The following is a 144,179-nucleotide window of genomic DNA, read 5'->3' on the forward strand; positions in this document are numbered from 1 at the left end:
ATATAACAACAACAACATTAGCCGAGTTCCCTTTGGATCATTTCACAAAAGTTATGCACAGTTACAGAAGTTATCAGTATTAAAAGAGATTAACTCACTTGTATTAAGCCATACTGCCAGACATGACAATCACTACACTACTGCAAGATATAGTGTAAAATAGTTAGAATACAGTAGTTAGGAAATGTGTGGTATGCGTGTCACTACATTTTATTAACATTATGTAACAAGAAATATGAATGAAATTAGTGAATAGTACATTGCATTCCCAGATTCTATGAAGGCGCTCATAGCTTTAAACAATAATTGTAAAATGTAAAATGTATTTTTTATGCACTTTTTAATTTTGCATACGATTAGTGAGTGGAAAACTTTCAGTTAAAAGAAAAGGATGCCGTTACAAGACCCCGTCTATTGCTTCCTATTCACTATTCACAACGGAAGAGCAGTAATCAGAATGGGGGGGAAATGTAGTTAAGTTTAATGTAGTTAAACCAATTTTTGGTTGTTTTATGTCTTAATGCCAGGGTTTGTTTGGTCATGAAAAACCTGGAAAAGTCATGGAATAAAAAAATAGCAATTTCCAGGCCTGGATAAGTTTTTTAAAAACTAAAAAATACCCATGCAGTTTTGGAAAAGTTATTTAAATTTGCAATTCACAAATGTGTGTTTTCATTTATCGACTGAGAAAAGCTATTTTGAGCTAACAAATGCATCAGCTCAGAGATAGTTCAGTAATATAGCCCTACACAATGAAGCTCTCAGGATCTGACACACATTTTATTATTTTTGAATATGTCAGCATTGCTTAAAGATTTTTTTTTATCATTTATTGTTTTTTTATTCATGTCTGCACTGATGTTTTAAAGATCCTTTGGTCATGAAAATTTGCCTTTAAAAAATGAAAAAGTTGTGGAAATTTATTGGTTAAAAAGTTTATAAACCTGTAATGCTAAATATTGGATTCATATTTAAAAAATGTAGATACTGTTTTGCTAAACCTAAACACTTTTACATGTTCTTGAATGAATTTTTATTATTTTAACAAGATTTATATCAAGTTAAAGAATACCGGCCATAAAGACATTCTGGACTCAAAGCCCCAGCCTACTGAACTTCAACCCTTATTCTTTCCACAGGAAAATGCTCTTTGACACGCCAGAGGAGGATCCGAACTACAACCCTCTCCCTGAGGAGCGTCCTGGTGGATTTGCCTGGGGCGAGGGCCAGCGGCTCGGGGGCTAAACTAAAGCTTCTCCTCTATGGACACACACTCTTGAGAACAAAAGCTGGGGGAAGAGGAAATTTTTCAACTAATTTCTCTTGTGCTGTGAGAAAAGACTGGCACACCATGGCAGTCCGTTGTTCCCCTTCCGGCTGCTTGCAACCCCCTGGACTGATGCTCGGACTGCGGATATAGGATTGGTACAGAACTGAACTTTCAGCGCTGTTGCTCTTGCCCTTTTTTGTCATGTTGTGCAACAGTGATCACTAATGTGGAGCTCTTGCAAAAAGAGATGGATTGATAGAAGCCTGGGCGAGTGTACTTTTACTTTTTTTAAGAAATATATAATAAATGTATATAAAACATGCAAGCATTTCAGACTACTGGTTTGGGGTCTTTTAGTTTTTTTGTTGTTGTTTCTGGCTGCGTGTCCACACTATTTATAAAATCGATTTTTTCTTCTTCTTTTTTTTTTTTACCAAAATGCCCAAAAGTTATCTGATTTTGCATTACAGCACATTTTTCTGACATCTTTTTCTGACATTTCTCTTGCTGTGCATTATACTTTTCAAGTATTAAGATGTTTAATAATTACATGTATCTTTATAATGAACATATCACAGACCTTGTTACTAAAAAAAAAAAACCCTTCCTAGGTTTATCCACCTGTGTGTTTTTTTAATGTAAACATCCACAGTCAAGATACAGACCCATGATGTAGTAACACCTCGCCACCATAGAGGGAGCTGTCCGACCAGTTAATCACTTGTGCTCAACACAGGTTGCACTGAAGGGTAAACTGTGCCGAAATGATGCTGATGAACACTAACTTAAGTCTAAAAGGACATTTTGGTAACATAAAGAACATTTTAAGGCTTACATGCCCGTAATTAATTTGAAAGAATGTGCTTAGATGTAGCTAAGGCACTGAGAAGTAGATGCATGTTTCCAGCACAGTGCACATGAAGGAAAACCAGATTAATACTGCCTGCTTCTCACATTTATGGATTTAATAAAAAGATATAGATCTCATTTCAATCACATATGTGCTCAGTACATCCACTTTTAGACACTTTTGAGCTACAGGGTTCCCTTAAAATTACTGAATCAGTAGCTGTAGGCAAGGTGGGCAGATCCTCTGTAGCACTGTCCAAATAAAACTCATTCTTTGTAGCCTATTAGTCACATATATAACAGACTAAGGCCCAAAACATACTTACATACATACATACAAACATGCTAAAACAAATGCAGATGTTCAAACTATGTACTCTGGGTTTGTGCATAGTCGAATTCAGCATGTTTTGATTCATTTCATAAAGTAATGCAAGTGCAAGTTGCACATTAAGCGTTGCCACAGTGGCTGGTACAGCATTAGCCAAACATTCACATTTGCTTTTACTTTCTTTTGTGAAGTATATTTCTCCATAATATTGAAATCTAACATTTTAAATCAACTGCTGGTTTGGTTAAAAAAAAAAAAGAAAAACAGTCTTTTACAGTCTTCATATATCTTTTTCATGTTATGTTATACTAACATTTTGTAAAACTAATAATTTGTTGTTCAACTGCTTCCCTACAAAAATGTCCCATAACTGAGAAACAATGCCTTCTTATCGGCAATACAAAGTATCCAGATGACTTCCAACGGTTTCATGACGTTTCCTCCTGCCCATCATTCTGTTCTTCTTTTAGTTATGTATATTTCATATATAACTGCTTTTAATTGGTGCATTTCATTCAGTGAGCAACACAGTCAAAGACTCAAAACACTAAATATCACAGAAACAAAGCTGAATCCATAAATGTATTCATATGATTCATATAAATAGGTGCAAAAATGAAAGAAAAAGGTTCTTCTGTGCAGGACCTTAAAAGTTTATAATTGTGCAGATATATCATGCCTCGTCTCTCATCCCACATCATCATAGTCCTCGCTGACGTTGTCAAGCTCTCCAACATCATCATAGCTGGCCATACTTTCACGACTGCAGTTTTCGGTACTAATGAATTGCTCCTGATGCTGAAAGGCAGGCAGATTGTCATCAAGCTCCAGGTAATCAGGCAGAGATGCCACATCCTCATAACTCTGGCTCGCTGTAAAAAATATTTAAAAAATCAATAAAATGAAATGACTAGGACGAACAGTGGTGATTAGTGCATGGGCGTGGTAGTGAGGGGAAAAGTGGACCTGACTACCAAGGGCCAGAGTAGGGAGAGGGGCCCATGAAAATCCATATATATATTTTTTTGGCTCAGGTTCTTTGTGGCACACTGCCATTGAGCGTGTACAGGGCTTAGAATTTGCTGCTAAGCCCCAGGATGGGTGTCAAGATTATATTGGGAAAAAAAACATTATATTGAGTCTAAACTTTAGTTTGGGGCCCAAATCTGACCTTTTTGTCAAATGTGATTCACATGCTATTTGTGTGGCAATGTAGACGTCATTATGATATTTTCAGTTCTGAATATAGGCCAATTCGATATGTGGTATTTAAATTCGATCTGTATTCAATTCACAGCAATGTGACCAGCAGCAAGATTAGAATTTATGCAACTTCTTTATCATGGAGAAGGAAAAATGGATAATAGCAGTAAAAAAGGGTTCTATTTCATGCCTCCTGACCGCCAGAGGGCGGCTTAGCCTAGTGGATATTCCCTTGGGCACAGCAATGGACCGAGCAATTATACCAAAAAAAACATGTGACCCACCCTTAAGGTTCTTACACACTGAACGCGGTACACCGCGCTGTATTCCGCTGTGCCGCCGCTCAGCTGGACGCTGGCCAGTTTTTGTTGCGTTGGGCTGCTGCTGACGCCAAGCGTCTCCTGCTGATAATAGGCGGAGTTTTCTAAAACCCATCACCTCTGCGAGCGGTCTTTTGTAGTTTTGAGTCTCTACAGCCTCTGTGGATCTGTATCTGTTTCTCAGCCTCAGAACAAAGCTCTGATTCTTCTCTTCCTCCTGTTATCTCTATATGAGTGTAGGGAAGTGATGTACAGCTGAGGGGATTCACTAATCGCTATTATTAGTCTCTCGCGCACGTTTGTTTGGACTACAGTTTCTCTCTAGTCCCGTGAGTTCACGTCATGCGTTTTCTGCCGAGGTACCGCTTGCCGCGAGGTCAAAGTTGAACCATGTTGAACTTTGCCCGCGGTAAGCGGTAGCGCGGTGGAGGCGTGGTTATGGGCGGCGAAACGCGCCGCTTTCCGCTCTGCTCCGCGGCAGCGACGCACCGCTCTACCGCTCTAGACACTATTGAATCCTATGGGGGTCAGCGTACCGCGCCGCACCTACCGCGTGCAGTGTGTAAGCACCTTTACAAGGGGCCGTCACACCCACCTATCTTCCTCTTTTTCCTCTCGCGCTTGGACCGTTCACAGCTCACGGAGCTGCAGAATTTCTGCCCTCACGAGCTGTTTCGTTATTGGATTTACTGGATTCTACTGGATTTCGGATTACTCGTTTTCACTCCTGAGAACTAGCGTGGCCCGGGCGGTGAGTATTGCGGTGACCCCGCTTGCCCGGGTTCGCTGAGTGTTACGGTACGCGTCCACTGGCACTTAAGCACCGACGCACCCTATTCATTTCAATGGAGAGAGCCGCCGCATGCCGCGATGCATGCTGGGTTGCGTTGCGTTGAGAGCAGCCCCGCCCTCCGGCAGGAAAGTTGATCAGATCTCAACTTTATTCAAATGAATCCGGCCGCCGCGCTGCGTCCGGCCAATCAGAGCAGAGTAGGCTACGTCACGTAGAGCGTCACACACAGCACATAGGATCGGGTGGACCCAGAAAGCCCCGTGGAATCGGCGCTTTCTCCGAAGATGAAGAAGAGCGAGGATGGCAGCGTTTTTCTTTCTCGAATCCATTGTGATATGGATATTATTAACAGGTCTTATATAAAACTGTGAAGATTTGGAGGGAAAATATACTATTGGACAATATTTACATGGCTTGAGCGGGAAGGATTTTAATTTGATTATCATTATCATTACTAGGTGAAGGTTTTATCAAATGTGACCCAGTTAACTATGTGAATAATTTCATAAATCTTTTATTTTAAATCTATAATTATTATTAATCGCCATCATATTAATGATAGTAGTTATAGTAATAATAATAATAATTATTATTATTAGTAGTAGTATTATACTAATAATAATAATAATAATAATAATAATAATAATAATAATAATAATAATAATGTGCTTCCGTTGTGTACGTTCACGTCACAGACACGCCCACACGCGGCGAGCCGAGACATCCGGCACGGCGACCTGCGTTGAAGAAAAGTGCCAGTGGACGCGTACCGTGAGTGCACCTTACCTGCACTCGCTCGCCACGGCCTACTGCATCGCTGGTCCAATAACCGCGTGCGTATTACTCCCGTCCGCCGTGGATCCTCTGTGTGCACCGCCTGCTATGGAGCCTTTTGCCTGTCGAGCGTGCTTCGCGCCGCTGCAGCCCGACGACCCGCACACCCTGTGCCCCTCCTGCCTCGGGGTCTCTCACCTCCGTGAAGCTCTGTCTGACCCTTGCGTGCATTGTGCGACAATTCCCTTCGCCTCACGCCAACACCGGCTTGCGTCCGTCCTTATTAACGACGACGCCATGCTCTCCTCCTCGGGTTCCTCGATGGTGAAAACAGGAACTAAGCGCTCTTCTTCGCGACCTGCGAACGAGCCAGCACCGAAAAGGAAGGCAGGTGCTCTACGTTCACGCCTGGACCGCTTGGAAGCTCTTGTTACTCAGCTTCAGAGTCACCAGCTGCCCGCTGCCTTCCAGCTCGGCGCTGAGACCGCCGACTCCGAGCCCGTGGAGGATGATGATGATTTACTCTCAACTGCAGCCACGGATAGCCTCATTACTTGAGGCAATGCTGCTGACTACACTGGATGGGCTGTTTCCCTCCCACGATCGCCCCTCTCTGCAGCGGGCTCTCCTCTCGGCTCCGGCTCGGTTGTGGATGATGGAAGTGCGTTGGAGGACACTTCTCCCCTCCCAACTATGGTTCGCGCTACTCTGGCTCGGCTTGGCTCCGCTCCAGCACAGCCTAATCCCAGCTCCAGTGCTTACTTTAAGCTAACCGCGGCGGATAGCCCCGCTCTCATTCCTCCTTGCAGCTAACGCATACAATCACGCAGCGCGCATTGGCCGGCTGGATAATACTATTTCTCATCTCCTTTTGGAAATGTCTTCACCTCAGCTGGTAGATATGCCTTCTGCCTTTAGAGGTACTCTGCAGACTGTTCTACATGGAATGGGATTCCTGACACAGGAGTTAGGCAGTCTTATGGCTAGCCTTGTGAGATTACGCCGTCATTTGTGGCTTTCTCAAGCGCCGTTCTCTGATGCGTGCAGAACCAGGCTCCGGGATCTCCCGTTAATGCCCGGCCAGTTATTCGGACCGGCGGCCACAGAGGCTTTGGAGCGCCGAGCTCGTATGACCGAGACGCGACAGCAGCAGCCAAAATCACACCGCTCTGAGCGTGTGTTTACACGCCCGCGTTCAGTTCTTCCACAGGCTCGCTCTGATCAGATCAGGCGTATGCCAACTCAGGCGAATAGGCGATCTCCCCCTCGGATCTCGGGACACTTTTGCCGCCCTCCAGCTCCCCCTCGGCGCCCCCCCGCTGGAACGAAAGGACGGCGCTTCGCGCTGACAAGCAGGGGCAGCCAGTGGGTGTTTTCACGGACTCTCAGCTGGCTGCGTGGTCCGTAGCTTCCACGGATCGCTGGGTTCTTTCGACCCTGAGCTACGGGTATCGGCTCCAGTTCAGGAGTCGACCCCCGCGAGTCGCACGTTTGATTCAGACACGTGTAAAAAGTTCAGTTCATGTAAACACTCTTCAGGAGGAAATATGTGCTCTTATTGCAAAACGTGCCATAGAGGAGGTGACATGTCCCGTGTTTTTTCAGGGACACTGCTCCAAATATTTTCTAGTGCCGAAAAAAGACGGCGGCTTCCGCCCGATTCTGGATTTGAGGGGGCTGAACCGACACCTCAAACGATTCACTTTCATAATGATTCGTCCCGTGGATGTGCTCCAGGTGATTCAGCCAAACGAGTGGTTCACCACTCTGGATTTAAAGGACGCATATTTCCACATTCCCATAGCAGCTGAACACAGGCGTTTTCTCCGCTTTGCCTTTCAGAACCGAACTTATCAGTACCGGGTTCTTCCGTTCGGGCTTTCGCTAGCTCCGAGGGTCTTTACCAGATGCAAGGCGGCGGCGTTATCTCTGCTGACTCGCACTGGAATGAAGATCTTGCCGTACCTGGACGACTGGCTGATCTGTTCACTCTCGCGGGAGCGAGCGATGGCAGATCTCAAAGTGTTGCGATCTCACGTAGCAGGGCTGGGGCTACCTGGAGAAAAGCTCCCTCTGTCCGAGTCAGTCTGTTCAGTTCATAGGCATGAACTTAGACTCGCGAGCCATGAAAGCATCTCTGACGACACAGCGTGTGGTGAGTATTCTGGGATTACTCTCCAGAGTTCACGTGGGCCGCTGCGTCCGCTACAGTCACATGTTACGTCTGCTGGGAATGTTCACAGCGGCTATGTGCATTTTGCCGCTTGGTTTGCTGGAACTGCGACCGTTTCAGATCTGGATGAATCATTTGGGGCTCGATCCGATCCGTCACAAACACAGGCTGGTGCTGATCGATCAGGGGTGCGAGGAGGCTCTTGCCCCGTGGAGGCGCCGCTCTTTTCTCATGGCGGGGGTACCGCTGGGGGTCGTGGCATCACGTCGGGAGATAATCACCACCGACGCATCTCTCACGGGTTGGGGTGCTGTATGGCAACGCAGCGCTGTGCAGGGTTCTTGGAGTTTTCACCGAGCCCAGGACCACATAAACCTCCTCGAGCTGAGAGCGGTTTATATGGCACTCCAGCATTTTCTGCCACAACTCCAGGGTCGTCATTTTCTTGTTCGTTCAGACAATATGACAGTTGTTTACAACATAAACCACCAAGGTTGTACTCGTTCCCTGGCTGCTCTGCGTCTGGCACGCAGCATCCTCACCTGGGCAAATCACAGGCTGGCATCGCTGCGGGCGATTCATCTTGCTGGGACTCTCAATCTGACTGCGGATTTTCTCTCAAGGCAGAGGTTGGACCCGGGCGAGTGGTGCTTACACCTGGATGTGGTGCGTCAAATATGGGATCGTTATGCCGTGGCTGCGGTCGATCTTTTTGCGAGTGCGACCACCACACACTGCCAGCGATGGTTCTCTCGCATGGACGAACAGAGAGCGATGGGGACAGACGCGTTGGCACACGAATGGCCACGCTGCCTTTTATATGCCTTTCCCCCAATTCCGCTTCTTTTGAGCGTCCTGCTCCGAATTCAACAGTGCAGACACAGTGTCCTGCTGGTAGCTCCACAGTGGCCTGCCAGACCCTGGTTTCCTCTGCTTCACTCCCTACTCAGCAGCGAGCCCTGGCCACTTCCTGTGAGGAGGGACCTTCTCTCACAGATGGGGGGGCGACTGTGGCACCCGTGTCCGGAACGCCTCCAGCTCTGGGTGTGGCCTCTGGGCCCCCTGATGTTTTAATGGCTTGTTCTGCCTCTGTGAAATACACTGTGGAGAATGCCAGAGCTCAGTCTACCCGTCTCTTATATGATAACCGTTGGAAGCTGTTTTCTGATTGGTGCACTAAGTTCAGGGTTTCTCCTGTGCACTGTGATATTCCTGTAGTGCTGGATTTCCTCCAGCATCTGTTTGATGCGGGTAGGGCACCTTCCACATTGAAAGTTTATGTCGCTGCCATATCGGCCCGTCATGTGGACATTAGTGGATCATCCTTAGGTTCTCACAAGCTGATCTGTGGCTTTCTTAAGGGTGCTAGGCACCTCAGGCCTGTCAGGACCCCGCGCTGCCCTCAGTGGGATTTACTTTGTGTTTTAAGCCTCTTAAAGTGTGCTCCCTTTGAACCTCTATCACAAGCGGGTGTTAAATGGGTTTCACTCAAAACTGCCTTTCTCTTAGCTGTTGCCTCAGCAAGACGTGAGTCAGTGAGCTGCATGCACTTTCAGTTAGTGCTGCTTGTTTACGTTGGTGGCCTGATTGTTCCGGTGTCACATTGTGGCCTAATCCTGTGTTTCTGCCAAAGGTTCTGGAATCATCTTTTGTTAACCAGTCTATTGCTCTGTCTGCGTTTCAGGACGAGCTTGTGGATCAGCCTTCAGTTCTGTGCCCTGTTCGTGCACTCAGGCAATATGTTTCAGCTACGGAACCTCTTCGTTCCACTGTTCAACTTTTTGTGTGTTTTGGTGGCCGCACAGTGGGTGGGCCGCTCTCTAAACAGGGTCTCTCACACTGGGTGGTAAGAGTCATCAGGATGGCGTATGATGCAGCTGGTATCACATTACCTGCATCTGTGACATGCCACTCCACTCGTGCAGTTTCCACATCCTGGGCGGTACTTCGGGGTGTTCCCCTGTCAGAGGTGTGCTCAGCCGCGACCTGGTCGTCTCCTTGCACTTTTTCGAGGTTCTACCGGCTGAATGTGGCTGCGCAAATAGATCTGGCCTCATCCGTGCTCTCAGCCAAGAATCTGCCATTGGATGTGCTGCCCTCGTGACAAAGTTGGTATGCGTCATCCACTAGGCTAAGCCGCCCTCTGGCGGTCAGGAGGCATGAAATAGAACGCTAGTTACGAATGTAACTGTGGTTCTATGAATGCTGGATGACGGCCAGAGTCTGTCGTCACTCGGTCAGTCCGCGGGTTGCGCGAGAAGTTGTTCCGAGGAAGACAGGTGGGTGTGATGGCCCCTTGTAAGGGTGGGTCACATGCTTTTTTTGGTATAATTGCTCGGTCCATTGCTGTGCCCAAGGGAATATCCACTAGGCTAAGCCGCCCTCTGGCGGTCATCCAGCATTTATAGAACCACAGTTACATTCGTAACTAGCGATTTATACTGTAGGTGGTATAATGAGGCAACAGAGCTTATAGATATTTGGGCTGCTGATTCTGTTTTTGAGCAGTAAGCTTGAATAGAACCTCAGTGGTAAGCATAGCTTTTAGCCTGATTCTTAGCCCCTGTAATTCTTGCAAAGATGAAACTGAAACTTAATGTAAATTGTTGCTCTTTTGCGCATGCTTGTGCGTTATACGTAAGATATGGGTCCTATTAAAAAATAGTGTGAACAATTAATCATTGGAAATAGGCCACTTTCACCTGCTGTATGAATGGTGCCTTTGAGAATTTTTTTTTTTTTTACATACACTATTGATCTGTTTTCGATACAGGGATTAAGCCATGTACCATATTTTTCCTCACTTTAAGGTGCACTATTAATAAACGTCTATTTTCTGGTCAGTTTTCATACAAGGCGCACTGGATTATAAGGTCTATTATGCAACACTAGTAAGTCAAACTAGGGATGGATGTTAATCAACACAGATTTATCTCCTGAAAACTGTTTTTTTGGGTGAGTGAAGTGCTTCTGTTTATTTCCAGAAAGCTTAGATTTTCAGATTTTTTCTACTAAGGCTGAATGCAGCAGCATTAGAATTAGCGGCTAACTGCTACTGCTAGCCACCCAACTGCACTACGCTGAGGAACCCTGAGTTTTCCGGTGACCCAGGGCAATAATAGCTAGCAGTTTGTACCACATAGCTTGTTTTAACACAGTAAACACGCAGGCTACAGTCCGATATGCTCGCCTCTGTCCAGTGAAAGAGCTAGCACTTAACGCGGTTACCAGGTAATGTTAATGCTGCTCTAGCAGTGCGAGCCAGGGTTAGCAGCAGGCTACAGGCCGATAATACTCACCTCTGAACGACGAAAGAGCTAGCGCTTAGCTCAGTTAGCGGCTAATGCTAATGCTGCTCCAGTCTTGGTGCTGGAGAACTAAACTGAAACTCCTGTATTATGCTGCACTTCAGCAGAGTGGCTTTACTGCTGCTTACAACCTGACTTGTAAAATTTATACATAAGGCGGACTGGTTTAAAAGGCGAATTGGCAATTTTTGGGAAAGTTAAAGAATTTAAGGTGTGCCTTATAGTAAAAAAACACAGTAATACGTTTTTTTGTCAGTGCTGTGTTGTCCAGTACTAGGATTTATCCCAGTTTAGAAAAACAGTCCTACATGAGCCAATGCCAAGTTTCAGCAGGTATACAAGTCCCTCCCACAGTTTTGGACTGTTAAGCAAGTTCTACAGAGTGATGAAACAGCTCCCAATACAACCCTTATTATTTTTTAGCTTCACTGAGCATTTTTGGGTGGTGTATTATTCCCAGCACTGCAGTGACGCACTGGTGGTGCATTAGTGTGTGTTGTGCTGCTACGAGTAAATTATCTGCTATTGCTTAGTTTGTATTGATCATCTTTTAGTCCTTAATCAGTGGTCACAGGATGCTGCCCACAAGTCACTGTCTGTGGACTATTCTGAATCCAGCAGAGATACTTAAGTGTTTAAAAACACCAGCAGCACTGCTGTGTGTGTGATCCTTATAACACACTAACACACCACCACCAAGTCACTGCAATGCAGAGCTGAGAAGGATCCACCTGCCAAATAATAGCTGCTCTGTAGGGTCCTGAAAGGTAGTGAAAATAGGATTATAGTTTATGTAGAGAAACTGAAGGACTAGTATAAAACTGTAGAATACAGAAAAGTGTTCTATATGATCAGTGGAGCTGTTCCTAAATGGGTGATGGGTAAAGAAACAAAGAAGGTGGTCACAGTGAAGTGAATGTAACGTCTAAGCTATTCTTTTATTTTCCATTATAAATAGCATAGTTCATTCTGTTTTATCTCTTTAACTAAATGAGTGACATTTCTAAATGCTGTATTCAATCAGAATGCAGAGCTTAGTTTGTTTCTGTCTGATTCAGATTCAAGGGTTCTTAACAATGGCGCGTCTAGCTGGGCCCTTTTCTTTATCAGCCGAGAATAAAGAGCATTCTGTACATATCGTTTTGTCCTCACCATTGTTAAGTTGTTCAACATCATCATAGCTTTCACCCACACTCTTGTTGTCCTCCTCTTCAAACTGGATCTTACAGTCCTGGATGAAAGTCGGTTGTGGTGGAGATGGACTTTGAATTTCTACTTTCATTGGACTTATTAAAGTGTCCACCTCCTCATAACTGTTGGACCCTGTACAAAATCAGACAAGATAACATTATTATTATTAATAACAAAATTACAAGAACTGATTACACAGAACAAAAGTGTTTCTCCTTTCAGAATAACTGACTTCTGCTTTGTGAACACATTTCACACTTTTGATTTCCCAGAACAAGCTCATGCATGTCTGCAAAGTCCAGCTGTTAGCATGCAAACTTCATGTGTTCTGTATAACACTATATATTTTTAATTGAGATAAACAACATAATCATCATTTTAAGACAATTTTAACCACAGTACAATAGCATAATAATGCATTAACACATTACTTTTAAAGAACAATTTTAAAAATATATGATTAAACTTAAATTAAGACTACTACTAATCGCCCACCTAATCCACTCCACTAATAAATAATCTACACAGCTACAGCAAATTATGTCCTTCTACACACACACACACACACACACACACAGCTCTAGAAAACAATAGGAGACCACTTAATGGTGATGTTTTTCCTTGATTTTATTAAATTGAAAACCTCTGAAATATAATCAAGAGGAAGATGGACTCCACCAAAAATGTACTTCTGAACTCTAAAAAATAAAAATATGAAATTGTTTTCTTTGCACTATTTGAGGTCTGAAAGCTCTGCTTCTTTTTTGTTATCTCAGCCATTTCTCATTTTCTGCAAATAAATGCTCAAAATGACTATATAATTTATAATTAATTGGAATTAGGGAGAAATGTTGTCTGTAGTTAGAATAAAACAACAATGTTTATTTTACTCAAACAAATACCTGTAAATATCAAAATCAGAGAAACTGATTCAGAAAATAAAATGGTCTCTTATTTTTTTCCAGAGCTGTACATACCACACCAGTTTCTACAATAGTAATATATAACATGTCAAAGCAACAGTTGGTGCCTTTTTTAATCTTCTTTTTTACTCCCGATTACTACTATAATATTATCTTTATCTACATCTAATTAGTGTTTGTTTATTTGTTTGTTTATCAATAGTAATACATTGTTAATGAAAATGAAGTCTTAACAGTCATCCAAGTGGCGGGTTTCTACCTTGGATTCGGAATATAAAATATGTTTAAATATCTTAGATGAATAAAAAACATATATAATTAAACCACTGTTTTTAAACAAATCTAAAATATCATCTCACTCTTTATAATTGCCTCTCCCCACTAATTAAACACAGTGGGCAATACTGAGGTCAGCAAAAATGACTGAGGTTTTGTCAATATATTGTATTTTGATCATTTGATAATTATTGTGTATTAATAATTATGTAATTATTGTGTCAGGCCAAGATATGTTACCCATAACAAACATGCAGCACTTGTATATGTATTTACAGTATATGCAGTACAGAAGGGTAACAATACAACATCAGTGTAAAACTACAGAAGCACTTCGGACAACAAACATGTTTTGGTCAGCTGAGTAAGTTCCAGAAAAGTGGGAACTGTTTAAAGTTTAAGTTTTGCTGCCTTAACCTTAAGTAAACTTGCACAGCTAGTTAATAGAGGTTTCACCTTAAATCCAGAAGTGAAATGCAAGGTTAATCCAAGTCTAATGACAGTTTTTAAAACCACACAGCGAAAGTGAATGTGAAGCCTTACTTGACTCTGAGAGGAACTGGTCCCTAGAAGGCAGTGGAGGTGGTTTCTCCTCCACGTCTGCATGGGCTGGAAACAGGCTGTGACAAAAAGACAGAAAATTGGGTGGCTTTTTCAAGGCTGCATATCCAAGTAAAATTATTTTCAATTTTTATTACCTTCTTAAAATTTCAAGCTCCTTAAGCACATGGCTCTGTTTTGTTTTTGGTCTTGCCTCTGCCTTAGCCCTGCTCTGCCATCTGTAATCCCCCTGTCTTATTTGTAACCCTGCCCCCTCATTACCTCCCCAGGTGACCCTTGTCTGTGCCTGTGCATAAATACCCCATGTGCTCCTTTGTTCTCTGTCTGCTTTTTGTTTGACCCTGTCCTGTTAGACCCTCTCTGGATGGATTTTTTTTTTATTGCTGCTTGTTGAGCCACTGACCTGCCGTGTTTTGTCTACAAAGTTCTGGTTTGTTTTCTTTAGATTGTTTGATTCTTTGTTTGTTTATTTTACTTCTTTGTTTGTTAAAACCTGGTTAGTCATTTGTTTTTTAGTCTCAGTGTTTATTTTTTTCTCAGTTTTTGTTTATTGTTTTTGTAAAAAATAAAACCAACTTGCATTTGCATTCTGCCTCCTGGATCTGATACACAGTTCAGAAGATAGTACCTTCTATCTAAAACCACACATTTTTCTTCTGAGCAAAAGTTGGAACAGATAAATCTAAAATAAATTAATAGGACTTAATCTTTAGTTGCAAGAATGCATGAATGAGCCCGTGAATAAGCCATTCAAGTCCAAATCATGACACTACCTCCACTGCGTTTCACAGATGAGCTGGTATGTTTGAAATCTTGAGCAGATCCTTTTTATCCACATTGTGATTAATTCAATCCTGCCCTCTGGAGATTTTTACAGCAATATTTCTGTCATCAACTGCAGTGGATTTCCTTGGTCTACTTGTTTGCCATCTGTTAATTAGTACACCAGTGATGACTTTCTTCTTCAGGACATTCCATACAGTTGTTCTGGCTATGGCTAATATTTCTGCAATGGTTTATGAGCTGCTTGTTTTACCAATATAGAGGTTTTCTTTGTTAATCCTATAAATTGCTGAAAACTATAAATGCACAGTCTGCACAGATAAAACCCAAATCTAAAACTGAGCGATATTTATTGTTTAAATAATCAATGTATCAGGGCACACTTAGCAAATAAAACACATCTGAGAGTCACATGTTCCAATACTTTTGCTCACAAGTAAAATGTGTGGGTTCAGACAGAAGGTGCTTTCTTCTGAACTGTGTATCAGATCTATATGGAAATAAAAGCTGAAATGTTGATTTTTTGTTTCATAGATTTTTTTTCAAATTCAAATGTTTTCAGTCTACAGCAGAAATAAAGGGACATCACTGTTCCAATAATTTTGGACGGCACTGTATACAATCTACTTAAAAAACAAAAAAGAACACAGCTGCTATCTCATGCTTGTAATTAGTTTCAAGAACTGAAACTGCCTCAGACTTTTCTATGTATTTCCTTTTTTATTTTGAAAACACTTTTAAAATACATTTTACCAGTAGTTTGGCTGCATTTTTACTTTCAGACTCAAGGTTTAAGCAATGTAATGTGCAAAATTTGCAATAGTCAAAACAAAAATACAATCAAACTGTTCTTCCAATTACTTATATGTGATTCCCATCAACCCTATTTCCAGCAGTTTATTTAGATTATTTTGTTATGTAGAACATACCCAGTTAACAGAGAACATTATAAAAACGTTTAGCAACATTTTGAAATGGTTTCAGAAAGGACGACCTGTAACATTATACAAATAATGTTCCTGGAACTTTCTGAAAACATGTGAAAATTTTTTTGAATCACAATGTTATTAGAACATTTCCCAGCTAGATTACACTTACATTATATAAAGGTTAAAAGTAACATTTTAAAAACTAAACATTAAAACACTGACACAACTCATGTTGCAGTGTCACAAAAACGTTCTAAAAACATCAGGAAAACTTGACAGATTGAACGGTCTAAGAAAATTAACTGTAACATTTAGAAAATACTCTACTAAATAAAATTGTCAGCTGGATTGCTACTTAAAGAATTATGAAAGAATTGGTATTTTTTGCTTCTGGACTTTCCCTACAGTCAGGAAATTTAAGACACACATTACAAAATACAAAAATATGTCACTGAGAGTGAAAGAAGCATGCTGACTGATGCAGTAGAGTAATATCACAGGATTTTACACCTATATGACAGCATTTCACACTTATCAAGAGAGTTGTTCTGCCCACTTTACCAAAAGTACCCTGGTGCAGTTAAGCAGCATGCCAAACCTAAATTATGCTTCCCATTACAGCTCAGTGGAGCTTCACAATGATGCTGAAGCTGTTGTGTTTCAGATAATAATTCTACTTAATGTGACTTTAACAGTTACTATCTCTAACCACTACTTAACTAGTTACATCTCTTCTACAGAAAAAAACACTTTATGGAACTAAAAATGATTCCTCCAACGCATCAGCAACTTTTTACAATAAACTGTAATCAGATGTAAGAGAACACTAATAAGTTAGTGGCCAAAAACTACATAAAAAATAAAAAATGATTTAAATTGAAGTATTACATTAGCTCAAGAACACAAGCAAAAGATATTGCAGACTTACTGATTGTGACTTAAATTAGTGTGATTTTGTATTGACTCTTGCTTCTTTCGCCTGGCAGCTGAAAGGGGAAGAAAAAAAAAGACAAAACTGAGCCAAACTTCTGATACATCATGCAGTCTTGAATAAACACACATCACAAGACCCACAAATTCCCCTTAAATACTTACTGTCCCAAGAGGAATTAGCGTTTATCTAATAAGTCGGCTGTGTGGACAAATGTCAATAAGCGATGTTCTGAACAGAACCTATTGTTCCCATTAATAAGCGTTCATCTGTCCCAGTCACATTACAGTCACTGTCCTATTATAGATCCTTTATTGACGGTGTATGATTACAGATTACAGTCTTTCTAATTTTGACTTAAAAGAGTTTCCCCTCGGGGATCAATAAAGTATCTATCTATCTATCTATCTATCTATCTATCTATCTATCTATCTATCTATCTATCTATCTATCTATCTATCTATCTATCTATCTATCTATCTATCTATCTATCTATCTAAATAGGAAAAAATAAGTAAAAACTGAACTGGCTGACCCTGTGCAGCTTTATTTTTGCTTGTCAGCTTTCTTTAGTTCTACTTCTACATACTTCTGCATTTTTCCAGTTTACCAATAAGTGAAATAGCAGACGAAAACTGATTTTGCCACTCTGATATCTCCATGTTTGCAGTAGTTTTTGTATCCGCACAATTATCAGCACCTCGGTTGCTCAGAGCTAACCAGTAAAAGCTGACATTGACAGACATACTTTTGCTTATAGAGTGAACAATATTTAGCTTTGCAGGGATGGTAGCAGAAACACATTTATGCCATTTATTTGAATATTTTGTCCCCACTCCAACCTTTACAACTGTATATGTGTGCATATAAAAACATCTTTATATCATTATTATAATATAATATTTATACAATAAATAAGGAAACTAAGAAAATGTTGGATGTGCCCAGAACGAGAACTAGAAATGAGTAGTTGTGACAACAGCGCCGAAGCCACAAAGCACACAATTGGCTATGCTCTTTCTGTTGCAGGTAAAATAGCAGTTTCTCAACTTCAATTATGACAGCTGTTAGTCCATATTTTAAAACTAGCACTTTCCTCTGAACGCATGTGGTGCCTGGTGATACTGCATCAGCGGCAGTTCAAAAACAGGCAGGGTTTTACTTCACACTAATCAAAGCAACGGTCAAAAAATGTTTAAAAAATGGGTACTTTGAGATGCTAATGTTATATAACCCTCTTCTTGTTCTTGTTCTACAGCTTCCTTTGGCATTTCTTATCATCTGTGGCTCTGTTCATTCTAATCACATTTTCAATGTACCAAATTATTTTTACACAATAATCTGAAATCAGATAATCAATTAGACACCACTTACCTTGCTTGCTAATACACACATTGATGATGATGAATACGAGGATTATTGTCAAGGTTGATACAATTATCCCGACTATTACCAGCAAAAAGAAACCTGGCATTTGTGCCATGCTGCTGACAAACCAAATAAAAAAAATGAATAATACAAATAATACATTTTTATAAAACATTATCCTCCTTTTACTAAACAATACTGAGTTTCACTTACCTTTATGTTTTTAATGGGCTGCAATAATCTCCATTGATTCTAAGTAAGACCATTTACTGTCAAGTGTCTCAAGCTCTTCTTCTGTTACTTCTCTTTTCAGAGGTTGGCCAGTCAGCGCATGCTTCTCTGTGGGTTTTTTTGTCCGATGAGCTGTATTTCCTGGGAGGAGAGAGCATCATGAACATTGCCTCAAAATAGTTCTCTTTCTACATTACAAGTGGCAGAAAGAGCTCCATGTTTTCTTTTTTTTTCAGCCTAATCTGTTCTTGAGGTTTGAAAACCTTATTCCAACTCCTAATCTAGTGACAACATAGTGTCCTGTGTATCCTGTTCTGTTGTCTTTTAACACACACACAAATACACATACACAAATATATATATATATAAAAAAATAATAAATATGTTAAGATATTATTCAAATATAAATTACTGATTAAATAGTTATACAGAGGTGTCAAATAATGAACTGCAAACACTGTGTTATGTTACCTGTTGGTTATGTTACTTGTTGGCTATGTTGGTTATCTATACTTTACTGGAGTAATTATTTTTCAGAAAACTTATTACTTCTACTTTTAACATTTTAACAAAATTATCGGACCTTTCTACTCCTTACATTAAAAAAAATAGCCTCATTACTCCAATTTCATTTCAGATTGTTTTCATTCCGGCTCCTTATCGTTAAAAAAAATAAATTTCCAGATAAACTGTTGCGGTTAGATGAGAAGTATAAATATATTTCATTTTGACACACTATTGGTTTATACATGACCAATCACACTTGCACTCGTCACGTCACACTCCAGCAAGAACATAGCAGACGTATGTAGTCTAGTATGAAGATGATCCGTGCAAAGACTTAAGAGAACTCAAGCAAAATGTCCCCAATAAGCTTCTTAAATATATTTACATTGTACTTAAATAAATTTATTTTCAGAGAGCATATATGCAGCTGAAACAGAAATCCTAGTGTATCCCAAATTTATCAACATTAACATTTTAACATAACATTAAAGCCATTATGGCTTTTAGAGAAATGTGTTTTGACACGGCCTAAGCTTTTATCCTTAGGGGCATTTTTTCTTTTTACATTACTTTTACTTTTACATAACCTAAAACATATAGATTAATGCCTTGGACTACCCTTTTTATGTGGATTTTCCAATAAAAGGAAAACTAAATTTAGTCTAGACTAGGCTTAATCCCTGTCCAGGAAACCTATCCTTAGAGATAAACTCATCTGATTTTTTGATACAAAGCTTTTAATTTAGCTGTTTTAATGTATTCAATCGCGGAAGGTAAACTCAGATTGGATGTATCAATTTTTCCCTAACCATTATCTGATCCAGGACTTTCTAGTTGAAATCAGCATGATACTGCTACCAGCTATATCACACTTCTTTGCCATGAACATTCTCAATAAAATGATCAATAACATCAGTTTGGTTAAAATTAGCTACAGCTGAAATGTTTTTTTTAACTCTGTTGAAAAGGATTTCATTATACAAAACATACAGCTGGATTGCACTTTATTTTTATCGCGTTATTTTTAAAAGCTGGTTTACAGTGTGGATTACAGCAATTGTAACATAATCACCGAAATGGCAAACTACAATATGATGATGATATCAGAAAAGTATAACCATTTTACTTCTTTGTAGGATTCTGTAAACACCGACAGCAGACAGACAGATAAAAATAAAAGATTTGTTATTACCTCCAGCTTCTGATAACAAATGTCCACAAATCATATATACCAATGAGACATTTGATCTGAGCGAGTAATCCAAGAGAACAGCAAATGAACTTCTCTAGAAATCTTCCTGTCAGTTTTTTTCTTCTTCAACACCCACCGGCCCTCCCACGGCCTTACTCACTGCGGGTTATTACACAGCAGACTGACCCCTGCGGAGTCTGTGATTGTGAAATAGAGAATTGAAAATGACTGAGAGAATGGAAGAGAAAGAAAGAGAGACAGAGAGATAGAAAAAGAGAGAAGTTCTGTATATTAGCCATTGATCAGTAAAGTAAAAATGTTTGCTTCATACCTCATTTTTGCACTTTTGCGAAAGAAAAACTTGGGAAACACAACCTTAAAAGCACAAAAAGTACACATTATATATATATACGTATATATATACGTATATATATATATACGTATATATATACGTATATATATATATACATATATATATATATATATACGTATATATACGTATATATATATATATATATATATATATATATATATATATATATATATATCCGTGTAATAATTAGTAGACAATTTAAAATGATCAGAAAAGTAAAAGAGTTTCCTCTTCAAATGAAGACAACATCAGTATTGGAAGTATGCATGTATACTGTAAACCCACGTGTTGTTTGAACTCAAATAATTTAAGTTTGTTTTACATAAAACTGGATAATTCTAAACAATACTCAACTATTTTGAGTTAGTTGAAACTTTGTGGAAATTTTATACCAACTTATAATAACTGAGTTTAGTCTGTTGTCATTTGCAGCTTCTTTTCCATTGGCTTCTGTCACGATCTATTTGCATACTGGGTGTGTCCAACAGTTTCTGACACTCACCATCAGTGTGCAGTGATTCCCCCTGGGCTACCTTAGAACTTAATCAAGTTACCCTTTAGTTGTAACTTGAACAAACTGACTGCCTTAAAAGACTTAAGTAAACTCAACTTATCCGGTTTTACAGTATAACAAAAATAAAAAAGTTAAATCTACTTCCAATTTAGTTGTAATAACTTGATGTTCTAAGTTATACTAACTGAAATTTTTATTACCCATTACTTAACTTTTTTAAGGCAACCGTTTCCCTCACATTTTAAAAATAAATTCAACTTATCCTTACAGTGCAGAATTAAGGACTAATTCTGAAGTCCACGGAATCTGTGTGTTATTCTGTAGTTGTTGTTATTCTTGTATACATGAACTATAGAATTTCTGCATTTCTGAATTTCTCTAGAAACTGAATGAGTTTGCAATACATTGAGAGAATTTATTCAATAGTAGCAATCTTTCGAGCAATCCAGCCTTAGACTTTAATTTCCTGACATAACAATGAACACAGAATGAAAGAAGTCAGTGTTCTGTTTTCATGTACATATATTCTCTCAATGTCTACATATACACATTTTAAAAAAAGGTTCAAAATATTTCTGGATTAGCAATAAAAACACATTTAATTGTAATGTTTAAATCTTGATTCTCTGTTTTTCCTGTTTTAAACTTTGTGCCATACTGTAAATCTCAGTTATTCTTTACATTGTGTCAAAATTACATGATAATTAAAAATGATAGAATACGATTATATTAATAAGATTATTTGGTAAATAAGGCAATTAATTACTGAGTTTAATTTGTAAATATTAAAGATATTTATATTCCTTGAATACTCTACAATGAATTGCAGCTGTTCTGTTACCCTGCTGAAATTCACACTTGTCACTTCAATCGCACCTTCACACTCACTGCAGTCACTGCACTGTACTGTATTACAATATTTTCCTAGTATTAATGCATTAGTCATATTTGCATTGCCACGACACACTTTTTATCCACAAAGATACGGTACATACAGTTAATAAACAGTGTAGGTTATTTTACATATTCTGCTCTCAAAGTTCATACAACCTACATATACATCAACTTTCTATTAAAATAATGGCTTACTATCTTAGAATAATGAGATAGTATCTCAGAATAATTACTTAATAATAATTAATTACTATCTCAAAATAATTACTTTATTACTATCTCAAAATAATGAGATAACATTATAAAGTAATGAGATAGTACCTCAAAATAATGACTTACTATTTTAAAATAATGACTTACTATCTCAAAATAATGACTTTCTATCTCAAAATAAAGACTTAATACCTCAGAATAGTATACTATCTCAAAATAATGAGTTTTAAGCTGTTTACTTAATAATAAGAAATAAATGTGTACTAACGTTATCTCTAAACACTCGGTAAAGTCCTAGCTAAATGCGTTATACGCTCTGCGCATGCGCGCTCTACGCTGTCTCCACCATGACGTCGCGCAGTCGGCCGTAGCCCTGTTTTGTTTGGACCCTCCTCACAGCTTTTCTGCCACACAGCCGGCGAATTAAACCTCTGCCCCCGGGGAAACCATGGCCGAAGAGGCCTCGGAATCCGCCCGGCCGCCTCAGCACGATGGTAAGCGACTCTATTAGTCCGAAGTCGTTTAATTTTTGAGTTTCTTGCCTGCTGTTTGTCACGGTTTGAGGCCCGTGGGGCCTGCGCATCCTCGGGCTCGGCGGCAACCTGCAGCCGGCAGGAGTGAAGGTCCACCCGGTTCCCTAACGACACTTTTTTAGCTGTCACTGTTGTGCCAATTTGAAGCAGGTAGCTTGCACATAGAGATTGTGTGCGGTGTGCAGTGGGGAAAGGTTAGTCTGCAGGGAGCGACGTGGCTTTGACATGCTGTATCTTCACATATTAGCTGCAAGTTAGCATCAGTTAGTACTGGAGTGAGCAGCTGCAACATTACTGTAAGTTAATAGCTAGACAACCGACTTTACAGAAATAGCTGGAATAATAGTCAGTCAGTAAGAGAGTGGTGGTGGTGAACTTTTACACTATTGATTTTACTGAGATATAGGGGTCGTACTGACGGGTTGTGTGTGTTGGTGGTTGTGAAGAGACTTTAGCTTGATGGAGACTGACAGGTCGAGTCACCCATGCATCACTTACACACACGCATAGATAGCAATATAAACTGGCTAGTTAGCTAGCTTTAGCTACCTATGTAAAGAATGTCGCTGCAAGTTATTTTGTAGTGGTTGCGTTTTCTTCAGTTAAAAAAAATCCTGTTTATGCATAATGTTCGTATATGTCAGATATAGATTACAGAGCAAATGGACATTTAACCAATCACACTGGTGTTTAAATATGCCTACTTTTTCCTCATTTCCAGAATAGTAATTTTTATTCATGCATATTAAATTTTAAGGGGGGTAGTGTTGTTTTGTTTTGTTGGCACCAGCATCTGTATTTCTTCACTGTTGTTCACATATCTCACTTTCTAACATTAACATTTTAGTGTTAAACAGTGTTAAATCAGCATTTTATAAATAGTCTTCAGTTCTAGTGTTTTTATTACATGAATTACACACATTTTTACTCCACAGCCTCTAAATTAGCTCACTGTAGTAAGAATGAAGGCCTATTAAGGAGCAAATGGACATTAAACCCATCATACTGGAGTGTAAATATCCCTTCTTTTCCCTTAGTTCCAGAATAGTAATGTTTATTCATGCATATAATTGTCAAGGTGGTTCGTGTTGTTCTGTTTTGTTTGCAGCAGCACCTGGATTGTACTGTTGTTTAAATATCCCACTTTCTAGCTTTAAATGACCATTTAGGATTATATTTTCAGTAGTAAAAGATAAAATTACCAGGATATGTCACCAGACATTAGGGAGCATGCAAAGTTCTTGCATCGTCATCTCTTGTCAGAAGAGCTAAAGCCTGTATTTTCTTACTGGAACTGTGCAGTACTGACGGATATCTGTGGTGTGGTCTCTGACTCCACCTGCTGCTCTTTTCCCAACAGACATTCCCCACTCCTGATGTTGTCAGGAATAAATAACACAACAATTGAAGCCGTTATTGAAGCTAGCAAGCAGATTTTAGCTGCTACACAGCCTAAAAAGCCTCGGCATTCATCGAAAAAGCTCAGTTACTCAGAAAAACTGCAAAATCCCGAGCTGGCTACTTTACTAATAAACTGGTTAGCTGCATTAGCCAGGTAATTTATCACAACCACTAGGTTAGCTTAATATGGACTTGCATTTTAATTAGTTTAAAATGTGTCATGTTTACATACGCATATCAATGGTCTGTGTGCTGCTGGGATAGCAAGAGGGTAATTGAGATAGCTAGCTAGGTTAGCCAGGTTAGCTAAAGTGATCTGGACTATGGTTTAGGCTAAGCCAGCTAGCGGTGCTAAAAAGCTAGCTTATTAACTGTAGACAAAGTTATATAAAATCCACATGAGCTGCTTTATAACATTGCTTGTCATGATAGAAATTATTGAATATGTCTTGTGCTCGGTTTTAAAGGTTCAGCTTGGCAACCCGAGTGAGCCTCACATCTGTGGAGGTGTGGGAGGGCGAGACAACTCTCTCTTACGGCCTCTTTAACTAATGTTCAGATCATTAACTCGCTGTAGTAAGAATGAAGGCCTATTAAGGTGCAGTTGGACATTTAACTCATCCTGTTGGTCTGTAAATAACCCTACTTTTTCTCCAGTTCCAGTATAGTCATTTATATTTGTGCATAGTAATTTTTTAAGGGGGTTTGTGTTGCTCTGTTTTGTAGGCACCATCACCTGGACTTCTGTACTGTTGCTCAAATACCACACTATCTTTCTTTAATATTTGTTTGCCTAATCAAAGTTCTTCAGTTCCAGTGCATACCCCATACCGCCTCTTTAACTTATGTTCAGATCACTAGCTCCCTGTAGTAAAAATAAAGGTCCTTTAAGGAGCAGATGAAAAGATCTAACTTCTCAATACAAAGCAAATTAAATCTTAGTTTGCTGTAGTTGGCTCCTGGATCTGGACTGCTGTGCGGTTGCTCTCACACACCTTCCCCTTTTAGCTTTAGTATTTTATGCATAAATGTGAACTTGTGTTCCAGAAAAATTAAGTTCTTGTTGTGAATTTGTTCATATCATACACTCACTAAAACTAATGTTCAAATAATTATTTCTCAGTTTTCTCAGTATGAAGGCCTTTTTTTAAGAGCAGGTTAAGTTACATAAATTCTCAATTAAAGGAAAACAAATGGCTTGATAGCAAGAAGGGAAATTAACTTTACCATTGATGGTGAGGATGTTAGAAATGGTGCTCAGCCTTTCACTGCTTAGTATCAATTATTAATAGCAAAGGATCCAGCACTCCAGAAACATGACACAGATTGACAATTGGTAGAGCAAGGATAGAGCTTGAAAAGGTTCAAAAATTGTCTAGACAAATCGTATAGTCTTTTTTTCCCCTTTGGATCTGTATGGATGTGAGAACTAGACAAAAAGCAGGAATGTTTGGTACAGTAAACATATTAACATTAATAATAAAAAAACTAACCAAGCCTTAATCAGTCAACTGTATGACTACAAAGAACAAATGCACCAAGTAAAAAGAATGACTTATTAACAGTAGTTTTAAAAACAACAATGTATAGCATAAAAGAATGTATGCGAGGGGTCATGTGGACACAGAAGAAGATTATATTATGCATAATCACAGACATAGAAAAAATAATGTGGGGAGGGTAACATTAGATAAGTGTGGCTGACTGAATGTTTCGGAAAGTTTTGACCTGGACATTCAATACTGAAACATCTACTCCCAAAACTGGACAGTTCAAATAAAGGGAGCCGTGCCAGACGACCACAGTGAGTGGGCAGAAGGAGGTCAACTATGCAGGTGGGTGTTAGACCATTTAAACATAAAAGAGAAGGAGGGCATCAGAATGAAATAATGAAATAAAAAAAAAACATTACTCATCAGAGGTCACAACTAGCTTGATGTCACTCTATAATAATGGTAAGCATTGTGGTTTTAAGCTACTTGAACATCTCTGATATTCTTACAGCCCAGATGCCAGGGATTTGTATTGTGCATCATGTAATAAATGCCTGCAGAGAAGTCAGGGCCTTGTACATTGCACTCTGTTATGAAGCTCATAAAATATGGTGCTTATTGCAGTGTTTTGGTCTTGATAAGAATGACATGCACGTGTTCAGGTTGCCTCTGTGCTTATGTGGTTCGCTGTCTTGACTTGTCTTCAACTTGCTGTCATGTGGTTACTAGCGTGATGCTAAATTTTACGAGTTAAACCTATTGGCTTATACAGGCTCTGAAACCCCTGTGTTTAATGAGCTATCCCTATGCAGCCAACAAACAAGCAACATTAGTAGTACTCTGCTTGAGTTTGGATTTGGGGATCTTGTTGTCAGTTTGTTGGTGATTGGAACACTTTCATAAGGTAATATACACACATACATAGAACAATAGAAATTAAAGTATTTTTTGTAAAACAAAAATAAGGTATAATAAAAGACCTTATGAAAAATCTTATTTTAGGATTGATGCAAGTCTTGATACATCAAAAGGTGTATGCCGTGCCTAAATTTTTTGATTGATACCATTCTGCATTTTAAACATAAATAGAATTGTTAAAGCGCTAAATGTTTGAATAAACGTAAAGTTAGTAGACATTTACAATCAAGAACATAAACATAATAGATTAAACAGAATGTATTGGGAGAGAAGTATGTTTTAAACTGGAAAAGGATCATTTCTTTTAAAGTCCAGTTTGAAAAAAAATTGGAAGAAGAAATGTTGCATACCTTGGACAATTTAAAAGCGGGGACCGGACAGGAGTGTATTAGAGAAGGTAAACATATATATATATATATATTTTTTTTTACTATATAAACAGCACAACGGACTTTTCCTGGCCCTTTCAGACTGATATTTTTTCAGCATTTAATCACTGTACTAATCTTGTGGTTTATAGTGCACTGGTATAACACACTAGCAACAAATTAATAAAAGCAAAGAGGTAACATATAAGCCATGAAATCATAAGGATAATACAATATGATATAATAAGAGCTTGTATTTTTTTGTCTTCTCTATAGATTATTACATCACTTTAACATTACTTTTTTACCTTAAAATATTAAGTTAGTGTAGTAATAATTTGGGTTTATTCAACTCAATTAAACTTTGTTCACAATTTAATGTTCTAATGGCATTTTGAAAACATTTAGATAAATAGAAATGTTGTTTTGACGTTGTTAAATAGACTAATAAGCCTAGAGTTGGAAAGTGGAAGGCATGTGACACATGACTGGCTGATGTGGGTTATTGGAAGTGCTGGTTGTCGGTGTTGAACACCCATAGTATCAATATTTGATCAATTTTATATCATGAGAAAGGAAGATATCCAGCAGTTGTCCAACAAGTTTGTCTTTGTACAAACGGTTGTATAACTATCGCTCATTCTGAAATGTGCTTTTGAAAAAAGATATATATACTTTTTTCATGTTTCCTTGGCAGATATTTCTGCAATGTAAATAAGGATGGGTTGTCGCTGTTACAGTAATGCAGTGCCTAAAATGCTTCACTATCCTTGTTTACATGTTTATTTGCTGTAAAAGCTAAACTAGCACTATATATTTTTTTCTTTTTCTCTTTATACTTTTATCGCTTTCCCATCTGCAGTATGCTGCCCACTTTTTGCAAGTTAAACTTGATAAGAGCACCTGCCAAATTAAAAAATGTAAATGTATCCTAGGATAAATGCAAATACTACTGTGAAGGCGTGTATGAATGTTCTTTCCCTTTAGTTTAAGCCACGTCTTAACATACACCCAACATAGCTAATAGTGGTTAGTGCTCATGCTTTTCTACTGCATGCACTGTGGGCCCTGTTCTGCTGCATTGTTACAAAGAGAAACATGGCGAGTATGTTTGGGTGTATCCATCTCCTGCATTAGTACTGCATTTTAGATTGTCAGTGTTGTTGTGTTGCATTGTCAGAGGGTACAGTATGACCGTGAACCAGTTTTAGTAGTTAACAGCAAAATGTTTTTATTCATTTGTTTTTCCAAGGTACAAAAATACAAATATCAGAGTACTGTATGACTGCAAATTTTGACACTTTTTTTTCAACATTGCATTTGTTACATTACTTTTTAACAAAAATCAAAATGTTATTTAACACCAAACGTTCTTCACATCCCAGCAGACAAATCAACAAAACACATTTATCTTTATATATATATATATATATATATATATATATATATATATATATATATATATATATATATATATATATATATATTTTTTTTTTTTTTTTTTTTTTTTTTTTTTTTTTTTTTGTATTTGTATTTGGTCGAATTTTGCCCTTTGCAGATACAATTATCGACCACTGCTTTAAAATATCCCCTTTTTAGATCATATTTTGGTCAGATCCATTCTTCTCTTCCCCTACTTTGTTTGCCATTGCTGACAACACAGCTTGGGCTGTGATTGTTACCACATGAATGCTGTACTACGGTCATGTTGTTCTTATAGTTTTCAGTGCCTGACTGTCATTGTCAGTTATTTTTTATTTATTTATTAAGTCACTATTTATACATTTATTAATAGAGCGATGCTTCATTATTGTGATAAGATCACAAACAAAGAGCAGATTTACTTCCGTTTCACATCTTATGGAATAGTTCACCACTCTTGTCTCAGCCAAGCTTTCATGCATCATCTTCTTAGGAGTTGTATGAGGTATTAATTTGCCTGTTTGACCAGCAAAACTTCCACAGGTCCCCTGAACCTCTTGTTCTTAATAACAGTCTGCACTTTGGAAACATAGATTACTTTTGTTTTCAGATATTTATACAGTTGGTTATAGGAGTCTGTCAGTGATCAGCTTTAGCACAAGGTTTGAGTAGTTGGAGCATTTATACAGTTTGGAAATTTAGTTTAGCTAACAGTTCGTAATTACAGTTGGTGAAATGCCTCAATCCTGTTTTACAGCTCAAGTTCCAGGGCCTAAAACATCTGAGCCTTAGAGCCCAGTTTTTTTATCTTGTGAAAGATCAACTATGCACTAGAATTTGCTAAAATTCTGTGCTTTATCATTTTAATTAACAGAGACTGTGTTAACTACATTTTAATAAAAATAGCCATTTGGCCAAATGTTTACATAATGCTTTATCTTATTGTTTCAAATTCTCTCTTTGTGACCTGGCTTAACCATTGTGCGAATTGCTGATATAGGATCTTTAACTGCCATCAGATGAAGCTTATTTTCCACCACACTGTGGTTTATATTCTGGTGCTTTTAGCAACAGGTGAAAGGTTTTAAAAATGATATCATGTGATTGGAAAAACAAAACACTTCTCTTTTTTTTGGTGTTGGGCCACCTTTGTTTTTTTTTTCCTCTTCAATGTGGGTGCCGAGTAGCTGTCAACTGTGGTCACGGGTCAGTCTTGATCACGAACAAAACTGTAAAAGGCCTTTGCAAGTGAAGACATTTTCGAAATTTCAGCACACTTGAAAAAAAGAAGAAGAATTTTAATGTGCTGTATGCATATTTTAGTCACTGTATATTTTGACCCTGGGATAATTCCAGAACATTTAGCCCCAGAATAAGAACAGTTAAATAAAAGCTAAAAACAGTTACTTGCACTACATTGTCTGTGATGAGGGTTTTTTTTTCCCCAACTGCAACTTGTACCAACTGTAAATAGGAAACATTTTGGGTAAACAACTGTATTCCCAGTACTGTATATTTATAGTACTGTATTTCTTGATATTCCCCACTCCTAGTTTGCTATAACTTATTTGAGTGTGTGTGTGTGTTGTGTGAGAAAGAGAGAAAGGGTTCCTTTTTAATATTGTTATTGGTTCTCTGGTAGGGCTGCTCCAGCAGCGTGTGGAGGCTTTGGAGCAGGAGCGGGCCGAGTTCCTGAAGCTGAAACAGCAGTTGGAGATGGAGTTCAATCAGAAACGGGCCAAGTTTAAGGAGCTGTACTTGTCTAAAGAAGGTGACTGTGTATGTCTGAATGTCTGCCAAATTCCTTGTTTATACTGCTTCTAAATGTACTTAATACATTTAGCTGCCAAATGTATTAGCAGCTAAATGTGTTATATGTATACTAATGGTCCTGTTACTAAGCTGAACAGTCTGTATTGTTCAAGAGATAAACATGATCAGTTTGAAAGCCCTGAGCTCTAGTAATCTAAGTAAATGACTTTAACACTGCACCTCCTTAATGCCTGTCTTTGGATCTCTTTCCCTCTCAGAGGAGCTGAAGCGACAGGCTGCATCTCTGGAGAGCGCCCAGGCAGAGCTGAGCCACATGCAGGCCCAGTTGGCTGAGTCCAAAGCCGAGATGGAGAACATCAAAGCTGTTGCCACTGTCTCTGAGAGCACCAAGCAGGAAGCCATCGACCAGGTCAAGCAACAGTGTCAGGAGGAGGTGGTTTCATTACAGGCCATCATGAAAGGTAGATTTTTTGTGTAAATTTACATAAACGCAGCAGGTGAATTTGGCCCAAATCTGAACTTTCTCATTATGTGTACTGAACACAGCTACAGGCGGACACATTAAAAGTTAATGTGGATGACCTAAAATAAAAAGTCAGATTTGGGTCACTGTACCAGCTATGTAAATGTTTCCTAAGGGTTTTTGTCATGTTCTGCTTTAAGTGTGCTTTCTACACAGAGACTAAACAAAAACCTTTAATCATGTATTGATGAAATCCCACCATAGTTTCTCCAGAGCTGCTAATGAAAATCGAACTGACACTTACAGCCGTTTCAAATTTCAGCTTTTAGCTTTGAATAGAACTCGCAAGGTCAGGGGACACTGGTTATTAGTTTAGACTTGGGTTTCATAACCTATTTTCTCGTACTGTGTGAGTATCTTAGTGATTTGCTTGTGTTCATGTATATTCAGAAACAGTGCAGGAATACGAGGTGCAGTTCCACCAGCGGCTAGAGCAGGAGCGGGTCCAGTGGGCACAGTACCGCGAGGGAGCAGAGAGAGAGATCGCTGAACTCCGCCGCCGCCTGTCTGAGGGTCAGGTGGAGGAGAACCTGGAGAATGAAATGAAAAAGGTTGGTCTTGTCTTTCATCACTTTCAAGGCCACAGCTCCACTCAGTTATGGTATTAAATGCTACCTGATTTAATATACCTGTTTCAAGTCTTCTCACCCTCAGGAAATGTCATCATTGAGGTTGTTTATAAAGAGCCAAATATCAGCCATATTTTAGAGTAGATATTTAAATGACCTTCCAAAGCACTTTTGAGGCCATGAAATAAATATTAAGTTGAAATTATTAGGCTGCACTAACAGCTGGTTCTTTCATCCAAACCTAATATGTCTCTAAATATTTTCAGAAACTAAATACTAAAGAGATTGTTGCAGAAAACTGACATGCTTTTACAGCCATTTTAACTACTTGCTTTTCTCTAAGCTTGGTAATAAGTGTGGTTGTCTAGCCTTGAAATGCTGATTGCACATAGCAGCTGGTTTCTAGTTGCATCTTCATGGTTTACACCAAGTGTTATCCATCATACCAACAACACCAAGTGTTGGCTAGACCAACTGTAGAGTCATCGGTTTAAAAAAAAAAAAAGTATATGTGAGCACACACGTTGTACCCACCATCCTATCATTAAAACTAAAAGAGGAATAAAATAAAGGAATGAGTCACGAGTTGCGTCATGCTTTTATAAGTAGAAGAGGTGGTTCCTATCCGATTTTATGTCATTCTTTGGCTTGGGTGAGCAAAGACACAGACAACCCTCAGAAAACCCCGAATCTACATAAATAACAAAGATGTTTCACAACTTCATTCTACTCGCATGATCAACTAACTTTATTGGTTTCCCGCAACAAAAACCTGTTTATTCACACTTATGAAGTTCTAAGATGTGAGTCGCAACAGTTGACCGATGTGCGTAGTTTCCGTGCTGGACGTCTCTGTTGTTGGCGTAGTTTTAGCTATGTAGAAGGCTGCGGCGCTTGGGCACGGGTACAGAATATGAACTCTAATAAGAACTGCTGTATGGTTTATTTCTGCCTGCATGATGTAACCACATGTAACCACAATACCACCCTTAATAATAATGAGGATGTGAACAAAGCTCTTGTATTGGAGCCGGTGTCTAAATCAGAATCTGTGCTTTAATCATTCAGAGCATTCATTCATAAACTGACTCAGATTTCTTTGCAGTGGTAATGAAAGAAACCACAATTTGCAGTCTTAAATATAAACATTTTTGACTGCCATAATAACCTGTAAGTTTTTATGTAGTGTTGAATTGCATGATTTTACATATTGATGTTTGAAATTAAATTAAGAGATTTTTATTTACAGTGGCCTTCATCCATTTGTAAGTGCTGTATGCTTTCCATGAGCACATTTGTCAGTGTTCAGCCACTCACAAGATAACACCTTACTATTTATATAGGTGTGGATGTTCCCAAGCTGCTTCCTAAGGGATCACTTTGTGATCAGTTTTTATACTGCCATCCAGTGACGTTTGGCATGTCAGTGTATTTAAACATTACTTTAGAATATTTTCTTGGCCGGTGGTGACTAATGTTCTTAATTAATATTAAAGTGACACATCTCCTCTGATAGAAAATATTAAACCTGGGGTATTTAATTTAAATCTTTTTTTTTTTTTCAGAGCTAACTGTTATAATTTTTCCTAAAGATTTAGGTTAATTCTGTGGGAATTTCATTCCATGCCTCAAAGAGTGAATTAGTTTATCCAGATTAAAAGTGCATTTTAATCTATGGCTAGGTTATAAGACTATTCATGGTACAACCATAAACCCTCTTAAAAAATATCCTATATTGCTGGTCATGTTTTCTGTGACCTTTTGAAAATCTCATTCATGAACATGAAAAATATTTATTTCTGTTGTTTTATCCAACTTGTATAATAGCCTTAATTTGACCAATGTAAAGTATTTCAAATGGAATCTCTTTATGAAATCAGTTTAACTTTAGCCAGATTTTCTCAGAATAGCAGCGACTGCAGGCAGTGTAGAGTGATTTATTGGAAACCTTTTTTTTTTTATGTGTTTCCCCTTAGGCTCAGGAAGATGCAGAGAAGCTTCGTTCTGTGGTAATGCCAATGGAGCATGAAATTGCAGCTCTAAAGGCCAAGCTGACGAGCTCAGAAGACCGGGTGAAGGAACTGGAGGCTGCTAAGGTTGGCATGGTTGACCATATAGAGGAACTGAAAGTCAGACTGCCTTTTTTCACAGTTTTATTATTAGATTTGTTTGGCAGCTCATTTGTTTTCGAAACGCTGTTCTGTTTTGTGTTTGGTTGTACGGGTGATCTCACTTGGTTTTCTGAGAAACCTTTTGTAAATATGTTCGTTTGAAACAGAATAATTGGCAAAGTGGCCATTTGTTATTTTCTATGAAATGATATACATGAGTAAAGTTGTGTGAATGAATTTGTGTGAGTCAGTTAAAGCTGAGTAAGGCATTAGTTAGAAATGTGTTAACAGTATTTCTCACTGTTAAGGGGTGGTGTGTGTGTGTGTGTGTGCTGTATGTGGCAAAGCACAGTAAAATCCTCTGAATCGCTGCGTTTGAGTGTTATGATTATAATGACTAAACATGTAGTTGAGAGAAGTAACAATTAAAACAGATAGTTTACAACATAAGAATCAATGATTAATGAATGTTACTTTAATTTTAGGTTAATGTGTTTTTCGTTACATTTATTTTACCAGTAACCTTGTGTTGGAATTTGGTGATTTTATAACTGTAAAATAAAACGATTTTAATATACATATATTTTCATATCACAGGTTAAGGAACTCAACCATGTTCTGGAAGCAGAAAAGTCTTGCCGGACTGATTTGGAGATGTACGTGGCTGTCCTCAATACCCAGAAATCTGTCCTCCAAGAGGACGCAGAGAAGCTACGAAAAGAGCTCCATGAAGGTGCACAATTGGTGTAGTCAAAATGACTTTCCATTTGAAACTGATTAAGTTGTTTGGTTGCGTATTAAAATATTATGTATGTATGTATGTGTTTCTGATGTCAAGAAATTATTGTTGTTCTTTTTTCTTTTTATTAGATAATTCATAAATTACTATTAGTTCTTAAAAGTAGTTTTATTTTGCATGCTTGACTTTATTGAGGATACTAAAATGCAGAATGTGTGCACGTACACACTACAGCATCCTAATCTAGGTCCACAAGTTCCCAAAATACAGGCTCAAAAGACCTAGCCTATATAAATTCTGCACGTCTGTAATCAATTTAAAATAAGCCACTGAATGCTAAATGCCAGGCAGCCGCAGCGCATCTTAATCATCAACAGATCAAATGTAGCAAAATGTAGCTCTTCCCTTGGTCTCCAGTCTGACCCAGATGATGTGTCTTTGTACAGTGTGTCACATGCTGGAGCTGGAGCGGCAGCAGCACAACCAGCTGAAGCATACCTGGCAGCGTGCCAACGACCAGTTCCTGGAGTCACAGCGTCTGCTCATGCAGGACATGCAGCGCATTGAGAGTGTGCTGTCTTCCGAACAGCTGCGGCAGGTCGAGGAGATGAAGAAGAGGGACCAGGTACTGATGTCAGATGAGCTCATATAGAGTGCATTATGAAAGGAAGCTGGAGGTATAAATAAACTAGCTTAAGACTATGACGCCTTCATATGAGGGGGAGAATGACCACAATGGTCAAACAAATGCATTTTATACTCTGTGCTAAGCAATATTGAACATACTCTGTACTAAATAATATTGTATCTCCAGTATGAAAAAAGGAAAAGAAATCTTGCAAACTTTCTGTGGATGTTATGACATTTTATTTATTAGTTTTGGGAATAATTTTTATTTGTTCAATCAAACTGAATGTAATTGGTTCAGGGTTTTTTTTTTTTTCTCCTTTAATGTAGTCTGACTCGGTTGTATAGAAAGGTGGCAGCACAACCTTGTAACCTTGTTAAACTTCCAAAAGACATCATTCACACCCCAGCGTATAAAATGGAAACTATTTAATATGCTTAAAATAGTTATTATGAAAATGTTATTATTTTCTATTTTGAGGTCACAGGAAACCAGCATATTTGCATCTCATTTCAACTGTTCATCTCACAATAGTTTAGTCCCACCCTTTCACAATGGAAAAAAAAAAAGAGTGCTTTAGCCTGAACTGTTCTTTCAGTGAACCAGCCAGCCAATCAGAATGGAGGTTGTTTATATGAATCAGTTTTAAAAACATCCTGTATGATTCTAAAAGGTTAGTAACATGGTCAAGGAGATTTTACACTGACTACAGGCTATTCAAAGCTAGTCAACATTGCTGGCATCAGTGAGTGATTAGTCCAGGCTGGCAGCTTAAGTGGGGTGGGTAATTCTGAATGAAAGTCTACTTATTGACGAACATATACAAAAATTGCCGAAGTTTAGCTGTATTACTCTCTGTGTTTGAAATATAAGAATACTGTATTTTTGAACAGTTGGAAAACGGTTAGATTGGCAGGCCATCTTAAAGGATGGCTAATGACAGTTTTTAAATACATAATCAGATTTGAGTGTATTAAACTCTATTTTTACCTTCCCATGCCATGTTAGTCATGAATAATATGCACTTCACCAGGAGGAAGATGAGCAGCAGCGAATCAGTCAGGCTAAAGACGTGGGTGAGGATGATGGACCAGATCACGCAGAGGCAGCAGAAGACTCTCTTCTTGGTCTTTCTATAGAGGAGGTACCAATACTGTGCTATTCAAATATTGAAAAGGACAGTTTATATTAAGTGTTCAAAATTCTTTAGTTTGGAAAAATTGTGACCCAGCTAAAAACTAAAAAAAGCAGGAAGTCTAAAATATTACTGTACATTTTGTCTTTTTTAAAACAAATTATTACAGTGTCAGAAACCACAGAATACATTAAAAATTATTACTGACTGAATACACAATTTTGAATATATTACATTATACATTTAATGTATTTATATATATATATATATATATATATATATATAAAGTTTGTTTCTTTGGTTGTGTTTAAAATACCTGTTTTTTTATGTGACCCGCCATTCCTTGTTAGTTAGCTTACATTAGCGTTGTTACTCTAGTGCAGAACTACAGAAGAAAACTTTAAACCCCAACAGACCTCATTGGGGTAAAGGGTAAAACTTGAGTTAGATTATATAAGTGATTATTCTTCAGGCTTGTTTTATGCATAATGTTTTTTCTGTGTCTTAATCTCATTGACAGTCCCACCTGAACCATAGCATCCACAGCTCTTTACACTCGCTGGACGAGGACACTCCGGGCCGTCCGGACTCATCCGACCCCTACAAAGATGGCTTACGGCGGGTCCAGTCCACAGACAGCCTGGGTTCATCCGGGAGTACCTTGCAAACCCAGGGCCTGGGCGGCCACAATCACAAAGCCAAGTCAGCCAGCAACCTGGATGAGTCTGACTTTGGGCCGCTGGTCGGGGCGGACTGTGGTGGATTTGAGAGCCCTGATGTGTCCTCCATCGCCTCACTGCCCACACCCGGCCACTTCCTCCTCACAAAGGACCAGGAGAAAGCCATCAAAGCTATGACTCCAGAGCAGGAGGAGACAGCCTCACTGCTCTCCAGCATTTCACAATGTCCAGACTCAACGTATCTGCCTCCATCTGGCTACCGCCTAGTCAGTGAGACAGAGTGGAACCTGCTCCAGCAAGAGGTAGGGGCTCTGATCTTAAGGCTGTAAAAATGCATAAATCAGCTGTACTTTAAAAATGTGTTCTGGGTTATATTAGTATCCAATAAAGTATGTCGAATAATCAGGCTGTCTTCAGGTTTAAATAATTCAAATAAAAAAAAATGTTGATAATTATTTGTATTAAATCACACAGTTACCCTTAAAAGCCTCTGTTAGTTTATTTTGAAGTATCATTTGTAGTTTCAGTTTGTCCAATTGTCTGTAATATAAAATCTAAAATATTTATGTATTGTTTCTATAGTCCTACTGACACACTTAAGTCTGGTGTTTAAACTGTAATGGTAACCTGCTGGTTGGTTAAGAAGGGGGTCTGACCTGTACTTGGCCTCTATAGATAAGACCCCTAAAGTGAAAGTTTAGCTTAATTAAACAGATCTAAGTGTTTTTTACCTGTCAGCTGTTTGGCTTCTCTAACATGTATGTGTCGTGGTTTTGGCGAGCAGCTGAAGAATGCAGGGAGGAAGTTGGGCAGACGGTGTGATATGTGTTCCAACTATGAGAAACAGCTTCAAGTCATCCAGGGACAGGAGGCAGAGACGAGAGATCAGGTCAGCCTCCTGCTCTTGTTTTCCTGGAGAGGCATATGCCTTTATCCCTCCATTTTTTGTTTTGGACAGCTTGAAGATGCTGAGAAATTCTGGGGAGTGTAGCATCTGCTGCTCCTGTTTCCCCCTATTTTTCTGTTTTACAGTCAGCTATTAACTTTAAAATTTAGCATGACATTTATGACTTTCATCGTCAACAGTTTGTCAAAAAATTTGCGAGCTATTTTTTTTCTTTCTGTAAAGCAAAACTGCACATGCATAAAATGTATATATGTATGTATGTTGTATAAAATTGCACTTATATCTGGGAGTTACATGCACGAGTAGTGGCAGTGTATTCAGTAATTCTGTGATTTTGTCCGCTTTAGGTGAAGAAGTTGCAGGCAATGATTCGACAGGTCAATGAACAGTTGGAGAGAACAATGAAGGAGAAACAGGAGTTGGAAGACTCTGTAAAGCAGGGCAATGAGGAAACCAGTACTAAGGTAGGACATTTTGTAGCAGCCTCTGTGTAGCATCTTAAGCTGTAAAAATTTCTCTTGATGGAAATTATTAATAACTATTAATATTAATTCATGAAATAATTAATTATTAACTCTCTTCTTAGGTAAAACCAATCCAGCTCTTATATTCCTTGAGTCGCTTTAATGATCTGTATCTTGTGTCATGCAGGTCACAGCACTAATGCTGAAAGTCCAGGAGTCAGAGACTACACTGGGTGCACTCCAGCAAGCCTTTAGCCAGGCCAAGAGGAACACACAAGAACAGATGGTATACAAATAACACACACACACACACACATAATTTAAACACTGAAGCATAGTCGTGCCATGATGCCTCACGGTGAAATAATTGAGGTCTATATGCCAATTGTCTCCAGTTCTGTCATGTTTTCAGAACAAGCATGGTATAATAAAAATCATCTGACCAGCAGTTAGTCAGCACAATGGACGAATGTTGGATTTTAGTTTGGTAGACAGCAGTTTTCTTCTCGTGGTCTCTTGTGTTGTATTCGGTTGTAATCTTGGAACCATGAAAGTGATTTATTGATGCTGGGGTGTAAAGAATCCAGTGCATGCACAGCTAACTACAGACCTCCTTTTGTGGCTCATTGATTTGTGAGTGCCACCACTGTCAGCACATGTTCCAGAAACACACTTGTGTCTGCAGAGTGCTTTTACAAAAAGCAGATGATTAACAAGCTTTGTGATGATTAATGAAGCTTTTACTATGTTTTTCTGTGTTTGACAGATGTCTAGTATAGTCAGTGTGAACTGTATATTTTAGCCTTGTCAGGAACAAACAGTAATGTACAAGGTAGCGGAAAAAGAGGATTAAACTAAACCATTCTAAATGATTATTAGAAATGGGTAGACTGATTGGCTATATATTATTGGCCTTTTTTCAGCCAAAATATGCAATAGGTGATCAACCGATTTTCTCAAATTTCCCTAATCACTTGAGCTGATCAGATCATATTTGTTGTGCTAGGCTCATTGTAGAGGCTCCTTGGTTATTGGGTTAAATGAGCTGCTGATTGTTTAACCCCTAGATCAGGGGTCACTAATAGGCAGACCACGATCCGGGTCCAGACCCAGACGTTGTCCAACGCGGACCCAAACTGATAAACTACAGAGAAGTATTTAATTTTGACTGTGTTTATTTAAAGCGATGCTTTCTCTGCCGTTCTCTCGCCGCTTTGGAGCGTGTCTCCAGAAAGAGCAAGCAGTTTATCTGCCAACAAGAATGTGTAGAGTTGTAGTTCAGTGCTGTGTATGAACGAGACGCTGTTCTTTTTTTTTTAATCGCCTGGTGAACCCTGCTAAAACCCTGCTCAGTACCAGCTGCTCCTACGTCTCTGTTATCTTACAAAGGGGTTTCTTAAAGCACAAAAAACCTGAAAAAGCTGTACTCAGCCTGTTCAGCCTGTGGTGTGTGGTGCTGAAGCCCTGTCCGCGTGGCGCTGATTGGCTACTGCCCAGCGAAACTCGCTTCTCATTTGCATAAAGTTGAAAATAAACGTTTCATTCACTGCGGCGAGGCGTAGCGAAAAACGCATCGCGTCGCTGCAGTGTATATATATTGCAGTGCAGTGCCCCCCCTGAAAATCTTACAGCACATCATGCTTCTCTCTGCTGACAACCTTTTTATGGAGATGCAGATTTCATTTTTAAGCAGGACAAATTGGTCTTATGTAATATTCACATTTTCTGAGATACTGATTTTTGTGTTTTCATTGGCTGTAAGCCATAATCATCAACAATAAAATAAATAAACGCTTAAAATAAATCACTTTGTTTGTAATGCATCTATATAATCGTTTCACATTTTGAACTGAATTACTGAAATAAAGTAACTTTTCAGTGATATTCAAAATTCATGGAGATGCACATGTAAAGCCCAAAAAACATTGCTCTGTCTATTACTGTCTATTAATAATTAACAAACTTCACTTGTGTCTAGTAGCTTGCAGTGTTTTTACTGCAACCCATCTAAAACATCAACACTTGTAATGAAGGACCTTTCTGATGGTTTGATTTGTTTTCTTTTGTGTTTTGTTTTGATACCGACCTTCTTTAAATCTGGACTTAGCAAGAGCAAACCATCTACTTCCCAAATAGGCCTGAATAGACCATAGAAGAGCCACAAATAATATAATGCTTGTCCAAGTAATGCCTTAGCATAAAATGAAGTATTAATGGCATGATGGGCTTTTCTACTGGGAGAGGCACTAAAGCAATTAGGCCAGCAGAGCAGCTTTAAGTGGAGCAAAATTTAATTTAATCTCTTTGTCCTGTGGTTGTGTGATAGCAGAAGCTTAACTCAGCTAACATCAGTAGAATTACAGCGTAATGTAACTGTGGAGACAGTAAATGCAGTAGTATCTTATCCATTCTACGGCTTGTCCTCGTAATGATAGTTTCATGCTTAGAATTTCTATATTAAGAAAATGTGACTCCTTTATAGAAATGTTTTAAAAAGCATAATGGGGACTGATTTTGCTTGATTGTTTGTTTGTAGGCTGTGCTGCTGCAGTCCCGGGAACAGGTAGCGGAGGAATTGAGCAGGTTGCAGAGGGACAATGAGAGTCTACAGGGCAAACACAGGCTTCACCTCGCTTTGCAGCAACAAGAGGATTTTAACATGCCCACTACCATTCAGGTACTGCAGAACACCACAGAGATAATACTGTTACTTCTGCTTTAATTTTAATGAATACTGGAAAGATTATGGAGGGCTGGAAATATATAAATTTTAGTTTGATTTAGACAAATTTATACTTGTCGATTTATGTTGTTTTTATTCCTTATGAAAATTTCAACACATTGTCCAAATAAATATAACAGATCCTCCATATCAATACTTAATTGGTAGTAAAGGGAATCATGACCAATCAAGCACCTTTTTGGATCATTAGGAACTACAGTCATTGGTACTGCAATTCCGGGAGGACATAGTATCAGTGCGCACAGCAGCAGACCACCTGGAGGAGAAGTTAAAGGCGGAGATCTTATTCCTAAAGGAGCAGATCCAGGCGGAGCAGTGTCTGAAAGAGAACATGGAGGACACACTACAGCTAGAGATTGAAGGATGCAAAGAGGAAATAGGTGAGCCTTTACTTCCTTTATGTTTCTTAGCCAGGTTATCAGGGTCAGGGTTCTCCAGACCTGGGAATGTGTCAAAGTGCAGTATTACCTACACAGTTATAAGGGTGGAGACCTCAAAAAAAGAGGTTGTTCAGTCCTCTGTTTATGTAACGTGAGGATGTGGAAATGGTGATGTAATTAGGGGTGTTTTTAACACATTATAAAACGCACAAAGGAGCTCATGAAAATGTATGAAATGTAACATTTGAAATATAGCATTTGGGTCAATTTTGCAAGTTAACTGACACATAAGAAACAGATACAGTTGTTCTGTGAAAAAAAGAGTAAAAGAACAACATGGACAGCTAGGGATCTTCAAGAACCGTTCTGAAACTTTGGAGTTAGACATACTAGCCAAAGAAAACTCTTATCTAGCTGAAGAGGAATGTAAGAAGCTTTAAAATCCATCCAGCTGTCAAAGTAAAATGAAGTGTTTGCATTGGCAAAGCCAGCGAATTCCGTATACTTGCAAAGAAAAACAGTGTCTTCTGTTGAGGTTGCGGTCAGGGTGGAGTTCGTTAAAAAACTAAATGTTTTGTTTGTGTGTTTGAAGCAAAACCCAAAGGGAAGGATAACTTCCCTTCTTCCCTTCTGATTCAAATCATTTTTCCTCCTTTTCTCCCTCTATCTCCTTTGGTTCCACTTGTGTTCAGACATCCTGGAAGGTATGATTCACTGGCTGACTGTAGTACGTGTGTCTAGACTGTCTGTCCGACTGGTAGTACTAATGCCATTTTAACACCCACTGTAAACACATTCATGCCATGTGAGCACAATGCATTTGGCAGCAAGAGCACCGTTTGCAACTCACTGTAACCATTTGCAGCCATGTCAGAAGAGATGTAGATGTGTGTGTAGACCATGCCTTAATGTTTTGGTAGAACCTTTGCATAGCATGTTCTGTGTTTGTGTTTGTAGTCTGTCTGTCTGTTTGTATGAATCATCATGAAACATCACTGGAAACATTAACATCATGGTTCCTAAGTAGACGAAGATGTGGATGTGGCTTTATGACCGCTCCTGTGTTTGTCCAAAAAAAAAAAAAACGTATTGTAAACAGTATTTTCTCTTGTTTGATCGACTTGATCGTAATGGCTTGCTTAATTTCATTATTAACTTTCTCACTTTTGTAAGACTAGGCAGCACTTACATTTGAAATGTGCTAGTGAATTATTTAGTGTTGGAAAAAAGAGCTGAATCTTCTCGGTCTTGAGTACTAAAGGCAGTTCCATGTCTAGGTGCTGAACTTTTTGTCTGCTGTCTGATTACATCATATGCAATAATGATTTCTGTCTGTTCCTTCAGCATCCTTTTCTAGCCTGAAGACAGAATTGGAGCGAGTGAAGAGTGAAAAAGAGCAGGTAAAGTATCATCTGACTTAAATAGCTGAACTATTGACCTTGCTAAGCATGTATAGCAACTTTTGAAAGCATGCAACAAACTTTAATCATCTTTAACTTGATGAGGAATTGTTTAATGCAGCAGTTACTTCTAATTCAGCAGGTCTAGTAATGAGGAAACAAAACTGTAATTCTTAAAAAAAAAAATAAACCTAAAAAACATAAACCTAGCGCTTCTGATTGCTTACAGTAATCTGAGATTTTCAATATTTCATATATAAGCATGATTAACAGCATTACTAACCACGGTTAGCTGCAACACTTTGCACTAGTCAAAGCCGCCTGACGGAGCTACACTGAGGAACCCTGAGTGTTTCTATAAACCAGGGTCCTGTCAGCTAGCGATTCGTCCCACTTACCTTGTTTTAACATTGTAAATAACCATGCTACAGTTCCATATACTCACCTTTGAACGGTGAAAGAGCTAGGGCTACTATTAATGGCTAATACTAATACTGCTCCAGCCGTGGTGCTGGAGAAAACTTCACTAAGACTCCTGTATAATGCTGTACTTAAGTGGAGTGGTTTTACTGCTCCTAACAACCTGACTCGTAAAATTCATACATAAGGCACACTGGATTATTTGACGCACTGTCGATTTTGGGGAAAATTAAAGGATTTTAAGTGCGCCTTATAGTGCGAAAAATATGGTATTCTTGTTTACCAACCTGACACTGTGGATAGAGAAATGTTAAATGCCCGCACAGCATCAGAGCATCAGAGAAATATGGCATATCCATATTTTTTGTAGAGGGGTTGGACAATGAAACTGAAACACCTGTCATTTTAGTGTAGAAGGTTTCATGGCTAAATTGGAGCAGCCTGGTGGCTAATCTTCATTAATTACACATTGCACCAATAAGAGCAGAGTGTGAAGGTTCAATTAGCAGGGTAAGAGCAGTTTTACTCAAAATATTGCAATGCACACAACATTATGGGTGACATACCAGAGTTCAAAAGAGGACAAATTGTTGGTGCACGTCTTGCTGGCACATCTGTGACCAACACAGCAAGTCTTTGTGATGTATCAAGAGCCACGGTATCCAGGGTAATGTCAGCATACCACCAAGAAGGACCAACCACATCCAACAGGATTAACTGTGGACGCAAGAGGAAGCTGTCTGAAAGGGATGTTCGGGGGCTAGAATTCAATGTGCACCCCAACTCTTCTGTTTCCACCAGAACTGTCCGTCGGGACAATAAATTACTGTGCTCTAAAACCAGGTGTTTCAGTTTCATTGTCCAACCCCTGTATACAAGGTACATCACTCAGATAGATGCCATGAGGCTAAGCTAATTTGTCATTTTCAGTCACACCCGTTTGGATTATCTACATACAGCAGCATAGTTCATGTAGGAATTTCTACTAAAAACTCTACATTTATGTGGCAACCCTAAACAAATTATGCAACAAGTCTCATGTTGTGTAGTCGAAACTTTGCCAGCATTCTGTAAAGCTTGTCTGTTTCTCTACAATTACTATAGAATACTGTGTTTTAAGGCAGAGCAGCGATGGATAATCTGAATGACGACACAGTGGATTGTAGCTCAGTTCTGTGTGCATTCAGCTGATCTTGTGCCTTTTTGAACAGATGGAGAGCAGTTTGGCTGAGAAAAGCCAGGCATTAGAAAGTCTACAGAGCCTGAAGAGCAGCCTGGAGGAACAGCTTAAAGATACACTCTCCAGCAAGGTATGATCAGGTCATATTAGAAAGACCACATAGTACAATGAGGAGGAATATGATCATAAAACCTGTGTAGTGGTCATAGTCTAGTCCTGCTGTCACAACTTCATTGTGTGATTTAAGGGGTTTAATAGCTGGTGAGTAAAATCAGTTAAATAAGTTGGAGAAACACTGCGGTCTGTGTATATTTAGTCCATATAAAACATTGTTAATGTGGCTAAACTAAAAAAAAAATGGTTTTATTTTATAGTGGATTTACTCTATAGTGGATGGTCCACTATAGATGTCTAATATATTCTCACCTAACATTAAACTTGCAGTTAACTGAATATCTATTGAATGAAACTGAACTGTAAATAATTCTCTATACAACCTAACGCTACACCTGACCCTAATCAACCATGAATCCTAAAACCTTAAAGCTAACCCTAAACCTTCTGCTAAAAATGTTAAGAACAGAGTAAGGTGCATGGGGTCATGTATAATCATTTACTTACATTTTAGAGTTCAGTTGCATGAAAGACATTTAATAGATGTTAGTTAGAAGCATTTGCTATGGACCATTCAAGTAAAGTATAGGAAGCAGTTAATGAGTTTTTATTACACTGGCTACGTAATAATTAAGGGCATAGTTGTGTTACTAAAGCATTATAGTAAGAGTTTGTGTGTGTGCTGTCTCAAATGTCAGCCTTTGAAACCTGTAGTAGTAACTCCTGTCCAAGGTAGTTAGAGTAATAGATGTTGATTGGCTTCGTGTTAATGTTTTTTTAGAGCACTCTTGAGAGTCAGGTGTTTGACGAGAAGGATAAAGCACAGCGGCTGCAGACGGAGCTGGACGTCAGTGAACAGGTCCAAAGAGACTTTGTAAAGCTGTCCCAGACTCTCCAGGTAAATATGTTTTGCAAGCAGAAGAGTCTAATATGTTTTTATTTTTTTTTATTTTGCACTTGAGTTAAAGTAATGAAAGCAGCTGCCATGTCACCCAAAATATTCTCTTGATTTACTCCTAATCTTAATTAGAAACAAGAATCATTTAAAATCCTACATTCCCACAGAGACTTTTTTTTCAATCATGAAAATTCTTAGAAAATTAGAAAATTGCTAAAAAAAAATGTCCTAAAAATATTATTGGGTTCCTGGAACAGCTGTGCTGCTAAGCCACTGAGATTGCATATTTTATCCACCAATAGCCTGCCCACCTTCTCTTACAAGGTTGACTGACTGTTGACAGCTCTTTATACAGTTTATTTAGTCTAAGGTTTTTAATTCTTTAATTTTGCACTGTAGTTAAAGTAATGGATGTAATTTAAGATACAGTCTTGGTTGATTTACTCCTAGTGATCATTAGAAACATGAATCATTTTAAGTAATAGCCACATTCCCACACATTATGGACATTTTTGTTGTTTCCAGACTTGAATGAGAATGAGAAATGAGAAAATTGGTAAAAATGTTTTTAAAATATTTGTGCGGTCCTGGAACAACTGGGCTGTTGAGCCAGCCACTGAGATTGCATATTTTATGCACCAATGGCCTGCCCACCTTCTCTCACAATGTCTAATGTTGCACTGTAATGTTGACTGATTGCATACATTGATGCAATCACATCTTACAGTGTATATATATAGCAGTGTATATATACAGCTCGGCACCACTTTAAAATCAGATTAACCTTATAAAGGGTTTATATGAGTGTATTAATTCATATTGATTAGGTTGTAAATGTTTTAAAAACCATTGATAGACAGTTACAACACATCAATTGAATCAATTGAAATGTTGTTTTCTAAGTCATTTAATTCAACTTAGTTATTTAGTTTAAAGTAAATAGTTAAACATACTTACAAATATATTAATATGACAGGTTTACGGAAAACACAAAGTAAGATCAGTATTTAGGAAGATCTGAGGTTTGACAGTATAAATGAGTGTGGAATCAAATTTACAAATTTATAGCTCACTGTTGACATTTCTATTTGTGTTATATATTCATTAACTGCTTATTCGTTTAGTATTTGCAACCTAAATAATAACCACTGATAAACTCATTAATAAACCATTCATAAACCCTTTGTAAAGGTAGTCTTATTTTAAAGTGGTGCCTACAGCTCCTTATACATTTTATGTTTACTTATCGACACTTTAACAAATGTGTGCCTCACAGTTACTGGCCTTGGTGCTCAAAACCTGTGTCCAATGTACAGTGGCCTTTAGAGATAAGACATTACTATTCTGGAACAGTCAGTCTGCATGTTTCATGTTAATGTTGTGAAAATATTATCAAGTAGATGCAGCACTAAGAGCGAGATAGTAAGAGTTTTTCTTGTTTTTTCTCAGGTCCAGTTGGAGAGGATCCGTCAGGCTGACTCATTAGATCGTATCCGGGCCATTCTCAATGATACCAACCTGACAGACATCAGCCAGCTTCCTGAGACATGATGCTCCCACCCACTCTCCCACCCAGATTATTATTATTATTATTATTATTATTATTATCTTCCCCTTGCTTACTCACAAAACCCACACACATGCGTTCATCCCTGTCTTTCCCCCGGCTCTGCAGTCCCAACACATTGCAGCATCTCCTCCAACTTATATGAACAGACTCGGGGACAATGGGAGTGGCCTGAGCTTTTTAAAACACTCTTATCTTTCGCCCCAAAGTGTGAAGTCTTCAAGACCTGAGGCTGCGCACCCTGGAGAAACACTACGATTATCTACTGCTGCTGCTGGAAGATGTGATCTGAGAAATAGACTGATGTGTTTAAAGAAGCGTAGGGTGCTGCTCTCTTTTGGTGATCTTAGGATTTCATAAAATTTTAAAAGGCTACCCGATATCATCAACTTCTCATTCAGGTTGATGTAGATTCTATTGGTTTCATAGGTTGGCGATCTATGGGATTTAATGGAGTCCTAATATTAATTTTCTCTATTGTTTTGATTTTTCCCACCTCTATTTCCTCTCTCCTCTCATGTTTCCTGGCTTGTTTCCCTACTTCCACTCCATCTACTGAGTCTAAAGGCAGGGATTTAATGAAGGAGACAGATTCACTAGTATTTGTACATACCTTGTAAACAGAATATATATGTATATTGCATCGAGTTAAGTTAATTTGTTAAGTATGTGTGCTCCCCGTCTCCCCCTCTTAACATTCTTCTCTTCAGAGTCGCGTGTTCAGTCCATGATTCATTTAATAGAAGTGTGATTTCTTTGCCGGTGTGGGTTCCGTAACTTGGCCCTTGCTCTCTTTCCGTTTTACTTCACCTGTGTTTTTGTCTACATTCAGCACAAAAAAAAAACCTGAAAAAGGTTCAAGCCACGCTGATTTTCTTTACTAAACCACATTTTACACAAACCAATTGAGGACCTCCATAAGATCCAACTTCAAGCTGTGATTTCTTCTCTCTTTTCATTTCAGCCAGTTGACTTCTCTTTACTGGTACCAAGTGCTGTTTTTGGCAACATTTGGCTTTTTTCGTTCACTACCCTTAAGTTTCTACATGGTGGTCTGATGATTTTTGGCTCTACTGTCTAATCTAGTTTTCTGTGCTCGATATTCTGATGTCATTGACTCAATGTGCAAAGAGGTTCAGTGGACAGTGGCATTGATGCCATTGATCTCCCCTCCACTCCACATGACCACAACAAACTTTCTGTACGTCCAATGAGAGTAAGTACACTATGCGTCTAGCTAGCTGCTGCTATCTTCATGTCTTTTAGCGTCCAGTGCTACTGATAGGCTCATTGAGTTGAATACTATGTGTTCACCATGCTAAAAACAGAAAAGAAAAGAAAAAAAAAAACACAGTTAACCTATGTGTATGTGTCTCGCGTGCAGTGCAGGATGAATGAGAACTGCATATGAAATCTTTCTGAACCAAAGTTAAGTGATATGTTAGCCTGAATTATTCAGGGCAGCATATTTGAGTAGCAAAAAATATAAAAAGGGCGAGAGAGGTCAGTACAGTTTTGTGTAGAGGGGGGAAAAAAGGCAACATTTATGTATCTGTCTTGTGGATTAGATTATGGTCACAGAGCATCATCTGGCTGCTTCTCAAAAACACTTAACTCATGAGGAAACTTTTGGTTTTTGGATCCGCTGCATTTTTTTGTTTGACAGCTGAAGTGTTTTTAGATTAGTAAATGTACTTTTTTTCTGACAGCAGTTCACATGAGGTGAAATGGCACATGGTTTTCTTGCCCTGCTGATCTTGGCCAGACTGCTTAGTAATAATTTTTCCAATCTGGCGAGCTTCATTGGAAAGTCTTTTTTTTTTTTTTTTTTGCATAGTGCTACTGATGTTTACAGGCAGTGCAGTTGTGCTTGAAAACACAGCTGTACTTGTCCCAGAAGTGTGTGGGACAAGATTTGATTTAAAGATGGATGTTCTGCTGTAAACTTATGTATGCAGCCACACTCAGAGCCAGCCCCAGGTTCTGGAAGCTCTGGAAGCTTTGGAATCATCCTTAGTGGTTATATGGCTTGTAGGAATTCATGATCTGCACACAAATGTACTTTTTTTTAATAGCTTGAAAAGTGATGAACTGTAGTGCACTGCTTAGAGCTGTGGTTTAGATCTGGTCACTTCATCTGTCTTTAGTATCAGGTTTATATCTGGATGCATAAAGATACATAAAATTGCTAGTGTTAAAACATCCAAGACACATTTAGAAAAGATACAAATGACTTTTGGACTTTTGGTCCAGATTGTGGTTTGTGGCATCTTAACACCTGCCATTTTTAAGTCAAACTAAACGATGTCGGTATGTATCGTCCCTTTTGATTTTTGGGCTTTTGGGGGATAGGGTTTTGATGTATTCCTTGTACACACATAGCACTGGCGATTGAGGATTGTTAAATTCCTCTACAACTTCAGACATGGAATGTCCCATTGGCCCCATTGGTGCAGCACACACTATCAGGATTTGTTGGAACTCATCCCCCAAGTTAAAGCTTTATATTAAATTGCTGCTATCCTGTGATTTTTGGCTTGTCGGTAACCTAGCCAAATCAAAGCAAGCAAGCATATAGTTTTGCATAAATTACTGATTAACATGGAGAAACATTTAAATACATGAGAAATTGAAGGTTTTTAACTCTGAGAAGAAAAGGATTAATACCTTTACAAAATTTTATGCTACTGGTCTGATATAGATGGAATGCTGCTGGAATAAGATGATGTTAGCAGCTCTGTGCAGTGGGAGTAAGCACTGTGTGCCCTTTCACCACTTTTAATTTTGTCTGCTACACGTGACCTTCAAGGTTAACCCGCTCATCTCTCAGCGCTTGTGACACTCAAAAGCACCATCTATAGCCACGTACGTAGTTACAGGTTACATTGGTGAAGGTGCTGCTTATGTAGGTAGAGATGCAGTTTTTAAAAGGAGGAGCATTACAGCACAAAGATGAGTTCTTGTTTTTAACTATACTTTACAGAATCTCTAAATACTGATGGAACATTAAACTACATAACTTCAGAAGGTGTAGCTTTAAAATGAAGTCAGTTCTGCACATGGTCTGTCCTGTCATATTACGAGCATTGTGGAGAAGCTTTGTTTAAACAGACCACATTAACAGTCCTGATTCTGTTCGCATGCTGTGTCTCGCAAATTCAGAAGCCCTTGGAAGTTTATATACTGTATTGTGTACATATCTCTGTATATATCTAATAAAACCAAATTGTACTTAAAAAAAGAAGTGTTGGCAGATTTGTATGATCAAGCTTTTGTTTTGGGTCAGATCAGTAGAAAACAGGATCAGTTTTCTAGAGAGGGATAGATTCTGTGTTTCAGGTCAGCTTTGCTAGTGATACCAGTTTAATACTGATTTTGTGCATCCGAAAATCCAAAAGTTGAACAGTACTGAGCGTATGACTGATTCACTGAGGCAAATAGAAGTGCTAATAAACTGTATAATACTGTTGCACTCTAAACGGAATGTGGCATAAGCCTAGTCATAGGCTATGCTGTGTCTGAAATGCAAAACTAAAACCCAAAAATCAAACAGTTCAAGCTGCTTTTCATTTATATATTTTTTCATTTGGTCTAAATCAGTTAATGAGTTTTCTACACCAAAATGTGATGCAACACACCATGTGAGTATGTTCTATCTGCTTATTGTTCACACCTGAATGGGGTGGGCAAGAAAAAGAAATACAGGAAAGTGATCCTGTGTTTTGGGCTAGTGTGTATTTCTGTGCAGTTTAACATGGAGCAACAGCAGAGATAGCAATTATTGGGGTAATATACCAGGTCACGTCAGATTCTCTGTCCCTGAAAAACCTCACATGCCCACATTGATACTTGTATAAACGTCGCCTTCTTTAACAACAAAAAAACTCATATGAGAGACGACTCGTATAAAGCTACGTGTTAGCAGCTCATATGTGGAGCATCTTTTGCTGGAGTGGAGAAACAGGAAACAGCTGGCCTGAAGTACATGCTCAGGTCGAGGAGGTGAAAAAAGGTCAGGCTTTTTTTCTGCCTTTTGCTGTTTGTGGAGCTATAGCTGCACAGCTGCACCAAGAGATATGTGGGTACAAGAGAGAAGCATGTAGCACATGCGTAAAAGCAATAAGACACTAGTTTTAGTACAATTTTTACTTTTTTTTATTATCTACATTATTCAAATGTGTTTAAGTTTTGAAAATCTTTTAATTAGTTTTAAACTGTACATATTAATAAACTAGTTCATATTTCATTTAAAGCCTCAAAACTGACTTTTATTTTGACAGGAAATCGTTTTGGACTCTGACCAAGTGTTGCTAGAATCACAATGCTGTTGCACGTCCATGGATTGGATATGTATCCGATTTAGGACCACATATGACAGTGGCTCAAATCTGATTTGAAAAAATCGAGTTTGGCACATTCACACAGATCTGAGCCACGTTAAGCATAAAATCTAATTTGAGTCACTTCAGCCTGGTAATGTGAATGTAGCATAAATGGTATATTATATGGGCCAGATCACTAGAATTGGGCAAAGAGACGTGGTGATCAAACATGAGACTTTTAACCACAAGTCATACTTTAATAGAATAGAACTGAAGTACTTCACTGAGCTTTAAGAAAAAACATTCTACAGAAAATGATCTGTTATTCTTTTTAAACTATTTGTGCATTTTACTCATGATCAATTTCTTTTTGCAGTAATGTTATGTAGGCCGATGAGTCTCAGGATTATATAGCAAAAGTTTCTCTCCTGACAAAATCTATTTAAGATTTATATCAGCAGAATATGCCAGATTAGATATTTAAAGTGGAAAAATAAACAAATAAATCGAATTAAAATTTAGCCTGAAATGCCACAGAATAGATCAAATTGATATTATTTCTTTTAATTAGGACTTTTTAAAATATCAAAATACTCTGATTAAAGCAGTTTCCCAGACCAGGGTTAGGCTAGGTTGCACACAGCATTTTGAATGGAGATTTTTTTTTTATTGAAAAGTAAACAAATCTTAAGACTAAGCTTAATTTATGTCCAGGAAATCAACCCTAAGACCATTTACATCGACTTAATAGTCCAATAACTACAGAAAATAAGATTTTTGGCAGGTGATCAACATGCAATTTACATGCAATTAGAATATCACATAATGAGGAAAAACCAGGGTTCCTCAGTGTAGTGTTGTGTAATGCTAATGCTGCTGCACCCAGCCTTAGTGAAAATCAGGAACTCTAATGAGAGAAATCTGTGTAGAATAACATCCAGCGCTCGTTTGACTTTAAAATTCACCTTGTGTATGAAAATAGACATTCATTATAAGTGTGCCTTACAGTAAAAATAAGGGCTTATTATGTTTAGATTATTGAGTGCATGCAAACACACTCTGTGTTTAAGCATTGGCACTGTAAAGAAAAATGCAGTACTGTCTCATCTCTAATAAAAGCAAAAATCAACCATTTATCCATGAATAAGCACAAAAAATTCATCCACAAATATACAAAACATTTTATTATCCAAAGAGATGCACACTTGTACACAAACATTAAAGTTTACTCAGACTGCCTGTAGAGAAATGTGTCAGCTTTCATTTTGCCCTTAGAATCACTCCAACCTACTTCCCTAGACAGTGCAAGACAAGACACTGTCCCTTACAGGAAATTACGCTCATCTGACCTAGACCACACTAGACCAAAAACATACAAGCAAAATATACTTTTCTCAATGTTCTTTTATGGTCTTTATCGCGCAGGTATATAATAATAATAATTACATTGATTCAGCAAAGCTGGCCAGTGCTGGCTGCTCACTGTTCAGAAACTGAAATGGTTCTTGATGTCCTTGATTTGTTTCATCATATCGCCGATGTGCTCACCCCTGTTACAGAAGAGAAACAGAAAGAGCAAGGTTTTAATCACTGTAATCACACCTTCACTATTCATTTCACACACACACCGACTGAGCACTGCATGATTAAATCAAATAGTGGATGTGGCGAATATTAGCTAATTTATTGAAGGTTTGACCATAAAGCAGAACAGCGAGTCAGCAGCAAAAAAATGAAAAATGTTCTAATGAATTAGTGCGATTTATAATGGAATACATACATACGTTGGTCTCTCTTTACGAGGCGACAGCATTAGCATTTAACTAACCCCACAGGACGTAGGCCGTACTTTAGTCTGGCTAGCTTTCACAGAGTTTATTATTTTTTTCAGATTTGGTCTCTATTATAACCAACTAGAAAGAGATTTTATCATACAGATGACACTGGAATTTCAACAATTGTAAGATAAGAGATTGAGAAATCTTTGAGAAGCTTTAGTGCTTCAAATCAACAGTTTATATGATTAGTGTTGTTTTTAAGTAGGGCACAAATTGCTAAATTACTTTAAATAATGTATATTTTTGTAGGTGCAGCACCTCTACCCCAAGTGCACTGCATACTAGTGTATCTCAAAAAGGTGTTTTATTTGTTGTAATGTTACTTTATTTCAGTTATTTAGTTCAAAATGTGAAGCTCATCGATTAATATAAGTGCAGGATAATTTAATGATTTCCACAAGCTTGGGGGTGAATCTTAAGCAACATTAGTCTTCTGATGGACATGTTTCACTAGAAGCAGTTAAACCGTATAAAATATTCATACAGCATTTTACCCCGAATAAGTTTTGCCCTGCTCTGCTCTACAGCATTTCCATATCAAAACGATTCTGTCCTCTAGTTTATTGCTTGTGGCAGAGTTTTTACTCTAACTGTGTTGATGTAATATATTTTATTAATGTAGAAAAGAGATGCTCATTTGAATGGATTAAAATGGAATGCACTGCTGTCAGCGCATCTCCTTCTCATCACAGTGTGAAAAGGACACATTTTGCTGAATGGAGCAAATGAATGGAATTTATAATGGAGGCGTATCAAGAGTAGCAGAGATGTAATTAATTTAGAGTGCACTCACTGCTCCTTCAAGACCCCCTGAATACACTTCCTCTGGTGGGCGTTCAGCGTGATTCTGGCTCGAGCTGGAGTCAGGAGGCCTTTATCCATCTGCTTCGTCTGGTACTCCTTTTTCATATTGACCTGAGAATAGAATTTAGTACAGGAAAGGTGAAGTCATTAAACAGCAGGTTCTGTATGGAATTATACACTTATATATAACCATTAATAACCATAAGATTAACCACTTATGGTTCCCTACAAAATTTTATGGAAAATCCTCTACACAGATTTTTTTTGTTAAAGGATAATGCAGAACCTTTCTTATAATAAATTATTTCTAATTTTACTATTTTCTATCCAATCTGGAAGAACAGCTACCAAATACACTTTCATATGACCTGGGGAAAAAAAGGTATTTTTACACTGGACTAAATATTGTTCCTTTGATCTACCGTATTTTTCTCACTATAAGGCGCACTTTAAACCCTTTAATTTTCCCAAAAATCATCAGTGCACTTTCAGTGCTTAGAGTTGGCTCTTTAGCTGTTCAGAGATCAGTATTATCAGCCTGTATCCTGCTGCTAACCCTGGCTAGCGCTGCTGGAGCAGCATTAGCATTAACCACTAACCACAGAGCTAGCTCTTTCTTTGTTCAGAGGTGAGTATATCGGACTGTAGCCTGTGCATTTACTGTGTAGCTTGCATTTACAAGCTACGTGGGACGAATCGCTACCTAATATTGCCCTGGCTTACCGGAACACTCAGAGTTCCTCAGTGTAGCGCTATGTGGTTAGCAGCTAATGCTAATACTTCAGGCTTAGAGCTGGAGAAATTTGAAAATCCAAGCTTACTGTAAATAAACTGAAGCGCTTTACTCACCCAAATAAACAGTTTTCAAGAGAGAAATCTGTGTAGATTATTTTTTTTTATTTTTAAGAATTATTTTTTTTTCTTAACTTAGTTCGCTACCCCCCCCACCACCACCCAGTGGCGAGACCTGCTGAATTAGAAGTTCCTTATAGTGTCTCTTAAAACGGGTCTTATAATCCAATGCGCCCTATGTATGAAAATAGACCAGAATTTTTTTTTTTATAGTGCCCCTTACAATAGTGCGAAAAATGCGACATATCAAGGTATATTTTACAGCTCGGACCAAACTGAAAAGTCCAGCGCGAACATCTACAGAGGCTGACCTGTGTGATGGTGTTGTCTAGGTGACGGAGCTGGTCATTGATGGTCTGCAGTTCTTTCTTCATGTCCTTTTCGCTGTCAGACAGAACAGGAAGCTGATTGCGCAGACTTCCTAGAACCCGCTTCATCCTGTACACACAAAACACACGCAAACATTTTTTTCCCCCTATATTTAATATAGCTTGGGCTTCCCCTATTACACAATGCTCTCAGTGCTGAGAGTGTGGAGGATTCCTCTGAAACATGTGAATAGACAGCTGGACCATATTAATATGAAGTAACCATTCTGAGTGTGTGTTAAGAGATCTGTCCGCTCCTTTTATGGTGGAGAACAACAAACATGACTAAATCTGCAAACACAATTTCACAGCAAGAGAGACGTGAGGTAATTCAAGTCTAATCATGGACAACACCATTACCATATTTATGCTAAAACAGGGAAAGACATGTGACATGTGAACCAAAAAATGTACATTACATCACATTACACTTGGCAGACGCTTTTATCCCAAGTGATTTACAAATAATGATGTAGATTAGCAACAGAGGACATAGAATTTCAAGGCAAAAACATTTTTGCAGGGCCTAAAACAGGCCAAAGGGAAATAATGGGATAATAGAGGAAAGGTGGGAAAAATGGAAATGAGGTTAGAGGTAGTTAGTTAGTTAGAGGTGTTAGGAGAGTATGGGCTCTTTGAAGAGCTCTGTCTTCAGGAGTTTCTTAAAGATAGCGAGATATTCTCCTGATCTGGCAGTGGAAGGTAGTTTGTTCCACTATTGGGGAACTCTGTATGAGCACAGTCTGGATTGCTTTGTGTGGATTTTTGGTAAAGCTAGGCGGTGTTCATTGAAGGAGCACAGCGGCCAGGAGGTCACGTAAGCCTTCAGGAGTGAGTGCAGGTAGTTGCAAGAGTTTTATCACAGAGAAGACTCAAAATCAAATCCTAACAATTAGGCGAGTTAGAATACTTATTTATTTATTTTTATTTTTAAGATTTTTAGTGATCAACGTTTTAACACTTTTTTCCGGCCAATGGATTTTATAATTTCTTGAAGGTAGTTTTTTTTTTTTTTTTTTTTTTGGTAATTTTTTTTTTTAAATAATCAAATTACATTTCCTTAGGTTGCTACAACCATTTTTTTCTGGGCAGCTGGAGGGTTTTAATCGAAGCATTTTATACAGAAAATTTATAAAATAAACCTAAACTGAACCAAGGCTGTGACCGAATTAGATTTTCGGCATGATTTTAAATCAAGCTCTCATCTGATTGATTAGAAACAAATAGAAACAGGAATAGGCAAACTATAGAATGTTTATCAAAAAAAAAATTAAGTTTCTAAAAAATAAATAAATAAATAAATAAATAAAAAAAATTGCACCTTAAAATGCATCACCACAAACTATTTGAGAAAATTCTCTCTGCTTATTGGTCAGACTTTTCTGGGGCAGAAGGAGGAATGTACATACAGGAAGAAGGTCCTGTTCTTTTTCTCCTCATCTGAGCCTGATTAGTGTATTTACATCTGCTCAAACCTAATCACACCAAGACTGAAAACAAACCTCTATTTCAATTTAACAAAAAAAAAAAAAAAAGACTTAAGGTAATTAAATAACAACAAAAAAGCACCTAGGATCTGAGAACTGATGCGTGATTTAATTGCACCCTTATTTATTTTTAATAGTGTATAATCTTCACCAAAGCATAAGCCAGTTTGGGTGGATTTAGTGCAATTAGATCGCTGATTTAAATTCAAAGCATGGCACAGGAATAATTAGTCTAATAAAAAAAACACACAAATAAGTGTTAAATAAAACACTGCAGGCACAGTCATTTTCAGAGCCAAGGTTTGTAAAAGGCAAAGATAAGAAACCTGTTCATGATGGCTTCCTGGCGATATTTGGCATCTTCATACTTATCAGCCAGCCGCTCTGCTGCCTCCCTCAGGCTCTTTCTGTAAAAATAAATAAATAAATAAATAAATAACTGAGGAAACATGAGCTAAATACACAGTGTTTACCGCTGCGTGACTGCTGCTGGGAACACGAGGTGAAAGCTGTGTGAAACAGCTTTGATGACTGCATGTAAATCAAGTGCATTCATGCAGTTTATTTGTTTACTGCACGGTAAATGACCCACTTATTAAAAAGTCCCCTGCAGCTCATCAGCTTTTTTATTTTTAGTACAGTCACGTTTCTTAATGCTTAACTGAATTTAAGCACTAGACACGAAGAGGAAAATGCTGGCTTGTGCTTTTAACCCTGCACTCTATGGTGCTGCTATATGCCAACAATGATTACTTGGCCCATATCTTACACTTTGTTTGCATATTTTTAAATTAGCTTGTTACTTTAGAAAGGAAAAAAAAAGGAAAAAAAAAAAAGTAATTTTCACAATTTTCCCATACTCTCATTTCTCTAAGGATTAAATAAGCTAATTGCCTTTATAACTAATTTTATTATAGTTTTACCCTCTTTTTCCTTATTATTGCTCACTTCTAACCATCTGGACCAACTGGCATTTGAAGTAGGGCAGAAAGAGCGGGTCGCGCAGGAAACGGGTTGTTTGGATTGTAGCATAGCCAGTTAGCCAACCCTCCTGCCTTCCTTCATTCCCCGCCCTCCTCCCCCTCGTGGAGGTAGGCGATCCGTCAAGAACCCTGGACATATCAGCCAATAGCGTTCGCTGAGGGAGGCGACCCTGACCCCACCCGTAAAACTGCCAAAACCTCCCCTTTCAAAACTCAAGCGCAGAAAAACCCAGTCGAGCACAAACTGCTGCTGCAGGTAATTCACACTGCGCGCGAGGGAGAAAAAAAAAAGCACCTGAGAGGAGAAAAATGAAGCTCGAGAGCAACATTTTCTTCAGCGTGCACATGATTCCCTTTTTTTGCTTGCTAGTTTCACATTTGTGCTCACGAGAAGTTAATTTACACATGCAAAATATAAAAACACGCTGGTATTTTTGCGCCCCCGACTTTTGATTCTGATGTGACGCCATACACGTGTTGGCACTAAACATGAATTAGGAATAGGGTAAACCTGCAGTGAAGAATATGCCATAAAATATTGGTGAGAGGAGATCGCCATTCAAATCACTTTCATGTAGCTTGCCATCAGCTGCCGGAGTCCTGAGAGAGCACAATAGGCCTTGCTCTCTCTGGGTGGGTAGCTCTCTCTGGCACGCTCTCCCCACATCACTCCAAAGGGTAATGTCGCTTAGCACAAGGCGTCTGTGAGCTGATGGATTAGAACAGAGTTGCTGCGCTTTCCTTTGAGTGCACTGTGACGCTACTTAGCAATGCTGCATCAGCAGCAGTTGGAAGAGAGGCGATTTTACATGTATCGGAGGAGGCATGTGTTAGTCTTCACCCTCCTGGTGTTCGGGCATCACTAGTGATAGGGGGAGGCTTAATGAGTGGGCTGGGTAATTGGCCGTGTAAATTGAGAAGAAAATGGGGAAAAAAAAACAAACCTTGTAATGTAATGTAATGTAATAATAGGGGGAGTCCTAATGGTCCTAAACAAAGGGAGTCCTTTGTGATAACATAACGAATTGCAGTATCATGATATTATTGTGAGAAACATATGATATCGCATCGTCTTGCGTTATATCGTATATAACAGAATCACAGTATCATGATGTTTTTGAGAGCAACATATGTCATATCGTTTTGAGATATACATATATTGCATCACAGAATTGCAGGTGATGTTTTTGTGCGCAACACACTGTGGTAACATCATATCATGAGATATCCTGTGAATCCCACCCCTAGTCTGAAGCACCCAATGTTTGTGCATAATTCAATGTTTACACACAAACCAAAGACAAATAATCAAGTATAATCTTTGTAACTTTTTTTTTTAATGGGAAAATCACATTCGCCAGTTTCCACCTGCTAGCTTGGGCTTCCATCATTACACAATGCTGGGAGGGTAAATACCGGATAACTGCATCCTTTCTAATGATTGCTTAATAATACAAGGTTAATGTAGAGCTGGACCATATTAAGATGAAATAACCACTCTGGGTCTGTGTTAAGAGATCTGTCCATTCCTTTTATGGTGGAGAACAACAAACATGACCAAATCTGACAATACAACGTTACAACAAGAGAGAAGTGAGGTAATTCAAATCATATCATGGACAACACAATCACCATATTTATGCTGAAAGGGGGAAAGACATATGTAAAGCAAATAAAAAGAGAGTTTTATCACAGAGGAGACTGAGATTAATCAAATCCTAAAGGCCCTGTCCCACTGCGATTGCGTTTAAATATCCACTAAAGTACGTCCAAATTTATCAGAAAACACTGCGTCCACTGAGTGAACGCGCTGCGTCCAAAATATAGACGCACTGCGTCCAAATGGATTTACAAATTACATCCATATTCCGTCTAAATTGAAGTTGGACGCCGACTTCCAAATTTGTACGTCGACTTCCACTTTTTGGACGTCGACTTCCAACTATATATGGTTGTTTTTTCTAGTGAATCATCATTTCTTCTTGAGCTACAAGAGAGAGCACATCTATTCTCTTCTACACAACCATGGACCACAGAAACCTTGCAGTGATGGTGCAGCAGCAGAACATACTCCTCCATGTGCTGGACCAGACCGGGAGGAGGAGGCGGCAGCAGGAGAGGACTGTATGGGTCAGGCCTTGGATTGTACGCCGGGTGGAGTTTGGACTGTATGACCGGCTGATGGTAAAGCGATGGACGCCAGAAAAATTTTATGGACGTTGACGTCCACCTGTACGTGCCGTCCAAATATCCACTAAAATACGTCCGTACTGCGTCTAAATATCCACTAAATTACGTCCATATTAGTCGCCGTCTATTCCGAAAATTTTGGGAGGTACCAAAACCACTTTTGCGTCTAAAGTGGACGGCAACGTCTAAACTACGTCCACTTGGACGGTGCCGTCCAAATATCCACTAAACTACGTCCAGATTGCGTCTAAATATCCACTAAATATCCACTAATCTGTGTCCACTGAAATTTGGACGTACTTTAGTGGATATTTAGACGCAATCGCAGTGGGACAGGGCCTTAACAGTAAGGCTAGTTTGGTTATTTTGGTGATCAATTCCATTTTCAGAAAATAGGTGTTGTTCAAACGTTGATCAGTTAAGATGATAGAGGTTTTATATACACAAAAAATAATTTTGCATGTTAAAAAAATAAAAATCATATGACAAGAATAATCATCAATGGAACTGTACTCTAAATAAGAAAAAAAAATAACAGTGAAACCTTAACACCATTGTAATAATCCAAGTTGACGATTTTATTCATAAATAAATTCCACCCCATTCTGTATTGTAAAAAGACATGGATGTAAGCTTAAGCAGATAATGTCCACTGGCAGTTTACTGGCTTACTCTCTGACTGCAGTTGTATTGTTGCACGCTGTTGCACCAGAATGCAAATGAGCCCCGGCACATTTTAATCCCTTTTATATTTATACCCCTGTCTAAAAGAAAAGCCAAAACACTGAAAACATTATTTCTTGTGTATTTCGTGCTTACCGCTCCTCTCTGCACAGTGCCAGGTCCTCCAGCTGCTTGTTCTTCTGACCCGTCAGCAGTTTGACTCTGTGGAAAGCAATCAGACAAGCGTGGGCACATTAACACACGGCCATCAGCACATGACCAAAGCAATGAGGCGTAATGATACAACCCTGCAGTACTGAAGCTAAATAACAGCAGCAACTTCTGCAAGTCCCAGCAAAAACAGGACATCAGTAGAACTGATTTTTTTAAGCAGTATTATGTAAGTTTGAAGTTTCTGGTGGAATTATGTAGTACAGGCATAGATTTGTGTTTGTTAAGTCGTCAGTGGTGCTGCCTAAATCCAACTGAATTAATCTGGGAAACTGTTCTGTTTTAATAGATCAGTTTTTCAAAAAATGTATTTAAATAAATCACAATACATTACCTTGCTTAAAGTTCTGCATAATATCTCAATATATTTAACATGTATTTTATCTCCAGTTCTTGGGAGTGTAAAGGCTAGTCTGTGGTGTCTCCAAAACACACAAAAGACCTACATATCTTTTTGAACTGCTGGTAGTATCACTGGACAGTTCAACACGCTTGGAGGAGAATATTAACTACTGCTGCCAGTTATACTGGTTGTTTTTCCAGCTAACAAATGCCCATGTCAGCCAGCATCATGCTAGATTGTGAGGGAGTGAGGGAATGTACTCTTATGCAGCCACAGATAAAGTCTATGGGAGTAAAGTCTATCAGTTAGAAGCCTCCAGAAATATATCAGTAGCTAAACGGGAACTGGGAAACATAGATATCCAAATTATAGTCAGCAAAGTGGAATGTTTTTACAAAGGATTTCTCCCTACAGTTTTGGGCTTTACTTTTCCCTCACAAGTGCATAAATTCAAGTTGTAAAGACTACTTTAACTTTCAGTACAAGCACTCCACCCTTTTAGCATATTTAAAAAAAAAATCATATTAGACGATGGAGAACGAGTGTGTGGAGGCTTAATAAAGAAGGGAGCAAAGTAGAGGGCAGGAATGTCACCAAGCCAGGCAGTGGGAAAGTAATCACTACAGAAAGATCCTATGTAAGAAATCCTTTCCATTTCATCTTCAATTAAGGTAGAGTTGGAGTTACTGAATTTTCAGTAATTAAATCAGATTTGTACTTTAAAAAATGTACTTTTATCATTGGAAACCAAACATGTAAACATGGTTAACATCAAATGGAGTACCTTCTCTGCATTTCTTCTCTGGCCAGGTCCAGCTTAAGTATATATTCCTCACGGAAGACCTGTGTGGCTCTGCTCAGCAGCTGCAGACACTCTGGAGTGGGTGTTGAGGTGTCCTTATCCCCCGCCCTGAAACAAACATACCCAGTGTAACTGATCAGTGGACTGACCTGCATATTATTATATTCTGTGACATAAATACAGTAAAAGCCAATATTATAATACCTATTAACAAACAAAACTAAGTAATTAGGCTTAAAATTGATCCATCAGAAAAAATACCATAGCTGAGAAAAATACAAGCATGGCCCTATTTACGGCCTCCAGAAATATGGCATTTTTAAAACTAAGGATGCTGAATATAACAGCATATTACGTATTCAGAATTAATGAGTATTTGGGGCAATCCCATTTCTCTTTTGTACCTTGTTTTAGAGTATAGCCCTTCCCCTTGGGACAAAGTTATAAGGGGAAGGAGTGAAATCCTCACCCTAAGAATTGGGACAACCCTTCAGGCACCCGATACAGATTTAGCTATGTAGTGCTAAAGTTCAGCAACCTAGCTGCTGCTTAACTAGTTAACTTTAGGACATTGTATATTTTCAGAAAGGGGGCAGGTGGTGCAGCAATTACTTTTATTGTCCCTGTCTTAATTCCTCTGTGATGAAAAACTGGAATTAGCTTAGATTAATTTATTTTATTTTTCTGTTCCACCTTTAAAGCAGCAGTCTCTGCAATCTGTTGCACCATTAAAGGTGGAACAGCAAAGTTAGCTAGATAGCTAGCTCCTGAGATAACCTACTAGCTCGTTAATACGAGCTAGTAGGTTATGAAGAAAATGTTCATAAAACATTAAAACTACATATTAAACTATAATGTAATGTAATGTAGTGGCTATCATAATGTTTAACAAGAAAAAAACTACAATTTGTGGGTTTCTTTGGTCACTTTGGTCTTGCCAGAGATTTTCACAGACCTCTGTATTCAGTGTGCCTCTGAAAAATGTCCGTTTGAAGGGTCATGTAGCTCTAACACAAACTGAGACGCCCTACTCCTAGCTGTGCACCACCAAAACAGAGGGGTTGGGATAAGTGGTAGGGCAAAGGGGTGAAATGGGATTGAGGCTTTGTCTTTGAGGTCTTACCTCATCATCAGCGGGTTGGTGGAAGTACGTGCCAGTATATTACGGATATGCTGCTCAAAGGAGTCCTCAGCCAGTCCACGCAGAGGAGAGTTCCCAGACCCCTCGAGTGTCCCCACCCGTGAGCATAACAGAGGAGGAGAGGGAGGACGAATGGAACTTCTGCAGAGGGAATAAAAATTCAAAACAACTCCAGTAAACATTCCTGATATTATACCAAGCCAATCACATTTTATATAATCTCAGATTAACATCAGCACATAATGAGATTCACTGATATTTCTCAGATTTCTCAGTAAAATGAAGAGATGCTTCTAGATGACTAGAATTTTGCTCACGTACAGCAGAGGGAGCAGGAGACACTCATAAGTGCTGGTGATACAGATCATGGTGGCGCCCAGAGAAAGATCAGACACGATCCAGAAACCCCGCACTGGAGCTGGCAAACTGACACACACAAGAACAAGGTGAAACAAGGATATTCAAACCTTTACACTCGATTGTAGGTAAGTATTTAATTAGGTTAAGAATATGTCTGGCAAAATTGATATAATACAGCGCACATCTCAATCTAGAGAATATAATGGTTATTAAGTGAGTGATGTATGTTAACTGCTAGGCTGTGCTTTTTGTGAATTCTATAATATACTGTTTTAAAATTCATATTTTGAAATTTAAACAATGTATTACTGAGCACAGCACACAGATTAAAATAGACAAAGAAGATGAAGAGGTAGAAGAAGACGAAGATGACAAAGAAGACGATGAAGAAGACAGACAATAAAGAAAAAGATGAAGAAACAGATAAAGACGAAGATGAAGAAACACAAAAAAAAAAGCGCTGCTGGATGTGTGTATGTGGGCCCTCCTGCATTGAATGCACACATGATTTCTGTCAAATTTGCTTGTATGTTCACATGGACAGTTCTAGCCAGATGCCGCCGGTTACGATCATTACCACCCACTGTGTGGTTCACTGTGGACGGTAATGTCTTTTATAAAGTATTGAAGTATATGAAGATCGAGGAATGTTAAAATGCCACACAACATCGGAAACGGAAATTCCTGTCACCTTACCATGAGCACGCTTTTCACTCACATGATGGTGAAGGAATATATTGTGCTTCATTTATAGTTACCTGCTGGTGAGAGGTCTGGTACAGAGTATGTGTTCCACTATGCAGCGCTGCTCAGCTGCCAGCTCCTGCAGGCTGTCTTTATCCTCCTCATCTGTAGACACACACACACACAGTTAAGAACACAGCACACGCACTTGTGCTGACCACTGCAATGCTTCAGGTGGTTCCAATTACTGCTTACCTCAAAGGAAAACCCAAAGAGGTCTCATCTCAGCATCAACAAATGGCTTCTAACAGAGTCCACAAATCTACAAAAACAACGTGTGAAAAAAGTGTACTGACCTGACTGCAGGAACTTGTGGAGTTTGTTGAACCAGGAGAGACCCACACTGTGAACACCTGCCTCATGGGTGCAATGATACCGGTGCTGACATAGTGGATCTGAAAGACAACAGAAACAAGCAGCCAATGAGTAAATATTAACATCTTTAGATGTATAGGACTAAGTATGATAAAGTGTAACTGTAAAGTGTAGGACCCTTAAAATGTCCTTTTCAGTTTTACTCATTTCTTTTTGTTGTTTTTCATGTTAAATGCAATAAAACTCAATTTTCCAGAATTCTTTTCTGGTTTTGCGCCATTTATTGGTTAGTTTCCTTTTCAGTATGACCAATGGGATGAGTGTGAGGCATCATTGTGTCAGACGTGTCCTGCATGTGGTGCGAGGGAGCGAGAGAGAAAAACTCCGGGGAGCGGGCATTTGTTTCTACAGAGCTATTTTCTTAACATTTCTCCGCTCTAAAGCTAAGTTTGGAGAGTTAATATATTTCATATTGGCCCAAACGGCAGTATTAGGCTTAGTTTTTAAGAGACTGAACAGTTTCAGTGGCAGCTTCACCACCTCTGTAAGCAGGAGACAGTCAACTGAGACTGCTGATCCAGCCGAGCATCTGTCTGATCAACTCCAACGAGCTTTGTGCATCAGTCGGACACAAGCACACCCTGCACTTTGTATAGTACGCAAAATGCGCAGTTTCCTCATTGGAAGCACTAAGACTGTTTTGGGCAGATTACAGCGGAAGTTGGGGTCAAACTTGGTGGCATAATTAACTGCGTTAAAAAATTAATAATGTTAGCACTTTAATGTTGACAGCCCTAAGATAAATGTTTAATTAACACAGTGTAATGAAGTAGCATAGAAAAAACTGTGCTGTGAACACTCCAGTGTGATGGTCTAACCTCTGTGTAACCTGATTGGGCAGGTGAAGTCCGACTCTACAATGTCCTCCTCCTCTCCAGCGGGAAGTTTGAGCGTGAGCTCCAGCTCCACACACTCAAATACGTAGAGGGAGGGCACGGTCTCTGAGCCCCGGGACCACCTTTCCACAGACTACATTCAAACACAGCATTACAGCATTACAAGATATATTTAGAGAGTAAAAATGATTATTCAGCAACTGAAAAATGAAAAAATAAAAAATAAATAAAACATAAAAAAATGAGCTTGTCAAAAAGTAAAGGCAGAGTACGTAAGACATTTTTTTCTTTGACAAGCAGGATAATAATGCATCTATGGTATTAAATTTATGCACTGATGTAAGCAAAATAGGAAGATTTAGTGCTGCATGGCAGAATAAGGCTGTGTTTACTCACTCCACCGTCTTCTTCCTCCTCTGCCTCCAGCACCACACAATGATACAGCATGCCTGTCTCTGTGGCAATAACCAGGATGTTGGGTACACAGGGCAGACACAGCACTGCGCAGGCGTCATAGCCATAGTTATCCTCAGCAGCAGGGTACATGGGGAGAGGACCCAGCAGCTTCCCCAGAGTGCTGCCACACACAGACAGATAAATAAAAAAGAAAGCTATTAAATTTTTGCACAAACTCAAGCCTTTGATACACACACAATTGAGAGATCTGCATGTTCCTTTTAAAGTCACAATTAGGCAAATGTGTCAGACTAGAAAAGTAGGTGTGTAATATATGGTTAATTTTATTAAACTTTGCTGAATTCATAAAATGGTAGGGGTTTCTAGACATTATTGGACAAGTTTAAACTATAGAAAGAGTAATGTCAAGAATAGGTGTGTTACTGTAGAGGAGTCATTACGTGTGTGTGAGAGAGGTGTAGCTCAGAAAGGTCTCTCCGTTCTCGTAGAGGATGTATAAGGGGTACACCAGCAGGTCGTCACTCAGCCGCTGGCGGGCAAGCTGACGGGGGACGTCCACAAGCGGGCCGAAGTCAAACGCCACAGCGATCTCACCCAGAGAGGCTGCATAAGAGCGCCTGGAGGAAAAGCACAGTCCAAATAAAGATCTGTACTCACACTCGATATAGTGTTAAAGCATTTTACAACAGCTAGCACTCTCACCCTCTTGTGTGGACACTGGTCTCCTCCTCTGACTGAGAGACTGGAAGCACTCTAGCTGGAGTCTGAGGCTCTTTAAGATTGTAGAATCTACAGGCAAAGAGAACATTACAACTCTTATTTACTGTATGACATTTAATACAGTAATATTCCAACAACAATACACCATTCAGTTATTAATGCAGTGCATCTTTATCTAGGGAAACAAGTCCTACAGTTATTAACTAGGGGTGTGCCATATTGTATCACATGCAATAAGATTGACAAAAATGTTGAATATATCATTACCGCAAACACATCCTGAATAATTGAGATATTATTTTAGGGCCATATGGGTCATTAGAGTACAAATTTTGTTGCTGTTTTTAGCAAAAGAATAATTCACACTGTTCTTATTCCCCATTATATATCTACTAGAGATTATATCTGTTCAGTATCATTTATTTTACTTCAGTCCTGGATATATGAAGATATATGGAATGCATTATTACTATCAGGACATTCTGGATCATTGACTTCGTTTCAATCTGGTGACGATCTCAATTAGGGGTGTATTATATTATGAAATTATATCGCCAAATGCAATTTGCTGCAGTAGTATATTCTTGAAATTAATTCAATATCGGAAAAACCCAAAACCTGCCCCTATTATCAACTCTTGTTATAAATTGCTTATTATTACAAAAAGGTCTCAAATATATTATTTACCTAATTGTGATTATTATTTTTTTTTTTTATCAAAATTTTGATACTTCGGACTCACCAACTCAGACTGTGAAACTTCAGCTTCAATAAAAAGGGATAAATTAACGTTGTTTTTTGATAATATTTTATAATACCTGTTTTATACAACACAGTATGTATTAATACTGTTATTTACATGTTTTGTGACAATATAGAAAGCATTACGATCATTACCATTACAGACTATGATTTCTGAAATAAAGGTAACACTTGTTTATTCCGTATACCATGAAACGAAGCCCAACATGTCAACGAAAAAAAGAGTTAAAGTAGGTATTTTACTGGTAATCATGTTTTTCTCCTGACCATGAGGTAGTTTTATGTAGCTTTTTAAATTATTTATACAGCTATGCCAATATATTAATGAGAATTTATTTATTTATTTATTTATTTATTTATTTATTTAAAATGCCAATTATATTTCCCAAACAGTAACCTGATACAAAAAGGCCCAAATTAAATAATCAGCCAGTTACCTGATGGTGTTGTCTGAGGTCAGAAGCACCAAGTGAGGCTCCTCTGTCTCACTGGGAAACCAAGCAGCCTGCCTCAGGGTAACGGAGGTAGAGCTGGTGAAGAAGCGTTCAGCCACAGGAATAGTCCTGATAACAGAGAAATTCACATTCTCAATAAGAATCACTGCAACAAAACATCAACACAACAAAATATCTTTAAACCAAGATCTTTCAACAACCAACCCCCCAAAGCATTTTATGCTACTAGGTGAAACATGACTCACTTGCAGTTTATTTCCATACGTCCACCTTCAAACTCAGACTTCTTGCCCCATCGCTGAGGCAACTCCAGCACTGTTGCCCCACGCTGACCGATGAGAGCCACATGGTACTGGGTGGGGCTGAGCAGAACCTGACACACTTCAAAAAGGGGCGGGTTGATGCACAGCAAAGTCTGTTAAAAAAAAAAGATAAAACAGGAGTTTTAAACAAAGGTGAGAAAAATATTCACATTCATTACTCAGGTAGAAGTACAGATACTATAGTTTAAAATATGTCTGTAGAAGTTAAAGTATCAACTCAAGCTTTTAACTCAAATAACAGTGTTTCAAACTACTTAGTAGGGGTGGGCGATATGGCTCTAAAATAATATCACGATATTTCAGGGTATTTTTGCGATAACGATATACTTGGCGATATAGGAAAACTAAAAGAATTCATTAATTTCAGGAATATAGTATAATAGTATAACAGAATAATCATAATGTGGCAAAATAAATAATATAGCATAAAATAATATAATGCAGCAAATAATATTGCAGAATATTTAGTGGATGCATATAAACTGCAAACTAAAACAATTATACAATAAATACACCTAAAGCTTCACAGTAAAAAATAGACTACTTTTAAGACAGAACAGCTCTATTATCACGATATGGATTTTTAATATCATGATATGTCTGTCACAATATATTTTATACGATATAATATTGCCCACCCCTACTTCTTAGTACACCATATTTTTTCCATTAATAGCTGAAATGTGTTCCTTTGAAGTAATCAAACATACCTGTCCTTCTTAAAATTTTAATAAACTAATGTAAATATAACTGCATTTAACATTTATTAAATCCATTCTTTTATTTACATTTAAATATCCACTATAAAAACTTGCGTCTTAAGAAGAAAAAGTGTGATTAATCACAGTTAATGAGGTACTGTAATTAATCAGATTTTTTAAATCTATTGTCCCCACTATTAAAAAGTAATAAGAAAAACAATGACTAGTTAAGTATAGATTAACCAAAATTTTAGTTAAGTAAGATAATAAAGTATTTGGACTTGACACCTCTGGATTTAAACATTTGGGACCTGGTGCATTATTCTTGGCTACACTGAAATTTGTGTTTAAAAGTGCGTATGGATACATGGACACAAAAGATGCAGCAAGAGCTAATGTTGGATACCTTACATAGACATTCAGCTAAATGCAACCACAGCCTCTAGTTTAAAACCGAAGAGTGGGTTGATAATAGGACCTATATAAATAACACCACACAGTCCGTATTTAGATTAAAAGCAACGTTATCTTTCACCACTTTTTATAACCCTGAATTATTCTCTGGGCTCTCTATTAGAACAGTCCTGGTGTTCTGTCTGACTGTGCTACTCTGTCAAACCGTGCTACCCTAGTGTGTAATTAAAGGTTAAATACAAAATAGAAGAACATCCGGGTCAGATAACTAGCATAATAAAAAAAACAATTTAGCACAAAAAACAGCTCCCATGGCATTCATTCATTCTAGAGACCACAACTAGACATTTTAAAATTAATTTAAAAAAAAAGGAATGAGACATTTAATAGGGCCTGCATAAATAAAAACAACACACAGTCCATTAGACTTCGTGTGTAGAATGATCTTTCATCACTTTTTATAACTCTGATTCACACTCTGGTCTCTCTATAAGAGCAGCCCCGGGTCTGATAACTGTAGTTATAGCTGTGTTATATCTGTTCTGGCTGTGTGAGAGAGCGAGAGGGACCTGGTATCTGGAGTCGGGCTCCTCATCGGAGTTGATTTGTCGAAGGTTTGTAGTGTAGAACACGCTCTCCACGTTGTCCCAGATGAAGAAGTCTCCGTTCAGACAGAAGGTCAGGTTCTTCGCTATCCTCCTGCTGGTGCCCTGTGACTCTAAATGAAGCCTCTCCTGGAGCTTTTTAATCATCTCATGCTCCGGCAGACATTCCCTCCAACGCTCCCCCGACAGCGCCGCCATGTTTCTGTGCTGGGCGGTCGCCGCTCGATGACTCCGGGAAAATCCACCAATCAGCGATGAGCTCACGGTTTCGCGCCAACATCAATTCTCGGCATCACGGGAAATGTAGTTTTACAGACCTCAAAATAGCATGGGAGCGTAGCAGAGATGAACAGAGACTGTTTAAGGTGGCTTCAGGTCACTTTTAGTCTACCCAGTGTATTGCCTACTCGTGCTACCTTATGCTTATATTATTATCTAAAAATAATAATTCAGATAACTTTCCTGAATTATCACAAAATCAGTCAATTTGACATGTTTAGCTACATTTTACAACATTACTGTCACTATTTACAAGTAGTTCGGTTACATTATGTCCAAATGTTTTCAGACTAGTGCTAAATGGTATGGCTCTATATATCTTTTTTAAGAGGTTTTATTTACTTTCACAGTGTATGTATGTGGTATGTTTATCAGTTTATTTTCTTGATAAAGTACTATATACACAACTGTAAGGCACAAAAGTTAGACCCATATTCTGTGTTTTTGTCAAATTTTGGAATTGTTATTTGATGTCCTTGTCTTTCTCTATTTAGAAAGGTGTAAAATAATATTAATTTTAATAATAATATTAATATTTCATTTTATAATGCAGAATTATTTTTGTTTATATTTTGCTATGTCTTTTATCTCTCCCCAACTATGTTTTGGATAAGGTTTATTGTTTGTGTCTTTGTTTGTTTCTCTCATTTTAAGCAAGTCGTACATGAACTAATAGAGTAATGAACTAACTAAAAACGCTAAAAATAAATTTTCAGTTTTGGAACCTCTGGAAAAAATTAAGAGACCACTTCAGTTTCTGAAAACAAGAAATCAATATTTGGTGGAATAACCCTGTTTTTTAATCACATTTTTCATGCATCCTGGCATGTTCTCCTCCACCAGTCTTACACACTGCTTTTGGATAACTTTATGCCACTCCTGGTGCAAAAATGGCTTGTGATCCTCTATCTTCCTCTTGATTTTATTCCAGAGGTATATAGGGGATATCTAATATTTTCCAGAGCTGTGTGTATATATATATATATATATCTCACAATATCTCACAATATAAATTGAAATTAAATTATTGTCCAGCCCTAATCCAGGCATAGTTGTATTAACTGTAATTCTTTCATTGCTGTTTGTGTTGTAACTTTCTTACACTTGTTACAAATTAATTTGTTTGATATGTATAATTTTACGATCCCTATATGAAAGTATAAAAAAGCATACCAACAAAATGGCACACTATGGAGCAGCTGCACCCGAGCCTAATATCACCATGACCAATTCTAAATGTTAACAAACCATTAGTATTGATTGATCAATACCTTAGTTGTGGCATTTGCTGTCCAGGACTAATCATCTGACATCAAAACCTGACATCACTAATGCTCATCTAGAAATGTAGGATGAGCAGGTACCGACAAACCTTTAGATTTTAGGCTACATAGCATCCTTCCATTCCACAGAGCCCTGGAGCAGTACTCAAATATTCCCCTCACAGTGAGCATGGGGTGGTGGTTCCCTCTTGTGGTTTTATGTGCTGCTGTGCAGTTCCATGTATAGACGCAATATAGATATTAAGACTTAATGAGCAGCTCTGCACTTTCTTCCTTTAACATCCTGCAAAAGGATAAACCACTGCCCACTACTCCCTACACAGTCTGAACTCTCTGCTGTTTAGAACCAGCCTTAAGGGAATTCTGCGTATTTCAAGTTCTGAATAATTCAGTCACTCAGATGTACGCAAAGGCATTTGTCTAAAAGGGAAATAATTTTTTTTTTTTTTAAAGTTGATTAAAGAGAAGCTCACATTTTCTTACAGCAGTTGATTTTGATATCCTGGTATAAGAGCAGGTCCAGAGTGACTACCTTGCTAAAAATTCAGATCAAGACCAGCAGGCCATCCAGAAAAAAACATACCCTATGATCGTAGGTTAGCTCAATACAAGCTCTTGACCAGCTTTGGAAATGTTTTTCTGGTCTTGTGCTGGATTTTTATAGCAGGGTAGCAAAACTAAGCTGGTTGACCAGCATTACAAACATCATCAAAATGAAATGCTGCATACATTTTCTTGTCAAGCACTTGTTAGCGAGCTAGCTTAAAAGCACAGGATATGTCTTCATATTAATGACCAGCTCTTTAAAATACACCTTAAACAAATAAGACCAGCTTAGATTTTTGAGGCATTAAACTTTCAGACACCTTGTTCTATTTAACACCTCTATCTTCCTTGTTTTTATATATATATATATAAAGCATTTCACACCAAAGCATTCAATATTTTTTTATTATATGATATGTGGAGATAACCGCAATAATATTTGCTGACATGAAAATACCTCAAGAAATCGATTGAGTCTTTAAGACTTATTGAGACTTTAAGTCTTTAATAACAGTGTTTTTATTTTGTTTATTTATGTTGTTCATGGTTTGTATAATTTAAGCCAATATTAACTATTATTTACTCTTCAAAACTAATGTGTAAACATATTATATTACATTATATTATCATTATGACAGTTGCATGAAAGGGATTTAAAATTACAACAATATTATTTATCACAATTTTTCTGGGACAATATATTGTCCAGTAAAAATCGGTTGTTGTGACAGGCCTACATACTGTACTACTGAAGCAACTGGAATACACCCAGCACAGGTATTTCCTATCAGTTAATAGATGGTTATCGGAACTGACTAAAATGCTGGCCTATGAGAGGCTTTCATTACTGTAAAATGTCAACTTTTTAAAAAATGTGAGACCCCTTCATTTCTTTCTTAAACACAGAATGGTGTATTTTTTTTGTTGTTGTTGTTCATGAGGTGTATAGGTAGATAGAAGTTGCACAGAGTCTTTAGTTTGCTGTGCTGAGAGGAGTTGAACAGTCTTATGGCCTGAGGGACAAAAAAGACTTTTCAGAGTCTGTCTGTGGAGCAGGACTGGGACAGCAGTGTGCCGCTGAATGAGCTCCTCTGCCTGGTGGTGATGGTGCTGTGCAGAGGATGGTGAACATTGTCCATGATGTTCAGCAGCTTGCTGAGGACTCATCTCTCTGCCAGTGGTGTTAAGGACTGCAGCTCTAATCCCAGCACAGAACCAGGTGGCAGTATGGGGAGAAAAAGCAGGGTGTGGAGGGTAGGGCTGTGTTTTTTTTGTTTTTGTTTTTTTGTATTTCTCTGTTTATGATTATGTCTGTTTCGCATTATCTTTCTTAATAAACAAATTAAGCATTAAAAAAAGACATTAAAACTTCCACTTAAGTCAATTTAATACTTATCACAAAATTCACATACTGTACTACTACTCTATTACTACTGAATCCACTGGTACACACCTCCAGCGCACAGAGCATGAGATGTTACTTTACTGTACTGTACTGTAGTGTAGTGTTGTTTGTAACAGCGCCCACCCGCGGTCGCGGCGGGAACTGCAGCGGCAGCTGAAACGTGCTATAGCTGTTTCTCGCATTGTCCCTCAAACAGCGGTGCGCCTTCACAGCGGCCAGACCTCCTCCTCCCCAGCTCTGCTCCTCTCCAGCCCGGGTACTCCACCGACATGGCACAGTGCTGGCCGGCACACGGAGTAGTTTGAGCGTGTTTCGCGGGGGACTACCATGTCCCAAAAACAGCGGGAGGCGAACTCCTGCCCAGACGGGTACAGGGTCCTGAACACCAGCGAACTGCGCGAGCTCCTCCAGGATGAGGAGAAAATGGATCAGATCGTGAGACTCAACGAGAAGGTATTTTATGTCTCCTGGAATTCGCCTGCAGGGCTGTTGTAAGGAATGTGGGTTTGCTCTATCTTTGGACTTCTTTTTTCTCTACGTTTTGCACTTGCGCTTCTGTTCTTTAGAGTGGAAACATGTTAGATATCTCCTCTTTATTATTTCTCTCCTCCAGCAGTGGGAGCGCTCCCGTTCCCACAACGCTGCCACGCTTCTTTCCTCACACTGTGTGTGTGTGGAGCACCGCATAGCTCCAGCTTAGCTTACAGCCAGACACTCGCCTCCTCCAGCAAGATCCATAACCCTACACCCTTCATTCACCCCCTTCTCCTCCTCTTTCTCCCCCTTATCCCTTCTTCACCAGGGCATTTTATCTCAGTGGCGCCTTTCACTGCCCACATGAACACACAGTGCTCTCTCTCCTGCTTATCAGCTGGATCTCATGTTCCCCCTCTCTCTGTGTGTGTGTGTGTGTGTGAGAGAAGGGCTGGATATTGCTGAGTACTTCTATGTAGCCAAAGCTGAGCTTAATGACTAAAAACCTGGTTATATTTGATCTGTTTCAGATAAATGGTGATAAAACAATATGGTGCAAACTTTTAAAAACTCCTCTGTTTAAAGCAGCAGTCGTAATAAATCTCATTCCATCTTTTTTAAAATTCATTTTAAATTGTCTAGATGTGGTCTCTAGTATGAATGAATGCCATGTGAGACGTGTTTTGTGAAAAAAATAAGTGCTCAGGTGTTTCTTTATAGCCCTGCTTTATTTCACTGAATTAGTGGTCTCTGAAGAAAGACAGGATTTCGGCTCTTGCTCATGAATATTCATACATGCAAATATATCGCCTCTGATTGGCTAACAGCACTGCAGCAGAGAACGCATACAGCCTTAGTTGTAAGGATGTAGAACTGAGTGCTAGGTAAAGATAACCCGTAAACTTTACTTAACGTCAGACTGTCAGCGTCGCTCGGCCATGCGGCCCCGCAGCCGAAAGAAAAGTATCCGGCATTGATAACATTTCTTTTATTAAACAACGCTACTAAACTTTTTTTTTTGTTTTTTTTACTGGCTACTGCAGACAGTGGCTTGAAGAATAGTTTCATATGCACCATGCATATACAACTCAGAGAGACCTATTGTGTTTCACAAAAAAACAAGTAAAAGTGGATTTCAGCGGAAGGAGACCTTTTAAGATTTTTAATTTATAATTTTATTTTAAAAGTACTAATGTTCTTGAGTGGGCAGCAATCTACTTCTGCTTTCATTGATGCAAAGCCACTCTTTCACAATTCCAGCCTGATGAATCCTGACATTGTCATCTTGGAACATGCCCGTGCCATCAGGGAAGAAAAAATCCATTGATTGAATAACCTGTTCTATATTCAGTATATTCAGGTCAGCTGACCTCATTCTTTCAGCACATACTGTTGCTGAACCTAGACCTGACCTACTGCAGCAACACTTCATCATTTGGCTGGTTAAATCCAGGTGGCCACTTTTTTTTTGGCCAGGCAGTGTATTCTTTCCAAGAACAGAAATGTCTGATAGGTCCCGGGACATTTTTCTGGCTATAACAACTTTTGCTGGTTACATGAGCAACTGAAGCGCTGCTAATAGTGAAACTGACACAAGAAAACTGTAAACATAAAGATATCAGAAAAGCAAAGAAATGCAGAACGCAAAAGTTTAACAAACAATTCTATTTAAAGCAGTACTCCTTAAGATTTTTTCCTCAACACTTATTTTAAAACTTCTAGTCTTTCTATTAGTGTGGAGAGGGTGAACTTCGAAAAACATACTTTTACTATCATTCCTGCAAAGCCGCATACTATATTAATTGTAAAAAAAACAGGGTGTCTTGGTGCTGCTAATAGTGCTGATACAAGAGCTACTGTGAATATGGAGACATCAGAATGGCAAACACAGCTTTCTAATTCCTTCTAAAACCTTCTCTTTTATGTGTTGTTAATCCAAATAAATGAAGAATTAGAATCTGAAACTAGATCTGTCAAGATAAGAGTACACAACCAAACCCCTGATAAAATCACCAGATATATCCGCTCTGAAAATAGACCGCACAATGCATTTTCAAAAAGTATTTTATAGAAAGCTCTGTGCAATTACACATTCTCACCAAAAATTTACAAACTGTCACTTTAAGTATCTGTATTTATTTGTAACACATTAAATACAACATATGGTGCATTTGAATAGTAACTATGTATCCTAGTAAGCATTTCTCTCAGTAAACCACCCTGGATTATGTTGTTTTAGATGATAAAATAAAGTTGTCATGGGGCTTTTTTAAATTCACCACGTGTTAATTTAATAAACCTTAATTTAAAAAAGTGCAATGGAACCTCCTAGATTACTGCACCATACCACTGCAATAGATCTTTAGGTATTTAATGTGGACCACACTGCAAGCTCCACAACAGTAACTTCTCCTAACAGCACCCACCAAAACCCTTCATTAATGAATGAAGAGAGGGGCTATGAGTAAACCTGCTTCAGGGGGATTACTCTGCTGCTTAGTCATATGCAGCAGAGCAGTGTGGGTTTTCGCTTCGCTGTGTTTAACAGTGCAAAACCCATTCATTTCTCAGCTGAGAGAAAATGGTTACTTATTTACAGTCCACTCCAGTCCTCCCTGAGCATTCACATTTCAGCAAAGCATTTGGCCTTCATGTTCTTTTAGAATAAGATATGCACCATCATTCACTACTCCATTCCCTTAGAATACATTTAATCTGTGTAGTTACAGGCTAGGCTACGTAAAAGGCTCCTAATTCTGTTGTTTGTATTTTTTTCCCTTTTTTTTATTATCCCCTAGCTCCCCTCTGTAGGTAAATGTACCAATATATCATCACTGACAGACATAAAGCTTGAATTTCCAGTTTTTGCAGTTCGCTTTTTGACATTACTTGTAGTAGGTGTTCCTTAAAATGTGTCTAAATTTTACAACAAAATAGACAAACAGAAGTGCTCTGTATTCATTCTTACATTGAATGGCTTCCATTGAAAACAAATATTTGTTTTTTACAGGAAAGGTACAGTTTATAGGTTAAATCGAATTTATTTCTGTATTATAAAAACACAAAATGCAACAGTGGCAAGGAACCGTCTGTGATTATGAAAAGAAGTACTGATAAAATCATAATAGTGGTAAGAATACGAATTGTAATTTTGCTGATTTAAAATTTTGCTGAAGTCCATGTTAACTTCAGGATAATCAGAACTGAAAGGTGAGCAAATAGTCTGAGGCAGGTAGTCATAGCTGATAGTTGAGCAGTTGATTTAAAGCAGGTAGCAGGAGATCTCAACAGTCATTAAGGCAGTTATTTACTTGGAAAAGGTTATGTGCTTATGGCTATGGTTATGGCTTCTGATTATGCATATCTGAATAAAACACAATAACTTAAAGTACAGAGCCAGAGAGTAACATAGACATGAGAGCGCACTGAAATAATGGCATCCAGACAGTCTTTTGTCCACAAATTTGAGTGATTATGAGCAAGCGACAGGACGACACTGGCGATTTAATGGTTTTGCTTTAAAGCAGTGATGTGTACTATTTTTAACTATTTTCTGACAATTTTTTATCCAATAGAATTAAGTAGACTGGTTATGTTCATGTACCTTCAACAACAGCATATTTAATAAGCCTGTGTACTGATTGGTACTTTGTATCATCTCTCATTCAAAAAGCATTCGAGACAAAAGCACTGCTTATAACTGTAGCATAAATATACTGGCAAAACAGACAGATTTGTTTTTGTCATTTTTCCAGTTTCCATACAACAATAAAGCACATTTATCTGTTAAATAAGTCCTTTAATTAAAATTTTACTTGTGCCATTTCTAAATCCTTTCAAAGCCATATTGCATATGTTGAAAAAAACAAAGTGGTTTTAAAATAGACATAACATGTGTCCACAAGTGGACAACACACAGAACGATCAGTAGTTTCCTGTATATAATCTGCGAGGGCGTTGCCTCTTCCCTCCCTATGTTGCTAAAGTTTATCATCCATACCCAGCCACTGCTGACCCCGGTCACGTGAGGGGGTCTCCAGAGCAACCGCTCAGCGAGGGTCATTAGTGTTGTGTGACGGATGAGTGTGTTTTACCCTTTACAGGTTTTGGCATCTATTGTCTTAGTGTGTTCAGCAGGTCTGGTGTTTTAGACTGATGCAGTGTTGCTGTGGAAGGCGTCTGTACCGCCATGTTTAATAGTGGAGATCTCATCTAGACTCTTCTCCTTTAGATAATCTGACTTCATTTATTTTCTGAAGTTGATGGATGATAAGAGGAGGCTGCCAGAGAATAGAGGCTGGCTTCTTTCTCTCGTTCATCGTCCAACTTCCTAAGTGGATATTCATAAAACACCAACATCTCTTCCAGCTTTGTAAGTGGACAGTGCTAAGGACACTACAGATGATCTGACTGTGCTGAACTGAACACAACAGATAATGTTAGTGAACTAAAACACTGTACATAATCTGGCTTTACTAATACACCATAGACAATATGTCTATTAATTCACCATAGACAACCTGAGTGTACTCAGTCATGATTTTACTATGCTAAAACAATGTGCATAATCCTACTACTAAAACAGCATAGATAATGGTGCTGTACTAAATCACTGTAAATTATTGAATGTACTTGAACACTGTGTGATATAATGATGTAAAAACACAATTTATGATCTGATTTGGGTCATTTAGTAGGGTAAACTAAAACACAAACTTGTAAGCTGACAATTAAAACACTATAGATAATGTGGCAGAATTAAAGTCATTATAGATGATTCCACTGTACTAAAACAAGAATGTAATCTGACTATAATTAAAAAACACCATCTATCAGCAAAATGTACTAAAAGACCTTGGATGCTCTGTCTGTACTAAAACTTCACCAAAGCACCATATACAGCTCTAAAGAGACCACTTAAGTTTCTGATTTTACTATTTATAGGAATATGTTTGAGTAAAAGGAACATTGTTGTTTTATTCTATAACCTACAGACAACATTTGTCCCCAAATCTTGTCATTTAGAGCATTTATTTGCAGAAAATAAAAATGGCTGAAAAAAAACAAAAAAAGATACAGAGCTTTCAGACCTAAAACAATGCAAATAAAACAAGTTTATATTCATAAAGTTTTAAGAGTTCAGAAATCAATATTTGGTGGAATAACCCTGGTTTTTAATCACAGTTTCATGCATCTTGGCATGTTCTCCTCCACCAGTCTTACACACTGCTTTTGGATAATTTTATGCTACTCTTGGTGCAAAAATTCAAGCAGTTCAGTTTGGTTTGATGGCTTTTAATCATCCATCTTTCTCTTGATTATATTCCAGAGGTTGGATGGACTTGACTGATGCCCTGACTGTACTAAAATACCATGTGTGCATTAACTGTACTAAAACACATTATATAATCTACTGGGTCATCTGCCTGTACTGTAAATTATTATTGGTGTTCTAACTGTACTAAATCACCATAGGTGCTTTAAATTAAAATTGCTATCTAATAGTACTAAAACACTATCAATGACCTGACTGTACTTGAATTTAACAAATAGCCTGACTGTACTGAAACACCACAGGTGATCTGACTGTACTAAAACAGGCTATAAATAGCCTGACTGCACACTTGACTGTACTAAACATCATAGACAACATGACTATCCTAAAAATGCTGTGCATAGTGACACGATAGCAAATTTGACTGTATTAAAACAAATTTAATCTATCTTACTAGAACAGGTAGATGTTGTACCTATATTGTAAAACATATTATTAAAAAGTAATCTGAGTGTACCAACCCATAGAACCCATAGACGACTTGAAGACTGAACGGCCTCCTTATTTTTGTCATCTGTCAAGCACAGACTAATATGTCCGGAGCAGCAGGGATTCAGGGTCCCCAGTCAGGATCTGGGTAGATGCAGTGTTGATGTGGAATGTTTCTGTTTCTTCTCTGTTTAGCGATGGAGAAAAAGTACAGAAAGATGTCAGTCTCTTTTCCCAGCCCTAGATCTGCTGCAAGGAGACACAGCTTGTTTCAAAAAGGGACATATATGAACTGATAGCATGCATGTGCCTAAGGACATCTGCATGCTCTAAAATGATCTCATGCACTTGGCCGCCATCTCCACTTCCTCTACATTTAAATAAGAATCTAATTTGACATTTGCCATAAAGAAAAATGTATACATTATCCAAGTCGACTCTTCAGCTCCCTAGGGAAGGGATAGGCCGTAAAGGTTGATTTTAGATGAATCACGGCTTACTTGTGAAGGTGTTTTGATTAATTGATAGTTGATAAAGATTTATTGCTTGGTAATGTAGGTAAACCCTGTGAAATTACTTACATTTCTGTGGTGGGTACTAATAAAATAGTCACAGTTATAGACACACAATTGTTATTGAGCACATTAAGTAAATAGCCACATTGCAGGCTAGAAAAAGTAAGTTAGGTTGTGCTAATGACTTCTCCAGTTAGGGCTGCATGCACATTCATATTGGTCACACTGCCGAATGTTCAAGGTTACATTAGACAAATTGTATGTAATGTAATGCTGCAACTTGCCTAAAAAAAGGGGATTTTTAGATAAACTGAACATTCAGCATCTAAAATTACAGTGGCAGTAAGTGGAACATTTAATATGATAATATAATTTAATAAAAATGTGTTTAGTATTTGGCCATACCTAGAAAATGTCAATTGTTTTTATTTTTCATTAAATATTTACAAAAGGCTGATTACACCTACCCAATTTAGATTGTACACACACTGGACATTATTAGCATCATGGCATGTTAAATCTGGTTAAACTTCCTGTATTTTTGAGAATCACAATAAATATTGCATAACAAAATACTGCAAAATGCAATATAAACATCGTAACACACTATCTCCAATAGGGTTTCAAATAAGAGGATTAAAATGGAAGTATGTGTTTCGAAGATGCTCTGCCAATTACACAAAGGCCTGCTTTTTGACAAATCTGTTAGTCACAGGAAAGTTAAGGTTAGTGTGCATCATGCCTCAATGTCAGTAGACATGTAATATGAAGCTATAAAATGATGCACAAGCATTGTTAAAGACCTGGCTTTATGAAACCTTGGTTAAAACTGACTACAAGTTGAAAAAAACTCTGCACTGTTTCTCCTCTCCCTGGGAGTGGGTGTCTTGTTAAAAATCACTCCAAGAGCACAACAAGCAATCCTGAAAGCATCAAGTGCACAACAGGCAATCCTGAACCCTTAGGTAACAAGAAGAGACAAGAAGACTCCACAAATTGCCAAAAACCTTTCTTCATGTGTCCACTACTAGAAAAACACTGAACAATAATGATGTTCATGGAAAGACACCATAAGATAACCTCTGCTGTCCAACTAAAAATATTGTGGCCCACCTTAACTTAACAAACTGGATGTTGCACAGTGTTCTTTTGACAGATGATACAAAAATTGCACAATGCCATAACAATGACTCAAGGAAATCCACACAAATAAATCAGTTACAAAGTCTTAATTATTACCTTATTAAGATGCTGTTTCCTGTAGAGGGCTGTGTGCACAAAGCATCCCATAATTACTATTGATCTGAAACACATCTGCAGAGAGGAATGATCCAAAAATCATCACTTACTTGTTCCTGCAACTACAGATGGACAGATCATTGTTTTTATGGCAGGGTTTTGGTAATGTAACATGATGCAGAGGGCTTCTGTAACTGTCAGAACACTGTCCATTAAAGGTGTCATTCTGCTAAAATCCACTTTTTCTTGTTCTTTGTTAAATACAACAGGTCTCTCTGAGTTGTATATGCATGCTGCACATGAAAGCCTTTCTTAACATCCATTGTCTACAGTAGAAAAGAAAAGAAAATACCCGGGCTGCAGCATCTCCACCTGCTGCGGCATTGATAACATTGCTTTTAAAAATTAACTTTACCTAGCCTAGTTCTACATCTTTGCAACTAAGGCTGTATTTCTGAAAACATTTTGAGTTATAGAGCTGTAAAATTTACTGTGAGGGAAGGCAGGTAAGCATTCTCTGCTGTAGTGCTGTTAGCCAATCAGAGGTGATATGTTTGCATGTATGAATATTCATGAGCAAGAGCTGAAATCTTGTCTTTCTTCAGAGACCACTATTTCAGGGAACTAAAGCAGGGCTGTACAGCAACACCGGAGAACTTTTTTCATAAAAATCTTTTAAGATAAAAGGTGGTTTGCTTTTTGGAACCTGCCATATTTCGTACAGAACTACGCTGTTGATAGTGGTTTTTACTAGCTTTGCTGCTTTGCTCTAATATTCACTGCACTGGGCTCTTGAAAGGATCTGAACACACCTCAGGATCAGCTAAAATGTTGACCAATCACATATTTGGCTGAAAATAATCCGATACCTATACAAAGCTGAATGCTCCTTTAATCCACTTAAAGCTGTACAATAGGGCTTTGCATGGGTATTTAAATATTTGACCATAGTACAGTCTAAACTGATAACTCTGCATATAAAACATTGTCTTAGTAATAATGTGATATAAATAGTAACAGTAAATCATTAAAAATATAAACAAATGTGATTAACTGAAACAAAAGCTACAATTAATTATGAATAGGTCTTTGCAATGTTACAATATTTATTGTTTCAGACTCTGGGATTCTCCTAATCAATTGTTTACTAAACCCCATATTGTTCATCTAATAACGTTATCAAGTTATTTGGGAAATCAGGACCAGATTTAAATTTTCTGATTAAGTTTATCAGTTTATATGTTTTTTATTCTTGCTGTCCACACAAAACAATGCTACGAAAGTAGTCATTTATAATCACACAGCATTTAAAAACAGACAAATTGCAGCTCGTTTAAAAACATCACCATCCAACCAATGCTGAGTACATCAACTTCATTATCTGGGACCCAAAGCGGAAGACTTCAAAGTGCGTCTCCAGACTGTTTGGTCTGTGAAGCTCGCTGCAATAGCCAAATAGCATGGCTTATTAGTTTTGCTGGTTTGGATGTTTGAGGAATGCTCTCTTGGCTGTTACAGTCAGCCTGCTGATGGCAGAGATTTACACTCGCTGATGTCCTGGCTGTCATTTCATAAAAAAGGTGGACTGTAATTTTTTCTCCCTTTCAATCTGTAACTGTAAACATTGCTGCTTTTGTTTTACGGGTTGTCTCATCCCAAACCACAAATCCCTGGAGCCCCTGCATCCAGAAGAAGCATAAACAGAGATTGAGGCAACGGCAGGAGGAAATGGACAGTCTGTGTCGATTCCTGTTTAGGGAAAACGCTAGGCGTTCTGAATGTGCTGTGCTGGAATTTGCTCTCTTGTCTAAATCGGAAAGAGAAGCGGGAAATGAAAGGAGAGGGAGTGAGAGAGAGAACGGATGCAGTGGTAAATCTAAGCCCAAGGTGTCTTCTGACATCAGGCCAAATACTCCAGATTCCGAAGGCTCTGGCGAGGTGACTGCCTTTGTCATCCATTCCTTTGTCTTTCCATCCCTGCCTTAGAGACAAAGGATGGAAGGGATGGACCTGGATAAAACAATACATTTACAATCAAAATCCTTGTTTCTATTGATGTGTGCTTTTATTTAAGATTTTCCTCCACTGTTTTAGGTACACTACATGGTAAAGCATGTGTTTTGTCATTCACTTGCAACAGCATAAAGTTAGGACTCTCACAATTAGTAGAGTGGTTGTTTTCAAAGGTGTTTTGAATATACAGTTGTGGTCAGCTGATTTCTTTGAGTTTGTGATTTGTTTCCTAGTGTACAACATACATCTTTTAATGGAGGAAAAACAAGAACTTGGTTCACATATTTTAATTGTGTAACAAAATCGACATATACATACACCATCTAGGAATATTTATTTAATTTGTTTGTTTACGCTACTGTGAAAAAAAAACACTAAATGTCTCTAATTTAGAGATCACTTCAGATTATTTTGTTATGTAAGTTTAAAGCCAAGGAGGTGTAGACACATTTGCCAAGGTCTGAAAGATGACCCTCAGCAAAGAGGAAACCAGGACACCAGTAGTTTTATATCTCCATGAACGTATAGGCTGCCGTCCAAGAACTAAGCAACTGCTCTGAAATAGACCCCCTCAGTGAGATGGGGAAGATTGAGTTGTTTGACCACAGTGAGTAAGGTAAAGGAGTAAATCATTCAAAATGCATTCAACCCCAAGCAGCAAAATGTAGCAACTGTTAAGCATGGTGGTGGTAGCAGCCTGTTTAACTGCTTAAGGAACTGGTTCATTGCACACAGTGGATGGAATAATGATGAATAATTAGAAAAAGATAAAGGACTACATAAGAATTCTTTAGCATAACCCGAAACTTTTAGATGGGTGGTCAAAACATTGGCACAAATTACGGTCATTGTCTTGTTAAAAAAACACCCAAACACGCATCAAAGATAGTGTGGAAATGACCTCAACCTGTTTAAAAATATGTAGACCTATTTTTGCCACTAAAACAGACGTTTTTTTGGTTTTGTTTAGTTTAATTCCTTGTGATTTCTTCTGGGCATGCATATAATAATTGATATGATATCAAATGATATAGAAAAACAAACAAACTGTGAGACAAATTATATCATATCTGCCCAGCCCTAGATAGGGTACTGGATGTTTGTAGGCTGTAAATGACTTATGACACTTGCTGCAGTCAGCGGTCAGGCTTATTAAAGGCTCAGAAAGTGTGTGTGTGTGTGTGTGTGTATGTGTGTGAGGGTGGGAGAGAGAGTGAGTGAGTGGGGGGATTTTTTCAGTCTGTAAGACACTCTGAGTTATATGTTTAAGAATGTGGTTTAGACCATGTGTGAGTTTTTTTCCCGGTAGCATGCGTGGTATAGTGCAAGCCACATCCTTCACCAGAATGCAAATGCTTTATGGCATTTAGGTGTACGAAGGTGGTCCAAAATACCCTGGTGCTTGTGTAAATTGGTCTGTTGATGATTGTGTAGGTTTTATTTTTAAAAATGTGTTTGTGATTGTTTCTATAATATTGCACGGACTCTCTTTTTGTTATCTCTTTTCGGTTTCGTTTAGTTTGTTTTTAGAATATTTAATTCTTGTTCAATTTGGATCCAGTGTGCTTGATTGTGTCTGAGGACAAATGCCACATCTAGAGAAGACGAAACAACAGAAGAATTTACATCTAAAGCAGAAAGAGCCTTTGAGCAGTGGCCTAATTAAAACCCTATTCTGAATGCTGCTCCGCAAACAGGATGAATTAGCATGCAGGTTAAACGAATCTGAATGTTTGCGATGTTCCTTGTTACACCGAGAACCTGTCCTAATTGGGTCTGAACTAATTACATGTGCATTAGCGGGAAGCTATATTTCCACTAAGTGAGCTTATATATATTTAGGAGAAAGCTCATTTTCATTAGTGTGAGTAGGAGAGATGAGCGATGATGTTTGCTGAGCATGGGCACACGCAGACAGTGGCAGTCACTGAGGAGGCGTAATTCAAGAGCATTTAAGACAGCTAAGATTTGCAGCTGAGATGATGATGATGATGATGATGATGGTAGCTCGACTCCAACAGAAGGCACACTGTTTTTCTTTTTTTCCTCCATAATTCCGAGTGGAAAGCAGCGGAAAACATGCTTGAGGTCACATCTCGTTCATTACCCAATCCATTTGTCATTGTGTCATCGGTACGCCCCAGAAAGGATCTGTAAGACGTTTGGAAGATCCGTCAGTATGTGAAGTCTATCTTTGCGCTCACACCCATTTAGCGGTTTACAACATATGTATTATCTCTGTGTGGTTGGAGAATCAGGGTGGGATTCCATGAGGCCGGTTCTGGCTTTATCTCGGACATGAAACATGGAAATAGAGTAAAATAAGAACAGCTCGTTATGGAATTGTCCAGAGAATTGTCCCACGCTAATGATAAACACCAACATTCTGGGAAACAGTGGCTCCAGACATAACAAAACAATTTAATTTTGTCTAAGGTGATTATGATCTTAGATTAGTCAGGAACGAGCCAGCACAGTCTGGTGCTTCTTTCTGGTATGTCTCCATTCTTGCCCCAGAATTGCTTGTTCCACACACACTGTGACAATTTCCACCCGGTGTTTTGCTCCTTAGCTTCGAGCCATAAAAGAGTGGGAATTGAACGTCTAATTTGCAATCACTTCACGCTCTAGAACAGTGGATAGTGCCTTGCCATTCTGCCTGTCTGTGATAAATGCATCCATCCTTCCTAGGCGTTTATTGTGGTTAGGGTTAGGGTTCATTAGAAATCGATTGTCTAGTCTTTAAGCTGTGTTCAGCTGTTTCAGCAGGGAGGTCTTAAAGGAAAGATAATTAAAAACATGTAAAAAAAAGACATGTGGCCATCAGCTCTATTTCAGAGGTGCGATACATGTTGTAAAAATCATGACCTGACCTTTCACACGTGTGCTCGCACAAGGAGCATGTGATGTAAAAAAAAAAAGAAAAAGAAAAAAAGAAGTAGGTCTCCTCAAGACGAGATAATTAGCTGCTGCGTGTTGTATACTACCGCCTGCACAATGAGGCGGGAAAATTTCTGAAAGCAGTATGTGGCCCCGAGGTGTTAAAAAGTTTGAAGCTCCAAGTTGTCTCAACAAAAAAGGAACCTTATGTAACCCCAGAGAGAGAGAGAGAGAGAGAGAGAGAGAGCTGCCTTGAATAAAACAACCTTTTCTTATCAGTCATGCTCTTTTAAGTCATCCTAAGCAGCTCAAATATGACAGGTTTTTTTTCCGCAAGCACCCAGAAAAACGGTGGCTTAACCAGGAGGGACGTGCTTTCTCACTTTCCCTCTCAGTGGAGAGCAAAATGGATATACCTTCAGTGGGAATAGCAGCTGCTGTGTTTGGAGACACACGGAGAATAAAAAGGAAAGGCATAGTTCTCATGTTCATTGATCAAATAAAGCATTAATCCTCTTACATGCTCTGCTAAGCTCAGTGGGGATCTGTTATATTCTTTATAAGTTTTGAAACACACGAACCTGGCAGTTAAGGCCGCCTCCTAAATTCGTCTTAATATTTCTGGCATGAACAGCAGGGGGGGAGAAAAGAGCAAAAAAAAAGAATTCCAAAGAATTCCAAAGCGACCCATACCCCATACTCTGCCACGGACAATTACGGTTAAAGTTAAGGGACTGTGGTTTCTCAAGATGTCTGAGCTTCTTGCGAATGCTTTCCATTAAGACCAATGGTTTGGACTTGTCTCTTCTGTTCCCTGAATGGCTGGAGTTAGTGGTCTTGGTTTGTGTCGTCGAGGACAGACAGTACGAATGCTGTTCTGTTTTTATGAGGTGGTGGAACCGTTGACCAGCCTATCAAGTACAGGATTATTCCGTCATGTGACTGAAAGTTTATTAGCCAAGCCCAGGCTGTAGTAACACGTGGCAGACTGTAGCAGTTGGTTCATTAAACGCTGTCTCCACCACAGCCTCAGGTCTTGGCCTTGCTTACGCAGACAAACACAGCATATCAAATGAAGTATTCCCATTGTCTTGCATATGGAAGTGCTTAAGTTGCATCCACAGGGATACACTGGAATATCAGCATTAGATCTTTATTTTTTGACAGATATATCTAGAATATTCCGTCCATTCTTTCCCTTAATCGAGGTCTGCACTGTTCAAGGAACATCAAGTTCTGTGAGTTAAACTCTTAGTGCGGGGGAAAAAAAAGAAAAATCAAAAGTCTAAAATGTGAGCTAAGCAGAATCCCACTCGTCTCAATTTGGTGCCAGATTTTCAGCTGCAGGCAGCTACATGGTTCCTTGCCAGACCCTCTAAAGCGCTCACCCTGGCCCTATGAAACATGAGCATTGCTTTAGCCTTGACCTGGAATTCAAGCCCACTGCCCATCAAGGAGGATAGAAGCTGTGGTATGAAAAGGCCTGAACCTTGTAAAGGCTCATGGGTGGTCTGCAGTCACGTGAACCCTCATTGTGCACAGGTTTTCAAATTCCATCAGCGGGCTCTCACGGCCACTTTGCATTGGCATGTGCACTCACGAGGTTTAATTCATAGCGATTCTCCTCCTACTGATCCTCCTCAGTGCTTTCTGTACCAATACACATGAATAAAACCTCAGCATCGTGCCTGCTGCAGCATTTCCTGCCTGCTAAAGTGAGACCTTGAGTTACGTCTCGTGTGCAGAACTGTGCAAAGCTGCCTTTTTGTGCTGGCTTGTTTCCCCCTTAATAAATAAGAAGAATCAAGACCAAGAGAAGAACATGGCTTGACATCACTTGGCTTGCACGACTATGTTCAGCATGGAGAGGACCGACGTTGCTGTCGAGTAATTATATTGTTTATGTTTACGTGGGCCCCTCAACACACTGGGTGGACCCCCCTTTGTGCTTGAGCTTGATTAAGCATTTGTGCATGAGGCATGGTCATTCATGTTCAGTGGATCCAAACTTTGATTTCCCCTTCTTTGTGTCCAGCCTTTGAATGTAGCTAGTAGTTTCAAGTCCCCATTTTTTTTTTTTGTGCTGATGGGCTTTTTTGTTTCTAGCCTTTTGACTCAGGCCTTTGAGTGTTTTGTAGCCTGTCCAATTTCTTGTTCAACATCTGGCTGGTTGTTGTGTCTGGCCTTTGTGTTTGATTGGGTGTTTGTTTTCAGTTTCAGGAGCTGCAGGTGGACAGGGAGACGTTATTAGTAACCAATCGAAGTCTTGCCGAGGAGAGCCTTGCACACCGCCCCCGCCTCCAGAACGGCAAGCTGCAGTTGGCTACTAAGTACCAGGAGCTTGCGAAGCTGACCACCGCCTGCAGGGAAAAGCAAAGCCGGCTTGGTAAGTACACCTTTTGCTGTCTGCTTGGATTCCGGGAGTGATAGTTAAACCAAGATGAGGATCAAGGGTCTGAATTCAAAAGACTGTTAAAGAATACTTCCTTCGGCTGGCAGTGTAGAAAAGCTACACTGTAAAAAAACAAAACAAAAAAACAAGTAAATTTGCTGTAAAATCACACTAATATAACAAGAATACTATATATGTATAAAAATATTGATATTTCAAAATACTTTGCTATTTTACTGTGTGAGTTATTATTATTTTTTAATTAGTTTACATTTAGTAGACATTTGTGTCAGATATTGGTTCATTTTGTGTTTGGTTTAAACCCCAACCACTAGATAACAGTGTTGTCTATGGATCCCGCTGTTATAAAAAGTAAACTTTCTTTTATCTTATTTTTCAAACTATAAGGCACACTTAAATTTATATGAATTCTACCGGTCAGGTTGTAAGGAGCAGTAAAGCCAGGGAGTTTCAATAAAGTTTCTCCAGCGCTGATGAGTGCATTAGCATTATTAACATTAGCAGTAGCCGCTTACCGCAGCGCTAGCTCTTTCGCCGTTCAGAGATGAGTATATTGGACAGTAGACTGTGTGTTTAATGTGTTAAAACAAGTTATGGGGGATGAACCGCTAACCGAGTTACCGGAACACTCAGAGTTCCTCAGTGTAGCGCTGTTGGACGGCATTTACTAGCGCTAACCACGGCTGGCTAGTGCTGCGAACCGGGACTGGATAGTGCTGCTAACCAGGGATGTCTAGCGCTGCTTACCGGGAATTAATAGCTAGTGTGTTTTTATAGTATAACAGTTTTCTGAAAATTTGATTTAAACAATCACCTTTCTTACAGTATAGCAGTATATTACGCTATATTGATTCGTGACCCCATATTGTTTCATCAATTTCTTGTCAACACCCAGCCCTAAAGCATACACTGTTTATAAAAATCAGTTGTGTGATTTTACAATAAAATCAATGTAGAGTGTCTTTTTAACAGCTTTAAACAGAAACTCACTGTTAAATACAGTTTAGAACCGCAAGAGAATATAAAAGAAAGGGAAGAAAGGGAAAAAAAACAGTAATGTTCTGGGTGCCAGAAAATATTTGTAAAATAAAAGTATTCATTTGCTGGCACCCTGTAGGTCCTGTTTTGTTGATCAAAACTCTGATTTCCTTTGATTGGAACATTCCTTGCAAGCTTTGCTCCATTATTAGCAACAACAGCTTAATACAGTAAAACAGGCGTGTGCAGTGTTTCTAGTCCAGAATAGAAATGCTGCTCAGTGAAGCGAGTCTAGAACTAGCAACACTATAGCCCATCCCCCCCTCCCCCTTTCGTACCGACATACCCAGGACATGCTCCAAAGGAAAACAAAGTGAATAGGCAATGAGCGATGTGTAGTGCACTGTTACTCACAGTGCTGTCTGAATTCACTCAGTTTGAGTTTGAGCTGTGAGCTGGAGCTGTCCAAAATCAGCGCAGCCAGATTCCATCAGAGCTGAACATATTTTAAAGGAATGATCCGCACCTTTCAGACTGTAGTTGATTTAAACAGATTATGGAGCCAAAGATTTAGTTCAACTCCATGTTTAATCTTTTTCCATGGATTGTTCTATTTTGGATTTAGCATCAAAGCCTGGTTTAGAAATAGCGATCGGACTCTCTCGGCTTGTGCGTTTGCCTGTGATATTTCATCATTTCCGAGCAACCTTGTTCCATAATAACACACCCTGATGTCCGGTGTGTCCGGACTCATGATCCAGCTGCCTCATGCCTGGCCCACACTACAGGATTTTCACAGTTTTAGCCAATATTGAAAACATGAGAGAACCAACCCCCTTTTTTTTACTTATTTGTCTGTCTTTAATCCTTTGATAGTCATTAAACTCTGTATACTACACAATCTGCTCTGAATAAAATAATACACAGATAGATTATACACGCCTAGCCAGTGACCCCAAAATCTTGTAGGAGTTTCTCGCAAACTGTTGCATTACAAGAGCAGATGGAAGTTTCTCATAAAATAGATGTAAATAAAAAAACACTATGAGCAGCTATGAGCAGATGCTTTCTGCTCAGAAAAAGCCAAGATAAAAGGATCTAGATGAAACCATGGCTGAAAAGAAGGAGTTAGACAAACTGCAATGCGAGCTGGAGGTGAATAAACACATGCATATACATATATATGTAGGCTATGTGGGCTATGTTGCACACATACTGTACATTGAAGACCTATAGCTATAGGTAGCTACTGTTTGTGTGTACATTCTGTTCTACATTCTCAGCATCCACCCCACACTAGTCATACATAGTCATACATAGTCATAACGAGTCATAAATATAAACATGTTATATATTCACTTTAAATGATCAGGGCAACCCTGACTGGTCTGGGAGAAGATAGGACGACTAAAGTAGCGCTGCAACAATTAGCCGATATAATCGACAATGTTGATTATAAAAATTTGTCGACTTCAAATTTTCATTGGCGACTAATCATTCATTTGCAGCACTACACAAATTACTGGGGACACTCTCACAGTTTCCATTTAACTTGGCCTCCAAAAGGTCTCCAAAAGTGCCCTAACACAACAGATTACACATTTTCTCACTAAATATCAGCACTTTCCATATTTAAAGGGCAATGTTCTGGACATTTGAAGGCATTTAAATCCTTTGTTCAGCTGTTGCTAAGGTAGAAACTGCAGCCATACCCATAGCAAGCAGAGATGGCATGGTGGAAATAATCAGATAGATACTTTATTGATCCCGAAAGAAATGTACTAATTCGTTGACTAAACAACTAATCGGAAAAATAATCAACAGATTAGTCGACTCACAAATAATCATTAGTTGCAGCCCTAGACTAAAGTTTGCACAACAGGATAATCAAGTGACGATCATCATTTAAGATCCCCCTGAAATCTGAAGACTTTTTGCTATTATCAGGAAGAGCAGAGAGGATAGTGGATAATCGGCCTTCGGATTACCTGGTACTTTGGTTCAGCACAGGACCAGGTCCATTTCCTAACCCCCCTCTCCAGGGTGGAGCAGTCTGATTGGGTCCCAAAGGGTGATCTGAGGCCATAAGGTCTCCACCTAGCCTTCCCACCCACCTTTTCAACACCAGCCAGGAATAACTGCTGTTACCCAGAGCAGGCCTACTTAAGGTGCTTGAGTTTCACTCCCCTATCCCCTGAACCTCGTGGTATTAAGAGAGAAGTTTTCATTTGTTTTTGTTTTTTTTTCAGAGCGTATCCAGGATGAAAGAAATATTATTCCTCCTCGTACTGCTCGTTCTTTCTCTCCAGGCTAAAAAACTGGGTTTGAGCCGTTTCTCACGGCCCATCATTTTTCAGTGGTCTGTGAGGATCTCTTGTCCATTATCAGCTAATATAATTTTAAGCAGGAGGGCCGTGGAGATTGGTTTTATTAAGTAAACGGCAGATGAGACGATGGGATTTAGATGTAAATTGCGAACATGCTGACCCCGATTGCAGAGAACAAGGCCAAGACAAATGAAGCTGAACCCGCAGGATCAGCGGCTGAGTCGGAACCGCATGGATTTGCAACTCTTGGCCTGATCGGGATGGCTGCCCTTCTTGCCTGGCCTGGTGTTTGCTGAAAAACAAAAGGCTGTAATTAGAACGGCCCTGCTGGGACCTCAGAGGAAGATCTGTCTCTCTCGCCCATTCTCTCTGTCTCCCTCCCTCCCTCCCTCCCTCCCATCTTACGTCTGTTTGTTCTGTTCACACTCTCCGTTTACAGCAGCCTGCCTGAATGATTTAGATGTATGGTGGGTGTGATGTAAAGGCTTTCGAGGGGGCTTGTATTCCCCCAGCCCCAGCTGCATTAATTCATTTGCGTGGGGGAGGGGGTGGAGCTCAGGTACCTAAGTAGCAGCCCACTGTGATACTTTAAATTAATTAATGAAACATAATCTAATTATCACGTTACTCCCAATGATCATGTTTAGTGTCCATAATTTAGACTATGCGGCTCATGTGGTATTGAATTTGCTGTGTTCTATAAATGTGAAAAGCCCAGATCTGCATAGACTCATATTTACATATTCTATTCAGCTCCTTTTACAGTCTTGTCTGGTATTTTAAGATTGTGTTTTGTTATTTATATCGTACATTATTTTAAATTACTTGTCAGTTGTCTGTTTATTATGTTTCATGTCATTAGTGGGGGCACTCCAAAACAAATGTACATAATTGGTGATATACAGTCATTCTGTCTATAAATAAAAGTATAATAATATAATAATAAATAAATAATACATTTCATTAATTGAAAAAAATAATTGAAATTAAATATTATTATATTCCAAAGTGACAGTTTGTAAGTTTTTAGTGAGAATGTGTAAATGCACCAAGCATGTTGAAAAGTACTTTTAAAACATGCATTGTTGTGCAATCTCTTTTATCAAAGTTAATCAAGCTGGTGATTTTAGCAAGAATCCTGTTGCTCTCTCTTTTATCTCGCCAGCTCTCTTCAGTTCTAATTCTGCATTTTTTTGGTTTAAAGATAAATGAATGAGCAGAAGAAGACTGAGTTTGCTGTTGTAATATCTCAATGTTGGCAGTATCTCTTGTATGAGGACTATTAGTACCGCTATAGTTGCTTAGGTAACCAGCAAAAGCTATTACAGCCAAAAAAATACACCCTGTTTTTAGAATGATTATATGTAGCTTAGTTTCCAGGAATGGTAGCAGAAGCACAATAATATCATTTATTATAATATTTGCCCTCTCCCCACTCAGAAACACTACTGCTTTTAATTTAAAAGACAAAATCTTAAGGACGGCTGCTTTTAATTATCGTGAATAAGTAAAACTGACAAAAACAATAGTTTTACCGACTTATTGATTGTAATGGGCTTTTTTTTCTAAGCATAAACAGTACTGGGTAATATCAAAATTAGCTAAAATTATTGAGGTTAAGTCCATGTATTGTATATGAAGTCAGTAATGTAATTACTGTGACGGTCTAATTTTTGGTGACATTTTTTTATGCGTTTTAGAGCTACAGATTAGGAGTGTGAGAAAATTTTACATCAATGTATCGCAGAAATGTGTTCATTTTATAATTATTTGTTTGAATGAAAAGCTTGGTGTCAGACAGTGGTTCACATTGTGTTGTGTATAAACAGCTTCTTACACTATATAGCAATTTGTACATTGTTCTCAGATTCCACTGTTCTGACTGTGAGTAAACTTTACTTTTACTCAAATTTTATGTCGATGATGGTGTGCTTCTATGGTAGGACAGCCCCCTTCCTCAACATATGGTCTTGCTTACAGTATCGCAGCAATTTAATCGTAACTGCCCTGTCGTATCATCAGTTTTCTTGCCAGTACACATCATTTTTCACAAACACAACTGTACGTCATCTACCTCAGTCACTCCACCGCTCACCACAGTACCTCCCTGCTAAAACACACCCCATTCCCATTTCAGTCAGCCTGCGTTTCGGCTCTGAGACCGCCATGGCCGATATGAATTATTTGTTGACTTTTTCCCCCTGGCCCCTCCCCTCCATTGTTTTGACTCAACTGGTGATGCAGATACATTTGAAAGGGCTTTTGTCTGGCCCACCACCTCCAGCATCGTTCAAAGAAAAAGGGCCAAAAATTCACACGATTGTCAAAAGGCCTGACCCCCAGGCCCACGCCTCGCCCCGCAGTTTTGTCCGTGTCTTAAGAGCGGATGTATGGAAGATAGGCGATTTGGGCGGGAAGCTGCTCATGGGCGTGAGGGAGTTCTTCAGGTTTCCAGGGGACAAAACATCAGCAGGAGGATGTCTGCTAGCCTGCTTACATGCTCTGCCGGTGCTGCTCAGTGGCCCTTGTCGGAAGTCTCCATCAGCATTGCATGGAGCTTAGTCCACGTGGCCGTGAACGCTGTTCCTGCAACATAGTCTGCCTCTGTTCTCCTCTCTCCCTCTCTCCCACTCACAACACAAGCAGCAGCTGGCCAGTGACGGAAGGAGGGTGGAATGTTCACCTTCCTGTCACCATGTTGCACATGCGGACCCCTGTTCCCCAGCTGCAGCCCGGGGCAGGATGGGCGGGAGAGAGAAAGAGAGAGAGAGAGATCCTTCCTCCAATCCTAAACATCTGATTCTCATTCTGCCAAGGCTGAAGGAAAAGCATGTGAGAAAGCGAGAAACAGGGTGAAAAATGACTGGATTCCTCAGCGAGACGAGGCCCAAGATTTAAGGGGTCTTGCGGCACAGAGCTGTTACGTAATGAGGTTCAGACGCTGAAGTTGTCAGGAGGGAGTAGCAGCTAGGAACGCTCGCAATAGAGGTTCGGCTCAGTTTGGGGCTGTCTGGGAAGTCTTAACCTTTCAAGTGTTTTGTAGAGTTTTGCGTTTCTCCTGGCTCGTCTCGTTAATGTTGTGCAGTTGCACTCTGTCGCTGCTGATGCGTTCGCCAAGTGTGCGGAAGAAACTTCCGCCAAAAGTCTTTTTAACGCTGTTGTTCTTTCGCTGCTGTGCCACATGTTTCCAATAGCACATTCTTGGCCTGCATTTTTCTCTGGAGTGTGACACAGCTTTAGTATGTTGTAGATTATCCACTCTTGCTTCCAGTGCAGACAGCAGTGCTGCTAGCGGTGGGAGCACTGTACCGTGACTTGGCGGTTTGTTTAGGGTAGGCGTGTCTATTCGTGGACCTGGTTGTACCAACTTTGCGTAAGTTTAAATGTAGAGTAGTTGTTGCATAAGTGTTTAGTTAAGTGTTTTAACATAAGTTCAGATATGTATTGCTAAATCAAAACATGTACACATGAGTTAATAATATAATGTAATCCTCAAAAAAATATTTGCACCCAGATTTAAGTGTCCGATTGCAATGCAAAACTGATATGGACAAAACTTATTAAGATACACATACAGACGTAGTGTGTAATGTGTTTAATGCATTTATTTTTTTATATATATAATTACATTTAAAAAAAAAACATGTTCCCCTAGATTTAGCTAGTCCAATTGTCTCGCCCTTTCAGCTGCTACTCAGCTGTATATCCCCCTTCACTAGTGACACCACAACACAAAGATGGTGAGGACTAGCCACCGGCTTTTTTTTTTTTTCAACTGCTGCTGATGCATCAGCATCACAGCTCGCTCAGAGGAAAGTGTAGTGTCTCGGTTCTAATACATCAGCTCACAGACTCATCACCCTATAAGGGATGAGGGGAACAGCGCCATCTACCCACCCAGAGAGAGCAAGGCTAAATGTGCTTTCTCAGGGCTCTGGCAGCTGATGGCAAGGTGCATGAACAGAGATTCGAACCACTCTGTGTGTTTAATACATTTGTGACGCAACAATGCAGATGTCCCTTGTGCCCCCCATGGAGTTGTAAAAGTTCCTAATAGTATCTTTTTCTAATCCATCCAGTGTATCTTAAATATTCTCACACATTTCCAGCAAATTTCACACCAGCAATAGAGTATCTAAAAGTGTCTAAAAGCATCCCATATTTTCATAATCAGAAACAGGTCTGAAAATGCAGACAAGCATTGTCCTGTTGAAATAGCACACCAAGGTGTGTTTTTATAAACGGGTAGGGTCACTGGTTATACTACCTTATTAACATAACAATGTGCTGTCAAAATGCCTGTAATTTTACACCTACCCCTAAGTAAGCTTGTATGTAGTTTGGAGCTGTTTGAGTGGGGTGATATAGAAATATACAGGCTACATCCCTTAAATGCTCAAATATTTATAAAAATGTAGAGCTATTCTAGGACCTGTTTTCTCTTATAATATATTCATCTCATTTATTATCAACCAGTTTTCTGCTTGATGTTGCTGTTTCTGGCACATTTGCACAAAAATGAAAAAAAAAAAAAATCAGTCATTGTAAGGGAACATCAAGACAAATAAAAACATAAATATATCCACAAGTATTTTTTTGAAATATAGATACATACATTTTGGTTTAATAAATGTGTTTTCAAAACTTTTCTTTGCATAGAAAATGAGAAATCCATGTTGGCTGGCGTACTTGTTTGTATAGCATGTTGATTGACGGGTTTTACATTTGTTGTCATCATGTAGAAGCGGCAGTGTTTAACTCTGTACATCAGCCATTTCATTGTTACAATCAAGTACAGAGCCTGGTGATTTAATGTTATTTAGTGTTGTAACAGCATTGCTACTGTTGTTCAAATGTTAGCTCGATTATTTTTATTTTATGTTGAAATATGAATTCAGTCTCATAACAAGCACTTACGACCCCTCCACACAGAACTGACACCACCAATATAAATCTAAATCTAATTTGCGAATTTTTTAATCTGTTCTTTGGTTTACATTTAAATATTTATTCATAACTAAGGTCTTAGTATGACTTTACACACAACAAACATATGCAAAAGTGGTGCAAACCAGTCCTAACAGTTTGCTGAGAACCGTAAAATCCTGCTAAATTGAGTCAGGTTTGTTTGAGTAGGGGAAATCACCCTATTATGGAAGGCCAAACCTGGAGCCCCTCCATTTATGGCCTGACCTTCTGCTCTGGCACAAAAGGACACTTGCTGTTGACCTCACAAGCCCACCCCCCTGTGCCATTTCAACCTTTGGGTCAATCACTCCTCTCACTTCATTTTTCAAAAGGTAAGACAGGCCTGCATACCCATCTGGAGCCATTAAAATAAAAAAAAAACCCTGGGGTGAGAGTGTGAAAAGGGCACCTCCATCAGAAAGTGCCACTAAATCAAATGTTTAAATGGCGCGCTCCAGAGACCTGGGTTTTTCACAGTAGACTGTTACAGTTCTCACTGGTGGGAGAGTTTGTAATTAACAGGATGTGAATCCTTCCCCCTCCAACACCACCACAACCCCCCCCCCCCCCCAACCCCCTCCAGCCTCAGTGTTTGGAATGGGAGGGGGTGGTTATCAAAGTCAGATTAAGGCTATTGAGCTACCCCACACTCTGGCTTAGCCTCTCAGTAGGAGAATGGGGGCCTCTTGCAGCCTTTTGAAATCCATCCCCTGAGAATCTGACCAAATCTGGCAAACCAGCGGCAAAAGCCCCCAGAATAATATACTTGATACATTATTTCAACAACGCTAGGGTCGCGCCAGTTCACCAGAGTTCAAGCATGTTGAACTGGAAATTAGATAAAAAAAAGAACACAAGTAATTCAACAGAATTTCAATAAGATTCTACGACAAAATGCGTGTATAGTATTTTTATTAGACACTTTGTGGTTGCTTAAAGTGACAATATGTAAGTTTTGGGCATTTAGAGCTCTCTCTTTCGGGGATGTGAAGTTGCACTGAGCATGTGAAAGAGTACTATATTTTTAAGCATTGTGGTGCATTGTGGTGTGGTCTCATATATTACAGCAGATAAATCTGGCGATTTTAATGAAGACTCTAACACACTCTCTTTTAGCTTGCCAGCTGTCTTTAGTTCTTATTATGTGTTTCTTTGATTTACTGACGAGTGTATGACTTGCAGACGATGACAGAGTTGCCATTCTGAAAACGTAGACAGATATAAGGTCAATTTATTGAGCTGCTACACATATAGAAGTATAAGTTTGGTGTAATACATTTGTAACTCAACAGTGCAGATATCTCTGCACAGAGTTGTAGAGGTTCTTAAAGGTGTCCTGCGCTTATCCACCTTATGCAGCTCAAATTTTCTTACCCAGTTCCAGCAGAATTTGCAGTAGTGGTGGAGCGTTAATAGCATGTCCAACAGCATACCACATGTTTTTACAATCAGAAGTAGGTCTGGTGATCCAGCTCGGCCACGGAATAGCACCTGAGTCTTCAACCAAGCTCTTGAGATGGCAGCAGTATGTGGACAAGCAGTATCTCTGCTGGAATAACACACCAAAGTGTGTTTTTAGAAAAGGTAGGTTTACACAACAATGCACTGTCAAAGATTTAATGATTAAACGATTAGTGATGAGCAGATAAAGACAGAATTTGCTATTCTGATATCTCCATGTTCGCAGTAGCTCTTGTATCAGCAGCATTAGCAGCAATTTGCTTGTTCTGGCTGGGAAAACCTCCCAGACCTCTGCATTTTTAAAATGAAAGCATTTGACTTTGCAGAGATGATTAGAATATTATTAGAATATTTCATCCCCTCACCACTCAGGAATACTACTGAGTTTCCAACTGAAAAGAAAAAGTCTTATGGACTACAGCTTTAAGGTGTGGCTTTAAGATTTAAAACTAAGAACAAAACGTTTTGGGTTGAAGCACACAGTTAAGAAAATTTGATTCCGAGTGCATTTAATAAAATGACAAAGCAGCTAATAAATGTGTCATATTGATGTATCAGTAGGCTCTAAGCTACTGTGCTGGCGTAGATGGTAGCCAGATTTCCTTAGGCAACCCCTCTGGCATCTCTCTCTCTCTTTTGAATGATTCTTTCTTTTCTGAATGATTGGACATGTATCTCTTCCTCTGCTTTGGGATCCGGGGAAGCGCGTCCAAAATTGCCACCCCTCCTCTCTCCCCCAAAGCAGAAGCCTCAACAGAGTGCCTGTGCTTATAGCCTTCAGTTCTGCTTATATCCATAACACTTTCAAGAGGCTGAGCTGAGGAATTTAGCGAGCCGTAGCACTGCAGATGTCAGCTCAATGCTTTTGTCAGGAAGGCGGTGAATGCGAGAGCAGGAGGAGATGACACCTTCTAGAGAGCTTCGAGCCTGACACCAATCAAACTCCTTTTAGCGTCGTTGGGTTTTAGTTTTTTTTCTTTTCTTTTTTTTTTCTCTGAGAGCAAATCAGTCGGTGGTATTTATCTGCTAAGACCACAAGAACACCCACTGCTGTGGTGTTTTGACAGGATGTGTGTGTGTGTGTGTGCGTGCGCGCTTGTGGTTGTAAAAAGAAGATAGAATAAAAATGTTCCTGTGTATAAGAGCTTATATTTAGAGAACAAGTTTTTTTTTCATTCTTTTGCCAAAATCAAACAAAGTGGTATGTGTAAACTATTTGGATTGGACCCTCTTAAAACTCTCATCATGCTCTTCATCTCTTCAGCTAATCAAACTATAAGCAGTGGCCCAAAGATAAACTAAGCTGACCTGGACTAGAAACTCATGGCTTTTATTAACAGTTGCATTAAAAGCTGTGTTGAGAATAAACATGTAAATATTAATTTTTGGTGGTGGCACTGTGGGAAAATACTGTGTGAAACACTCAGAAGAAAGAATCTTTATCAAAATACACTGACATGCCAAAAGTCATGGGAGACCAGTATGTTCAGTGTTTCAGAATTTGATGGAGTGTGTGCCTTTTAAATGAGAATTCTGTTGCAAACTTGACTTTTGGTGTAGTAAAACATAAGTAGACTTGAATTATGTTGCAGCAAGGCCTGATAGTTGGTGGGGCGGTTAGAATTTTTCGATACTGGTTCAGATACAATACTTTGAAATCGATACTTTTTTTAAAATACTAACCAAAAAGTACAAAAAACGATAATTATTTTTACAGAACTTATTTATTTAACAGCTGACATGAGTAATATCATCCTCATACTGTCACCATACTTTTGGATATTGTTGGAAGACAGCGCAACAAGTGTGCGAATTGAGACTCTCCAGAGATTTCAGCACAGCGACGGGGTGTTGACCATGTGTCTGTGCTCGCTATCCTTTTCTGTGTCTCAGGGTGCCTTTGTGGTAGTTTTTACCTTGCTGTGCGCAAAGTATCAAAAATACTATTTAAACCTTTCTGTACCATGTACTACCAAGTCATTTTGGTTGGTACTTTTTTGGTATAAAATTTCAATACCTGGCCCTAATAGTGGGTATCAGAATTTAGCATTCGTCCATCCACACTGTCACATGTGTACTAGGAATTTGTCTTACCCTGCGTTCACACTGGAAAGCGACAAAGCAACAGGCGACCATTCATTTCCTATGGCAGGGCGCGATTTGTCGCCGCGACAAAGTGACGGAGCGACAAGCGACACGGAGCTGAATTTTTCTCAACTTTATGCAAATAACTATGACGCGGTGAAGCGACATTCTAACCCGATTGGCTTCTAGATTTTCTTTGGCCCAATCACAAACAAGGCGATCCAACGTCCTCAAGTTTCTGCTCTCTGAATTTCTAGTTTTTTTCCCTGTTCATTCTGTTGAATGGGGTGAACCCACGTCGATCTGCGGGAACGGCTGCATTTCCAGAGCAGTTAAATCACAGAAACGCCCAAGAGTCCAGCAAGTTTGGGACTTATAGCTGTAGAATAAAGTGGCCAAGCGATTCCTTTTTTGTGCGTTTTTTCTTGTCGGAGGCTGGTCCACGATAATTGGGCGTTGAGCATGACACGCCCACAAGCGACAAACGCTGGGTGATGCAAGCGACTCGACGCGTTCCAGTGTGAACGCAGGGTTAGAGTTACCAGCATTACCACCCACAGTGGACAGCAGCACAGTGTGTGGTAATGATTGTGACTTTCCCTGACTGGATAAAATTGTGCATGCGAAAAACGACAGGCAACTCTGGCAGAAATCACATATTAACATCCACATTCAATGCAAGAGAAATCCACATTTACACACATCCTGCAGTCAGTTCAGCATTCGTTAGCCTCCACGGGAATTTATGCTGAAGTCACAGGGCACATACTATCCTAGATCCTCTCCCATGACTTTTGGCATGTCCGTGTAAATACCACTGTGTGATAAGAGAGAAGGGAGTACTGAAGTGCATTTTTCTTCTATTGCAGGTTTTGTATGTGTCCAGTAAGAACCTTTTATTTGCTACAGATAGGGCTGGGAGTCTGTAATTTAGCCTGTCAGAAGCCTCTTGCCTCTCCAGGATTTCCACAACACCCCCCAATAAGCTCATTAGCTCCACAGCATTTTGCCAATCCCGTTGCAAGCATGGCTTCTTGCCTTTCAATACTTATTGACAGCCTTTAATTAACTAACTGGGTAAATGGGTAACTGGTAAGTGGTTATGTCCAGGGCAGTTTGCCAGCGTTATTTACTGGTGTAACTTTGTTGCTGGGCAAGAGTCAAGGATTACTATTTGCTAGATACCTGAAAAACAGTGTAAACTAGCTGAGCTGTTCCCAAGTTCTACAACTGATGGAAAAACCAGGAACAACTTCTAGTTCTGTGGAGCTTAATAGGTTCCTAGGCCTTTTTTTTATGGGTGTCAAATCCTATCCTCAAAGGGTCGATGTGGCTGCGGGGGGTCAGTCTTCAAACACCTGATCCGATGTGCTTCTGCTTGGCTGGAATAAAAACCTACAGCCAATCCGGCCCTTTGCAAGTAAGACTCGACACCCCTGTTTTTCTTTTTGTGATATTTGGGGGGGAAAATGAATAGTTAATAATAATTACTAACCTAATAATTAACAATGTGCAATAATTCATTGTCTGTGCTTTAAGTACAGAACACTTACAGGTAGGGCTAGACAAATCTTCAATATCAATATATATCACTATAGAAAATGTTGCGATAATAGTGATTTTTAGGTATTTCACTATCACTCAGTAACCCCCTCCCCCCTTTAAAAAAGATATATCACACAGCAAAAATGTAATCTATCTTACTACAGTACAGTACAGTTTCACCTATCAATTATTAGTTATCAGCCAGTTATCCAGTTTAAAAACAGTTAGCATTGCAAGCTAACATTAGCATTAGCTTGTTTACATGCATAACAACAGAATCTGGTCTTGGTCTTGTCTTTCCTGACCAAAGTCTTTATAGACAAGTCTGTTAACTCGTTTGCCATCTATCTTGTTAAATGGGAAGAGATTGATATACTGGTAAGTGAAGGTCAGAATATCATTTCTGAATATTTTTAAATCACTGATAAAATTTAAGAAAAACCTCATTAACAGTTTGTAGCGCTTGGTTTAATAATGATCTTTCATCATGCTATGGCTACTGCACTTGCGCAGATCTCCACATCACAGAGAGCCTGCTCCTGCCCCTACCCTGTTCTTTTCAGAACATGAAAGCTGACTGGCTGTTTGAGGTGAAGGGTGGGATTTCGTCTGTACGTAGACTTTGTCTAGAGCATTCCAAATCCAAATGCTCCCACTCATGTTTCAACCAGTGGCGTTTTCTTCTTTTTAAAAACGTCTCTGTTTGGACTCTGCTCTAGCAGTCTTGACTACAGCGCTACTACCAACATTAATGCGTGATGACGTACATCATATCGAAATCATAATTATTTCTAAACAACTGAAATTTAGGAATATATAGTGATCTAAATTTCACATATTTCTATTTTCTACACAGCGTGAGTTAATGCTGAACTTAACGAAGAGACTTTTGTTGTTGCAATGCGATTGTGGCTCAGTCTATATGATCAGCCACCGTTATGAATTGGAGCATTGGAAACCCTTTAGTGTTCATATTGATCTGTGGAGTTTAGTGCGTGTGGAAAACCACTTTATCCCATCTCCCGCTTTTGTTTTGTTTTGTTCTGTCCCCATGTGGCCAGGTGAGGACATCTAGAGTTCATGTTTTCCGTGACAGCTTTGCTCGGACAGCCTCTGTGGTCCTCTCTTCTTTGGTTCACACTGGCCTCTGGGTCGTATCGTTGGCGTCCACCCCCACCAACCCATGTGGAGTGTCTTGGACACAACCAGATTTGGAGCCCCGGGGGCTGCTGGGCGAGTTCTTTTCAGAATGTAGGTCGCCCGCATCTGCTCCCCAAGTGTTTGTTTGGCTTTGCCTGTCACCTTCCATTGCCGCATCTCGGCTAGCGGGGTCACGCTTGTGGCACGGCATTCATACTCTCTTCCTGGCTGCCATACGCTTCAGTGAGCAGCGATTCTCGAGGAACATGCATATGATGAGGTTCTAGGCCTTGTCCCGAAGTAGAGCATTGATTATTTATAGGTGGGGTGAAAGGCAGAGCATGTAGAGGCAGGGTTAAGACAAGGCTCGCTGTGGTGCTTGTTTATCAGCCACCTGCCAAACAAGCGCCGCTGGAACACTGGCATTTCTCCACTGTCATGACAAGGCGAATTAGATCCCGGGCGCTTCCTGCGGTGGAACTCCGCACCTTCCGTGAGAACGCTGAAGCTAAATTAGGCCTTTGAACATTGCGCAGTGTGCGTTGTGTACTTGTACGTTAAAAGCAGTGCAAACTATCTGGGTTGTTTAGTTATACCATGGGGGTGAAAAATACCAGTAGTTCTTCACGAAGGGCTGATGTGGCTGCAGGTTTTCGTTCTAAACAACCAGCAGCATACCCCTTTTTTTGGCCGCGGGACAGATATTTTCCAAGCCATTCCGTGGCGTGACACAAAAAAAAATTCTGTTTTGGACTAGTAGCTCTCCAGCCCAGAGGGTTGTTGAACCCAATTGCAGAACAGTTGCTCTCAAAGCCAGTAAACCCAAGAAGAAATAAAAAATAATAAAATATACACCGGGTGTAATAATTACTGTATTCTACATACCATGTTCACATGTTGCTTACCATGTACACATGTTGCTTATTTCTTGCATTCGCAGCTAACTGTTTTCCAGGCCTTGATATGCATCGCAGTAGAGCAGTGACTTGATAGGCCCTGAATGGGTGACATAGTAAGCTGACCTCCCTTTGCTCTGGATGGCCAGTAGCAAAGCTCCTCTCCACCACTCAGCCTAACCCCCTAACACCCCTGAGGATTCAGACACATGTGCATTAGCTTAATGACATGTTGCCATAGTAACCCCCCCGAACAACAGCCTCCGAGGGACCAGGCCCCCTATGCTCCCATCAGCAGAGCCAAACTAACAGAAAGTGATTGCTTCCTCCGTCCCCCTCCAGGGCCACTCATGACACTGCAAACAGCGCCGGGGTGCAGCTGTGGACTCGTAAAGACTAGTAAGTTGGTGTTAAGCTTCCCCCTCAGCACAGGACCGGCCGTGCTTTGCTCCTTTGTTGTGCCCTTTTGTCTCAGCTGTATATTTTACACCCACTCACTAAGCTGCCTCATATTTCTTCCACAGCTACCGAGCTCAGAGTCAACACATGGACTTTCAGCGCTCTAGCCGTCACCCCGGTGTCAATAGATAGGAATGTGTCGTTTTGTGCCAGTCACTCTCGGCGTCAATGGAAGAAACTTGAAGCCTTGAAAACTTACATGAAGTCCTTTTCTGTTTCAGAGGGCCACATGAAGAAGCACAGTCCACAGACGGCACAGAATCTACTTCAGGAGGAGGTAGCACGTGCTGAGGAGCAGTCTGAGGTAAATCTAATTTAGCCTTTCCCTGTTAATGTTCTCTCTAATCTGTCCATAATCAGATTATAAAAGATTTTTGCAATTGTGTAATAGAGGTGTGCAATATTGTATCGTACACAACAACATTTTTGAGTATCATGAACAATATTATACCTTGAAATACCTCTTATCACATCAGGGTACAACTTTTCACAAAAGAAAAATTCACAGTGTTCTCATTTCCCTCTAGAGACAGGTTATGTCTATCTAGTATCATTTATTTTACTTAAATCCTGGATATATGGAGATATTTGGAGTGCATTATTAGTATCATCATGACATATCATTATTGACTTCTGTTATGAATCTGATACAATTATTGTATTTTTTAATATCTCGCAAAAATACCTTAAAATTTTATGATATCATTTTAGGACCAATCATCGCCCAAACCTATTGGGTATTAATTAAAATAATCATGTAAACGACATATTCTGATATATATTCTTAGATCGTAGAAAAGCCCAAAAATCTGAACAAGGTGTATATCGACCTATAACGATAAAGTCTGAGTCGTCAAGTGCACTATGATTCGAGGGTTGTCAGTTTAAATCCCACTGCCGATCATCCTGCTTGTCCTCAGCAGCCAGAGTCTGAGAGAGCACAATTGTCTTTGCTCTCTCTGGAGTGGGTAAATGTTGCCCTCTTCACATGTCACTCTGAGTGTGATGTTGGTAAGTTATTATATCAGAACTGCAGAACTTTCCTCTGAGCTTGCTGGTTACCAAGTGATGATAAATCGAATAGCGGCAGTTTAAGAAGAGGCAGTGTTTATAAATTGGAGACAAAACATTTTCAGCGCAATGCTTAAAGAAAGGGATTTAAATAATCTTCATTTTTTTTATCAGACATGTGTTCATATTGCGGCTGTGGCATAAAATTTAACCCAATCGGTTTAACCCAATTATTCTTTAAGTTTTTGGCTGCTTGCAAAGCAACCTGTGTAAATGTATGTAAACATGTTAATCAGATAACTGACAAACTGGGATGTCCTTCAGCATTCTGATAATAATAACGTACAAGTACATGTGAACACACTTGCTGAGTAATGCTGCAGTGGTCTGTGCATGTTATTTGTTCAGAAGAAAAATCAAACACCCAGCAGATCTCTTGTTACACTTGCAAGAAAAAAAGCCACTTCAGACATATTGTTCACAAGCAATAGTACCAAAATCACTCCTTTTAGTGTTCTTACTGGCAGCGCCTGGAGGAACAATCACATGCTGGTAAACTCAGCCGAGTGGAATTAAACTTGAAAGGGCTTGAAAAGAAAAAGCACTTGTGCTGAGAGGCTACGCTTTTCTGGGCTACCTAAGAAAACATGCTCTGAAAAGAGCCTGTTTGTGTTCTTTATTGTACGGTAAAAGCCCCGCAAATAAGACTAGGGAAGGGTCTATTCAGCTCCTGGACTCCTGAATTCTGAGGAGTGAAGAACGGTCACAAAATTGATAGCTAGGCCAAGTAATGAAGTGACTGATCTTGTGTCAAAATGAACCCCCTGAAAGTTCTCTTATTTTACAACTGCTTCCTTAACCAACAAGCCCACATATCTGATTAAGAACAGTGCATTCTCCACGGCCTGTTGGCCTGTCATGGCAATGTGCAACGTGTCGGTCACTCTATAGGCGGCAATAGCATTCCTTATGAAATGTTCCATCTCCTTACACTGTGAAACCCTCCGGTCACAACATAGAGGAGTGCAGTGTGAGCATTTGAAATGCAATTACTGTAAATATAATGCTGTTATGGTGACCATAATTCACTAATGGACTGGATAAAGGCACATAATGGGTATGGTGTAACTTAATAGTGTCATAGCAGATTTTTGCTGAGCAGTCTGAGAAATGTGTGCCTACTTCTGTTCACGTGATCTTCACTTGTGAGGCACAGCATTAAGACGACTTTTCAGTAAATAAAAATAAATTAAGTATACTGATGCTCTTTCCTCGTGCCAACAGAACTCATTGAAAGTCTATTCCTTAAGGTCTTTAATGGTGCTCAATGGTGCCTGGAGCCAAGAAAGTTCAGCAGTCCAGTTAGCTAGGAGGAGAAACTGCCATAGAGGATCAGACTGTTGTTCTAAAACATCTCAGCAGTCCATGTGGCTTTAAAGAAAACACCAGACTTTTCGGACAAGGCAATCTTCTTCCATTCAAAATCCAATCCAGATGCTTGTTTGCCACTTATAGGCGCTTTTCATTGTAGACCAGGGCTAGCATGGTCACTCTGATCATTCTGCCGTTCCACAGCCTGTACGTACAGACTTACATTTGTTGGAAGCGTATAAAAGAGAGCCATTGTTGACCTTCTGGGTCAGTGAGGACAATATGTTGGGTTTCCAAGGCTCAGTTTGTGGTTGGCCCCTCCTTGTCCAGACCACATTCTGTATGTATTCACCAATAAGAGCACCCAGACCAAGAGATTGGCCGTTTTGGAAATGCTTTGACTGGCAGTTGTCTGGCCCTAATGATTTGGCCTTTGTCAGAGTCACTCAGGTCTTCACCCCTGTTGATTTTTCCCACAGCCAACACATCCAACAACTACCAGAACCTCCTGTTCAGTTACTGTCGTATAACATATTTGTCCCTTGACAGGTCTCAGTGAAACAAGATAATTACTGTTTACCTCACCTGTCAGTGGTTTTAGAGTTACAGCTGAATGATCTATAACTGAATTTGAAGCCAGCCTTATTATTGTGAATCAAATTAACAGGCTTTTATCCATTAGCTCATGCTCTTCCACCAAATCTATTCAAATCAAATTTAGGAAATGTGACCAGTCAGTAAGGGTTACATACAACATACGTTGTCAGTCAAACGTTTGCTCACACTATATTTATTATACAGTTAAAAAAAAAAAAAAAAAAAAAAAAAAAAACACTTAAAATACCATGTTTTGGCATATTTAATAGGACAGTTTCTAGTTATTTACTGATTTCTACATAGTGTAAAACTAAAAAGCATAAACTGTGCTTTGTAGAAGCTACAATATAGTTATTTTTATCCCATTTCCAATTAAGAAAATAAACAGTAACATTCATAAGTAATCCTGTGTAGAGAACATGTACTCATTTTAAGTTATTTGAGCATGTGACTGATTTTCTTAATCTTAAGGACATTTTGTCATAAAAGTAAATGCATAAAAACTAAAATATATAACACAAGATTTCTGTGTATGTGTTGTATTTACATATAGATTGGCTATTTTGAAAAAAAAAAAAAAAAATATATATATATATATATATATATATATATATATATATATATATATATTGTTTGAGTGTTTGGTCATTGTATATGAAATCTGCATAATATCATCGTTATTGCAGTGTGTGCATGTGCGTGCACAACAGAGCCACATCAGAGTAGGTGCATTGCCACATATGTGGAACATATCATGCTAGATAGGAAAGGAGAATCTTCATTGCTCTCATTTTCTATGAGATGTCCATTAAATTGATTAGAACTTACCAGTACAATTAATTTATTTATTTTTCGTTCCTCAATACACAAAGATCATTATTATATTATAATAAAGTATGGATTCAGTCCTTGGAAAATCGAGCGAAATAAAATTGTGCTATTACAATATATATTACAGTGAAAAATAGCAACAATAAAGAGACAGTTATATATTAAATACTGTACATGTTTGGTTATCCATTTTGACAATTCTAATAAAACTTGGTTTTAATATTCCAGTATATAATGAAGAAAGAAACTATTTTGTGACTATTAGGGACTGTTTCCAATATTGTGCTTTTCTACTTACTATCTTACACCCTGCACAAGGCGCATTGCGATGTTCATTGCTATCTTACATCCTGTAACAGTCTATTTTCACGTCTTCTGCCTGCGTCACTTAAATAGCAAAGGTGCTTGTAAATATATATACGCCGATGAGCAAGGTGGTATGGAAATTAGGTGTGTTCAGGTAAAATTCTGGCATATTGATATCTTGGCAACGGAAAACGGAAGTGCACCACTGACTGAAACCATTCTAGACTGAAACCAACCTAGACAACAGTAAGACGTTCATTGCTATCTTGACATGCCCTAAATCTAGCTGTTGACTGCCTATAGAATGCTAAATAGGACGCTCAGTATTCTCACGTCTTTTGATCCATGTTTAAATAAAGATAAATGATGACTAAATCCAGTTGTTGTATGATTGACTAATTTAAACTTTAAGCTGGAGGAGGATGGAGCATGATGGAAAGGTATAGAACTATTTTTTTTGTTTGTTTTTTTTTTGCTTATTGTTTTATATTACATTAGACATAGTAATCGAATGGCTGTTCTCCACAATACATCACAAGTATAAACATATTACTGTTCATTTAACTGTGGACACCATGTGTTCAATATTAAAAGCCTCAGTAAGTAAGTATCATCTGTTAACATTGTTCTCTGCTTGATGTTTTGACCTGGGGGATTCCGACTGTGTGCAGCTGGAGTGGTCTATATGTAACGTAGATGACGCCCATCCCCCCATATGTTTCCGGGCTGTCAGCTCTATTCCCTGGACCTTTGTTCCCGCATCTGACGAATCGACTCGGGTCCGCACCCAATTAATTGAGGGTTTGCGCCTTAAGGTCATAAATAAGAGTCATGCCTTTCACCCCACGCAGACCTGATCGATAGCTCAGTGGCATTGAGTCGTTAGTTCGTTCTGGTCTGATTAATGGCTGGACCCAGTGGACAGCCCCAGTGCGCTGGTGCTGCTCTCAGCCAGGTATAAACAGTCCTGCTACAGTGGAAAACGACTGTGTGACCCATTTGTTTATTGCTGGCGTTAAAGCCATCGATTTCCCCACACAAACTGAACAACGCATTAGTGCCACTGTGCTGTGCCAGATGTGCTTAGATAAACTATGCATTAATATCATATAGAAGCATGAAAATCAGCAGGGCATAGTTAAATCATTGTATTGTGGTATATCATCACTGTCCAATGAAAAACAAATATCTCTATTTTTTGTTAATTTTCAGTTTACTGCATAATTTGAACATACAAACTTAATGTCCCTTAAATTGAGTCAAATTTTCTTGATGATTGAACCAAAAGAAATGATGAAAAATGACCTGAAATAAACTCTTTTTCATTGACTTCCATTAAAATTAAGGACAGTTTTATCCCTGTTTTGGAGAAGCATGTTTTTCATTAGACAGCAACAATATAAAAGTGAATTTTTTGCCACAGTAATTTTGTAAAATTGTATTGATATCTTCATAAGCTATGCAAATCATATTTGGCACTTAAATGCTTAAACCTCCAGATTATAGCTACACATATTCTGCTCATATTCTGTATTGTGTTTATATCGATAAGTATTACATTGACAATATAATTTTATATAATATATTAAAACACTATTATACTGCTGTTCTCTCTTTTTTTGGACCTTTATTTAGAAAACCCAGATGAATTCCTCTGGAACTGTTGTGGTATTTCATATTGTTCTGAATATATAATTAACTATATCTTTAATTCACAGGTATTGTACAGGTACAAAGATACAAAGTTATTATTGAAATAATGACTTGTTGGATACTTAAATTGACCTAAATTACACTTTGGGGATCATTTTTATGTATAGTATACCAGTATATATTACAGAAAAAAAATGAAAGACTATTTTATCCAACCCCAATGTGTATATTTCTTTTTTCCCCCATACATTTCTGACTGTTTTGCAATAAAAAAAAAACACTCAAATACGTCATTCCCAAGTATGTGGTTCTTCTTCAAAAACCTACTGAAGTTAAAACAGGACTGTAATAAGTGTAAAAAAAAAGTATATTGTATACTTGTGTGCTGTAATCAGGACACATGTATGTGGAATACACTATTCTGAGTCTTTGCAATATTAAAAAAAGCGATGTTTAAATTACAGCTACTGACAAAAAACATCATACAAGAACAAAGAAGGGAATGTTCAAAGTAGAAATATTTAGTGTCTCTATACAATATACTTTACTGTTTTACTGGCAGGCTATCGCAGATGTGTTTTCTATGAGCTAAAAGCACAGTCCTGCTTTACCTGACAAACACTGTGATTAACTGTGTTCCAGTGTTTATATTAAAGAGCTGTGACAGGACACAGAGCACACACGACAAGAATCTGTAACTTTTATGTGGGTCTTCTGGTGCATTTACTAAAAAAGTGTTCTGCTCAGAGATTGTGAGAGCAGCAGCGGAGTGAACCGATGAAAAAAGCAAAGAATAGAGAATCGAATTTGAGAATTTTGGAACTTTAAAAAAAAGATTTTTTCCAAACAAATGTTCGATATTAGCAGAAGGACTGCTTTAATCAAGTGTGAATGAAGGGAAACTATAGCAGCTTTATGAAGACGATTCAGATGATTCTTCAAATCTGATAAAAATGAATTATAATTAATTATTTTATCATTATTACAGCCTGCTTAAGCAAGGAAATAATTGCAAAAAAACAAGATACAACCCCCACAAATAATGTGGGGATAAGAAGGTAGACTGGGAGGTACAGTAAAGAGATTGAGTTCAACGGATGGTCGTGACCCATCTGCATTTAAAGGTTAATACTACAGGCAATTTATGCTCTGAGCTGTAAATTTATAATGATGTAATTAAATAATAATAATAAGATGATTGGACAGCTGACTTAATCAGATGTGATTTTAAGAAACACACTTCCGTTGTGTGGGCAGGTGGCAGAAGCCAATGAGGGTTGGGGTCTAGGGGTAGCCAGGGGCAATTCCTTAATAGAGGTTATATTGTTTTTTTTTATTCAGGGTGGAAATCTGGGGGAGTGGGTTAGTGCAGACGCTACTGTCGTCAATAATTCAGGTGCCCCATCCTGGGGTAGGTGGGGTCCTGCCACCTGCTCCTTAGATACATTAAGATCATGATAAATTTATACATGCCCCATACTCAGTCATCTGTCTCATTTGTACAGACATGTTAAGTGTAGTCAGTCTAGGTCAGGAAGTCTGGGAGTGTCCCAATACAAGTACTGGATACAAACAATGACTGAATGACAAAGCAATGTATTGGCTACAAGCAGGGTGTGAATTATGCAGTGATGGTTTGCTGTTGGACAGATGGCTAATTCTAGGCATTCATACACAGCTTTTAAACTGGAATGTCTGGGTTTAAAATGTGTTTTTTATTTATTATGTTTATTATTACTCACAGAATGAGAGGACAAAAAAATATGCCTTAGATATGAAAAGATAAGAGAGTTAAAATGTCCTTAAATAAGTGCAAAAGCTAGGAAGATAAGTTGACTAGCTAAGCTAGATAACCAGCATCATACAATATATGTCTACATGTATTGTACCAAAAAACAACCCCTCTAATAAATAGTATCAACTACTTTAACCCTTTCAGACCCTACACTCATTACAATGGACAGCATGTGTTTTCTTTTTTTATGTTTTGTTGTACATAATGCTAATTAAAGACTAATGTCCATCAAAATGGTACATGAGGTGAACAAAATTGTATTCTCACCCAAAAGAGCAATTGTTAAAATAGATAAATATAAGACAAAATAAAATAGAATACAATAGGTAGAAATAAATACACAAAATGGGGAGAGTAGGCAAGTAGCAGCAACATGATGTCCAGAAGGCAATTTTGCTATAGCAGCTATAGCATCATGATAGTCTGGGCATGGCAGCACTAGAGACAACGAGGCGAAGTAAAAGCTATTTTTTTTTTACTAATTTTGTAATTTAGAACATTTATGGTAACATTTTTGCTTATGGATGATTTGTGAAGTAAAAATGTCAACAATATCAAATCTAAAATAAGAATGTTAAACAAAGGCATTCAATGCAATAGACATTAAAAAAAGCAATAAAATATTTTAGTTAATTTTTATACAGATTTCTCTTTAGACTATTAGAGTCTAATTTTGTGTGCACTGCAGACAGAAAGCAGTATTCTTATATTTTTCTCTGCCACACATCTAAAATGTCTGGCTGTGAAAAGTCAAATGTAAAATTCATAACAAAAAACTTAAACAGCACAGCTGAAATCTGCAACATCTCATCCAAATGAGCTGACCAAAAAGAATTACATTCAGATTAACTTAAAATTGATTTAAAACAAAATGTTGTCTAGTTAATAGTGAATACATCATCAGCCTGACAGTCTAGTCCAAAACATACATGAAAGAAAATAAATACTTTTCCATATATTTTTTTTGATGGACCTTTGATGGCTTTTCTTAATCTTTTTTTTTTTTTTTTTATGAAATCATCCTCTGTGCATGTATTAAACAATGTATTCTAAAAAATTGTCATGTCTGCTTTATGTCTTTCTGCTATTGTGGGAATTAATCGTCCCCAACTTTTAACTGGAATTATGTGGTTTTGTTGTTAAAGTGCTCAAAATAGCCGAAACCCGTTTTGGAACAGGATGAGTCAGGCGCTCAGGATATGTGAGCGCTAAATGCTTGTGAATCCTGTTTGACTTCCCGCTCTCTGAAACCTGTTTTGTTTGCCGCTTGGGTTTCCACAGGAGCTTCTGGAGAGATTCATGGAGGGCCAGGTCCCACTGGAGGGCTTCCTGGACTCCTTCCAGAGCTTCAGGAAGACGTACCATATCCGCCGTGCGCAGGCCGAGAAGATCCAAGAGCTCAACCGGCCTGAGCGGAAGCAGAGGAAGCGCTTGGAAGAGGAGGAGGTGCGGAAGAAGGAGGAGGTGCCAAAGGAACCCCGTCCCAATGGAATCACTGCCCACGGCCCGCCTCGTGTCTTCCAGCTCCGATACGGCCTCACGCCGGCCATCCTAGTGCCGCTGAACTCGTCTTCAGCCGTCACCTCTTCCGCTAGCTTGTCTCCTCTGGACTCGTGCTCAGGCCCCCCCCAGGCTTCGGGGCCTAGCGCTCCTCACTCCTGCCCCGGGCAGCCTGTAGGCCTGAGGGTGATAGGACAGTTGCCGGGCTGGCCGACCAGACCGGTCCGGTTACAGCAGCTGTACAGGCCCAGCCCGCACCAGCACGAACCTCCGTACCGATAACGTCTAAACACTGTGGATTTGACATGAGGAAAACAAACCCAAGGTCATGAGTGAAGGCCTTTTTAAGCTTTGGGTCGATGTAAAAATATCTGTGATCACCACAAAAGCCAATTTCATATGTTGAAAAGGGAAAAGATTGGAAAGCCATAAAATGTTTCGTCTTTGTCGTGAACAAGCCTGTCGAATACACAGCTCCAGAGGGGTATTACACAAAGCAAAGAAGGATTTTTGTATTAGCCAGTGGCCACTTTATTGGAAACTCTTACCTTCCAGCTCCATTTTACTATGGTCCAATTCTCCAGCCCATTTGCTGATGCACATCTTTTCATCAGAGGTGCTCTTGGCTGCATATTTTTTGGTGGTGGACCAACACTGTTGGCTGATACACTGATGTATACCAGCACCACACATGCTACCATGTGTCATGTCACTGCTGTTTAAAATGTTCCATCTGTTCCAGCAGACAATCTAAGGTCAACAACAGTTCTGTGGTCAGAAACTGATGAATGGGATATGTTATTCTGTTATTTAAAAAAAGTCCTTTAAAAAGGTATAAAAGGTATAAAAACATGACTAGACCTGTCACAATTATATTTTGCTGTCTCAAAAATAATTGTGATACATTTTATTGTGATCTATTTTTTTAAGACCATTATAGATAATACCTCTAATGAAGCTAATGGTAATAAAAAGCATTATAATACATTTATACATTACATTTTAGGAGCAGTTAACTTTTTAAGATCAAGAATATTCAGGCATTAGAATTGAAAATGTTTAAATATTCAGCATAAATAATACAAAACCACAGTTTAAAAACAGGCTCAAAATATCTGCGCAGTCACACACAATGGCCAATATTGAGGTCAGCAAAAAGTATTTAGTTTATATTCATTTATATTTAAGCAATAATTCACGAGAGGGAGTGCTATAACCTGTAATATTGGCACTGCTGTGCTGCGGTCATAGGCACGAGGCCACATGCACAAACCTTAATTGTATTATTGTGATTATACCACAGTTCCATATCACTGTTTATTAAAAGATTTTGAGTTAAAGAGGACTAGAAAATAAGATCTGTTTGGTTATTAAAAAAAACTCAGTTTGTAGCTGCAGTGTTTGGCTTGTAAGCGCTGCATGGTTGCTAGGTTACCTGTATGTGGCGGAGTAATACATGGAGAGCTTCGGTTACAGTGCATTAACGGCTGATAACAGCACTCATAGAACGCCTCTCAGCCAATCACATTGCAGGGTCGAAACTAACGGTGGTATAATGTACAATAGGTTGCATAAAAATAAAATAATTGTGACAGGCCTAACCATGACAATTCCAAAAAAACATTTAAATGCTTAAATACTAACTTTTTAATGTGTGGTCCATGGATTGGTGATAAACATTAAATAGATGGTTCTCTGATTTACCAAACAGTGCCTGTGTCCCAATTGTGAACTACACACTAATACTAGTGTAAGGTATAGACTATATACTAATCTTAACAGTGCAGGTTTGGCAAGTTAGTACACAAACTATTATTGTATTAATTTTGTATTGTGGGAAACAGACTACTTCTGAGTATGTTGTTTTGTTGATATTTTAGTATACTCAGCTCTCACATTTGTATCTATACTATATGTTACATATTTACAAACTAAGAAGTACTAGTAATTAGCATGCATTTGGGACACATCCATTGTTTCACTACCGTTCTAAGTCAAAGAACCACTATCCAGTGATCCTTTTTGTATAATTGGAGCGTAGAGGACAGCTGATAAATCTTGCATGACAGCAGATGGGCTGACAGCTGTAACTGTACACCTCTATAGAAGACATAAGGTAAACGGGCGTGGTAAAGGTAAGGGTTTCTGATGAAGCAGGTGAGGAGCGTAAACTTGACCAAAAGTCAAGCTTGTCCATTAGGAGGACAGGTCAGAAGGACTATGCCTATTCTTACTTTGGGCTCATTTTGGGTTATCCAGCCACAGTAAGAGAACATGCTTTATGAAATACCCAGAAGGATGTATAATGTTGTTGTTGCTTGTTTTTTTTTGGTTTTATTTTTTTTTTTTATGTGTGTGTCCCTTTGTGGGCGTTTTGCAGATTCCGTGCTGCTGCTTTTGTGAGGGAAGAGAAGAATTGTTGAGACACTGCTTTCTGACTGGAAGGACTTGTTATATTTGCCATTGATAATCTGAAATGCCAGGCTCGTGATATGCCTTCTTGTAATGGTGACGATGATCAATAAAGTCCAATTATGATGTTTATTATAAATAAATATTGGAGCCATTATGAAACTCTCTTAAATCTTTGATCCTCTGATTATTTTTTTTTTTAAGAAAAAAATTCCTTCTCTGGTGGAAACAACTGGAATAACTGTAAGCATTATAATCCTAAACAGAAGAACCCCAACCAGTTAGGGGTGGGAAAATATATATTGATATATCATATCATATATTCTCATCATATCATATTGCTACACAACATCAACTACTATAATTTTCACTGAAACATAAAAGTAAACTCCTTAAGACTTGCCCTCTAATTTAAATTACTAAAGTCTCTGCTATATTAATCGACATAGTGGCACCAATAAAGGGAATAATGTAAACTTGCGGTGAAGAACATTGGTTGTCAAATATATATATACATAATTCCTGGTATTTCATTATTAAGGAGTATTTTATCCTTTTCAGTAACACAGATGCCATGAAGTATCATAGAGAATTGTCTTGTGATATATTGATATTAGTATTTTTATTCATCTTATCGTGAGATGCCCTGTGATTCCCATCTCTAGTCACAAGTACTTTTTTTATTGGATGATATACTGGCCAATATATTGCCATTTGAAGTACAATTTATGTCACTGATATAATGATAACACAGTAGATAATATAATGCAACTGGAAGACGTAAAATGATTAAATATCAGCTATATAAGTAAAAACATCCTAAAAATGAAACTAAAAAGTCAACATACTGGCTCATTCACCATTATGTGCACTTCTCTTTAAACAAACATAATGAACAAAATTGAGGTCATGATAAATCATTTTTCGCATTCATGTCTAGAGATGAGGGGTCCTGATTCTTGCTGGGATAGAGGGGCAGGGTGAAGTGTTGGGGCGTTAGAGCTACAAACAGAGAGGTTATAATATATATATATATATATATATATATATATATATATATATATATATATATATATATATATATACACATGTAAAATCACAAACAAGATGGCTGCATAAGAGACCAAAGACCCCCTGAAATGTAGCATTTTTGTTAATCTTTGTGAATAATTGCAATGATCGTTGCATTATTCTTGTTTAATCTAGTGGTCTGTCTCACACAAATGTTCTGGTTCCACCTTAAATGGTGCAGCAGATGTATTATGCTACCTGAGGCTGCTGCATCATTTAAGGTGGAAGGTAAAAATTAAACAAAAACTTCAGATGCGTATCAGTGAAGAGAGATATGATGCCCTGAATGTAACTAAAGTGCAGCAGCGAGTTTTCTGAACTTTACCGTTCCTCTGCTATCACAGCAGACTGGCTGAGTCACCTACAGAGCACCACTAGTTAAGTCAAGTAGCCTGCTAATGAAGCAGTGTTCTTTTTCTTATTTATTTATTTATTTATTTTCACAACATTTTGCATTCTTGAAGGGTTGTGTAATTTTTTTTAGGGATAATTTCAAACACTTTTTCCCTTAAAACTTGGTTCTGAGGGAAAAAATGACTCTCAAAACCGAGACCAATTGTGGAGCTACAAATAAGAAATAGGATTGGGCCCTAATGTCTTTCTCAGCTGTGGATTTTGCTTTGAAAAGTGTGTTTTTACAGTTGGTGCAGCATGCTATTATTTATTCAGTGAGAATCACTAGCAGCGCGAGTGTTTGTTTGTCCAGGCTTTGCGCAAGAGTTTAGCGTTGTTTCAAGTCCAAGTCAATTCTTTTTTTGTTGCCGTCTTTTATACAGCACTCTATTCAAGCTGTTGGCACTGGATACTGCTGTCAGAGAGGTGCGGGCTCGTTCCCCAGTTACAGACAGTTTAATTGGCCCAAGTCTATCACGCCTTTCCAAGGCTGGAAGTCATATCAATAAGAAAGCGGAGAGACTGCTTATTTATGGAAATCCTGTTTAAAATGGAGCGCCGCACGTCAACATCAAATTTGCTGTGACTAATGAGAGTGGTTTCATATCCGGGCGCGGAATACTTTTCTCGCTTCACGCGGACAAAAATGATCTTTTATATTAATATCTGTATGATGATCACTTTGAAGGGTGTAGGATAGGGGATTATGTTGAGGATTGTGATGATAGATGTGAGGATTCTGGTGTAGTCTTAGTGGTCTGCTTGATCATGAAGGCTAATCTAAAGGCCTTTCTACACTTTTTACACATTTTAGTCCACATAAATCTTTTCATAAAGACTTTTTTTTAGACTTGTTTTACCCAGGGTGCCATTCATTTGGGAAGGTGTGAATGCAGTATCAGGATTAGGAACTATCTGACATTAACATGCATTTTGTATCTGGATAATATCTAGATATAGTTTGACCATATTCTGTTCACAACTGTCATTAAACTGAATTCTTTGAAAACGCATTATGTGTTTACACTTGTATTTACGTTTTAAAATAAATCAGTTAATTTTATTTACGTTTTTTTTATAAATAAACAAATATAATCTAAATGATATCTAAATAAAACAAATCAAAGCCATCAAACCAAGCTGAACTTCTTGAATTTTTGCACCAGGAGTGACATAAAGTTATTCAAAAGCAGTATGTAAGACTGGTGGAGGAGAACATGCCAAGATACATGAAAACTGTGATTAAAAAACAGGGTTATTCCACCAAATATTGATTTCTAAACTCTTAAAACTTTATGAATATGAACTTGTTTTCTTTGCATTATTTGAGGTCTGAAAGCTTTGTATCTTTTTTGTCATTTCAACCATTTATTATTTTCTGCAAATAAATGCTCTGAATGACCAATATGTTTATTTGGAATTTGGGAGAAACGTTGTCCGTAGTTCATCGAATAAAAAAACAATGTTCATTTTATTCAAACATATATCTATAAATGGCAAAATCAGAGAAACTGATTCAGAAACTAAAGTGGTTTGTTAATTTTTTCCAGAGTTTTATGTCTCATTAATGACGATTTGGGATATAGACGATATAGGCAAATTTCCCCCAGCAAATCCAAACACATCTGAACCCAGTCTGTGCTCGTGTCTTTCACTGTGCTGTTTTCCCACCTCCCTCTGTCACTACTGTCTCCTTACCAGTGAGAGGCTCAGGATGGGGGATGGCTGCCTGTCACAGTGCCCCTATCTCAAACTCAGGCTGTACAGCTCAGCGAAACCACATCTATCAAAATGACATCATACATCAATTCCTGACTCAAATACATACATATGGTATTTTTGAAACATGAGAGCTCTACCCTGTACAGTTTTTATTCAGAAAAGCAGCAAAATACACTTATTTTCTTAGAAATGGTTACAAAAATAGTTGCACTAATGGGGACGTTTCAGAATGAAATAGTGTTTTGAAGGGAGATTAAAGGTTACCAGTAACAATACATGATTAAACAAAAGTCACTGATATGGGCAACTCTTAATATTTTTTTTTTTATTAAGCTATACATACAGAATTAGTGTGTAACACATATATTACGCAACCAGTCAGATATCTCAGCATTAAGTTGTAGAGGTTCTTAATGGTGTACTGCAATAATCCTGTACTCAATTAGATCCCCAACGTAGCTAGTTAGCCAGTCGATGTTGCTCCTCTCACGCTGCCTGGCATGGCGTGATTGTCATTGTCATGGTTACGTGTACACTAAGCAATACTACACACGTGCATCATGTTTGATCTGTTTACTAGAATCGGAATTAATTCATTTATTTAGATTAGTGGAAAGCTTTGCATGTAAACATAGCCACTCTGAGTCACTTCTTGACAGTGTGGCATGACTTCCCACCAAGTTTCATTCCTGTGGGTTGATAAATTCCATTGTTTTGGTGCTGAAAACAGAATGCTGAATACAGTTTTACAGGTTAGGTCATGTTTATATAATCATCACAGCTGGTAAGTTAATTTATATATTAAACATAATAAACAAGTCTCTAATGACTCCTAAAAAGAATGACTTCATTTAAAGCAGCAGTCCTTAAGATCTTGCTTTAAATTGAAAGAAGTAATGTACCTAAATGGGGAGAAAATTAAATATTGTAAAAAAAAATTAATTAAACTGCTTCTGCTACCATTCCGGCAAAGCCATATTTATTCATTCTTAATCCAGGGTGTCTGGTAAGTCCCAGGATCATTTTCTGGTTAACTGAGCAACCATGCTGCTGCTTATCCTTGCTTAAATGACCAGATTGATTTATTTATTTGAATAGAGACTGCACCACAATGCATGTTTTAAAAGTACTTTTTAGCATGCTCTGTGCAACTGCACATTCTCACCAAAAATGTACAGGCTGTCACTTTAAGTGTTAAACATTCTCACGCATATGGAATAGTACATCAGGAGCTACTCTACTGAAACAAACCCTGCAATTATGTCTGATTTATAGGAGGAGAAACTGAAACTATAAAAATGACATTGAGCCATTTTAAATTGGTCTTTAAACATGAACCTTGATTGAAGGGAATCATTTGACCATGACCACTTGATTATGCTCAATTTATAAAACACTGGTATTACAAAAATCAAAGTCAATCAAAGTCACTTTAAGAAAAAAACAGATGTAGTTGAAAAAATGCTAAATATAAAGGTTGTGTCATATTTAGTGCTTAAAGTTGGCTGGTACTCATCTGCATTATGGGACTTCTCACAAGCTTCAGATGCCAATTTCTGGAATTTCGAGCGATTTAACATATTCGTTTCAGTTCTGCCCTACAGTCCCTGACAAAAGTTCTGTCGCTTACCCATGTTGTGGAAACAAAAGCTTATAACCTGACTTTAAATTCATTCATTAGTTTTAGAAATGACTTATATGAAAGCTGAAACCCTCCCAAATGAGGTTTAATTTATGAAAATAATTTTGCTTCACTGCAGAAATATTGATTATTTTATAAAGACAGAAAGGTCAGATTTTGGCAAGACAAAAGTTCTGTCACTTGTCATATAATGCACCCAATCCTAGTTTACAGCCTCACCTCTGCTCACTAATTGATTGATTAATTAGTTGATGTGTATAAAAAGAACTCCAGCACCCCAGACCTTCACTTAAACTGCAACTTGACCTCTGACAACATGCCAAAAATCCACCCTGCGACCAAAGCCTTGATTATCAAGAGGCTGAAGACCAGATCCACTGCAGAGGTGGCTGGCACCTTTAATGTGTCTCAGCATCAAGTACAGAGAATTTAAAAAATATTTAAAGGGACTGGAGATGTTTTTAACAAGCCCAGGTCCAGAAGACCCCGCAAGACAACTGCTCAGGAGGAACGTTTGTTGGTTAGAAAATCCAAAGCCAGCCCCTCTTCCACTGCAGCAGAGCTCCACCAGGCCTGGTCATCTCAAGTCCCTGTGTCAACTAGAACAGTCTGTAGGATTCTGTGTCTCGAAATGGCCTCCATGGTCGAATCAGTGCCCAGAAACCAGCACTAAGCAAAAGGCAATTAAAAAAACGTATGGCATTTGCCAAGGCCCACAGCCTGCTAAAGGGATGGACACTGGAAAAGTGGCAGAAGGTGGATTTCTCAGATGAATCCTCAGTTGAATTACACCACTGCCACCACAAATACTGCAGGAGACCTACTGGAGCCCATATGGATCCAAGATTCACCCAGAAAACAGTTAAGTTTGGTGGTGGAAAGATCATGGTCTGGGGTTACATTTAGTATGGGGGTGTGCGAAACATTTGCAGGTGAAAGGCAATATCAATTGCCTAAAATATCAAGAAGTATTAGCTACCTCTTACATTCCCGATTATAAATGGGGTCAAATTTTGCAGCAGGATGGTGCTCCATCTCATACATCCATCTCTACATCAAAGTTCCTCAAGGCGAAGAAGATCAAGGTGCTCCAGGACTGGCCAGCCCAGTCACCAGACATGAACATCATTGAGCATGTTTGGGGTAAGATGAAAGAGGAAGCTTGGAAGACAAAACCAAAGAATCTTGATGAACTCTGGGAGGCATATAAGACTGCATTCTTTGCTATTCCTGATGACTTCAATAAATTGTATGAATCATTGTTGAACCACATGGATGCAGTCCTTCAAGCCATGAAAGTCACACAAAATAATAAAAAATGGCTCTAATAGCACCATGACTTCATTCACCAATGTTATGAAACATATTTTTGTATTTGAAGTAAATTATTTGTTTGATTTTCACATTACTTTTTGTGGGCGACAAAACTTTTGTCTTGCCAAAATCTGACCTTTCTGTCTTTATTAAATAATCAATATTTCTGCAGTGAAGCAAAATTATTTTCGTAAATTAAACCTCATTTGGGAGGGTTTTAGCTTTCATTTAATTCATTTCTAAAAACAATGGACGAATTTAAAGTCCGGTTATAAGCTATTGTTTCCACAACATGGATAAGCGACAGAACTTCTGTCAGGGACTGTATTGCTTGCTTTACTTAATTATAGGAGAAATGCATGCAAGTGTTTTGAAACATACAATAACAGGACTAAAGGAAGCTTGTTTTACATATGAAGCGGCAACATATCTGTTTCTTTGTCACAGATCCCTGCAAGACTCTGTGTTTTCAGGTATAAAATAACCAGTGCAAGCATTTTAATTAACAGTGATCCGTCCGTGTGTATATATGTATATATAGTCGCCTTGTTTCAGTATCCCTTGTCCGTGGTTGTACGTCCAACATCAGTCAGGTCTCATTTCCATGTTTTTCCTACCTCCATGTTCTATGTGTTTCTTTTTGTTTCCGTTTTTGTTACTTTGTCTGTTTATTATATTCATTTCAATATATAGTCACAAGTGCGCATCTCCTTCCTGCTCCACAATACAATGCTTACAATATAATAATTTAAAGCTGATATCCGTAAGTTCTGGGACATAGGGCCCTCTCTGGTGAGAATGTAATTGCACCGAGCATGAGGAAGAATCAATTTAAACTGGGCGGGTGTGATGCGGTCTCCTTTCAGAGCGGATGAATCCGATTCCAGGTTATGTTCAGTCAGAGAGAAAAAACTTATCTCCTTTGTTTCTTTGTTTTTACAATAAGTGAATGAGCTGCTGAGCTCTGAGTTTCCCTTTCTAAAGTCTCCATTTGCAGGGATGGTCGTTCCAGCACACTGGTACCATTAAACACAATATTTTATTCCTTCTCCACTCAGAAATGCTTCTGCTTTCAGTTTAGAAACAAAATAATACGGACTGCCACTTTATGCTATATAAATTATTATATTAAATATGATATGAACAATTTTCTGTGTTCAATAAATAGTAGTTTTGTTTTTAAAAATAGGTTTCATTAAATGTATATAATAGTGAAAAAAAAATTCACAAAATTGCAAAATTAATAAAACCTGTGAAAAAATCCCTACAAGTGACTTTCTATCCCGCAGTTTTGAGAAAAATGTTATTTCAACTGCTGCTTGTACTGTGTTCTACTCTCATAATCTGTAGATCTCTGCAAAGAAAAATGCCCTGTAACAACCCAAGGCAGCCCACTACAGGAAACAGACTGCGACAGAGAGAAGCTCCGTTTGCCAGAACTTTAGCTGCCAGTCTGCTAAATTAAAGGCAATATTGTCATCATTATCATCATGCCGCAGTGCATCTTCCATTCCACATGTCTGAGAAAGAGCATCATCCAAGTGTGACAAACTCACAGCAGACTTTGTCAAATGCAATATTACACCACAGAGCAGACGGGCCTTAAATTAATGTACAATCTTCACTGTAGATAGGCAGCCATTACAAAGCAATTTAGGCCTCACCCTGTCTTGTCCACGGCTCTTCAAAGAAGTCATTTGTGCCTGATAGTATCAGTCCACAGGGTCAGGCAGGACCCACATTCGTCATCCCCTCAGCTTTAAATCTAAAAGTTCTGACTCTGGATCCACTTTTCTTGTGACTTCCCCTATCTACAGCACATCAAGGCACTCTGGGAAACCGTGTAATCCCACCATGAATAGATCAAGATGCAGAAGGGAAATCCCTGGAAGCCTTTTGTTTACTAGGCTTTAAAACTCACACAGGCATGCAGCGGCATCTCTCGTCCTGGCGTGCACCATAACGGTGGAGATCAGCGTTTAGACCCTGAATACAAAACTAATTTCTGATTACTACTAAGGTTCCTAACTAAGTGTATTACAATTCACAAATACAGAGGTCTATAATCTAGATGTTTTGTACACTGTGTGGGTATGACATTGAAAACACTGAGTGACATTTCTTGTTTGAGAAAAAAAAGCTTTTAGAGTAAACAAGAAATGGTAGGCTGCCAACGCTGAATTTTGAAGATGCATGTTGTGTGAATTGGTTATGAAATTGGGGCTTTTATTTTCTAAGGCTGTGTTCACATTGCAAGCCTCAAAAATTGGTTCAGAGTTTTGCTCAGATCTTATTTTGCTATCTTAAAGGTTCACATTTATAACTGTAAGTGAACTGTGTCTGTCTGTAATGTAAACAAATCTGACTAATTACTAGTTGAAATACGACTAGAAATATACGTTTTTTGATAGTCTGAACAGTCAAACAAACACATAAAATCAAATTATTGCAAATCATATAAACCACATTTGGAGGTGGTTTTAAAATCCAGTTAAAATGCCAACCTTACATCAACAACCCATACCGATACGTTTGTTCAGACACATAAATCCAATCTAATCATTTTCAATTAACAGTGTGAGAGCCTTCTCAACAGATCTGATCTGAGAAAAAAAAAACGGATTTACCTGCAGTCTGAACATATCCTTTGGCTAACTCCACAGTGCCATGTTGAAGTGACTCAAATCTGATTTGTTGCCATAATGTCAGATTTGTCAGAGTTTAAATGTGGTCCTGACAGAATTTAACTCCTCCTAACATCAAAAATCAGAACCGATTAATTAGGCCTAATGAGGTAATATGAACATAGCCTTTATGTATTTTTTTCCTTTAACAATTTGAAGCACTTAAATATTTAAAAATCTACATAGTTGATGTAATTCAGGTGAAGTACAAATGAAGTAGAAGTGCAGGTTAGATGTCCCCAAAATTGAGATTTAAAAGCAGAAATTGCCAGGCTTACAGGATTAAACCGGATTTCATAGAGGCTTTGTAATAAAAAGAATAGCACCATCATTGTGAACCTCTGAGGAATGTCAAAAAAGCCTGAGTTCTGGAGCTAATCGTCCTCATTGGCCTATGCTGAATTTTAATAGTCTCTTGACAAGAAGAAGTTTGGTTTGTGCAAATGTAAATTAGCCAAAGGCAGGGGCTTTACAGGGAAATGTCAATTTGTATGGTTGTGTGGACACAGAACTACATAAATATTCTCTCACACGCAGCCTACACTCTCGCAGCGTTCACAGAGACATGCTAACAGCAGCCTAAAGATAATAGTACACCTACACCATTTGTTTTATGCTCCTTGACTCATTCTCAAATCTAATCCTTCGTTTTTCTGCAGTCTGAGGGAAAATCTGAGGCAAAAAAGAGGCATCTCTTCAGGATCTTCTCCATCTTGTGTGTCTACGCTGTCTGCCAACCTTCTGGAAGAACATTGGTGCCTGACAGGACGGTCATTTTCTGCTTGACATGATGCCCTCGGGAGGAAGATGAAGGGTTACGACCCTCCGCTCCGACCTCCTCTCCCCTCCCCCAACTTCGGGCTCCGGGCTGTGTGTGTGGACTAGCCAAATGAACCCCTCGTAGCAAGGCTAATGGAGTACAGGAGGCACACAGCAGGGATTTGAGGCCACTGGCTTTGAATGGCAGAGGCTTTTCATCTTCCCAAAACGGTTTTGCATGCAAATGTGAGCCAGCGCCGGACAACAGTGCCCTCTGCAACTGATCTCTGTGAGCCAAACTTTTCAGAAAGGCACAGACTCCTGACTGGACTTGTTATCTGGCTAATTAAAAGCTTTAGCGTAGCGACAACAAGGTTGGGATTTTGCAGCTTTCACAGGGGAAGGCCACATTTTACGCATGAAGCCCTACTATAATTTGATTACCATACAGACCCTATAAATATCTGCTCTGCCGCCGGCCGACATAATGGAGCGTTACCCGTAAAATTCATAATTCAATATGCGAGGTAATATAGGATTTAATATGTAGTATCTGTGCCAGGGGAATGCTGGCTGAATTCCTCCGAACTATCCTCATGGCGTCATCTATTAAACCATGGATTTGGTGTGCTCCATTAAAGTCGGCCTTCGTAATCAAGAAACTGCCTCACAACCCTGACGCTGGTCAAGCAGAAACCTTGACAATTTTCTGCCTACAAAAAAAAAAGAGCAGTGAACACTAATATAGCCTGCAGATTGATTGGCCTGTCTGTGGGCTCCTTGAAGGCTGGGATTAATTCCCGCTGTAATCCCGTGCCCGTACGACACACTTGGAACGGCATCCGCTGTGTTTCCAGAAGTTCAAAGATAGAGGGGCTCTGCTGAAGCGGATTGCTTGGCTCTTTGTCATGTCAGGGCCTTGATGTAATGCGCATTTGGGTGCGGTTTTGTGTTTAATTGGACCACAGATATTTAAATTTAGGCAAGTCCCCTGGCACTGTGTTGTGTCTGAGGGTGGAGTCTGGGACTGAAAGAACTGAAAGAAGGCTACTAGGTCCATCACATCCTTGGGGTGTTTTTTTTTTTTTCTTATTTCGCTTTCGTAAAAGGGTTGCCAAAGGTTGCCGTGGGCTGTCTGTTAGGGTGTTGGGTTGATGAGGTGGCTCCTCCAAAGGCAAGGGCAACCGAAAGCAGTGAATAGAGGAAAGGGGGGGAAGATGCAGTGCTTGGCCCCCTTTAGGCTTTGATCTTTTACTGCTGTCAAGGGAATGGCAAAAGCCCATTGGATGAGGTAGGGAACTTGAGGCGACTTTAGGCGTGTGTAATGTGTGTGTGTGTGTGTGTGTGAGTCTGTAAAGATGTGGCTAGGTGATCAATCTAAAACCCCCAGGGTCATATCAAATGTGCATCAGCCACTGCACTGCACATTCTGATATCTCTATCTGCTGCAGACTCACCACATCCTCTGCAGTCTAGGCCAGAAAGACTTATTTTGGGATATCCTCTGACTCATCTCATAAAGCTCTTCTCTGCTAATGTCTTGTTTCCCCCCTTCTTCTTCTTCTTCATCTTCTCTCTGTGCATGTGTCTTATTGCGTAACAAAGCAACCCTCAGCATACATTACCCCACACTGTTCAATTCACAGAATCCAACCATAATGACAGAATTAACTAATAAGCAGGACTCGTCACCCACTGCTGAGTCCGGCTTATGTTTTATCGCTTACAGTAAAAATGTTTGAATGACATATGCAATGAGATGCAACACAGAACAATAAACCCAACTCAACTAAAACACTGAGGAAGATGTAAAAACTGTACATCCACCTGCTTATAAGAGGTGGATGTACAGAGTAGACCTTGTTTAACCTTACTATTTTGTTCATTATTATTTTTTATTTTTTATTAAATATTTTCAATCCCTTTTAAACTGTAAATGCTTATTAGCATTGTAAAGGAGGGTCACCATCAATGTATTCCCAAGTGAAAATAAAGATTGATTGATTGATTGATTGATTAACCCAGCTTTTACATAAACAATGCACAGAATAAAGAATAAAATGACATTGCTGTTCCCTAATATGGGCTGCTGGTGTATCTTCACAGCTGAACATGTAGCGCTCTTAAGATACAAATGTGCTAAAGTCAGAGCATAAAGGAAATGACTACTGGCACACTGATTTCACATTATACCCAAAACACACCCATGAAAAATGAAGAGAAATTATACACGCTTTTGCACTTTTCGTGCTGTGAATGGCGTATTTTTTGTGCCCTAACGATACCAAAGACACAGGACACGTCCTAAACCCAGCGGCACAATGCACTTTTGACCGGTGCGCTATACAGGTCAATCAATCAATCAATCAACCTTTATTTTTACTCGGGAAAAAACATTGAGGGATTGAACACATTTAATAATAATTTAGAAATAATAAGAAATAAAATAGTAAAATAAATAAATAAATAAATAAAAGAAGTACTCATTTTAAATCAACATTTAATAAAAATATATATGTAAAATAGAAAATTCTAAAATACCATAAAAAACAAATTTGACACATAAAAAGTAAAAAAATATATAACATATAAAATAAGTAAATAGATAATAGTAAAAGTAAAGTAAAATGTTAAAAATGATAAGTGATTAAATGAATAATAGAACTAAGAACAAGAATGAAAAATAAACATTAAAATTGAATAAAAAATTAAAGAAATAATAAATAAACAAAAAATAAATATAAAAAAATAATAAAAATATAAAAAATAAGAAAAAATAAAAAATAAGAAAAAAATGATAAAATAAAAAGGTCATACAGGTATATTATCTGACTCATCTTATAAAGCTTTTTTCTGATTATTTCTTATTTCCACCTTCTTCTTCATCTTCTTCATTGTCGTCTCTATGCATGTGTCTTATTCTGTATGTAACAAAGCAACCCTCATCATACAGTACCCCACACTGTTACCTCACAGAATCCAAGATGTATAGTTTGTTGTTGGGCATGTGTGGCATGCAGTTTTGAACGATGCAGATCACCTTTGTTCTTCATTACAAGTACTTTGTTAGGCGAACATTTCATTATTTTCTGTGCTATTTCAACAGGACGATGCTCGTCCACATACTGCCACCATTTCAAGAGGTTGTTTATGCCATTGCCAGCCACAATTGCCAAACCTATCCCCGATTCAAAATGCGCAACCCCTATCTCAAGATCTGAAGTCTAAGCTAGATAGGCTTATTTTGGAATATCCTCTGACTCATCTGACAAAGCTTTTCTCTGCTAATGTCTCGTTTTCTTTTCTCTTCTTCTTCTTCTTCTTGCTGTGCGAGTGTCTTATTACATAACAAAGCAGCCCTCGTCATACATTACCCCCCACCGTTCACTTCACAGAATCCAACCGTATCGACAGAAGTGCTGACCACACAAAGGGACACGACTCTGAGAGGAGACACGGGGGGCTGGGGGACCTGGAGAGAGAGCATGGAATGAATCAGAGGCTGGGTGTGCGTGAGGATTGCTGCCACAGCCTATTAACATGCACACCACTGTTAATGAAGCAAGCCTGCTCGCTCCTACAAGCAGCCCAAGCAGGATTCAGCAGCACCCACGCTAGTGCTAACACACATATGAAGATGTGCTTGTGTGAACATAAGGACGTTTGCACGTACACACACACACACACACACACACACATTTATGCAGTAATGTATCCTGTGCGTGACGTACATGCTGTAGCCTTCAGGAAATACAGTCGTGCTCTCATTTGCATGACTGACTGGCTGACTGCCTTAAAAGATGCTCTGTTTCTTAAGCTGTAAACATAAATAGCACTGCCCACCTTGTACACCATACAGTATGTGGGAAGAAATGCTCTGCTTAAAAACAATGAGCCTTATTCAACAATCATTTCTGAGAAGAAATATATTTTTAAAACCCACTAATTCTATTTTTTTATGAAGATTTGAACATTCTTCAAGAGTGTAGCTATAAAGCATGCTGCCAAGTAAACTTTTTTTAACTTCTGCTTAACTGTTTGGTAGACCACATTTAAAATGACATATCTTATTAAAGAAGGTGTTTAACTTAACTCAACCTTCCTACACAGTTCTCTTTTCACTTCACCCATGTAGACTGTTTTTGGGGAAATTTGCAAGCATGTTATTTTTTTATTATATTATAATTTAACATGATAAGGATGTATCATCAGATATTAAGGAAACATGCTGAGTTTAACAAGTCCTACAGACCCAAAGACCTTATACGGATAAATCTGATATAGAGAAGGAACATTATACCATGAAGGTCACCCTGTCACTATTTTCTCCCCATATCAGTAGAGAACAGTTTGTTTTATTGAAACATTGTAATTGAAGTACATAATTACAAAATTACATAAATATTTTTCCTCTTACTGCAAATGCAGTCAATCAGTCATGTCTGGTGTCAGATGTTTTAGTTCTGCACTGATGCTACAAGGCTAATTAGTAACAGATTTATTTTAACTAATAGAATTGTGTTTAAATCACACATTACACAGATGTGTTTTTAATGAAATCACATATTACACAGATGTGTTTTTAATGAAATCACACATTACACAGATGTGTTTATAGTGAAATCACACATTACACAGATGTGTTTTAGTGAAATCACACATTACACAGATGTGTTTTTAGTGAAATCACACATTACACAGATGTGTTTTTAGTGAAATCACACATTACACAGATGTGTTTTTAGTGAAATCACACATTACACAGATGTGTTATTAGTGAAATCACACATTACACAGATGTGTTTTAGTGAAATCACACATTACACAGATGTGTTTTTAGTGAAATCACACATTACACAGATGTGTTTTTAGTGAAATCACACATTACACAGATGTGTTATTAGTGAACTGGGAAAATCTGCTTTTAGCTACAGAGCACCAGCAAACTGGAATTCACTACAGGAAACGTTAAAGCTCACTAAATCATTTTAAACTTTTAGTTTCTAAACACCACCAGAAAGCCTGTGACTGTTTTAAATGAGTTTTTTAATTAGTGTATTTTCTTATTATTATTTTAATTTTTAATTATTTATTTTTTTATTAATATTTTATATATTTTTGTATTTCTTATGTTCTTAGTTCATTATTATTCATTTGATAATTTATTGTCATTCTTATCATTTTACTTTATTTTGACTATTATCTTTTTGTTTATTTTATATTTTATAAATTCTTTATTTTTTTATGTGTCAATTTGTTTTTCATGGTCTTTTAGAATTTTCTATTTTATAGCTTTATTTTTTCATATATATTAAATGTTTATTTAAAATTAGTATTTCTTTTATTTATTTATTTTTACTATTTTATTCCTTATTATCTCTAATTTCTTATTAAATGTTTTCTACCTCTTTGATGCTGTAAATGCTCGGCAACATTGTAAATAAGGGGCACCCTCAATGGTTTTCCGGGTGAAAATAAAGGTTGATTGATTGATTGATTGATTGATTGATTGATTGATTGATTGATTCATCATAGCACAGTCTTTGATAGTCTTGATTTTGCAGTGTAAAAAAGTAAATATCTGACCAGCAAAAATACATGTCTATCATTCTTAAACATGTTATGTTAAAGCAGATATCCTGAAGTAGAGGTTAAATATTGTGCATTTTATTAATAACTATGTGTCAAACCGGTGTTATAGAATGAGTGTGTGATCATTTGTCTCCACAACTCTTCAGTTGTGTTTTATTTCTTGTTCGCTAGCAACATTAGCCTAGTAGCTCTGGAGCAAAGCTAAAGAAGCACACTCCACACACAGAAGCAAACTTGACTGTATTTGAAAAGTAGATACAGTGTAAATGTTTTTTGTGATTTGAACCATGGTAATCTTTTGGTGATTGCACACTGTGTACAGTGTGTGTGCTCACTCTCCAACATATGCCAGTTTCATTTATTCAGGGCCGAGGGGTCCACGGCCCCCTTGTACAGCATTACGTTTCACGGCGGTGCCTGACAAGCTAACACAAGGGAGCTTCTCTCCCGTTTTAATGGCTGACTCTGTGTGACAGGCATTTCAATGCTTCTCGCTTTAGCGCAGCACATTCCTTTTCCTATGAGGCCCGCCAGATAAAGAGAAAAAAAGGAAAGAAAGGAAAAGGAAGAAAGAGCTGAAAAAGGAGAATTTATTGTCACCTGGGGCGACAGCCTCTGGTTTGCTTCGTACACACAGAAAGGATTAAACCATACATATGGAATGTAAGCCAAAACATGAGACATCATATGCCAAACGTGTAAGAAAGAGTCTGTGTGTGTATTTTGTGTGTAGAGTCTAGGGTAGATCTAAGTCAAATATATTAATATTTTCCAATTGCACATAACAATAAAAATAATAACAAAAAAAAAATGTCCTTGATTTTCTTGTTACAAAGATAATGGGGGTCAGGGGGTTGGATATATTAAACAACAGTCCTCAGCTGAGTTCTGGCTCACTGTATCGTATATCAAGTCTAGAAAAGGAGCTCAATGCACAGAAAGGCATTCTCTTCATTGAGGTATGTGATGTAAACATATTACGGTAATGCTTTCTATGAATGTCATAAGACTCTATAAGAGTCTATAACATCTATAAAGCCCTATCCAGACGGGATTAGTTTCTCAGGGGGTCCTGGGGTATTATTCTCTTTTATGTTTTTTTTTTTTTTTTTTTTTTTATTACCATCCGGAACGACCATGTATGTGTTTTTCTCAGACATGCTCTGAAAAAATTGCAGACTGAATTACCTATAGTTTATCGCTGAACTCCGTGGTCCTCCGGTAATTTTAGTCTCGTCCAGATTTACATCTCTGAGTTTCGTCACCTCACGTTTAATAAAATAGTTATTTGTCCACTGTTACACTTTGGGTACGCGTTTCCACAGAGATCCACGTAAACACAACAGCGAGTGGAAATGGAGGAGCTACTGAACGCGATGATGTCATCTGTCCGAGAAAGCCAAAAAACTCACTGGTCCTTCTGTTTTTCAGTTGCAGTCCGGATGCAGGAGTTTTATGACTGAGTAGAAGTGTGAAATATTTTTCACAGACGTCCCCCTGAGAAACTTATCCCATCCAAACAGGGCTTAAGACTATATAAACACGTTCATAACACACTATTATGCATTTACACGGCATTTTAAACAATGTTATAAACATTTCTAAAAATGCATAACACATTATACCAGTGTTTATTATGCATTATGAATTGTGATCCTAAGTCCCAGTAGGCAGAGAGCATTATGTCTAACAGAAGCTGCCTACTTATAAATAAACACTTTTCCTATGATGAAAGTCTGTCACTTCAATTGGAGTGTACACAGGGTACAAGAGATGTTATAATAAATTATAAATTACTATAATACGCTATTATAACATCTAAGATTCATATAATTAATGAATGGTTAGAAGAAATTATAGATGTATAAAGCCCTATATACTATTCTGCACAGTAGCATTGTTATTTTTTACAATCTGATTTGATGGAAATAAGCAAAAAATAAAAATAAATAGGCAAATGTAAGGATCTCAGACACTTTGAAAAAAGAAAACAGATTGGGATGGCTAGATAAACAGGTCAGAACATTTCCAACACATAGGTCTTTTAGAGTGTTCTTGGCATTCCTGCCATGATTAATTTCTACCAGAAATGCTCCAAGAAAGGTCGTGACTCCAAAGCTCATAGGAAAGGAAGGCATGGCCTCCTCCAGACCTCTGAAGGTGTGCTGTGGTATCTGTTAACAGCTAACCTCTTGGTGACAGGTACCACCGAACACCTTCAGAGGTCTTGTGGAGGCCATGCCTTAATGGGTCAGAGCTGTTTTAGTGTCATCAGGGGGACCTATACAGTATTAGGCAGTTGAATTTAATGTGATGGCTAAAGAGTGTACAGTTTTATGCAAAATATACATGTTGAGGAAAAGATAAAAATATTTTTGTATATATTTTGTATATAAAACTATTTTGCAAATACACTTGTTTTATTTAGCAGTCTTATAAATAAATGACACTATAGCTCTTAAACCTAAGCTGTTGCCGAGGTATGCTGACCCTTGATTTATAGCCAAAAACTGCAGCTAAACTTTGGAGCGATTTCAAGGACACAGCTGATCCTATCCTTCCAGGTCGTTTGTTACCCACAGTTCTTTTAGAATGGAGGTTTCATAATTATATCATTATCATATTAAAAAAACAAGAAGCAAAATGCAACAGGAGACATTTCTGGTGTTATCCATGACTAGTCTTTATATTCTTTTCCATTTGTGTGTTTCAATACGCTACCAAGAAAAAAATCTTCATAGGGCAGTCGTATTAAATACCCACCCTATTTCAGCAGCCTCTTAGGCTTTAAAATGCAGATATATGTGTATTTGTGTACTTATTTTTACTTTTTTACTGGGACATTCTGAGTATGACATCTAGGTAAAACATCCTCTGAAAAGCTGTAGTAAGACATATTTTGATTTCTGTTTGAGCTAACATGCTACATTGATAAATGTAATGTTTGTAATATGTAAAATAGACTGAATAGCATTTATTTTCGCAATTCAACAACTGTCCCTAGGCGTATATTGATCTGTTTAGAGTAAACACATTTTTTGTTTATTATAATGTATTAAGTAAAATGCATTTAAATGTTTATGTTAATGTGGTAACATACATAGTATAGTTTAAAATGCTGGAGTTTTCCTTTAAATGTGTAATATTTAGGTCTGTTTAGGTCAATTTTTCAGGAAACTGCTGAGTAAGTGTACAGATGGCACACTATAGTGGACACCATGCACTGTGTGTTGTCCTGGTTAACTTCCTCACTAATGTCCACAAAACGCATTGCTATGATAATACAGCACTACTTCTCAAAGTTGCTGATTTAGCCACTTAGGCCAGTTCAAACAAGGTGACTAAACTCAGGCATAAATAAACATCTCAAATGTTTCACAGTATGTTACTGCACCCTTCTGGACCACACACTCTGCCAGGCCACTACTGTGTCAGTGAGTGTCACTGCTATCTTAAGAAGGTTCCAGACCAAGTACCCTTTTATATATATCTTGTCACTAGCAGCCCAGAGCTCAGAAACTGACCAGTGATGAATAGAATACAGATGGGCTGCAGCCTGTAATTGTACACCTGTATAGATTACCTCTTAAAGAGACGGACCTGTTAATGTGACCAGTGATTGAAAGTACCAGGTAGGTGCTTCACACACACACTATCAAAGTGGCCAGTGAGTAGATGTACAACGTAGGTGTTTCCAATAAAGTGTCCAGTAAATGGAATAACAAGTTATAATGTTTTGATAAAGCAAGTAATTAATTGAAGTACAAGGTGGTTGTTTGTTTTAAAAAGCTGCCAGTGATTAGATATGCAAGGTAGGTTTTTCTAATGAAGTGGCCAGTAAATGGAAGTACAAGGTATATATTTCCAATAAAGTGTCCAGTGAGTTGAAATACATGGTATGAGTTTCCAATAAAGTGGCCAGTGAGCAGATATACAAGGTAGGTGTTTCTGATAAAGTGTCCAGTGAATAGGAATACAAAGTAGGTGTTTCTAATAAAGTGGCCAGTGAGTAGATATACAAGGTAGGTGTTTCTGATAAAGTGTCCAGTGAGTATCTAATAAAGTGTTTAGTGAGTGATAATACAAGGTAGGTGCTTGTTTGTTAAAGTGGCCAAGCCCTATCTGGACGGGAAAAACAGGAGGACCAGTGAGTTTTTGGGCTTTTTTTGGACACATGACATTGTGTTCAGTAGCTCCTCCATTTCCACTCGCTGTTGTGTTTACATGGATCTCTGTGAAAATGTGTGCCCAGAGTGAAATTACGGTGCGCGGCAGTGGACAAAATTATTTTATTTAACGCGAGGAGATGAAATTCAGAGACGTGTGTCTGGCAGGGGCGGATTTAACCACCACGCAAACCACGCAATTGCTTGGGGCCAACAGGAATCAGGGGGCCCCCTGCTGGCCAAAAACGATTATTTCTGACAAACAGCTAGTTTGTCAGAGTCAATATTGCAATTGGCTTTACAAAAGAATCCATTTGATCAGGGCCCCTGGAAAAAAAACATTGCTTGGGGCCCCATAACTTCCAAATCCACCCTTGGTGTCTGGACAGGACTAAAATTACAGGGCAACCACGGAGTTCAGCGAAAAACAGTAGATAATTCAGCCTGTAATTTTCTCTGAGGACGTCTGAGACACGTACATGGTCATTCCGGGGAGGAATAAATCATAAACGAGAAAATTACTCCAGCACCCCCTGAGAAAGGCTGTCCAGATAGGGCTTAAGTAGATATACAAGGGATGTGTCCAATAAGTAGTAGGTGTTTCTAATAAAGTGGCTAATAAGTAGTAGGTGCTTCTAATAAAGTGTCCAGTGAGTAGCTATACAAGGTAGGTGTTTCTAATAAAATGGCCAGTGAGTAGCTATACAAGGTAGGTGTTTCTAATAAAGTGGCCAGTGAGCAGCTATACAAGGTAGGTGTTTCTAATAAAGTGTCCAGTGAGTAGCTATACAAGGTAATTGTTTCTAATAAAATGGCCAGTGAGTAGCTATACAAGGTAGGTGTTTCTAATAAAATGGCCAGTGAGTAGCTATACAAGGTAGGTGTTTCTAATAAAGTGTCCAGTGAGTAGCTATACAAGATAGGTGTTTCTAATAAAGTGGCCAATAGGTATATATACAAATTAGATGTTTCTAATATAAAAGTGGCCAGTGAGTTGATATACGTACAAGGTAAACGTTATGTGTTTCTTATAAAGTGTCCAGTGAGTGATCATAGTGAAGCGTGCTGTTGTGTTCTCATGGTAGAGGGCAGCACCTACACTGAATCCTCTGTTCGCTGAAAGAAGAAGGAGAAGAAGGAGGTGTGTGAGTGAGAGGGAAACATGGCGGTTCCTCAGAAAGATGCTAACGTTAAACCGGGTAAAGCTGGCGGAAAGGAGCCGCAGCCTCTGATTATCGCTAAAACTCCTGCAGAGGAGCAGCGGCTGAAACTGGAGAGATTAATGCGCAACCCGGTGAGTGTTTACCCGCTCAGTGTTTACCGCTGCAGCACGTTAGCTTCAGTGTTAGCTAGCAGTTAGCTAACGTTAGTTATCCTCCTCCTACTCCTCGCTGTGTAAATAAATAAAGTGTTGTTTCACAGGACAAACTCGCTCCCATACCCGAACGACCCAAAGAGTGGAACCCAAGAGCTCCTCCAGAGTTTGTGAGAGATGTTATGGGTGAGTAGTTTTGATACTCACAGGGGTTATTATCGGTGTGTGCCTCTTCTTGTTGTGGTAAGGTAACTTATGGTAGCTAGTTTTGCTAAACTAACTAACTATTAACTAGATAATAGATTAAAACAATGTTTTAAAATTTCCCGCCTTACTATAGTTAAGTACCCCTAAGCTTGGGTGATCCCAAATTTGGTTCTCAAGAGTAAGAGGACTCTGTAGACATTTAATTTGTGGCTGAATGTTGTGTGTGTGTGTGTGTGTGTTTGTTTGTGTGTGTGTGTGTGTGTGTGTGTGTGTGTGAGAGGGGCTTTAAGTAGGCCTGTGTTTGAGGAGTGTTTGTGTTTTGTTATTAATTTAATATCTCTAAAACAATGCAGCTTATGCATGTTAACGAAATACATGTTTTTATATATATTACTAATTTACTAACGCAAACAAGCAGCCTTAACATGTGCATTGCCAGACAAAAGTTTGGACCTTCTCATTCACTGTTTTTCTTCATTTTATGTATCTTCTACTTTGTAGAGTAATATTAAACACATGAAAACAATTAAAAGACACACATGGAATTATGTAGTAAACAGTAATAAAAAGTGTTTGTCCTCCACAATCCCCTGACCTAAACCTAATCAACAGAGATGGTGATTTGGGATGAGCTGGAGCTTCACAGCGTGAAGGAAAACAGCTATTATTGTTCAGCACCTCCAGGAACTCTTTCAGTATGCTGAGAAATGTATTACAGGAGATCTGTCCTCAAAGCTAAATGTGGCTACTAAAGTCTAAAACATATCCTGGTTTGTTTATCAATTGTGGTTTACAGAATAATCCCACATGTGTTCCTATATGAAAAGGACACACATTGAATCAGAAGAGGTGTTTCCAAAGTTTAAATTAGTACTGAATGGCCAAAATAATCTCTTTTTATTTTACTTGTAAAATTTTACTTGTTTCCCAATAAAAACAATAACAATGCAAATACATTAATAAAATGTGTACAGTTGGCATAAAAATTGCTTTAACTAAATACTAGTGCTAATACTATTGCAGCTGTTTAGTCCTACTGTTTGGTCTGATAGGCCATAATTGTGAATGTGATTAATTTGATTATTGATTTAAAACTCAATGCTTTTAGGTATTTTAAATTATTTTGTTCCAGTGATAAGCTGTAATTAAAATGTACTGAAAGGTCAAGAGAAAAGTATATTTTTTAATTAAAAGAACCCATATAAAAGTATGATTTAAATGAATGGATACAAATTGAGTCCTTTACAGGTCAGTACCTATACACATAGGCTTAAATAAGAAACACAAAAGCCAAATAAGAGCTAGAGAAAATGTATAGTAAAACAAGCGAGGTAGGTAGATAGCTGCTGCTACTGATGTTGCCAGGCAGCATACTTTTGTCTCGTTCAATGTCAGGTAGTCCTTAGCAACCATTACTTATAGCACCATGTGCTTTATAGCACCATGCAAAAATAAATAAGGCGTCAAGGCATTTTGGACACATGAATGTTTTGCTTTTTTTTTTTTACTTTTCCATAAAGGAAAATCTTTTTCCATTTCCTTCCATTGAAATTTAAGTTTTTCTTTCTCCTGTATTTCTGCTATTTTTGAGATACAAGATTGTTGCATGACCATGAACCTTTTCCCCCTTTCGTTTAATCAAATAATTTTTGTGGCAGGCTCAAGTGCTGGTGCAGGCAGCGGAGAGTTCCATGTGTACAGACACTTGAGACGGCGCGAGTATCAGAGACAAGACTTCCTTGACCGGATGTCAGATAAGGTAATTGGGGGAAAATAGCTTATAATAATCAGATTGCTTTATGTATTTAAGATGAAGAGCATAGGTAAACTTCTATTACACTCGAATTATGCCTGAATAATGTGTCTTAAATAGACAGGCCTTAATTGACTGAGGATACATTTATGGCCTATGCTAGAGAGAGGGTTTGCACAGTTAGAGGTTTCATTAAAAGTTAATAATGTAACAAATCAAAAATTGGCAAAATGGTAAAATGAGTGATTACATTTTTGTAAATGTTATTTTGCTTCAGTATATACACAAAACATAAGAACACTTACAGACACCATAATCTACAGCAGACATGTTTTGTAATTAACAGACAGTATTTGTAATGCAGTGTAACTTTAAATGTGGCATTTAAAATGATTAAGATATATGATGTCAAAGTTTTAAGCTTACTGTCATGTTTCTTGTCTTCTTCAGCAAAAGCTTGATGAAGATTATATTCAGAAGGTGCAGGATAACCAGACAGCTGCAGAGGAGAGGACAGCCAAAAGAAGGAAGAAGAGGTAAATGCTTAGCAATTTATAAAGACAAATAATGAAATGTTATAAAACATAAGGTTGGGTCACCATTGTCAAAATTATAGTACTATCTGATTAAGCTTAAAAAGAGTGCACAGTTGTAGTGCATGGCAAAACCAGCAAATATCAAAGCCTCTTTTAATGTACTCAAACTTTTGTGTAGATCTTGTCGATTGTATTGTTTCTTTTTTTATATTAATATAAAGGATAGAATAACTATACATTTTAATTGGCTGAAATGTATTGTGTGAAAATGGCACATTTTTAGTAAACAAATTTGCCTAAGGGTGCCTGTGACTTTAAGAAACTGTGTTGACTGATGCACTTCCTTGTTGTTTGGGTTTTTCTTTTTTTTAAAGAGAAAAGCTTAAACTGAAGAAACAGATGGCAAAGAAAGCTAAATTGGAAAGCCAAAAGGGATCAGGTATGACATTCTTGTTTTTTATTATTTATATTGCCTGGTGTCACATACCCATTTTTTCTTTTCTGCACTGTGCAGTTAGGAAGTAATAACTGTGTCTGTTTCCCCAGATAAGGAAGATTCTTCAGCAAGTTCTAACGAGTCGACTGAGGAGCAGGAAGCGGAGGATGATGCAGAGTTACCCAGCTTTATTATGGGAAAGAGGTGATTCTCAAGGACGAATGGTCATAGCCTGTCGATTCTGAAAGCATTTGGCATCATGTTGGGCTCAAGTGCTGAGGCATTCTAATCCACAGAAAGACTTTTAAACCTGTTGTGGGTGTGGATGATACAACCTAACATTTTCCTGATCTGGCTACAATTGTGAAACACCTATATATTGACTCAAGGTAAATGTCGTATATGGTATTGATTGGTACAGCCTGTTTGTTTCCAGCAATACAAGATCAATTTACCGAAATATTTGACTAAATTGATTTTTTTTTACTGTACATATTTTAATAAACAACTACTAAAAACTGAAGGCTGTGGTTTTTTTTTTCTATTATTTTGAGAATCACTTGGCTGTTTACACTGAAATTCTAGCGAGATGCCATTGGTTATGATCATTACCATCCACTGCACTCTCCACTGTGGGTGGTAATGGCTTCTTTGCAGTATTTCTCCTTGTCATGAGAAGTCAACATCACTCACAAAATAGCACCTCACATTATAGTGTGGGAGCCTCCAAGCCATCCCCTTAGGTAACACTTCATGATATTTAATATTTTAAGGAAGTTTATTTCTTGTTTATAAAATGTACAAATTATCTTTGTTTGAAATTTTGATTCAATACCTTTAATCAGCTAATTACGATGTATTGTTAAAAAACAGTATGACAGTATTTCCACTGATGAAATTAACAATATACAGTACCAGTCAAAAGCTTAGACACACCTTCTCATTTAATGTATTCATTTTTGTCCTACATTGTAAATTTATACTGACGTCATCCAGACTATGTAGGAACACATTAGGAATCATGTAGTAACTTCAAAATTTTAATCAAACCATAATTCTATGTGAAGCATTTAGATTGTTCTTACTTGGGGTGCTAATTGCAGTTTCTGAGGCTGATAACTCTGATGAACTTATCCTTTTCAACAGAGGAATCTCTTGCTCTTCCTTTCCTGATGAGAGCCAGTTTCAACATAACGTTTTGATGGTCTTTTTGAATTGACTGACCTTCATTTTTTTTATTTTTGTTAAGTAGTTCTTTCCATAATATTGATTAAATCATTACTCAAATAAAAATATATAACTTTTTTTCATAGTTTGGATTACTTTAGTATTAATCTAAAATGCAGAAACTTTTTACTTTGACTGTTATTTTTCTATATTCATAAAGACCTTTCTAAATCCAGTCTGGGTAAGAAATAAAGAATATGCACTGTTTTAATTGCCTTGTCATGAAAAGAATGAGAGTGGTGTCCATTTATCTTTCAGGGATATAATGAGCTTTGTTCCCTGTAGCAGAATGTGAAACTATTCTCCAGTCGTGTCAAGAAATTCTTACGTCTTGTGGGTGTGAAGGTAAAAAGCTGGCTTAATATAATTTGAACAATATTTAATTCCTTAAATGAATAGCCAGAGGACATAAAGGAGCGTCTATAGTGGCTTTGTCTAGAAGCTTAGTAAGGACTAGCCACAAAAATGTGTTTTTTTATTATAATCCCTGGGTGGGCCTTGAAAAAAAATTAAATATGGAATTATAATAGTTTTAGATGTATTTTAATTAACACTGAGTGGTGACCTGCTGTAAAGAATGGTATTAAAAAGAGTTTCTTCTGCTTTTGTTGGATTAACTCGCCACTACCTAGGAAAGCTTTCTACCAGGTTTTAAAGCATTGCTGTGAAGATTTTATTCTTTATTATATATGTGAACAAAAACCATTAGTAAAGTCAGCATAATGTTGTATGACCTACCCCACCTCATCTCCAACATCCCAACTCATTCGAAAAGTATTGGATACAGCACCATCATTCCAGTAAAATACAGACCCACACATATAACATTATGCGTCAGGCATGTTGACAATGAATATTATTTTGTTTGCTCCAGAGAGGCAGTACTTCTCTACAGGGATTGGACAACTTTGTATAATTGTGTACATTTACGCATCTATTGGTACAACCTAAAGTAGCATTCATTACAAGGGGTGCCTTCACAATGCATTTACAAACATTTAGACATATCATGTGTCTGCTTCTCAAGTTTAATTAGTAGTTAGGTTAATGTTGCTAAAACTGAACTTACACTGTTACCTAGAGACAGTAACCACCCACACAGAATTGTACATGCTAGTTCTAATAAAAGCAACCATGCAGATATCTGGGATGGTGGTTCTCTATGTGTGACATCTAGTGGTATAAAACATATATAGAACCTTTAATGCTTTAATTTTGTGTTTTTGATCATGTGTTTCTGCCTCCGCACATGTACTCACCCCATACCTGCACTGCTTATACTTACACTATCATTTTTACCAGTCATAAGCTTTTGAACCTCTATATTGGCACTACTGTTTATACTGGTAGTGTAAGTCCCTCTTTAATCCCCCACCACACCTAACTGGTACACTCTTATATTGCACATTATATTATATTGTCTTCTGTACCTTTTGTTTCACACTAGAAGGCGCACCAGATTATAAGCTACACTATCCATAAATGTCTATATTCTGATCTATTTTCATAAATATATCGCACCAAATTTAAGGCACAATTTAAGAAACACTTTAAGAAACTTTTGCTGTAGCTACCTAAGTAAAGTAAAGGTAAGCTAAGTAAACAAAACTGTAATAAAAAAAACCAACAGTGGTACACAGAGGAACCCTGAGTTTTCCGGTAAGCCAGGGTGATATCAGCTAGCTTGTAGCTTGTTTTAACATGGTAATGCTTAATACAAACACTACAGTTCGATAATACTCACCTCCGAACATCGAAAGAGCTAGTGCTGCAGTTAGCGGGGAATGCTAATATAACAGTCTCCAGAACTAAACTGAAACTCGCGTATAACGCTGCACTTCAGTAGAGTGTCTTTACTGCTTCTTACAACCTGACTGATAAAATTCATACAAAATTATCACAGAATTAAAAGGCACAATGACAATTTTAGGGAAAATTAAAGGATTTTAAGTGCGCCTTATAGTGTGAAAAGTAGGGTATGTCTGTATCTGTGACCATGTTTAATGTCTATTTTATTCTATTCATATTATTTATAATTTTATTTAGTTGTACTTTAGTCAACTGCTTTATGTTGTTTTTATTTCCTGTAACTTTGGGAAGAAAAGCAAACTTAAATTCTCAGTTTGTCCTCAGTATATTCTCAGTATTGACAATAAAACAACTCTAAAGGGCAAAATAGCTAGCACTTAGCGCGGTTAGCAGCTAATGCTAATGCTGCTCCAGCAGTGCTAGCCAGGGTTAGCAGCAGGCTACAGGCCGACAATACTCACCTGAAAGAGCCAGCGCTTAGCGTGGTTAGCAGCTAATGTTAATACTGCTGGAGAAATAAACTGAAACTCCTGTATAATACTGTATTTCAGCAGAGTGACTTTACTGCTCATTACAACCTGACTGGGAAAATATAAAAAAGATTAATAAATAAGGCACACCAGATTATAATTACTTGATTTGAACTGACTTGGTACTAAATAAACCAACCTCAAATACCAGGCACCTTCAGCATGGTTTTCTGAGAGTCTATTAAAAAGATTTGACCAACCTGCTACAGTTGTCCACCTCATACCATTGTCTTCTCTTTAGCTGGTGAGAAGCTTTTTATGCAGATCTGAATCATCAGAAACACCCATTTCATGTCATAGCAGGTCCTGGTTAAGCTGGTTTTTGCTGAGCCCAATTAAAAGAACAGTACAACTGATCCAGAAAGCCTAATCTGATGGTAGATATGTGGAATTCTAACAGAAGATTTTCTTAGCCACTGGTATTGAACTAGCATTGTTGTCAGTTTGTGGTGTGCTGTTACAGCTGGATGCTGTCCTGAACTGTAAATTATTGTGAATTATGATTTTAAAGCTCAATCTACAGAGATGTTATATCTAACTTTTGTAAAAAGTGTTTTGAACAGTCATTTACAGTTCTAAATAAGCTCAAATAAAATGTATTTTGGTGCTATAAAGAACCATCTATAAAGTTGTCCTTTAATGCAAAGAACCCTTTGTCTGGTCATACTAAGGTCACTTAAACATCGAATATAAGCCAAATTTCATGTGCATTTATGTGCCCTACCCTACTTGTATATACATACGTACTGAATGGAATGTATACCCAAAATGTTTTTTTCTTTATTTCTGCCCTTCTTAAATATCACCCCAGTCTTCATTATTAAGGTATTATATTACTATTTTAGGTTAGATTAATATTAAACTAAGCTTTTTTGCAACAGTCAAAAATATTGTAAAAATAAATTAAATAATTGTATTATTAGATTATTTCTGATACTAAAATTGCTGTATTATGTTTGTATTTCATCTCTTGCATTCCATAGTCACAATGTGACTGTTGTATAAATTATTATGGTTACACTTCATTAGTCAAGTATAATAATGGTAAATGTGGTATCTCCCAATGTTCATGCATGAATATGGCCTTACTTATGATGTTATATGGATGTGGTAATCAATTTACCTTGATTAAATAGGTACTATACTTTACCAGTGTTGCCCATCCCACTCTTTAGACCAAATTTACCCCCCTGCTACCAACCTACAACAGAATATGGGACAGCAGTCACTAATACCTGGAAAGTTGTTGACGGTGTGGGCTTAGTTAGGCTGTTTTCCACTGTGGTGTCAAATTTCTTTCCCACGTTCTGTTTTGATGATGCAGAGAGTTGGTCTTCTGTGTGGAGACTTTGCTCTATTCTCTGTTAACTGGTTTAAAATGACTGAAGGTAGAAACTATTCTTACAGCACAACAATACAGTTAAACTGGAATTTGATTTGTCATTAGATTTGTTTGGAGCACCTCCCGGTTTCCAGTAGGAGTGGAACACATACACAAATACACGAAAGGGCTGAACTCCACTCCCTTCACCTGCTGTATTCTCCTCTATAAGGGGTGGGATGATGTTTGTCAGAGACGCTTTTAAGTGGCAAAACCTGCCAGGTTTCATCCACACAGCGATTTATTAGAAAGGAACACATTGTGCCCTCCTTGCTTGACTCCAAAATGGAAGTCTACCTTGTGCTGTGCTTTATATGTATGCTGCCTATTCCTGCAAAAAGTGAGTACCTTTTCTTTAATTATTTGATTAATTGAGTGCCAATCATAGAAATAAATCAAATTGGTAATGTTGACATTCTGTATATGGGCTTATGTTTCCTTGTGTTGTCAGGTTTACAAAAGAATGCATTAAAAAGACAATAATGCA

At 38.4% G+C, this 144,179-nt stretch overlaps 6 protein-coding genes across 8 annotated transcripts in view; 5 read left to right on the top strand and 1 right to left on the bottom strand.

Moving 5' to 3' along the window:
• Window positions 1–1,598, top strand: part of derl2 (derlin 2) — a 5,665-nt gene extending 4,067 nt beyond the window's left edge. The window contains exon 7 of the mRNA XM_015604814.3: window positions 1,140–1,598. Within this exon, the coding sequence (XP_015460300.2) occupies window positions 1,140–1,245 (106 nt within the window). The 3' untranslated portion in view covers window positions 1,246–1,598. The remainder of the gene's footprint in view (window positions 1–1,139) is intronic.
• Window positions 1,599–22,246: 20,648 nt separating this feature from the next.
• Window positions 22,247–48,345, top strand: rabep1 (rabaptin, RAB GTPase binding effector protein 1). 3 transcript variants are annotated; one of them, XM_022679130.2, is made up of 19 exons: window positions 22,247–22,401; window positions 29,685–29,813; window positions 30,073–30,276; window positions 30,729–30,889; window positions 32,884–33,003; window positions 33,616–33,751; window positions 34,204–34,382; window positions 35,419–35,529; window positions 36,041–36,502; window positions 36,985–37,089; window positions 37,455–37,571; window positions 37,759–37,857; window positions 40,108–40,248; window positions 40,505–40,694; window positions 41,387–41,398; window positions 42,039–42,094; window positions 43,726–43,824; window positions 44,590–44,706; window positions 46,156–48,345. In XM_022679130.2, exons 1-19 carry the CDS (start codon window positions 22,356–22,358, stop codon window positions 46,255–46,257), a joined length of 2,586 nt encoding a protein of 861 aa, XP_022534851.2. In that variant the 5' UTR covers window positions 22,247–22,355; the 3' UTR covers window positions 46,258–48,345. The 3 variants fall into 3 exon arrangements, with proteins under 3 accessions (XP_022534851.2, XP_022534857.2, XP_022534864.1); XM_022679143.2 differs by lacking the exon at window positions 22,247–22,401 and adding an exon at window positions 26,144–26,238; XM_022679136.2 differs by lacking the exon at window positions 41,387–41,398.
• A 3,416-nt stretch (window positions 48,346–51,761) lies between these two features.
• nup88 (nucleoporin 88) lies at window positions 51,762–69,236 on the bottom strand. The gene is made up of 17 exons (XM_007245261.4): window positions 68,974–69,236; window positions 67,212–67,381; window positions 66,949–67,074; window positions 65,732–65,818; window positions 65,470–65,646; window positions 65,009–65,189; window positions 64,595–64,745; window positions 63,698–63,796; window positions 63,416–63,506; window positions 62,619–62,723; window positions 62,280–62,438; window positions 61,139–61,264; window positions 59,937–60,002; window positions 56,271–56,351; window positions 54,401–54,527; window positions 53,227–53,348; window positions 51,762–52,145 (listed from the first exon to the last, which is right to left on the bottom strand). Exons 1-17 carry the CDS (start codon window positions 69,205–69,207, stop codon window positions 52,082–52,084), a joined length of 2,166 nt encoding a protein of 721 aa, XP_007245323.3. The 5' UTR covers window positions 69,208–69,236; the 3' UTR covers window positions 51,762–52,081.
• A 3,445-nt stretch (window positions 69,237–72,681) lies between these two features.
• On the top strand, window positions 72,682–115,327 carry vps37d (VPS37D subunit of ESCRT-I). Its single transcript, XM_007245259.4, has 4 exons — window positions 72,682–72,975; window positions 87,622–87,793; window positions 103,901–103,983; window positions 112,525–115,327. Exons 1-4 carry the CDS (start codon window positions 72,850–72,852, stop codon window positions 113,023–113,025), a joined length of 882 nt encoding a protein of 293 aa, XP_007245321.1. The 5' UTR covers window positions 72,682–72,849; the 3' UTR covers window positions 113,026–115,327.
• A 20,267-nt stretch (window positions 115,328–135,594) lies between these two features.
• prkrip1 (PRKR interacting protein 1) lies at window positions 135,595–139,268 on the top strand. The gene is made up of 6 exons (XM_007245258.4): window positions 135,595–135,792; window positions 135,921–135,999; window positions 137,679–137,779; window positions 138,224–138,309; window positions 138,684–138,748; window positions 138,856–139,268. The coding sequence occupies exons 1-6, from the start codon at window positions 135,661–135,663 to the stop codon at window positions 138,951–138,953; spliced, it is 561 nt and encodes a 186-aa protein (XP_007245320.2). The 5' UTR covers window positions 135,595–135,660; the 3' UTR covers window positions 138,954–139,268.
• Window positions 139,269–143,843: 4,575 nt separating this feature from the next.
• upk3b (uroplakin 3b) overlaps window positions 143,844–144,179 on the top strand; it is a 10,579-nt gene continuing 10,243 nt past the window's right edge. The window contains exon 1 of the mRNA XM_007245257.4: window positions 143,844–144,032. Within this exon, the coding sequence (XP_007245319.2) occupies window positions 143,978–144,032 (55 nt within the window). The 5' untranslated portion in view covers window positions 143,844–143,977. The remainder of the gene's footprint in view (window positions 144,033–144,179) is intronic.

This window comes from Astyanax mexicanus, chromosome 1, assembly GCF_023375975.1.
Source record: "Astyanax mexicanus isolate ESR-SI-001 chromosome 1, AstMex3_surface, whole genome shotgun sequence".
Lineage (NCBI taxonomy): Eukaryota > Metazoa > Chordata > Actinopteri > Characiformes > Acestrorhamphidae > Astyanax > Astyanax mexicanus.

Bases quoted from the DNA above. Each gene is read 5' to 3' on its own strand.
- prkrip1 (XM_007245258.4), top strand. From the start codon at position 135,661: ATGGCGGTTCCTCAGAAAGATGCTAACGTTAAACCGGGTAAAGCTGGC. The intron at 135,793-135,920 runs GTGAGTGTTTAC...GTTGTTTCACAG, and splicing joins AGAGATTAATGCGCAACCCG to GACAAACTCGCTCCCATACC. The intron at 136,000-137,678 runs GTGAGTAGTTTT...TTTTTGTGGCAG, and splicing joins GTTTGTGAGAGATGTTATGG to GCTCAAGTGCTGGTGCAGGC.
- vps37d (XM_007245259.4), top strand. From the start codon at position 72,850: ATGTCCCAAAAACAGCGGGAGGCGAACTCCTGCCCAGACGGGTACAGG. The intron at 87,794-103,900 runs GTAAGTACACCT...TTTCTGTTTCAG, and splicing joins GGAAAAGCAAAGCCGGCTTG to AGGGCCACATGAAGAAGCAC. The intron at 103,984-112,524 runs GTAAATCTAATT...GGGTTTCCACAG, and splicing joins GTGCTGAGGAGCAGTCTGAG to GAGCTTCTGGAGAGATTCAT.
- rabep1 (XM_022679130.2), top strand. From the start codon at position 22,356: ATGGCCGAAGAGGCCTCGGAATCCGCCCGGCCGCCTCAGCACGATG. The intron at 35,530-36,040 runs GTACCAATACTG...TCTCATTGACAG, and splicing joins TTGGTCTTTCTATAGAGGAG to TCCCACCTGAACCATAGCAT. The intron at 37,090-37,454 runs GTCAGCCTCCTG...TGTCCGCTTTAG, and splicing joins AGGCAGAGACGAGAGATCAG to GTGAAGAAGTTGCAGGCAAT.
- nup88 (XM_007245261.4), bottom strand. From the start codon at position 69,207: ATGGCGGCGCTGTCGGGGGAGCGTTGGAGGGAATGTCTGCCGGAGCAT. The intron at 62,439-62,618 runs GTACGTGAGCAA...TTCCCTCTGCAG, and splicing joins TGTCTCCTGCTCCCTCTGCT to AAGTTCCATTCGTCCTCCCT. The intron at 54,528-56,270 runs GTTTCTTATCTT...TTGTGTGTACAG, and splicing joins CAGGAAGCCATCATGAACAG to GATGAAGCGGGTTCTAGGAA.